Consider the following 144,179-nt stretch of genomic DNA (forward strand, 5'->3'; position numbering starts at 1 on the left):
CATCAGAAAGGATATAGATTACCCTTGGAAACAAGACATCATAGGTGATCCAACAACAAATGTCATAACAAATTGGCAAGTGAAGGATGGTGAGTTAATCCAATCGGAATTACCTCCCGCAACACAATATCAACTGCCAAACATCAAAGACAGTAACAATAAACCTGTCATGGCAATTCCATTCAAGACAAAAGATGTCAACGAGGAAATAACCTCTAAAGACATTAAGAGCCTAATGGAACATGCAAATTATACCAACAAATACTTACAAGCTTTAGGAGAAACCATAAAAACTAAGGTAGTTCCTAAACAAAAATCAATTGAGGAAACTTTGCCAAGAATCCCCATTGAAAAACCTTTATTCAAACCTTTCAAAGTTAGTGAGAAGGCTAAAAGAAAAATTAGGGAACTTAGAAAAAATAAATCCTTAATTGAAGGCGTAGGTGACAACCATAGTGAATTACTAAACAAGATTGGTAGTTTACTTAAAGTCATTCCAGATACCCCCCAAGCCTCGGAAAATACTTCCAAAATGGTAACAAGAAGTACCTCCAAATTAATCAATGTTATTAATGAAGATAGTGACCAAAACTCAGATAACACAACTGAGATAGGATCAGTGTCAGAAAAGAATATAAATCCAATTAATTCCAAACACTGGAAAACACCCTCCAAATTATATTATCAACGTCCAACTGCCCCTGACCTTCTATTAGAAGAAAGAGGTGAAAACAATTTTAAGAGTTTTAGTGCAAACAACATCTATGAATGGAACATAGATGCACAAACGGAGTATAACATCATGAATACACTCCAACATATGACCATGGTGGCTACGGCTTACCAAACCTCCCATGAATGTTCAGAAGAGACCATTATAGATATCTTAGTGGCAGGATTTTCTGGACAATTAAAAGGATGGTGGGATAATTATCTCACTAACGAAGAGAAATCAAAAATTTACAGCGCAGTTAAGACGGATCTCAATGGAAAAGTCATTACTAATGACGATGATAAAGAGATTCCTGACGCTGTTAACACATTAATTTTTACAATAGCCCAACATTTCATTGGAGACCCATCCTTGTGGAAAGATAGGTCTGCAGAATTATTGTCAAATCTTAAGTGTAGAACCTTAGCGGATTTTAGGTGGTATAGAGATACTTTCCTAACTAGGGTTTACACAAGAGAAGATAGTCAACAACCTTTTTGGAAAGAAAAATTTCTAGCTGGTCTTCCCAGATCATTAGGAGACAAGGTTAGAGATAAAATCCGTAGTCAATCTGCCAATGGAGATATTCCATATGAAAGTTTAAGCTATGGTCAATTAATTTCTTACGTCCAAAAGGTAGCCTTAAAAATTTGTCAGGATGACAAAATTCAGAGGCAATTAGCCAAAGAAAAGGCTCAAACAAAGAGAGATTTAGGTTCTTTCTGCGAACAATTTGGTCTACCGGCCTGTCCAAAACAAAAGAAAAAACAATCCTCTAAAAAAGAAATCCATGAGAATAAACCGGTCAACACAAAGAGATTTCCAAGGAGGAGATACTCACACAAACCATCAACCAGTATAGAAATGGAAAATCCTAAACAGAAAACAAAATCAAAAATAACGTGCTACAATTGTGGAAAACAAGGCCACATCAGCAAATACTGTAGGCTAAAAAAGAAGTTAAGAAACCTTAACCTAGAACCCGCAATTGAAGAGCAAATAAACAATTTGCTCATAGAAACCTCGGAGGAAGAAACAGAAACTTCATCCTCCGTGCTTTCCGATGAAAACCTAAACTTAATCCAACAAGATGACCAACTATCATCAACAGATGATGATGATGGGCAAATCAATACTCTAACGAGAGAACAAGATCTCTTGTTTGAAGCAATCAATTCCATACCTGACCCCCAGGAAAAGAAGGTTTTTCTGGAAAAACTCAAGAAAACATTAGAGGTAAAACCTAGACAAAAGGATTTTATCACGAACAACAAATTTGATGTAAGTAACATACTCAAGAGATTAGAAAATTCTTCAACCAAACCAACGACAATCCAAGATCTCCAAACAGAGATAAACAATCTAAAAAGAGAAGTAAAAGAACTTCGTCAACAACAAGAAATTCATCAGATCATTCTTTCTCAACTTGAGGAAGATAGTGATTCTGAAAGTACCAACAACAGTGAGGAAAACCAACCAGAAAATTTAGAAGATGATATGTTTATGGGATTAATCAACAAGATTAAAATCCAAAAATTTTACATAAACATAAAAATAATTATTAATGATTTCGTTTTAGAAACAATGGCCCTATTTGATACAGGGGCTGATTCAAACTGCATTTTAGAAGGATTAATTCCTACAAAATTCTTTGAGAAAACCTCAGAAAAATTAAGTACGGCAAACGGCTCAAAATTAAAAATTAATTTTAAGCTATCAAATGCAATCATTGAAAACCAAGGTCTTAAGATTAACACAAACTTTCTTCTGGTAAAAAACCTTAAGAATAAAGTAATCTTAGGAACGCCCTTCATTAGAGCCCTGTTTCCCATCCAAATATCTAATGAAGGAATAACCACAAATCATTTAGGAAGAAAAATTACATTTAATTTTTCTACTAAACCAATTTCCAGAAATATAAATCTTATAGAAAATAAGATTAATCAAATTAACTTCTTAAAAGAAGAAGTATCTTTTAATAATATTCAGATACAACTGGGAAAACCCCAAGTAAAAGAAAGAATTCAATCTTTATTAAATCATATTGAATCGACCGTTTGTTCTGAATTGCCACATGCATTTTGGGACAGAAAGAAACATATTGTCGATCTCCCTTATGAGAAAGACTTTAGGGAAAAACAAATTCCCACAAAAGCCAGACCAATCCAAATGAATGAAGAACTTCTTCAATACTGTCAAAAGGAAATCAAGGATTTGCTTGATAAAGGCCTAATCCGGAAAAGCAAAAGCCCATGGTCTTGTGCGGCTTTTTATGTTAACAAACAATCTGAGATTGAGCGTGGAACACCCCGCTTAGTCATAAATTACAAACCATTAAATCAAGCATTACAATGGATTAGATATCCTATTCCAAACAAAAAAGATTTGCTTAACAGATTAAATTCTGCAAAGATATTTTCAAAATTTGATATGAAATCTGGATTTTGGCAAATCCAAATCCAAGAATCAGATAGGTACAAAATAGCGTTTACTGTACCTTTCGGGCAATATGAATGGAACGTGATGCCATTCGGACTGAAGAATGCCCCTTCAGAATTTCAAAAAATTATGAATGATATTTTTAATCCCTATTCAAAATTTGTCATTGTCTACATAGATGACGTTTTAATCTTTTCTCAAAACATTGACCAACATTTCAAACATCTCCAAACCTTCATACATATCATCAAACAAAATGGTTTGGCAGTCTCCAAATCAAAAATCAATCTTTTCCAAACTCGAATTCGTTTCCTTGGTCACAATATATATCAAGGTACAATCATTCCAATCGAAAGGTCAATAGAGTTTGCTAGCAAATTCCCCAACCAAATCTTAGACAAAACCCAGTTACAAAGATTTCTAGGTTGTCTAAATTACGTAGGAGAATTTGTCCCCTATTTAAATAATATTGTCAAGCCATTACATGATAGGCTGAAGAAAAATCCGCCTCCTTGGTCTGACCTCCATACACAAACGGTTAAAGAAGTCAAAGTCAAAGTCCAATCCATTAAATGTCTGTATCTTCCTATTCCACAGGCATTTGAAATTGTTGAAACTGATGCTTCAGACATAGGTTATGGTGGCATCCTCAAACAAAGAGTCCATGGCCAAGATCATGTCATTGCATATACATCAAAACATTGGAATCCTGCACAATTAAAATATTCAACTGTTAAAAAAGAAGTTTTAGCAATTGTTTTGTGCATTTCCAAATTTCAATCGGATTTATTAAACCAAAAATTTTTAATCAGGGTTGATTGTAAATCAGCCAAAGATATTTTACAAAAAGATGTTAAAAACCTTGCCTCAAAACAAATTTTTGCACGATGGCAAGCAATTTTAAGTGTCTTTGATTTTGACATAGAATACATCAAGGGCACCTCAAATTCACTACCTGACTACCTTACCCGTGAATTCTTACAGAAAAGTGGTAATGCCTCCTAAGGCATCGGGAATCTCCCTACGGGGAGGAAGGAGTACAGGCAAAGGAGCCAGGCTGGCTCTTCCAGAACCAACCATGAAGAAATCATCTACCTCTTCTGGGTCACCAACCCAGGCTGGGTCATCTACCCAGAAAACCAATTTAGAAGGGTCATCAACCCAGATTGCCTCAATCAAACCTGAGCCATCCACTCAGGAATCTCCCAAACCGGCAACCGCCAAACAAACATCGGCCGACTATGCTTGGCCAATTGAAACCCTTCAGGCCCTTCAAGACATGGGTCTGACCAAATTTCCAAAAATAATCAAAAAATCTTGGGCAGACATTGCCTCAGAATCTGATGATGAATCTGAATCAAATTTACAAACAATGATCCAAAATGCGTCAATGACCAAAACAGCCACCAATACTAAAGGAAAACTACCTTCAGCCAAAGACCAAACACCACCTACCAAACAAACTAACAATTATATTTATAAAAATAAATTGTTAACTGTTTTGCAGATGGAACCTGAATTTTGGGACAAAAATCCCTTCAAGGCGACGGCCAAGGCTTTCCCACCAGGCTTTCACTATAAACCAACCACCATCCTGAAGACAAGAACTTTTTATGAATTGATTTTGGTAGATTCAAACTCAGTATCTATCAAACATTTCAAAGATCCAAAAGACCAAACCTTAAACACCCACTCAACCATCCAAATACTAAAAGTTCTTCAACCAAGACACTTTGGTTCGGACTTGAACAAAGGAAAGAGATTTTCAGTTCCATTTGATCCGGTAGGTTATACCTATTGGGATTACGTTGATGCTTGGACCAAGGTGTTTTGGCACCAAAATACCCGCTTCAAGCATTCATGGCTGATATATTTCAAGACCAACACAATTTACAATTTTCCCAATTGGTTTTGCAATGGTGGGACTTCTTTGGACCAATCCCAGAGATATTCCCAGAAACGGTCCAACAAGGATTTTCCCAATTTAAGAAACAATACAATTCGCAGGAATCACGAATTCCAGCAGATCTTAAATACTTTTCAAGCTTTGCACTGTCATGGATATTCTCATGGCAATATCGTTACAGCAAGACTGAAAAGACAAACCAATATCCATCACTACAAAGACACGCATTTGTAAAATGGTGGACACAATTTGACTCATCCAAAGCGGATCCAGAACAAGTAAAACTATGGTTCAAATCCCATCCAGAATTCCTCAAAGCGGCTGATCCAGAGACTTCTGTGTTTTTGAACCAAAAGTCTCATCTGGCAGCATTTTTAGCAAGATCGACATCAAAGGAGGTCTTAGCTAAAAATCTGAAGGAAGTTCTACAAATGTTACAACAGGAAGAAGAAGTTTCATCCTCAAAGAAGGAAGAAACAAGTTCTGCCGAAGAAGAAGAAGAAGATCCCTTTTACCAAAACGAAGATGATTGTTTTGGTATCTGTTTAGATTAAATTTAATTTCGGTCACAAAATCGTCTGTTTGTAATTAATGTGTAATTAATGATGGACAATACTACCTGTCCTGTAGCCATTAAAGTCTCGGTCGAAACTACTTGTCTTGTAACAAACAGTCAAATAGTCCCGGTCAAAACTACCGGCAACTACCGGTCTTAGATTTTTGGCTATATAAGGAGTCCTCAAGTATTTTAAAAGCGCGGGACCAAATGGTTCCCGCATGTCATCGGGTCCGCCGCCTCTGGATGACAAATGGTGCAGAAGACGACTTTAGTCTCTGCATGCTATTATGCTTTGAGTCCTATAGGTAGCAAAAGAAAGTGCGGGACCAAATGGTTCCCGCATGTCATCGGGCCCGCCGCCTCTGGATGACAAAAGGCGCAGAAGACGATGTTAGTCTCTGCATGCTATCATGCTTTGAGTCTTATAGATAGCAAAAAGGTGTGCGGATAACCGCTTGGGGTATTTCTGCTTGTCACATGACTCCAAGGTCAGTATGACAGAGATTGTGGGGCGGTCGACAAAAGCGAGGCTCTTGCTCCTACGTATCCTCAATGAGGATCTCAGACCTACGTAGTTCTGGATAACTTGTGAGACTAAAAATAGTCTCGGTGTTTTCTTCACTAAAATGCGAACATGCTTTAGTAAAGAGACAAAACTTCCAACTAATCAGAGCAACATATATTTTTTGGATCAAAAACAATGTGTCTACCGAGGAAGGGGAGTATGCTGATGAAATTCTGATAACCACAAATGAGATTTTGGATGTTTAGCATTTCGTTTCTAAATGACCATTTAGAGGAAACACTGGGTTCAACAAAAATAGAAGAAAATCACTCAAAGTGTATTAATCTCACACAGGTAAGTGTTTCGTCCTAATTCCGAACCATAGATATGCCATGACTTGATCTTGCAAATCATTTCCTATCAAATCAAAGATTACATGCATGATCATGGATCAGTAGGACTTTTTCTTGGGAATGGTGTTTTTTGTGGGAATTTCAGCTTTGAATGTTTTTGTCCTTTTCCTTTTCTATTTCTATTTAGCGCGAGGCGAACAAGTCACCAATGCACAGGATTTTGGTTGGTAATCAAAGGGAGAGGGCCAATTTAGGTCGTGGTTTCCTTTTTTTTTTCTTGGTGACAATTCTGTATTGTTCAGATATTGTCTGGTCCAAAGACCTTTCTGCATGTTTCTTCTGTTTTCTTCCGATCTTTGATCGAGAATTTTATTTCCCTTTTTTTTTTTGCTTTCTCTCAATCTTTGAACGGAAATTTTCTCTTTTTGTTTTCTCACACTCTTTTGATTGGGAATTTTCTTTTTTTATTTTTTGTTTTCTGATGCAATCCTATCCCGCAAGGGCATTGGGTAGAAGACTCCAAGTAGATTGGGCTAGAGATCCAAGGGAAGGCCCTAGGGTTCTCATGAGCCTTAGGGTAGATTTCGAGCCCATGGGCTAAGTATGAGCCTGCTTATCTTTGTAAATATTAGAATAGGTTTTTCCTTCGTTTAGGCCTTGTATTTTGGTCATTCTAGTAGTATAGGGTTTCAGCCTTGTATTTCGGGGCATTTTGAGTAGTCTTTGTAGTAAGGACATTTTTTTTGTATTTTCATGTTTTTTGTCATGTGGGTGAGCTTAGCTATTATAGAGGGTGTGTAGCTAAGTTCTAGCTTCTCATCTCAAGGAGGTGAGCTTAGCTATTAGAGAGGTATGTGTAGCTAAGCTCTAGCTTCTTTAGGAATCTTCTTAAGGCAGCTTCTCAAGGAGGTGAGCTTTAGTTATGAGAGGGGTGTGTGTAGCTAAGCTCTAGCTTCTCAAGGAAGTTTTCTCAAAGAAGCTTCTCAAGGAAGTTTTCTCAAGAAAGCTTCTCAAGGAAGCTACCTAGTCTATAAATAGAAGCATGTGTAACACTTGTTGTAACTTTGATAAATGAGAGTCTTGTGAGACATACTACAAAGTTCCACTTCTCTCCCTCTTTTATTCCTTCAATTTCGTGCTCCCCCCTCTCTCTTTCTCTCCCTCTTTCTTTTCCTCCATTGAAGCATCCTTCCAAGCTTCTTATCCAAGGCTCATCTTGGTGGTGAAGCTCCTTCCTCCATGGCTTATTCCTTAATGGATGGCGCCTCCTCTCACCTCTTTTCCTTTGTCTTCCGCTGCATCTCCATGGTGGAAAATCACCATAAAAGGACCCCATTGAAGCTCAAAGATCCAGCCTCCATAGAAGCCCCACAAGCAAGCTTCCATCATTTTCTTCTGAGGGCAAGGTTTATGGTAAATTGGGATTTTGGCTCAAGGCTTGTAGCACGGCTGGACATGATATATGTCAGGGTTTGGTTCGGTTCAAGGGTAAAAGGGGATGTCCCACATTATTTCCATGACACAAATGCAACAATGATGATTTGGAAATTTTATACACCTATGTGGACACTCAAGTGCCAAACTTTTATGGTCATGTGATGCTAGGGCTCAGGATTCATTTCCTCTATTTTAGTCAACCCAGTGTTTCCAAAATATGTTCTTTTATCAATTTGTGCTTTCATCCGGGTCTATTTTGTGTGTTCGGAAAACTTTCACAGCACTTACCTTTCAGGTGTATACACATTTTTTCAAAAACTGGTTATGATTAGTGAATTCTTTCAAAGAAAAGTTGGAAGTTATCTCTTTTCACAAGCATGTTGTTCTTTAGCTAGACAACTTTTTTTTTTTATTTATTTCCTTTTTTTCTTCCTTCTTTTTCCACGAGGTATTTTGCTACCTAAACATATGTATATTTTGTGAGGTATTTTGCTATATACATGCGTGTCCAAGGTATCTTGCTACCTAAACATACATATATATGTTTTGTGAGATATTTTTGCTATATACATGCATATCCAAGGTATCTTGCTAGCTAAACATACATATATATGTTTTGTGAGATATTTTTTGTCACATGAATGTCTATATTTTTACTTGAAAACACAATCAATCGAATGCCCCTTTTTTGTTTTTTTTTCTTTTATTTTGGGGAGACGTAAGTATGGCCTTCTACGGGCAGCATTTGCTTACTCGAACCCACTCAGGGAAGATATCCAATATTTACTTTAAAGACACAACAGTAATTACTGTAAATTTAAAGGATACTAGGCTGCCTTGCAGCGACGCTTTCCATTTTTCCAGAGCTAGGCAAGGGACGACGACCCATCGGTCGTGACCCTAGCCTCTACTTGCGTCCGTCCCTAAGTTCCTGAAAGTAGGAAACAACATTGTGTGGTAAACCGTGGCCGCATTACCGTTTTACCTTGATGGGTTTCAGCCTCCAATTTCATCCTGGCATCTGACCACGACCAGTTGATTCTTCCCCTGTTATGACAAAATATGCATGTGTATGCGTATGCATGAATGTTTTCAAACACAACAAAATTTTAATGAAAGCTGGTTTAGGTTCAGTTTTAATTAAGCGCTTTGGGGCATCCCGTGGACTGAGCGAAAGGGCTCAGGCTATCATAGACTGCACATGGTTTAAAGCACAAAGTGAGGACTGAAGCCTCAAACTCATGTTCTCTTCTTTTTTGAAGACTGTGATGAGAAAATTACAGCAGACAGGAATCCCTGGGGGAAACCAAGAAGAACACACAAAAATAAAAGAACATGCAGCTACATCCTTAATTGCCCCAGATTCTAAGCATAGTATCGCTTGAAAACATCAGAGTTCACGGGTGAAGGTAGCTCCTCGCCATCCGTGTTGGTAAGCACCAGGGCCCCTCCGGAAAAAGCCCTTTTCACAACAAAAGGCCCCTCGTAGTTCAGGGCCCACTTCCCTCGATTATCTTTAACAGCGTGGGACATCTTTTTCAGCACAAGGTCCCCCTCATGGAACTTGCGCAAGCGTACCTTCTTGTCGATCACATTCTTCATTCTTTGTTGATACAGGCGCCCATGGCTCATGGCCGTCAAGCGCTTACCTTCAATAATGTTGAGTTGGTCATAGCGTGTTTGAGCCCACTCTAATTCTTCTAAGCCTGATTGCTAGTATCCTCTGGGAAGGAATACGGCGTTGCCCCAGTAGAAGTTCGTACTGAAGTTCGGTATCCATGCAAGGCAAAAGGCAACATCTCATGCCAATCTTTGTATGACACTGTCATCTTCTGAATAATTTTCTTAATATTCTTGTTGGCTGCTTCCACGGCTCCGTTCATCTTTGGCCGGTAGGGCGTGGAGTTGTGATGCTGGATTTTGAAATTCGCACACATTTCCTGCATCATCTTGTTATTCAGGTTGGTGCCATTGTCAGTAATGATCTTCCTAGGGTGTCCGTACCGACAAATCAGCTCCCTTTTTATAAACCTAACCACTACACTCCTCGTGACATTGGTGTAAGAAGCCGCTTTGACCCATTTGGTGAAATAATCTATCGCCACGAGAATGAAACGATGACCGTTCGAAGCCTTGGGCTCGATGGCCCCGATGTTGTCTATTCCCCACATGGAAAAAGGCCAAGGGGCAGACATGATATTCAGAGGATGTGGCGAAGCATTGACATTGTCTGCGAACGCTTGACATTTATGGAATTTGCTTACATGGATGCATCAATCACTTTCCATGGTGAGCCAGTAATAACCTGCCCTCAGGATCTTTCTGGCCATAGCATGGCCATTGGCGTGTGTTCCAAACGAGCCCTCATGGACTTCCTCGATCATGTGGTTCGCCTCTTTGGCATCCACGCATCGCAGGAGAGTCAAGTCATGGTTTCTTTTATATAGTATGCTCCCGTTTATGAAGAAACCGGCCGCTAATCTCCTCAACGTCCATTTATCATTGTCGGAAGCCTCCAGTGGGTACTCTTTGCTTTCAACATATCGCTTGATATCGGAATACCAAGGCGTACCGTCCCGTTCCTCTTCCACCTGACAACAATGTGCGGGTTTGCCACGACACCAGAACTCAATGTATGGTAGATCCCCGTGCGGTGTTAGCTGGAACATGGACGCCAAAGTAGCAAGCGCATCCGCCATTTGATTTTCCTCCCGGGGAACATGATGGAAGGAGATCTCATCAAAGGAATCAGCCAACTCCTTGATATAGGCTTTGTAGGGTATCAGCTTGGGGTCTCTAGTTTCCCATTCTCCTCTCAACTAGTGAATCACCAGTGCTGAATCCCCGTACACTTTGAGCAGTTTGACATTAGTGTCAATTGTCGCTTGGACGGCCAGGGCACACGCTTCATACTCAGCCATATTATTGGTGCAGTCAAACCCCAGCCTGGCTGTGAAAGGTATACATTGATTGTCTGGAGAGACCAATACTGCTCCAATGCCATGGCCTAAAACGTTTGACGCTCCATCAAACCATACAGTCCATTTGTCTTGGTCCTCATCTAGTTTTTCCTCAAACAAGGCCATGATGTCCTCATCCGGGAATTCGGGATGCATGGGCTGATAGTTGTTCAGAGGCTGCTGAGCCAAATAATCATCTAAGGCGCTCCCTTTTATCGCCTTTTGGGTGATGTAAACTATATCAAACTCGGATAGCAAGACTTGCCACCGGGCGATCCATCCTGTGAGAGCTGGCTTTTCAAAGATGTACTTAACCGGGTCCATTTTGGATATCAACCAGGTGGTATGGCTCAGCATGTATTGTCTTAGACGATGGGATGCCCAGACTAAAGCAGAACATGTTCTTTCGAGCAGGGAGTAATTCATTTCACAGGCCGTGAACTTCTTACTCAAGTAGTAGACAACACGCTCTTTCTTCCCGGACTCGTCATGTTGCCCCAGTATACATCCCATCGACTCATCCAAAATCATCATATACAAAATGAGAGGCCTTCCGGGTACTGGTGGCATAAGCACAGGAGGGTTCATGAGACACTGTTTGATCCTTCCAAACACCTCTTGACAATCCTCGTTCCAGCAGACGGTTTGGTTTTTGCATAAAAGTTTGAACAATGGCTCACAAATAGCGGTGAATTGTGATATGAACCAGGCAATATAATTCAAACGTCCTAGGAAACCTCGGACCTGCCTCTCGGTACGGGGTTCCGGCATCTCAAGGATGGCTTTCACCTTTTCAGGGTCCACCTCTATCTCTTTCTGGCTTACGATGAAACCTAGCAACTTCCCTGATTTTACCCCGAAGGTACACTTAGCGGGGTTTAACCTCAATTGATACCTCTTAAGCCTTTCGAACAACTTCCGCAGGTTGACAAGGTGTTCCTCCTCGGTCTTAGATTTGGAAATTATGTCGTCCACGTAGACCTCGATCTCTTGGTGCATCATATCGTGGAACAAAGCTACCATAGCCCGTTGATAAGTTGCCCCGGTGTTCTTGAGTCCAAAGGACATCACCTTGTAACAGAACGTTCCCCACAGGGTGACGAAGGTAGTATTTTCCATATCCTCCGGCGCCATCTTTATCTGATTGTAACCGGAGAACCCATCCATGAAGGAAAACAAAGCGAAATTGGCCGTATTATGCACGAGGATATTGATATGCGGCAAAGGAAAGTTGTCTTTAGGACTGGCCCGATTCAGGTCCCGATAATCCACACACATTCGCACCTTCCCATCCCTCTTAGGGATTGGTACGATGTTGGCAACCCATTATGGGTACCGAGCGACAGCCAAAAACCCAGTGTCAAATTGTTTCTTTACCTCTTCTTTTATTTCCAAGGATGTCTCGGGCTTCATCCTCCTCAGTTTTTTGTTTTACTAGGGAACACTCGGGGTTTAGGGGTAATCTGTGTTGTACAATATCAGAACTCAAACCGAGCATATGTTGGTACGACCAAGCAAAGATGTCTTGGTAGTCTCTTCGCAGGGCTGTTAATTCTTCACGGATGGGTGCGGTCATACCCGTGCCTATCTTTACTTCCCTTTTTCCATTGCCAGTTCCTAAGTCTACTAGTTCTGTCTCTTCTTGATGAGGCCCCATTTCTTGGTCCTCATGGGCGACTATCCTTTCCAACTCCGGGGGAAGTCCCACATCCTCGTTCTCTTCATCTTCTATTTGATTCGTTTCTTGCTCGAAATCGATGGGTGGGTCCCAGGTATTAGTACCTTTGAGGGACTCGTCGTTGGATCTGGAGTTTTAAACGTAAAGAAATAAACATGCAAATGGATGAGAATGGGTAGAGACGCAGGAACAGATGAAGAAAGATCTTTGTATTATAAATTCAGGAACAAAAGACACTAAGCCTCAACAAAAGGAAACTCTAAAGCCTAGGCCCAACTGTAGAGTTTAAAGCCACAAAGGGTTACATTATGCTTGTTGCGTAAATGTCCGGGCATTCCTCCACTCGCCAATTTCCTTGTCGGAAACCAGGAGGGCATGGTCATACCAACTCCGACCCACTTGGCGAATCATCTTCACATATCCAACGACTTGGCCTTCGTGTCCTAGACCCGTGCTTATAAAGCTCCTACTGATGTGGCAGGGCGGGCCTCCTTTGACTTCTTGTCCCAATCGCGAGCCTTGACCTCCGCTCTTCCTTCCTGTAATGCCTTTCTTTATGTCCGCTTGTGTGGGTTTATAGCCTAACCCAAACTTCCGACGGTTTCCTTTAGCGCTTATCAGGCTGGTTATGCCACCGTTGTCCTTGCCTAAACCCATTCCGGGCTCGTAACCATTCCCCAACATCACTCGGGCCATCATTACTGCCGCATCGGACAGGCAAGGGTGCTAACCACCTCAAAAGACTGGAAGGCCATTTCTAATGACTCCTCTGCGGCTTCCACATATGGCATAGAGGACGGGCAACTCACCAAGATGTCTTCCTCGCCCGATACGATAACCAAATGCCCTTCCACTACGAACTTCAATTTTTGGTGGAGTGTAGAGGGAACGACTCCCACCGAATGGATCCATAGGCGCCCCAACAGACAGCTGTAAGCGGAGTTAATGTCCATTATTTGAAAGGTAACCTGACAGGTATGGGGGCCTATGTGTACAGGGAGGTTGATCTCTCCCCTAACCTTTCGGCGGGTGCCGTCGAAGGCATGGACTACCATGGAACTTGGCTTTAGATGGGAAGCATTAAACAGTAATTTCTCCAAAGTGCTATTGGGCATCACGTTTAAACTGGAACCGTTATCGATAAGCACCTTGGCTACGACGTGGTCCATGCACTTGACTGATACATGTAAAGCCTTGTTATGCCCTCTTCCCTCGGCAGGGATTTCTTCTTCGGCGAAGGCGAGATAGTTGTTGGCGGTGATATTATTGACGAGCCCTCCAAAGCCTTCTATAGAGATATCTTGGGCCACATGGGCTTCGTTCAAAACCTTTACTAGCAAAGCCCGATGAGGCTCCAAGCTCATGAGTAATTCCAACAGCGAGACCCTGGCCGGGGTTTTGTTGAGCTGCTCAATAACCTTGAACTCGCTCTGCTGAATTATGCGAAGAAACTCGTTGGCTTCCTCTAGCAACACCTCTTTCTTGCCATAACCATCCCTTTTCTCCAGAAGACCCTTCACCGAAATATCCTCATTAGGAGTGAGGGGCATTTTATCATCTTTTTCTTCCACTACCTTTGCCTTCCCCTTAACGTTCGCGGGTTGAATTGGTAGGTCGGGGGGTGCAAACACGCGATCGCTGTGGGTCACACCGCTCAGCCCCATGATATTGGTTACCTTGGCCGACAACGAACTGATGTCGGTGGCTTCTTCTTCCCTTTTGTTCGGAGGTGTGTACCTCCATGGGACTGCGTGGCTGTTTTGGTATGGGAAAGGGACAAGTTTAGCTTCCGAGGGGTATCGGGGCTTTTGTGAAGTTGCGCCCTTGGTGAAATATATAACCAAAGGATTAGGCCTTCCAAAACTTCTCTCATCCGCGGACTGCATACATATATGCTGCTCTTCTCTTCCCTCATTGCCAACTTCCAGTCGACCTTGATCTATCATCTGTTGTAAAAGGTCCTCCACTGCCAAATATGTTTCCATATTATGTAGCTCGCCAGGGTGCAACAGACAATAATCCTCTTCATGCCCACAGTGGGGAATTACACCCCCCTTTTGTAGAGCCTCATAGATAAACCTCCTAGGGGTCACTACGTCCCTTAAAGGCTTAGACCTGCGCGGCCTATCTGACTCAATGGCATTAACCACTCTCCCTCCATGATTGGCGAGCGGGTTGGTTTTCACGTTCGGCTGATCCTCTTGAAATGTTAGTCATCCGACGTCTATCAAATGCTGGACCTTGTATTTGAGGGCCAGGCATTTTTCGATGGAATGGCCCGGGGTTTTCCCATGGTATGCGCAAGTTGCATTAGGATCATACCACTTTGGGAAAGGAGGTTGGAAGATCTTCCCGGGAGTTATTACAACCATTTGGTTGGTGATAAGGGACGACAAGAGGTCTTCGTACGTCATTGGGAGTGGGGTGAATTCTGGAATTGGCTTCGGGGGAAAGTTCCTCATTGCGTTGGAATTGCTGGCCGGGCGAGTCATGGTTGGAGCCGGAACTTGGGGGGCCTCCCTCTGGATGGGTGCCTTAGGCTGCACGGGTGCTGAATTGGAGGAGTTCCCGGGGCAAACTGAAAAGCCGGATGGTGTTGTGCATATTGATGTGTTCCATGAGAGGTCTGCGGGGGCTTGACCCATGCAGGCGCTGAAGTGACGGCATGGGTATCTCCCTCCTTTCTTTTTGCCCCAGTTGCTCCGATTCTTTTAGCATGGGTACTTGTGGAGGAAACGTAATCGAACTTCCCTCTTTTCAACCCTTCTTCAATTCTTTCCCCGGCGAATACCAAGTCCGTGAAGCTGGAAGGCATGTAGCCTATCAACTTCTCATAGCGAAGGAGGCAATGGCCTCTATGGAGACTTCTACCATGGCTAGGTCCCAGATTTTACCGTAAACTTTGCGAAAAGCTTGCCGTTGGAGCTGACCCATCAACTGCCCTAACTCTTTTAGACTGGTGATCCCTAGGCTCTTGACCTTGACTTGATAGGATCTCTTTTTAAGCGAAAGCATTTGACTTGATCCCATGTTTTACTAAAGTGAACAAAAATCGGTGTGAATCAAAACTCCGACATCTATCATGGGTGGAATGGATGAATGCATGAAGAAATGCATATGACACATATGCAATTTATGAATACGGGAGCCCGGGAAATTGTCTCCTTCTTAGATACAACGTCTTGGGGTAGCAAGGTGCCCAACATATGTATTTAAGAAGGTGACACGGACCCTCCGTTGGTTTGTTAAAGAGAGGGGATCAAGACAGAACCCGTGCGTGATGCATATGCGAAAGGCGCAACACGGGAATGTACATAGTATGACAATATTCACAAAATATAAGCAAAAGGGTACATGACACTTATGCATAGCAGTGTGAAAAAATGGCACGCAGCGTATCCGCTTCGTGCCCCTATTCAAGGGACCTATATGGGAGGGAGCTAATTAGGCTTTTAGTGATAATTCCCTAGGTGGTCATATCTCTCTTGATGGTCTCTAGAGGTATCATCCCCTTCGAAGAACATATTGCAGCAGTAGGGACTACTAGCAACAATATATTATCAAAGAGAAAAACTCTAGATGAGGGTTTACTATAACCAAGCAACTCGGAGACCTAGCATGATCACAGATTCACCTCCACTCCTTATGTTCCCACGAGCCCGGGTATAGGGCCCTTTTTTTCAACTCACCGTGTGTGCAAATAGTGTTGGTGTTTGTGTGCATCAAATGAATAAATATTTACCTCATGTATACACTTTAAAACGCACAAAAAGCATTAAAGAGTTATATATACAAGAACATAAGAAAAATAAAGGGAAGCCAACAAAGGAGAAAGTCATGGTAAAACATTTGCACAAGATTAAATTGCCTAACTCTCTAAAAACAGTCCCCAGTGGAGTCGCCAACTGTCGCAACCCACTCTTCGGTGGGAGGGCGACGCGTGACTCGCGGGTGCGTGCTCCAAGAAAGGAATATGCGCGGAGTCTCCACCAACGTTTATTTGAGGAAAACATCGGAAAAACAGGAAAAGACGTGATCTACGAACCCTAAGTGAAAAGTTTGGGAGTTGTATTTACGCACGGGGAAGGTATTAGCACCCCACGCGTCCGTCACAAGAGACGGCGGCCTTTAATCAAATGTGCAAATATGACTTCAATTTATATTCTTTTCCCTTTTTACGTTCTTATGTCTTTTTTATGCCTTTTTATGTTTTTATCTTTTTGTGGTCGACAAAGGTGTTTCCCTTTGCTCCTACGTATTCCTCAATTGTGATGACAAAATCAGACCTGCGTAGTTCTTTTGTGAACAAAGCGTTTTGGTTAAGTTATTTTTTATCCTTTTTTGCAAGATATGTTTTTATTGAATGAAAGGTCATTTAAGGCGTTGGACCATTAGACAATCTTTCGATTCTTTTGAAAATGGAGAAAACATTAAGGCATTGGACCATTAATGATTTCTTTATTTTTGAAAGAGGTAACAAAGTTATATATTGATTTTAGGCTTTTTAGAAATCTACACTTAACCAATAAAAGCGGAAAAGACCATTTCAAGGCGTTGGACCTTTGAAAATGGCTTTTTTAGGCGATGACCAAAGTTTGGTTTATGAATTGATTTTAGCCTTAGTTTCACTTTGGTTATTAGTCGATTCGATTTAAGAACGAGAAATCTCAAAGAAAAGCGTCCGATTGATTTTTTTTTATTTATTTTACTAAAAGATATTTTTTATAATTATATTATTATTTTACCTCTTTTTGGTTTCCAAAGTGGTTACGGCATGACTGAACGGTCGGATTTCATTTTAACAGAAATTAACGGATGTTACAATTCAAATGATTGGTGGAAATTTATTTTATTTTTTATTAGAGGAGAAAATGACTTAAGTAAATGACTAAAGCACGTCAAAAGGGGTATGGAAAGTAAATGAAATGAAAATAAAAGCACGTGAAAACAAATGAGGACCACTAAGGGTACATAGAATGAATTGAAAAGTTCGATTTCAGGAACTTACCGGTTGAAGACCGAAGAACGACAAAGAACGAACGAAGAACGTCGAAGAACAGTTGAAAATCTTCGCGAAATCACCCACGAAAACGTTACGGAAGCGCTTCAGCTTGGATTTTCTTCACGGAAACAATTTTTCTCACTAGTTTCAAGTGATCTCGAAATACCAGAAGGGCTGAACATTTTTCTCCTTCACTCCTCCCCCTATTTATAGGAAAATAGGGGAGGAGCTTGCCACCCAGCTCGCCCAGGCGAGCTAGGTTGCTTCCTCCCGAAGCAACCGCCTTCTGGAGGAACATCCAGGAAGGCCCTAGTGAGCCTGGTTGCTATTTGAACCCTTATTTTTACTAAATACACCCCCTGCCCTTTTTTGGTGATTCTTTTTCCGTAAAGTTACGAAAACTTACAATTTTCGTAACGATACTTGTTTTCTTTCCGTAATGTTGCGGAACCTTACGAATCATCCCTTTTTTGCCTTCCAGAATGTTACGAAACTTTACGGATTGTGCACTAACACTTCCTTTTAATTTCCGGCATGTCACGGAACTTCGCGGATTGTGCTACAACGCTTTTCTTTTGGCTTCCGGCATGTCTCGGAACTTCACAAATTGCCTAACGATGGGTGCCAAATACCTCGAAGTGGTCAAACGAGGGTCGCATCCCAACATCGGATGGTCCCCGGACGAAATTAGGGTATGACAGTAGCCATAACCCCAACCAAGGTTCCCCAACCTCCATTTCTCCGAGGATACGACTCGAACGCAATGTGTGCTTGTCATGGAGAAGTTCTGGGATGTTCCATTGAGCATTGTAGGGCCCTGAAGCATATGGTGCAAGGTCTAATTGATGCGGGCTGGCTGAAATTTGTGGAGAACCGCTTGTGAATCCTAACATCAACAAGCGACACCACACATGGGACAGTTTTGAAAGCTATTGTTAGATGTCTCTGATGACTCATTAGGATTTTCAAGTTTAGGCCATTATTGTAAACCACAATTACAATGCTAAATAATATGGATAAATTTGACATCTTTGTCTCTCTCATCCTCTCACAAACACATCTTTTCTTATTCAACTTCCACCGGAATGTGAGTGTAAGCCATTGGTTTGTTTGCTCAAAGCGACCTGCGCTCCTGAGTGTTGACTTCTAAGACTGCTCAATCAGAGATTACTCATCCTGCACGTTGGTGGGGTGCCATAAACAATGAGTAAAGCAGAAAAGTTCAAAAAGAAAAAAAAGCATTTGATTGACTGTGTTTTCAAGTAAAAATATAGACATTCATGTGACCTCATTTTATCATTCCAGAAATTTTGTCTTTTTAGAGAGAAGTGAGTTATCAAGAATAGGAGTCATTTGACTTAATCCGTCGATTGAAAAAATCCTTCAACTATTTCTCGTCCTTGGAAAATTCTTTTTGCAAGAATCAACTGCTTCTTTCATTCTTCCTTACTACCAGGTTGTGAAAACAAAGATGGATACCTCAGAGCCCTACACTGGGGCAATGAGGGGCATCGTGCATGAACCTCAAGTGAACCTAGGGGTAGATTAAAAGTTCTCACCCAATAGGTTCCCTGCTACAAGGTCATGACGAAAGACAACGATTGGTACCTCAAAGCCTTACACTGGGGCAATGAGGGGCACCGTGCATGAGCCTCAAGTAAACCTAGGGGCAGATTAGAAGTTCTCACCCAATAGGTTCCCAGCTACAAGGTCATGACGAAAGATAACAATTGGTACCTCAAAGCCTTACACGGGGGCAATGAGGGGCATCGTGCATAAGCCTCAAGTGAACATAGGGGTAGATCAAAAGTTCTCACCCGTCTATGTTTTTAAACAAAAAAAAGGGGGACAAACCCTGGAATTTCAATGGATTGATTAAACGTCAAACGGCTCCATCGCCGTCACTCCAAAATGGTCAAGTGACTAAATCAAACAGAACATACACTCTGAGGGAGTTCCCAGAAAGATTTGCAAAAGATAGGATAAGGTTGCATGAATTATCACCTCTTTCAAAAGGACAGTCAATCTGTGTTTTCCAAAAAAATCAAATCAAATCAAAATTACAAAATAGGGAAAGAATGTCATGAAAATTGTACAACTTTCCATTACATTGCATTGTTGCATACGAAGTCCGCATTTACCACATTTCAAGACAAAGGTTGCATGCATTTGCATCCCTAAAAATCATGTCAACTGCATAGATTTCCAACTTCTAATGTCCCAACTTTTAAGTTTGGGATGATCGGCCCTCTCAATGAGTCAATCTCATGCTTTCTCAAAAGGGTGGACCCTTGGGTACTAGAACCTATTGCCTTTAAAGGACTACACGTCCTCATCATCAGAGGGCTGAACGCCCTCACCTTCAGAGGGCTACACGCCCTCACCATTAGAGGACTACATGTCCTCGCCATCAGAGGACTTCACGTCCTCACCTTCAGAGGACTACACGTCCTCGCCTTCAGAGGGCAACACGTCCTCGCCTTGGGTACTAGTACCCCCACCTTCAAAGGGCTGCATGCCCTCGCCTACAAAAGACTGCACGTCCTCACCTTTAGAGGACTACACGTTCTCGCCTTTAGAGGGCAACACGCCCTTGCTTTCAGAGGACTACACATCCTTGTCTTTAAAGGACTACACGTACTCGCCTTTAGAGGGCTACACGCCATCGCCATCAGAGGACTACGCGTCCTCGCCTTCAGAGGGCTACGCGCCCTCGCCTTCGTAGGGCTACACGCCCTCACATTCAGAGGACTACGCGTCCCCGCCTTTAGAGGGCTACACACCCTCGACATCAGAGGACTACACATCCTCGCCTTTGGAGGACAACACTTCCTCGCCTTTAGAGGGCTGCATGCCCTCGCCTTCAGAGAACTACACGTCCTCGCCATCAGAGGACTACACGTCCTCGCCTTCAAAGGGTTGCACGCCCTCGCCTACAAAAGACTGCACATCGTCACCTTCAGAGGACTACACGTTCTCGCCTTTAGAGGGCAAAACGCCCTTGCCTTCAGAGGACTACACATCCTCGCCTTTAGAGGACTACACGTCCTCGCCTTTAGAGGGCTACACGTCCTCGCCTTTAGAGGACTGCACGCCCTCGCCGTTAGAGGACTACACGTCCTCGCCTTTAGAGGACTGCACGTCCTCACCTTCAGAGGACTACACGTCCTCGCCCTTAGAGGGCTACACGCCCTCGTCTTCAGAGGACTACACGTCGTCGCCTTTGGAGCACAACACTTCCTCGCCTTTAGAGGGCTGCATGCCCTCGCCTTTAGAGGACTACACGTCCTCGCCTTCAAAGGGCTGCACGCCCTCGCCTACAAAAGACTGCACGTCGTCACCTTCAGAGGACTACACGTTCTCGCCTTTAGAGGGCAACACGCCCTTGCCTTCAGAGGACTACACATCCTCGCCTTTAGAGGACTACACGTCCTCGCCTTTAGAGGGCTACACGCCCTCGCCATCAGAGGACTACGCGTCCTCGCCTTCAGAGGGCAACGCGCCCTCGCCTTCGTAGGGATACACGTCCTCACCATCAGAGGACTACATGTCCTCGCCTTCAGAGGGCAACACGTCCTCGCCTTGGGTACTAGTACCCCCACCTTCAATGGGCTGCATGCCCTCGCCTACAAAAGACTGCACGTCGTCACCTTCAGAGGACTACACATTCTCGCCTTTAGAGGGCAACACGCCCTTGCCTTCAGAGGACTACACATCCTCGCCTTTAGAGGACTACACGTCCTCGCCTTTAGAGGGCTACACGCCCTCGCCATCAGAGGACTACGCGTCCTCGCCTTCAGAGGGCAATGCGCCCTCGCCTTCGTAGGGATACACGTCCTCACCTTCAGAGGACTACACGTCCTCGCCTTTAGAGGGCAACACGTCCTCGCCTTGGGTACTAGTACCCCCACCTTCAATGGGCTGCATGCCCTCGCCTACAAAAGACTGCACGTCCTCACCTTCAGAGGACTACACGTTCTCGCCTTTAGAGGGCAACACGCCCTTGCCTTTAGAGGACTACACATCCTCGTCTTTAAAGGACTACACGTACTCGCCTTTAGAGGGCTACACGCCATCGCCATCAGAGGACTACGCGTCCTCGCCTTCAGAGGGCTACGTGCCCTCGCCTTCGTAGGGCTACACGCCCTCACATTCAGAGGACTACGCGTCCCCGCCTTTAGAGGGCTACACACCCTCGACATCAGAGGACTACACGTCCTCGCCTTTGGAGGACAACACTTCCTCGCCTTTAGAGGGCTGCATGCCCTCGCCTTTAGAGAACCACACGTCCTCGCCATCAGAGGACTACACGTCCTCTCCTTCAAAGGGCTGCACGCCCTCGCCTAAAAAAGACTGCACGTCGTCACCTTCAGAGGACTACACGTTCTCGCCTTTAGAGGGAAAAATGCCCTTGCCTTCAGAGGACTACACATCCTCGCCTTTAGAGGACTACACGTCCTCGCCTTTAGAGGGCTACACGTCCTCGCCTTTAGAGGACTGCACGCCCTCGCCGTTAGAGGACTACACGTCCTCGCCTTTAGAGGACTGCACGTCCTCACCTTCAGAGGACTACACGTCCTCGCCTTTAGAGGGCTACACGCCCTCGCCTTCAGAGGACTACACGTCCTCGCCTTTGGAGGACAACACTTCCTCGCCTTTAGAGGGCTGCATGCCCTCGCCTTTGGAGAACCACACGTCCTCGCCATAAGAGGACTACACGTCCTCGCCTTCAAAGGGCTGCACGCCCTCGCCTACAAAAGACTGCACGTTGTCACCTTCAGAGGACTACACGTTCTCGCCTTTAGAGGGCAACACGCCCTTGCCTTCAGAAGACTACACATCCTCGCCTTTAGAGGACTACACGTCCTCGCCTTTAGAGGGCTACACGCCCTCGCCATCAGAGGACTACACGTCCTCGCCTTCAGAGGGCTACGCGCCCTCGCCTTCGTAGGGATACACGCCCTCACTTTCAGAGGACTACACGTCCTCGCCTTTAGAGGGCTACACACCCTCGACATCAGAGGACTACACGTCCTCACCTTCAGAGGGCTACACGCCCTCGCTTTAGAGGGCGGCACGCCCTCGCCTTTAGAGGACTACATGTTCTCGCCTTTAGAGGGCAACACGCCCTTGCCTTCAGAGGACTACACATCCTCGCCTTTAGAGGACTACACGTCCTCGCCTTTAGAGGGCTACACGCCCTCGCCATCAGAGGACTACGCGTCCTCGCCTTCAGAGGGCTACGCGCCCTCGCCTCCGTAGGGCTACACGCCCTCACCTTCAGAGGACTACGCGTCCTCGCCTTTAGAGTGCTACACACCCTCAACATCAGAGGACTACACGTCCTCACCTTCAGAGGGCTACACGTCGTCGCCTTCAGAGTACTATACGTCCTCACCTTTGGAGGGCTGCACGCCCTCGCTGTTAGAGGACTACATGTCCTCGCCTTTAGAGGACTGCATGTCCTCACCTTCGAAGGACTACACGTCCTCACCTTTAGAGGGCTACACGCCCTCGCTTTCAGAGGACTACACGTCCTCGCCTTTGGAGGACAACACTTCCTCGCCTTTAGAGGGTGGCACGCCCTTGCCTTTAGAGGACTACACGTCCTCGCCTTTAGAGGGCTGCACATCCTTACCCTTGGAGGGATACACGTCGTCGCCTTCAGAGGACTACACATCCTCACCTTTGGAGGGCTGCACGCCCTCGCTGTTAGAGGACTACACGTCCTCGCCTTCAGAGGACTGCACGTCCTCACCTTCAGAGGGCTACACGGCCTCGCCTTCAGTGGACTGCACGTCCTCGCCTTCAGAGCACTGCACGTCCTCACCTTCAGAGGGCTACACGTCCTCGCCTTCAGAGGACAACACGTCCTCGTCTTTGGAGGACAACACTTCCTCGCATTTAGAGGGCCGCATGCCCTCGCCTTTAGAGGACTACACGTCCTCGCCATCAGAGGACTACACGTCCTCGCCTTTGGAGGGCTGCACATCCTAACCATCGAAGGACTACACGTCCTCGCCTTGAGAGGACTACAAGTCCTCACCTTTAGAGGGCTACACTCCCTTGCCATCAAAGGACTACGCGTCCTCGTCTTTAGAGGGCTACGCGCCCTCGCTTTCGTTGGATTACACGTCCTCAACTTCAGAGGACTACACGTCCTCGCCTTTCGAGGGCTACACACCCTCGCCATCAGACCACTACACGTCCTCACCTTCACAGGGCTATACGTCGTCGCCTTTAGAGAACTACAAGTCCTCGCCTTTGGAGGGCTGGACGCCATTGCCGTTAGAGGACAACACGTCCTCGCCTTCAGAGGACAACACGTCCTCACCTTTAGAGGGATACACATCCTCACCTTCAGAGGACTACACGTCCTCGCCTTCAGTGGACTGCACGTCGTCACCTTCAAAGGGCTACACGTCCTCACCTTCAGAGGACTACACGTCCTCGCCTTCAGAGGACTGGACATCCTCACCTTCAAAGGGCTACACATCCTCGCCTTCAGATGACTTCACATCCTCGCCTTTGGAGGGCTGCACGCCCTCGTCGTCAGAGGACTACACGTCCTCACCTTCAGAGGACTGCACGTCCTCACCTTCAAAGGGCTACACGTCATCACCTTTTGAGGATAACATGCCCTCGCCTTTAGAGGATTGCACTCCCTCACCATCATAGGACTAGACGTCCTCCCCTTCGAAGGACTACACGTCCTCAATTTCAGAGGACTGCACGTCCTCACCTTTGGAGGACTACACGTCCTCTCCTTTAGAGGGCTACACGTCCTCGCCTTTAGAGGACAACACTTCCTCGCCTTTAGAGGGCTGCACCCCCTCGCCTTTAGAGGACTACACGTCCTCGCCTTTAGAGGGCTGCACGTCCTAACCCTCGGAGGAGTACACGTCCTCGCCTTCAGAGCACTACACGTCCACACCTTTAGAGGGCTACACGCCCTCGCCATGAGAGGACTAGGCGTCCTCGCCTTCAGAGGGCTACGCGCCCTCGCCTTCGTTGGACTACACGTCCTCAACTTCAGAGGACTACACGTCCTCGCCTTTCGAGGGCTACACACCCTCGCCATCAGACAACTACACGTCCTCACCTTCACAGTGCTACACGGCGTCGCCTTCAGAGGACTACACGTCCTCGCCTTTAGAGGACTACACGTCCTCTTTGTGTTGAATTTTTATGTTGTTTATTGAATTCTAGATACATTTGTTCATGTATTCTTGTCATTCTTAGCCTATCTTTTTAATTTTGAGTCTAATTCATGCATGTTATTTAGTTCATAACATGTTCTAAATCAATTCATAGAAGTAGTCTTGTTGAACTCTTTTTTTGTTTTCTAAGATTCCTACATGATGCCTATGATGAAGTTGAGTTGTGGTGCTGAGTTGTGGCTGGATTTGTGAATCAAATAAGTCTTAAGCTCTCTTGAATTGTGCTATTCAAGATAATTGAGCATAAGCAAACACAAATTGTAACTATCCAAGCCTTAAGCAACATAAACACTACACTTGATTTCTAGGTTGAAATCACTGGTGCTGGCAGCTTGAACATACAAACTTGTATAAATTACTGGGAATTGGTCACTACGTGTTTTGAGCTGAATTGTTTACTGAATTTTCTAGATATCTGGAACAAAATTATAACAAAAGAACCAAGCGATTTGGATTAAAGGAAAAAATAGAAAAATCACACAAGTTGGCAGAAAAATCAGTGTCCAGGAAAAAAAGAGTGAAAGGGAAGTGTGCTTGTTGTTTTGGCTCAAAATTTGTTCTATAATTGGTGCCTATTTTATACCAATCCTAGTTCTGAAATGTCAATTGAAAATTATTGTCAAAACAAGTGCCAAAACTAGAGGTTTCTTGAGTCTTTTTTTTTTGTTTTTTTTTACTCTACTCTAGAGCCATTCTAAGTTTCTCTTTGAGTCCTAGCTTTCTTTTGTGTGCTTTTCATTTCTTTAATTGCTGAATAATCCTTGAAAATTTGTCTTGTTAAAAATCTATTGGTTTAGCTTTCATTTCATTTTCTTTTGGTCTTTGGTTATTGCTTGCCTCTTTGTTTCCTTGCTTGTGAGTTGCCATATAGGGAATTGGAAAGGAGCATTGGTGCCATACCTTGAAGAATTTGAGTCAAGAAGCAAGGGGCCAACCACCTTAAGAGCTATTGGACTAAGAAGCACTCCAAATTGAGTGAAACACCAAAGAGAGAATAGCCACCATAATTGAGGACTTTTTTTTGTAATTTTGTAATTGGCAATTTGCTTTGCTTTCAAATTTTGTAACTAAAAGGCCTTTCATTGGAAGTAAGTTAGGAGCCTCCAATAGGTCACCCTACTTTTATTTGTGTGTAATAATTTTAGTCAATTTTCTCTTAGGATAGTGAGTGTTTTGTTGGGAACCTTAAATGAGGTCATCCAATCACTCTTAGGATTCGCCTAGTTTACATTTCTTGCTTACTTTCATAGCTTATTTCCTTTATCTTCCATTGTCAAACCGCCTAGATAGCTTACCTTTTACCAATTAGTTTTTACCTTATCTTTCACACCTCTTTTAGTGTATATATTGGCTAGTTTCAATCATAGTTTATTTTACCTTTTGTTTTCAAACCCCCAACAAGAAAGAACCACAACTTAGGAACCAACATGAGTCTTCATTCTTCATCTAGTGTTAATGGTGAGGGTTCTACTCCTAAGGACCCCTTGTATAAGATATTAGATGAGTTGAGATCCCTTAGGTTGTGGAAAGAAAAACAAGAGAGAAAAGAAAAAGGTAAAAAAAGAGTGGAAGAAATAAGTCAAGATGAAAGAGAGAAAATAAGAGAGGAAGAAAGAAGAAAAATAATGAAAGAAATGAAAAGAGAAAAACATGCCTCCTTTAGTAGTCATGACTCTTGCAAGAGTTTAAGTGAAGAACTTAGCGACTATTATAGAGGGCACCATAGTTCACATGCTAAACATCACTCCCAAAGAAAAGAAAAGGATAGAAGGCCTCGAGAGGTTAACATTAGCCTCCCATATTTCCATGGAAAAGATAATGTTGAGGCCTACTTAGATATGGAAATAAAGGTTGAACAACTCTTTGCTTGTCATCATATTAGTGAAGAGAGAAAAGTTCCATTGGCTACCCTTAGCTTTCAAGGGTATGCCCTCTATTGGTGGACTTCCCTTGAATGAAGCCACCTTTTGGTGGACTTCCCTATATTGGTGGACTTCCCTTGTTAGACTAGGATGTCATTATATTTAGGGCTCCATAATGTAGCTAGGGTATCCTTGAAATATAGGATTTTTCAGCCCTTGTATTTTATGGCACCTAGACTAGTTTTTGTATTAAGGGTAGTTTTGTAATTTCACGTGCACTAAGTGAATATTTGATGTGTGTAGTTGGAAATAAATTTAATTGAATTGGTTGAAGCCCAATCCAATTAAATTTTAGAGGGGGAGGTGAGCATTTGCTTACTACACCCCATTGCCACATCATATAGTCACACTTTGTGCAAGTCCTTCATGCTTTACTTGCCTCATGATACCTAAGCACACTTAGTGGAGAATCTTGGAATTGATCTTGGATTAGTGGGCTGAACCATAACTAAAATTCATTAATCATAATTAGTGAAATTTTGGCTCCAAAGTTTGGCTCCACAAATTCAAGTGAAATTTGAATTGAACTTCAAATTTCCCTCCAATTTTGTGTGACACTTAGGCTATAAATAGAGGTCATGTGTGTGCATTTTTTTCAACTTTGATCATTTGAAAATTAAACTTCAAATTTCAGAGCTCTTTTAGATCACAAAAATTCATGCTCTTCTCTCTCTCTCCCTTCATTCATCTCCATCTTCCTCCAAGCTCTTATCCATGGCCTCCTATGGTGGTGAGCTTCCTCTAGACTCATCTTCTCCTTGAAGTGGCGTCTCCTCTCTCTCTTCCTTCTCCATTCCACTGTCATTCATCTTCCAAGAAGCAAAAGAATCCATTGATGAAGAAGATCCTAGGCCTACAAGCTCCAATGGAGCTTACATCACTCATGAATCTGGCCATTGTATTCCTTTTAAAGAACAAATGCAGGAAGTTAGTTACATGGGAAATCAACAAAGGCAAGGATACAACCAAGGAGGATTCTCAGGTTTCCAACAAGGTCCCTACAATCAACAAGGACAATGGAGATCACACCCTGGTAACCAATTCAATAAGGACCATGGTGGACCTTCCAACAGGCCGCCTCAACAAGGACCTAATATTTTCCAGAGGACTACCAAACTGGAAGAAACCCTGGCTCAATTCATGCAAGTGACCATGTCTAATTACAAAAGCACTGAGTCAGCATTGAAGAACCTTGAGACCCAGGTGGGTCAACTAGCCAAACAGTTAGCTAAGAAATCATCCAACAGCTTTGGGGCAAATACTGAGAAGAATCCTAAAGAAGAATGTAATGTTGTGATGACAAGAAACAAGAAGCGTTTGGCAGTTGAAGATGAGGATACTGTGGCCTTGAAAGAATAAACTGTTGTGAAGGACAGTATTGAGAAAACGAACGAGGAGGTAACAGATGCAATGAGTCAGAGGAGGGAAAAACAAATAATGGTCGAAGAGAAAGAAATAAAAGACCAAGAAAAAGAAATAGAGGGAGGAAAAGACAAAGAAAAAGAAGAAAAAGAAAAATTTGAAAAAAATAAAGATGAAGAAAAGAGTAGGAGTGAAAAAGCAAGAGAAAAGAGGAAAGAAAAAGCTTCAGAGGAGGGTACGAAAGTGCCATATCCCATGGTACCTTCCAAGAACGATAAGAACCACCATCTGGTGAGATTCCTAGACATTTTCAAGAAATTGGAAATAACTATGCCTTTTGGAGAAGCTTTGTAGCAGATGCCACTCTACTCAAAGTTTTTGAAATATATGTTGACAAGGAAGAACAAGTACATTCACTAAGAGAATATCATTGTGGACAACAACCGTAGTGCTGTGATACAGAAAATCCTTCCACCAAAACACAAGGACCCTGGAAGTGTGACTATTCCTTGTTCAATAGGTGAAGTCACAGTGGGGAAGGCTCTCATTGACATGGGAGCCAGCATCAACTTAATGCCACTCTCCATGTGTAGAAGGTTGGGAGAGTTGGAAATCATGCCCACCAAAATGACCTTACAGCTTGCTGACCGATCCATCACAAGGTCGTATGGGGTAATTGAAGATGTCCTGATAAGAGTTAAGTCTTTCTAGCTAACTTTGTGGTCATGGATGTGGATGAAGACCATGAGGTTCCCATCATTTTAGGACACCCCTATATGTTAATTGCAAGCTGCGTAGTTGACATGGGAAGAAAGAAACTAGAAATGGGTTTTGAAGATCAGATGATCAATTTTGATCTATTTGAAGAAAACAAGCATGTACTAGATCAGAATGTCTACTTGCAAGTGATGGAGGGTGATAAGGAGGTTCTGAAGTTAAAGGACAAAGTTGATATCACCCATTGAGGTATATGCGTCAAGCTAATGACGTTAAATAAGTGCTTCCTGGGAGGCAACCCAGTGCTGATTTCTTTCATTTTGTTTTCATGCATTACATAAGTTAGAATTTGCTTGGTGATCATTGAAAAAGGGGTTTATTAGCTTGTTTTTAATGATAGATATAAGGGTTTCTTTTAAAAGGGGACTGATCTTAACTTAGAAATTTTTTTTTCTGAAAAACAATCCTCTGGCTAAGCGCAGCCCCTCTGGCTAAGCGCATGTCTTCAATGCGCTAAGCGCGTCGTAATGGCGCTGAGCGCATCAACCCCTACATCTTTAGATATTTAGGCTAGCTAAGTTGATCATGGCTGAGCTAAGCCAAATTTAGCTCGATCTGAATTGGGCTAAGCCAGAGCCATCCGCTAAGCGCATCATATTTAGTGGCTAAGCGCAGTCACCTTGTGCTAAGCCCTATTCTTTGCGGCCTAGATAGCTCTAAGCGTGTACTTATGCGCTAAGCGCATACCCCTCTTATGTAGCATGAAGTATATCAGCTAAGCTGGCCATGGGCCTAGCATAGCGAGAGTTGCAGGAATTTTCATCTGCACAACTCATTGAGCGCGTCTATTTGTGCTAAGCCCAAACAAAAAAAAATGAATTTCAAAATTTGGGCTTGGGGTCAGCGAAACGGCCCGCTAAGCGAGCGTGTTAAGAAACCAAACGTTTCTCACTACCGCTTAGCAGCCGCACTCGCTAAGCAAGTAGGTTGCAAAATAGATAAGGGAGTGTAACGGCAGTTACACTCACATTCACTCAGCTTTTCTAAAACACATCCGCTATAATCTCTCTCTCTCCCAAATACTTGTGCATTGCACTTGTGCATCCTTCTGGCATCTTCTGTTAGTCTTCACAAAGCACCTTTGATCCAAGTAAGTACCTCACTTTATTTATGTTTTTGCTTTTGTTGAAACCTTAGGATAGAAGATTAGCAATTTAATTTTTAGGAGGATTTGACCTCTGTTAGTGCTTAGCACTACTGAGTTTAAAAAGGTTGGCTAAGATTTTGTTAAAAACATAAGCACTTAGACAATGAAGGAAAGCTGGAGTTGCTGCACATGATGTCCAACGTTATGTCAAGGAATAAGATCGGGCTGCATAATGCACAAGGCAAGATAAAGTGTCAAGTGATGAATTGAAGTTGAAGGATCCACGATGTCGGATACAATGTCCTGACATCCTGCTCGAGAATACTGGAAGTGCTGTACAATGCAAGATAAAAGTCAAGTGAAGCATTGAAGCTGCAGGATCCAAGATGTCGGATACGATGTCCTGACATCTGGCCCGATAATACTGGACATATAAATCTGTTATATCTTTAACAGATTATTGTGCAGTTAGCAAGAGATTAGAAGATCTATCTTTAGGAACGAATTAAAAGATCATTAAAGTTCGAATTTCAAAGTAGAAGAGTTCGTTCAGGGATTAAAGATTAAAGATTAAAGATTCAAACTAAAAGATCAAAAGTTATCTTTTAGTTCTTTAACTGCAGATTTTTCAGAAGAAGATAGATCTCCTCCAGCATCAAGAACTTGCAGCCCAGAATCGTACACGGCTATATAATCATGGAGGCTGCACGAGTTCTGTACCGAGTCCGGGATTAAAGAGTTATTTTATGAGTTTTGGGACTTGAGTGTTTTGTGAGCCACCTTGGTGTTATCCTAACATCAAGTGTTGGACCGTGTGTCTAGAGTTGATCTCTATTGTGTAGGGTTGATCCCTTTTGTACAGAGTTGATCTCTGATGTGTCTTTGAATTAATTGTAAACACGAGAGTGTGAGTGAGAGGGAGTGAGCAGAGGTTCTCATATCTAAGATTGGGTCTTAGGTAGAGATCGCACGGGTAGTGGTTAGGTGAGAAGGTTGTAAACAGGGGTTGTTAGACCTTGAACTAACACTATTGAGAGTGGATTTCCTCCCTGGCTTGGTAGCCCCCAGATGTAGGTGAGGTTGCACCGAACTGGGTAAACAATTCTCTTGTGTTATTTACTTGTTTAATCTGTTCATACGGACACACATAAACTGCATGTTCTGAAGCATGATGTCGTGACATCCTGTACGACATCTGTCCCCTGGTATCAGAATTTCAATTGGTATCAGAGCCAACACTCGAAATCACAGAGTGAGATCTGGGGAGATAAATTCTGATGAACATGGAGAAAGAAGGAGGACCAGTGAACAGACCACCAATTCTTGATGGAAGCAACTATGAATACTGGAAAGCAAGAATGGTGGCCTTCCTCAAATCACTGGATAGCAGAACCTGGAAAGCTGTCATCAAAGGCTGGGAACATCCCAAGATGCTGGACACAGAAGGAAAGCCCACTGATGAATTGAAGCCAGAAGAAGACTGGACTAAAGAAGAGGACGAATTGGCACTTGGAAACTCCAAAGCTTTGAATGCACTATTCAATGGAGTTGACAAGAACATCTTCAGACTGATCAACACTTGCACAGTGGCCAAAGATGCATGGGAGATCCTGAAAATCACTCATGAAGGAACCTCCAAAGTGAAGATGTCCAGATTGCAACTCCTGGCTACAAAATTCGAAAATCTGAAGATGAAGGAGGAAGAGTGTATTCATGACTTCCACATGAACATTCTTGAAATTGCCAATGCTTGCACTGCCTTGGGAGAGAGGATAACAGATGAAAAGCTGGTGAGAAAGATCCTCAGATCCTTGCCTAAGAGATTTGACATGAAAGTCACTGCAATAGAGGAGGCCCAAGACATTTGCAACATGAGAGTTGATGAACTCATTGGTTCTCTTCAAACCTTTGAGCTAGGACTCTCGGATAGGGCTGAAAAGAAGAGCAAGAATCTAGCTTTCGTGTCCAATGATGAAGGAGAAGAAGATGAGTATGACCTGGATACTGATGAAGGTCTGACAAATGCAGTTGTGCTCCTTGGAAAGCAGTTCAACAAAGTGCTGAACAGAATGGACAAGAGGCAGAAACCACATGTCCAGAACATCCCTTTCGACATCAGGAAAGGCAGTAAATACCAGAAAAGATCAGATGTAAAGCCCAGTCACAGCAAAGGAATTCAATGCCATGGGTGTGAAGGCTATGGACACATCATAGCTGAATGTCCCACTCATCTCAAGAAGCACAGGAAAGGACTCTCTGTATGTCAATCTGATACAGAGAGTGAACAAGAAAGTGATTCTGACAGAGATGTGAATGCACTCACTGGGATATTTGAAACTGCTGAAGATTCAAGTGATACAGACAGTGAAATCACTTTTGATGAGCTTGCTGCATCCTATAGAAAACTATGCATCAAAAGTGAGAAGATCCTTCAGCAAGAAGCACAATTGAAGAAGGTCATTGCAGATCTGGAGGCTGAGAAGGAGGCACATGAAGAGGAGATTTCTGAACTTAAAGGAGAAGTTGGTTTTCTGAACTCCAAGCTGGAAACCATGAAAAAATCAATAAAGATGCTGAATAAAGGCTCAGATACGCTTGATGAGGTGCTGCTGCTTGGTAAGAATGCTGGAAACCAGAGAGGACTTGGATTTAATCCTAAGTCTGCTGGCAGAACAACCATGACAGAATTTGTTCCTGCCAAAAACAGGACTGGAACCACGATGTCACAACATCTGTCTCGACATCATGGAACGCAGCAGAAAAAGAGCAAAAGAAAGAAGTGGAGGTGTCACTACTGTGGCAAGTATGGTCACATAAAGCCCTTTTGCTATCATCTACATGGCCATCCACATCATGGAACTCAAAGCGGCAACAGCAGAAAGAAGATGATGTGGGTTCCAAAACACAAGGCTGTTAGTCTTGTTGTTCATACTTCACTTAGAGCATCAGCTAAGGAAGATTGGTACCTAGATAGCGGCTGTTCCCGACACATGACAGGAGTCAAAGAATTCCTGCTGAACATTGAGCCCTGCTCCACTAGCTATGTGACATTTGGAGATGGCTCTAAAGGAAAGATCATTGGAATGGGAAAGCTAGTTCATGATGGACTTCCTAGTCTGAACAAAGTACTGCTGGTGAAGGGACTGACTGCAAACTTGATCAGCATCAGTCAGCTGTGTGATGAAGGATTCAATGTAAACTTCACAAAGTCAGAATGCTTGGTGACAAATGAGAAGAGTGAAGTTCTAATGAAGGGCAGCAGATCAAAGGACAATTGTTACCTATGGACACCCCAAGAAACCAGCTACTCCTCCACATGTCTATCCTCCAAAGAAGATGAAGTCAGAATATGGCATCAAAGATTTGGACATCTGCACTTAAGAGGCATGAAGAAAATCATTGACAAAGGTGCTGTTAGAGGCATCCCCAATCTGAAAATAGAAGAAGGCAGAATCTGTGGTGAATGTCAGATTGGAAAGCAAGTCAAGATGTCCCACCAGAAGCTTCGACATCAGACCACTTCCAGGGTGCTGGAACTACTTCACATGGATTTGATGGGGCCTATGCAGGTTGAAAGTCTTGGAGGAAAGAGGTATGCCTATGTTGTTGTGGATGATTTCTCCAGATTTACCTGGGTAAATTTTATCAGAGAGAAATCAGAAACCTTTGAAGTATTCAAAGAGTTGAGTCTAAGACTTCAAAGAGAGAAAGACTGTGTCATCAAGAGAATCAGGAGTGACCATGGCAGAGAATTTGAAAACAGCAGGTTCACTGAATTCTGCACATCTGAAGGCATCACTCATGAGTTCTCTGCAGCCATTACACCACAACAGAATGGGATAGTTGAGAGGAAAAACAGGACCTTGCAAGAGGCTGCTCGGGTCATGCTTCATGCCAAAGAACTTCCCTATAATCTCTGGGCTGAAGCCATGAACACAGCATGCTACATCCACAACAGAGTCACACTGAGAAGAGGGACTCCAACCACCCTGTATGAAATCTGGAAAGGGAGGAAGCCATCTGTCAAGCACTTCCACATCTTTGGAAGTCCATGTTACATCTTGGCAGATAGAGAGCAAAGAAGAAAGATGGATCCCAAGAGTGATGCAGGAATATTCCTGGGATACTCTACAAACAGCAGAGCATATAGAGTATTCAATTCCAGAACCAGAACAGTGATGGAATCCATCAATGTGGTTGTTGATGATCTGTCTCCAGCAAGAAAGAAGGATGTCGAAGAAGATGTCAGAACATCGGGAGACAATGTAGCAGATGCAGCTAAAAGTGGAGAAAATGCAGAAAACTCTGATTCTGCTACAGATGAATCAAACATCAACCAACCCGACAAGAGATCCTCCACTAGAATCCAGAAGATGCACCCCAAGGAGCTGATTATAGGAGATCCAAACAGAGGGGTCACTACAAGATCAAGGGAGGTTGAGATCGTCTCAAACTCATGTTTTGTCTCCAAAATTGAGCCCAAGAATGTGAAAGAGGCACTGACAGATGAGTTCTGGATCAATGCTATGCAAGAAGAATTGGAGCAATTCAAAAGGAATGAAGTCTGGGAGCTAGTTCCTAGGCCTGAGGGAACTAATGTGATTGGCACCAAGTGGATCTTCAAGAACAAAACCAATGAAGAAGGTGTCATAACCAGAAACAAGGCCAGACTGGTTGCTCAAGGCTACACTCAGATTGAAGGTGTAGACTTTGATGAGACTTTTGCCCCAGTTGCTAGACTTGAGTCCATCAGATTATTACTTGGTGTAGCTTGTATCCTCAAATTCAAGCTGTACCAGATGGATGTAAAGAGCGCATTTCTGAATGGATACCTGAATGAAGAAGTCTATGTGGAGCAGCCAAAGGGATTTGCAGACCCGACTCATCCAGATCATGTATACAGGCTCAAGAAGGCTCTCTATGGATTGAAGCAAGCTCCAAGAGCTTGGTATGAAAGGCTAACAGAGTTCCTTACTCAGCAAGGGTATAGGAAGGGAGGAATTGACAAGACCCTCTTTGTCAAACAAGATGCTGAAAACTTGATGATTGCACAGATATATGTTGATGACATTGTGTTTGGAGGGATGTCGAATGAGATGCTTCGACATTTTGTTCAACAGATGCAATCTGAATTTGAGATGAGTCTTGTTGGAGAGCTGACTTATTTTCTGGGACTTCAAGTGAAGCAGATGGAGGACTCCATATTCCTCTCACAAAGCAGGTATGCAAAGAACATTGTCAAGAAGTTTGGGATGGAGAATGCCAGTCATAAAAGGACACCTGCACCTACTCACTTGAAGCTGTCAAAGGATGAAGCAGGCACCAGTGTTGATCAAAGTCTGTACAGAAGCATGATAGGGAGCTTACTATATTTAACAGCTAGCAGACCCGACATCACCTATGCAGTAGGTGTTTGTGCAAGATATCAAGCCAATCCGAAGATAAGTCACTTGACTCAAGTAAAGAGAATTCTGAAATATGTAAATGGCACTAGTGACTATGGGATTATGTACTGTCATTGTTCAAATCCAATGCTGGTTGGGTATTGTGATGCTGATTGGGCTGGAAGTGCAGATGACAGAAAAAGCACTTCTGGTGGATACTTCTATTTGGGAAACAACCTTATTTCATGGTTCAGCAAGAAGCAGAACTGTGTGTCCCTATCTACAGCAGAAGCCGAGTATATTGCAGCAGGAAGCAGCTGTTCACAGCTAGTTTGGATGAAGCAGATGCTGAAGGAGTACAATGTCGAACAAGATGTCATGACATTGTACTGTGACAACATGAGTGCTATTAATATTTCTAAAAATCCTGTTCAACACAGCAGAACCAAGCACATTGACATTAGACATCACTATATCAGAGATCTTGTTGATGATAAAGTGATCACACTGAAGCATGTTGACACTGAGGAACAAATAGCAGATATTTTCACAAAGGCTTTGGATGCAAATCAGTTTGAAAAACTGAGGGGCAAGCTGGGCATTTGTTTGCTAGAAGAATTATAGCAACTACAGCAATCTGAACGTGCCCAAACGAATCACTTAACATTAATAGCACGTTCACCACAAAGCAAATTCGACCGTTGCCTCACACGCCCCTCTACATTCTTCATTCAAATTTATATCTGCTTGGCATTCGTGTTTTCACCAGCATTTTCCAATAATTCTCTGAGATTTACGAAATCATTCCAAACGCTCTGTTTTTCCATGGCTACCTCACCAAAAGAAACTGCAGCTTCTGGTTCACCATCTGTCCCGTCATCTCCACACCAGGAACAACCTGAATTCAACATCCAACCCATCCAAATTATTCCTGGTCAAGCCTCTGTCCCTGAGAAACTGGTTCCCAGAAGACCACAGGGAGTGAAGATTGCTGAAAACCCTAGCCCTGCAACGAGTCCTAGGGAAGTAGACACGGAGATGGACAAGAAAATACGCAGCATTGTGAGTAGCATTTTGAAAGACGCCTCTGTGCCTGAAGCTGATGAAGATGTCCCAACATCGTCCAACCCAAATGTTTCTGTGCCTGATGTCAAGAAAGATGTTCCAACATCTTCCGCTCCAAATGCTGAAGCACTCCCTTCACCCGGTGAAGAGGGATCAACTGAGGAAGATGATCAAGCCGCAGAGGAGACTCCTGCACCACGGGCACCAGAACCTGCTCCAGGTGATCTCATTGACTTAGAAGAAGTCGAATCTGATGAAGAACCCATTGCCAACCGGTTGGCACCTGGCATTGCAGAAAGGTTACAAAGCAGAAAAGGGAAGACCCCCATTAAGAGGTCTGGACGAATCAAAACAATGGCCCAGAAGAAGAGTACTCCAATCACTCCTGCCACATCCAGAAGAAGCAAGGTTGCTATCCCCTCCAAGAAGAGGAAAGAAATTTCGTCATCCGATTCTGATAAGGATGTCGAACTAGATGTCTCGACATCTAAGAAGGCCAAGACTTCAGGGAAAAAGGTGCCTGGAAATGTCCCTGATGCACCATTGGACAACATCTCTTTCCACTCCATTGGCAATGTTGAAAAGTGGAAATATGTGTATCAACGCAGACTTGCGGTTGAGAGAGAACTGGGAAGAGATGCCTTGGATTGCAAGGAGATCATGGACCTCATCAAGGCTGCTGGACTGCTGAAGACTGTCAGCAAGTTGGGAGATTGCTATGAAGGCTTAGTCAGGGAATTCATTGTCAACATTCCCTCTGACATATCTAACAGAAAAAGTGATGAGTATCAAAAGGTGTTTGTCAGAGGAAAGTGTGTTAAATTCTCCCCTGCTGTGATTAACAAATATCTGGGCAGACCTACTGATGGAGTGATAGATATTGATGTTTCTGAGCATCAAATTGCCAAGGAAATCACTGCCAAACGAGTCCAGCATTGGCCAAAGAAAGGGAAGCTTTCAGCAGGAAAGCTAAGTGTGAAGTATGCCATTCTGCACAGAATTGGAGCTGCAAACTGGGTTCCCACCAATCATACTTCCACTGTTGCCACAGGTTTGGGTAAATTTCTGTATGCTGTTGGAACCAAATCCAAATTTAATTTTGGAAACTATATCTTTGATCAAACTGTTAAGCATTCAGAATCTTTTGCTATCAAATTACCCATTGCCTTCCCTACTGTATTGTGTGGCATTATGTTGAGTCAGCATCCCAATATGTTAAACTACACTGACTCTGTGATGAAGAGAGAATCTCCTCTATCCCTGCATTACAAACTGTTTGAAGGGACACATGTCCCAGACATTGTCTCGACATCTGTCTCGACATCAGGGAAAGCTGCTGCTTCAGGTGCTGTGTCCAAGGATGCTCTGATTGCTGAACTCAAGGACACATGCAAGGTGCTGGAAGCAACCATCAAAGCCACCACAGAGAAGAAGATGGAGCTAGAACTGCTGATCAAAAGGCTCTCAGAGAGTGGCATTGATGATGAAGAAGCAGCTGAGGAAGAAGGAGAAGCAGCTGAAGAAGAAGAAGAAGCTGCTGAGGAAGAGGAAGATGCAGCAGAAGAGACAGAATCCGATGATGATTCTGAAGCCACCCCATGATCATCAGACCTTTAATTTTGTTTTTACTTTTATTAGATATAGGGGCATGTTCCTTTGAACAATTCATTGTTATTGGTCTGTACTATTTGCACATTAATTTCATGCATCCTACTTTTGCCAAATTTATGTCTAAAAAGGGGGAGTAATAGTATTATGCATGATTCTGAGTAGTAGGATACTATGTATGATGTATGGCAGTAGGAAACGATGTATGCATGATTCATGATTTTGAGGGGGAGCTGTATGACGTTGAGGGGGAGACTGCTGCTGCTGATGATGACTGATGATTGATGTAAGCTACTAGAAGATGCTGCAGTAGGAGCATGAAGACAGGGGAGCAGATAGCGGATGTCACATGAGATGTCTCGACATCCTGGAAAAGACTAGTAGCTGATAGAAGATGAAGCAGTAAGCATGGAGACAGGGGGAGCAGAAGCAGAAAGCTGATGTCACGCGAGATGTCTTGACATCCTGGAGAAGACTTGTAGATTAGCAACTTGAAGAATTTCCGCTGTGCTTGATTACTCTGAAAATGGAAGTTGCTGATTCCACATGCATAACTGCTCGTACCTGCTCAGGAAGTGTCTAAGTATGTTTTAGACAAAATTTGCCAAAGGGGGAGATTGTTAGTGCTTAGCACTACTGAGTTTAAAAAGGTTGGCTAAGATTTTGTTAAAACATAAGCACTTAGACAATGAAGGAAAGCTGGAGTTGCTGCACATGATGTCCAACGTTATGTCAAGGAATAAGATCGGGCTGCATAATGCACAAGGCAAGATAAAGTGTCAAGTGATGAATTGAAGTTGAAGGATCCACGATGTCGGATACAATGTCCTGACATCCTGCTCGAGAATACTGGAAGTGCTGTACAATGCAAGATAAAAGTCAAGTGAAGCATTGAAGCTGCAGGATCCAAGATGTCGGATACGATGTCCTGACATCTGGCCCGATAATACTGGACATATAAATCTGTTATATCTTTAACAGATTATTGTGCAGTTAGCAAGAGATTAGAAGATCTATCTTTAGGAACGAATTAAAAGATCATTAAAGTTCGAATTTCAAAGTAGAAGAGTTCGTTCAGGGATTAAAGATTAAAGATTAAAGATTCAAACTAAAAGATCAAAAGTTATCTTTTAGTTCTTTAACTGCAGATTTTTCAGAAGAAGATAGATCTCCTCCAGCATCAAGAACTTGCAGTCCAGAATCGTACACGGCTATATAATCATGGAGGCTGCACGAGTTCTGTACCGAGTCCGGGATTAAAGAGTTATTTTGTGAGTTTTGGGACTTGAGTGTTTTGTGAGCCACCTTGGTGTTATCCTAACATCAAGTGTTGGACCTTGTGTCTAGAGTTGATCTCTATTGTGTAGGGTTGATCCCTTTTGTACAGAGTTGATCTCTGATGTGTCTTTGAATTAATTGTAAACACGAGAGTGTGAGTGAGAGGGAGTGAGCAGAGGTTCTCATATCTAAGATTGGGTCTTAGGTAGAGATCGCACGGGTAGTGGTTAGGTGAGAAGGTTGTAAACAGGGGTTGTTAGACCTTGAACTAACACTATTGAGAGTGGATTTCCTCCCTGGCTTGGTAGCCCCCAGATGTAGGTGAGGTTGCACCGAACTGGGTAAACAATTCTCTTGTGTTATTTACTTGTTTAATCTGTTCATACGGACACACATAAACTGCATGTTCTGAAGCATGATGTCGTGACATCCTGTACGACATCTGTCCCCTGGTATCAGAATTTCAATTTGAAAGATCATAAAACCAATCTTGATCCTCATCAACCTTTCATCATTCCATTATGGCTAATGCTTGATAGGTGCCTTTTAGAGGCCTAAAAAGAGAAGAAAACAAAGTTCGTTTTCTGTGTTTTGTCTGGAAAATGCGACGAACTTGCTAAGCACGGCTGATGCGCTAAGTGAGTTCATCAAAAGTGCGTGAATGTATGCATTCCCAGGAAAACTCGCTAAGCCAGTCGTGCTGCGCTAAGTGAGTTCATCTTTTTAGATGAATGTTCATCACCGGGTATGAACATGACTAAGCGACAGCTTTGTGAGCTAAGCCACTAAAACTCGGAAAGAGACAACACGAGGGCTAAGCGAAGGTCATCCCGCAAAAAAAATCTGGGAAGGTCGCCGCGTGCTAAGCTGAGCTGATTTGAGCTAAGCGCAATTCCTTGTAGCAAGTGATTGGCTAAGCGTGTCTGATTCACTAAGCCATATCACTTAGACAATCTTGAAGTTTTGACAAGCGCTAAGCCAGCCTTACTGAGCGTAGCGCAATTCGTTGTGGCAATCTTTAGGCTAAGCCAATCCAATGCGCTAAGCCACTGTGTGAAATAATTTGCTCTGGGCTAAGCGAGTACCTATCTCGCTAGGCCAATTATGCAGAACAAAATTTTGCTGTCATAACTAGCTAAGCGCAACCTACTGCGCTAAGCCAATTTGTTGCTTTGCCTAAGGTGCACTAAGCCTGCGGTATTTTGCTAAGTGCCTATAGTTAAATTCAGCTTTTAATTTTTGTTTTTGAACTTGAATAAATTCCAGTCTAATGAATTTTTGGTTCTTTTTATTACATATGGCATCAAGGAAAAGGAAGAGCACTACTTCTAGGCCACAGGCTCAATATGATACCAGGAGATTCCAATCCTTGGAATCTTGAAACCGATATATAGATAACATTCTAGACCAGAGGATCCTTCCGGAAAGGAATATTAAGATTTATCATACTGAATTCGATGAGTTTAAAGCAGAGTTGGAGAGGCATAACCTACGCAAACGCCTCGCCAACCTTCAGGAGGGAAGCACAGATGTGGCGGTGGTTAAAGAATTCTATGCCAACTTATACAGCCCGAAAGACCAAAGCCCTAAGCAAGTGAGGGTGAGAGGACATGTAATCAGGATTGATGCTGACAGCCTGAATCCCTTCTTAGAGACTCCAGTAGTCTTGGAGGAGGGTGAGACACTGCCTACCTATTCCAGGTTTTCAAGGATGAAGATTGATCCTCAAGAGTTTGCTGCTCGTCTTTGCATCCCTGGTGAGACACTGCCTGAATTTCTTGGAAGTTTCTGAGGAAAGATCTCACCACTCTTGCACAGACATGGAGTGTCCTCTCCTACAACAACCTAACTCCGACTTCCCACACCTTTGATCTTAATATGGACAGAGCCAGGTTGGTTTACGGCTTAGTCATAGGCATGGACATGAACATCAAAGCTCTAATCTCAGGTCAGATTTCTTCCATTGCCCATAGTAACTCCTCTAGGCTCGGATTCCCAGCCTTGATCACTGGTCTATGCAGAGCTAGAGGAGTTACCTCTCATAGTCTGACCTATGAGAGCCTAAGCCCGACCATTAACTAGGCCTACATTAAGAAAAACTGTTGGAATATGGATGGTCTGACAGTTAACTTCAGAGGGGCAAGGAAGGTAAGGGCTCGACCAGCAAATGTTCCTTCTTCTTCTGCACCACCAGCTCCTCCCACTTCTGCCACGCCTACACCAACTACCCATGACTCTTAGCGCCTTGAAGCCATGCTTCAGAGTATTCATCAAGGACAAATTTTATTACTGTAGAGCCTATAGGTGGTAGCTCCTCCAGGGTCCATTCTGTCGGTAGAACAGTTCATTGAGAAGGTATTCTGGCCTGGAACCGTACCTTCTGTTGTGAGAGAGGGTGAGGGCCCCAGTGCTCCGGTACCTCAACAGGTACAGGATGCGTCTTCTGAGGCTGCCATCCCTAGAGCTTTTGATTTTTCAGGTGTAGGAGTAGAGATGAGGCTTGATGAGGTTGTTTTTCCAGAGCCAATTGTGCCAGTTATACATGAAACTGTTGAAGCAGGTGAGTCACAATTGAGACAAGAGGCTGCTACTCCTGAAAGGACAACACAGACCCCAGAAGATCCACCCTCACCAGGGATGGAGCTATCTTTTGCTCAGCAGGTAGCAGATCCTCCTACACCAGTACATGAGAGACCAGCTGACCCTTTTACTCCCATTTTAGAGATACCAAAGTACCCTCCTTCAGCCACACCTGAGCTTCAATTTTCAAATGAGGAGGGGGGACGTATTACCACTCCTCCGGGGACGCCAAGTTTGGTGGAAGTGTTGATTTTGAGCCACCCGCTAAGCCAATTCTCTTGCTTAGCGAGCCATCCACTGAGCGCAGCAGTTCATGGCTAAGCACGTAGAAGATTCTGAAAGCAAATGAGTTGTCAATGATGTGCTCAATGAGAATCAATTCGCTAACACGCCGCTTGAACCTCTAGGCTGAGCAAGAATTACTGGCGCTAAGCCAGATGTCACTTACATGCGCTAAACGAGCCCATCTCCCGCTAAGCGCAGGTATCCCAATAGAATTTCCTATTTAAAGCTAAATCTCGAAATTGAGAGGTGTGGAGTTTTTTGGAGAGTTTTGGCTGTGCAGAGACCAAGAGATAACTGAGCTTGACGATGAAGCTATCTTGTGGAGCATTTGATAGGATTTTGAGTGGTTGTATGGTTTCTAGAGGTGGAGGAGACATCCCCACTACCTATAACTCTTCAATCTTTCACTTTCTCTTTTCTTTGTTGTAAAAGAAACCTCCCTGTTATGGAGAGCTAAATCCTCAGTTTGTTCTTCCTATGCGGTACTTTATGTAAATACTTTTATATCTATCTAATGAGGTTTTATGTGTTCATTGTGCTATCAGTACTTCATTTTAGTATGCTTTTTCCTTGATCACGTAGATGCATGCATAGTTAGGGTCACTCAACATTGGGAAATGGTTTGAACCTTAGAACTTGATAGGACGGGGCTAGTTTATCGTATCGTCATGAGAGATCGGGGTACAGTAACCTAGTTGTTGGTATATATGTCTTAATGCGGTTCTGGTCAAGTTTAGTCCAACAAAAGGAATCTGAGGATGATACTTGAGTAGGACTAGGCTAAACATGCACGAGACATCGGGGTTTAGCATTTCAGGAGACAACATAAAACAAATTAGCATTGTTAGGTAAAGAAGATCCTTTATAACATTAGGGACCCGACAGGAAGACCGACACGTTGTCTATCTGTCTTCACACACCATTATTCACGTGATCTACCTTTTTAATAGTTTAGTTGACATACGTGTTGGACCTTGTGGCCTCAATAATCTTAAGAGGGATAGGCTTAGAATGCAGAAGAAGCAACAACAATCAATTTAATAATGTTCTTTAAACATACAAGACACAATTGATTGCAACAAAATAAATAAGATAAGGGAAGAGAAAATGCAAACACAATTTTATACTGGTTCGGCCCTGTCATACCCTAATTTCGTCCGGGGACCTTTGCTTGATGACATGCGACCATTCTTTGGTCCTTGTGAGGTGCTTGGCACCCATCATTAGGCAATTTATGAAATTCCAGGACATGCCGAAAAACCAAAAAAATGTTGATGCACAATCCGTAAGTTTCCGTGACACATCGGAAATCAAATGGAAGCATCGTTGCATAATTAAGTGAGGTTCTGTAACATTCCGTAAGTCAAAAAGGGGATGATTATGTAATCCGCAAGGTTCCGTAACATTACGGAAAGAAAACAAGTATCGTTACGAAATTCGTAAGTTTCCGTAACTTTACGAAAAAAGAATTACCAAAAAACAGCAGAGGGGGGTGTACTTAGTAAAAATGGGGGTGCAAATAGCACCCAGGCCCACTTGGGCCCTCCAGAAGATTCCTCCAGAAGGCGGTTGCTTCTGGAGGAAGCAACCCTGCTCGCCTGGGCGAGCTGAGCTCGCCTGGGCGAGCTGGGCGGCAACCACCTCCCCTATTTTGCTATAAATAGGGGAGGAAATGAAGAAGGAAGGGGTCCAGCCCCTTAGGCACTTCTCTCTCTTTCGAATTTGCTTGAAAAAATTGTTTCCGTGAAGAAAACCTAAGCCGAGGCCCTTCCGAAACGTTTCCGTAACGTTTTCCGTGAGGAATCTCGCAAAGGTTTCAACCGTTCTTCGACGTTCTTCATTCGTTCTTCATCGTTCTTCGATCTTCAACGGGTAAGTACCTCGAACCAAGCTTTTCGATTCATTCTATGTGCCCGTGGTGGTCCACATTGTGTTTCGTGCATTTTTATTCTCGTTTTGTTTACTTTTTATACCCCCTGTTGACGTGCTTAAGCCATTTTACTTAAGTCATTTCTCGCTTAACTTAAAAATAAAATAAATTTCCACCGAACGTTTGAATTGTATTATCCATTAACTTCGGTTAAAATCAATTCCGACCGTTCGGTCGTGCCGTAACCACGTTGGAAATCAAAAAGAGGTAAAAAATAATATAATAATAAAAAAAAAACATCTTTTTAGTAAGATAAAGCGGAAAGTCAATCGGACGTTTTCTCTTTGGGATTTCTCATTCTTAATCGAATTGATTAATAACTAAAGTGAAACTAAGGCTAAAATCAACTCGCCTAGTCAAGCTCGTCCACAAAAATAGGCTTTTGAAGTTTGTCATTTCAATTTCTCACTAAGTAAAATGGATCATTTTTAAGGTCCAACGCCTTAAAAATGATCACCTCTTAAAATAAAAAAGAATCACTTGATAAGAAAGAACTACGTAGGTCTGAGTTCCTCATTGAGGATACGTAGGAGCAAAAGCCTCGCTTTTGTCGACCACCACAAGAGATCGTTAATGGTCCAATGCCTTAACGTTTCTCTCCTTTCAAAAACAAAAGATCGTTAATGGTCCAATGCCTTAACGTCTCTCTCCTTTCAAAAACAAGAGATCGTTAATGGTCCAATGCCTTAACGTTTCTCTCCTTTCAAAAACAAGAGATCGTTAATGGTCCAATGCCTTAACGTTTCTCCCCTTTCAAAATCAAAAGACCGTTTAATGGTTCAACACCTTAAATGACCTTTTGTTCAATAAAAACATATTTTGCAAAAAAGAAAAAAACAACTTAACCAAACACTTTGTTCCGAAAGAACTACGTAGGTCTGATTTTCTCATCCCAAATTGAGGAATACGTAGGAGCAAAGGGAAACACCCTTGTCGACCACAAAAAAGGAAAAAATATAAAAAGGGTATAAAGGATATAAGAACATAAAAAGGGAACATAAAAAATCAAAGTCATGTTTGCACATTCGATTAAAGGCTGCCATCCCTTGGGACGGACGTGTGGGGTGCTAATACCTTCCCCGTGCGTAAATACAACTCCCGAACCTTTCACCAAAAAGTTCGTAGATCGCGTCTTTTCCGGTTTTTTCCGACGTTTTCCTCAAATAAACGTTGGTGGCGACTCCGCGCGTATTCCTTTCGTGGAACACGCATCCCGCGAGTCTCGCGTCGCCCTCCCGCCGAAGGGTAGGTTGCGACAGTTGGCGACTCCACTGGGGACTGTTTTTAGAGAGTTAGGCCATTTAAATCTTGTGCAATGTTTTATCATGACTTACCCCTTTGTTGGTTTCCTTTCATTATGTTCTTGTGTATATAAACTCTTTGTTGCTTTTAGTGCGTTTTAAATGTATGCATGAAGTAAATATTTATTCATTTGATGCACACAAACACCAACACTATTTGCACACACTGTGAGTGAAAAAGGGCCCTATACCCGGGTTCATGGGAGCATAAGGAGTGGAGGTGAATCTGTGATCATGCTAGGTCTCCGACTTGCTTGATTACAGTGAACCCTCATCTAGAGCTTTTCTCTTTGAAAACCTATTGTTGCTAGTAGTCCCTACTGCTACAATATGTTCTTCAAAGGGGATGATACCTCTAGAAACCATCAAGAGAGATATAACTACCTTGGGGATTATTACTAAAAGCCTAGTTAGTTCTCTCCCTTATAGGTCCCTTAAATAGGGGCACGAAGCAAACACGCTGCGTGCCATTTTTCACACTGCCATGCATGAGTATCATATACCCTTTTGCTTATGTTCGGTAAATATTGTCATACTGTGCACATTCCCGCATTGTGTCTTTTGCATAGGCATTGCATATGGGTTCTGTCTTGATCCCTACTGTAAACAAACCAACGGAGGGTCCGTGTCGCCTTCTTAAAAACGTGCGTTGGGGCATTTCGCTACCCCTAGACGTCGTATCTAAGAAGGGGACAAATTCCCCGGACCCCCGCATTCCTAGATTGCATCTGTGTCATATGCATTCCATCATGCATTCATCCATCCCACCCATGAGATATCGGAGTTTTGATTTGCACCAGCTTTTGTCTCACTTTAGTAAGCATGGGAACAAATCAAACCGGCAAGAGGTTCTACCAAGTCAAGGTCAAAAGCCTAGATACCACCAGCATCAAGGAATTAGGGCGGTTGATGGAACCCCTCCAAATGCAAGCCTTCCGCAAGACTTACGGAAAGATCTTAGAGTTGACCATAGCAGAGGTATCCATAGAAGCCATTGTATCGCTTACCCAATACTACGACCAACCTTTGAGGTGCTTCACATTCGGAGACTTCCAATTAGTACCAACCATTGAAGAATTTGAGGAAATTCTAGGATGTCCTCTCGGGGGAAGAAAACCATATCTTTCCTCCGGGTGTCTCCCCTCTTTGAGCAGAATTGCAACTGTGGTCAAGGATTCAGCAAGAGGTTTGGACCGCATAAAACAGACTCGGAACGGCATAGCGGGCCTACCACAGAAGTACCTAGAAGACAAGGCGAGGGGTATGGCCAACCAAGGAGAATGGGTCCCGTTTATGGATGTGTTAGCTTTGCTAATTTTTGGGGTCGTCCTCTTTCCAAACGTGGATGGTTTGGTAGGCCTAGCAGCAATCGACGCTTTCCTTGCCTACCACCATAGCAAGGAAAGTCCGGTGGTAGCTGTCTTGGCAGATCTATTTGATACATTTGACCGAAGGTGCGAGAAGAGTAGCGCACGGATCATCTGTTGCTTACCCGCCCTCTGTGTTTGGTTGGTTTCACACTTGTTCCAACAAGACACAAGACATCCATGTCCGCTCCTGAGCCATCGCTCGTGTACTGAAAAGAGGAGAATGGGTTGGGACCAGCTCTTGGCCGGGATAGGAAGTAGAACAATCAGTTGGTTCCCCCGATGGAAGGAAGGAAGAGAAGGAGTCCTCTTCTCGTGTGGAAGATACCCAAACATTCCGCTGGTAGGAACGAGGGGTTGTATTAATTACAATCCCACGCTCGCTATAAGACAACTAGGGTACCCCATGAGGGGAGCACCGACGGAAGAAAGCATGTCTCCTTTCCTTGTGAGGGATCTCGGCGCACAAAATTCCAAGACTATACAAAGAATCCATAAGGCATGGGAAACCCCGTTAAAGAAAGATCAAGAGCTTAGAGGCATTCGTAATGGCATCATTGGTGGGTACCACGAATGGCTGAAAGTTCGCATACGAGGTTTAGATTGGCTCGCCAAGTTAAAAGTCGTCAGCGAAGAGAATTTTGAAGCACCGGAAGAGGACGAGGAAGTCCAAGCTCTCAAAAGCGAGTTAGGAAAGGCGAAACTCGCCAAGGAGAAGTTCAAGTTGGCTGCTACACACGTTCGGAAGGAGTATGCCGGGTTACGGGAAGAGAATGCAATTACCGCAAGAGCCCTTGAACGAGAGACCAAGAGGGCTCGCAAGGAAGAGTATGGCCGGAACAAATTTCGCGGAGCTCTATGGGGTAGCAATAGTGAACTCAAGTTGCGAAGGGAAGAAAGGGACCAGTCGCGAGCACATGGCATGGTTTTGAAAGAAGAGTTAGTTGCCTGTTCAAGGTCCAAAAGAAGCTTGTCTCAGCGTTTATGCGAGACGGAGACCAACATGCTAGCTATCATCGCCAAATACCAAGAAGAGTTAGGTCTAGCCGCGGCCCACGAGCATAGGATTGCGGACGAATATGCCCAAGTATACGCGGAAAAAGAGGCTAGAGGAAGGGTGATCGACTCTTTACACCAAGAGGCAACCATGTGGATGGATCGGTTTGCTCTTACCTTGAACGGGAGTCAAGAACTTCCCCGATTGTTAGCCAAGGCCAAAGCAGTGGCGGACACCTACTCCGCCCCCGAGGAGATCCACGGACTTCTCAGCTATTGTCAGCATATGATAGACTTAATGGCCCACATAATTAGAAATCGTTAGGAAACTTGTATGGTCTCTCAGACCTTGACTAGATACGACTTCCTTTTTTGAAATAAAATGAGTTGGTCCCATGTTTCTACTCCAAAAGCTTGTGCAAATCAAGTCACTCCCGCATTTTATCTCTAGCATGCATTGTATGTTGGTCTCGTCCTTTGTCACGGGAAGCCGGAAGGTCCATATCACCTTCTTAATTGTACACATGGGGCACTGCGCCCCCAAATGCGCAAGTAAGAAGAGATAATTTTCCGGGCTCTCGTGTCCGTAAAATGCATTCATATCATGCATCGCATAAGCATCTCTTCATAACATCATAATGGACATATCCTGCATTTGTCCGTTATCATATTCCGGCCTCACATTTTGCATGAGTCATGGCATCATCATGCATATGCGTTCAACAAACTTTTTGATCTGCAAAATTGCATACCATTTGTTTTCATGTTTGCTCATCCTTGCGTTTTCCTCTACAAAACAAAAACAAAAAAGGGGGAAGCGTGAAACTTCACACTACATTCTTAGTTCCATGTGTTAGGCACCACGAGCCAACCATGTTGGGATCATAAACCCGTTTCGCTTAAAAACAAAATAATTGAACATGGTACCTAATGCATGGTTAACTAGGAAATGGTGTTTCTTCGGGCATCTCAATTTCATAATTACATTTTCCATGCATAAGCTTAAAGTATGCCCGAGTCATTCATCCCTATGAGATGTTGCTGAAGTATTGGCGATCAGAATTGCCATTCCTTGGATTATAGGGTTGAACCAAGCTCATGCTTTTACAAAAAGGTTCATCAAGTCAAGTTGAAATATGGAAGTAACCGTCTTGCAAAATTGGGGCAAAAGATGAATCGAGTCACATCACTGCTTCGTCTACTGCCAAACATATTTAGGATTATTGATGTCCTTGTTACTTCCAATTTCACCTTGACAAAGATGTCGTGGACCATGTTGAAAATCTAAATTGATTCAACCCCATATCCTGCGTAAAAATTCGCAATCTTCAACTGTACATCATTCGCATACATCCATGCTTTTCATTGGTTGCATTGCTCATTGCATTCTTTCCTTGAAAAAGAAAATAAAAATAAATAAATAAATAAAATAAAATAAAAATGATTTTAATCATTGTTATCAAAAAGAAAAGGACACGCTTTACGGCGCCCTTACCGAACTCGTGCTAGAGCTAGAGTAATGGGTGAAGCAGAGGAGGTGCAAGAGAAGATGAAGGCCGACATGGAGGCCATGAAAGAGAAAATGGCCACAATGATGGAGGCCATGATGAGCGTGAAGAAGATAATGGAAGCCAATGCGGTTGCAATTGCCGCTACCAGCGTTGTTGCTAAGGTGAACCTGATGTCCCCATCTGGCCTCAAGCAAATGAATCATCCAACCTCAAATATGGTAGGCAAAGATTTGGGAAGTACGGATGACCCCATGATGTGCAAATTCAAAACGAGCACGCCTTCCCATCATATGGCTTGCCTCCCAACTATACACCACCCAATGTGGCATACACTCTCAATGAAAATCTCAATAACTCCACTCCGATACTCATTGAGAACAAATAACCTCATCAGGCACATACCTCTCGACCCATGGAGGAGACACATGAAATTCCCCACCACGATCTAGCCAACTTCGAGCCTTGCCTCGGATATGCTGCTGAAGGGCAAGCAGTTGGTGGTATACCCCTGCAAAACACTTTGGAGGGCCCTCAGTATCACCCACAACTGCACCTCTTGCATTCCACAGCGGATAAAAACCCTCATGACTATGGCAGGAATGGGAAAGTTGGATCATCTAAAGGAAAGGCTCAGGGCCATTGAAGGAGGTGAAGATTATGCCTTTGCTAACCTAAAAGAGTTGTTCCTAGAACCCAATATCATCACCCCTCCCAAGTTCAAGGTGCTGGACCTTAACAAGTACAAGGGGACTACTTGTCCCAAGAACCATCTAAAGATGTATTGTCAGAAGATGGGGGAATACGCAAAAGATGAGGAATTGTTGATACATTCCTTCCATGAAAGTCTTACTGGGGTAGCTGTTACCTGGTACACTAACTTGGAACCTTCCCGAGTCCATTCTTGGAAGGACCTAATGGTTGCCTTTGTTAGGCAGTATTAGTACAATTTTGATATGGTTCTGGATAGGATGCAACTACAGAACATTTGCAAAAAGGGGGACGAATCTTTCAAAGAACACGCCCAAAAGGTGGAGGGATCTGGCGGCCCACGTGGTACCCCCAATGATGGAAAGGGAGACGATAATCGTGATGGTAGACACATTATCGATACTCTACTATGAAAAGATGGTGGGCTACGCACCCTCAAAGCTTTACAGATTTGGTCTTCGCCAGCAAAAAGATCGAAGTGGATCCGAAAAGAGGCAAATTTGATCGTCCTACTAGGACGACTGAGAAAACTGGGGCAAATAAAGAGGGTGAGAAAGAAGGAGAAACCCATGCTGTGACTGCCATTCCTGTACGGCCAAGTTTCCCACCAACCCAACAATATCTTTACTCAGCCAATAACAAATCTCCTCCTTACCCATCACCCAGTTATCCACAAAGGCCATCCCTAAATCAACCACAAAGTCTGTCTACCGCACTTCCAATGACGAACACCACCTTTAGCACAAACCAAAAAAACACACCAACAAGAAATGAATTTTGCAGCGAGAAAGCCTGTAGAATTCACCCCAATTCCAGTGTCTTATGCTGACTTGCTCCCATATCTACTTGATAATTCAATGGTAGCCATAACCCTAGCCAAGGTTCATCAACCTCCATTTCTCCGAGAATACGACTCAAACGCAACGTGTGCTTGTCACGGAGAAGCCCCGGGGCGTTCCATTGAGCATGGTAGGGCTCTGAAGCGTAAGGTGCAAGGTCTAATTAATGCGGGCTGGCTGAAATTTGAGGAGAATTGCGTGTAAATCCTGACATTGACAAGAGATGCCACACAGGGGGCAATTTTGAAAGCTGTTGTTAGGTGTCCCTAATGACTCATCACGGTTTCCAAGTTTATGCCATTATTGTAAACCACAGCTACAATGTTAAATGAAATGGATAAAGTTGATATCTTTGTCCCTCATCCTCTCACAAACACATGTTTGCTTATTCAACTTTCACCGGAATGTGGGTGTAAGCCATTGGTCTGTTTGCTCAAGCAACCTGCGCTCCTAAGTGTTGACTTCCAAGACCGTTCAATCAGAGATTACACATCTTGCACGTTGGTGGGGGTGCCGTAAAACAACGAGCAAAGTTCAAAACAAATAAGTTTCAAAATAAAAAATAAAAAGGCATTTGATTGACTGTGTTTTCAATATAGACGTTCATGTGACCTCATTTTGTCTTTTTAGAGAGAAGTGAGTTATCAAGAATAGGGTGTTGGACAAATGGCCTCAGTTACCTTAGGAAAAAGGGGGGTTGAATTAAGATGCAAAGACTATTCCCCAATTGAACTATCAATCTCTCTTTTCGGATTAACAATGCATACAGGGATAACCCTTCCCTTGTGTTCAGGAATCCTCTACAACAAGAGACCCACGGTCTCTTAATCCCTTTTCAGAAATAAGAAGAAGAGAAGAAGAGGTCTCTCGTAAAAGAGGTAGATTGTAAAAAAAAAAAAAAAAAAAAAAAAAAAAAAAAAGATCAATCAAAAATTCCTTATTGAATAAGCAAGTGGTTGACCAAGGAATCCTTTTGAGAGGATAAGACATTTCAGTTCAGAAAAACTCTTGATCTTTCGAGAGGATAAAACTGTTTGGGCAATGAAAACTCTCTTTAAAACATTTGAATGGCCATTCATAAAACATTTGAATAGATATGTCTCTTGGAAATTATTTTCTGAAAATCCCCTCTGGTAATCAATTACAAGACTTATGTAATCGATTACAGGTTTTAAAAATTTGAATTAAAACATTTTCAAACTGTTGGTAATCGATTACCAGAGAGCAAATCTCAATTTGAAATGATAGAATTCTTTGGTCAAACCTTTTGTTTCTTCAATTTGGAAACTTCTTCCAAAAGATTCTAGAAATCAACTTGATCATATATCTTGACTTTCTTGGATTCTTGTCTAGAATAAAACTTAGAAGCACTTGATCCTTTAGCATCATCAAGACATCAAAACATCTTGCTTCTACATAGGAGTCATTTGACTTAATCCATCAAAAAATCCTTCAACTATTTCTCGTCCTTGGAAAATTCTTTTTGCAAGAATCAACTGCTTCTTTCATTCTTCCTCACTACGAGGCTATGAAAACAAGACAACGATTGGTACCTCAAAGCCTTACACTGGGGCAATGAGGGGCATTGTGCATGAGCCTCAAGTGAACCTAGGGGCAGATTAGAAGTTCTCACCCAATAGGTTCCCTCCTACAAGGTCATGACGAAAGACAACGATTGGTACCTCAAAGCCTTACACTGGGGCAATGAGAGGCACCGTGCATGAGCCTCAAGTGAACATAGGGGCCGATCAAAAGTTCTCACCCATCGATGTTTTCAACAAACAAAAAGGGAGGACAAACCCTAGGATTTCAATGGATTGATTAAACATCAGACGACTCCATTGCCGTCACTCCAAAATGGTCAAGTGACTAAATCAAACAGAACACACACTCCGAGGGAGTTCCCGGAGAGATTTGCAAAAAGATAGGATGAGGTTGCATGAATTATCAGCTCTTTCAAAAGGACAGTCAATCTGTGTTTTCCAAAAAAAAATTAAATCAAAATCAAAATCACAAAATAGGGAAAGAATGTCATGAACATTGTACAACTTTCCATTACATTGCATTGTTTCATATGAAGTCTGCATTTACCAAAATTTCACGACAAAGGTTGCATGCATCTGCATCCCCAAAAATTATGTTAACTGCATAGATTTCCTACATCTAATGTCCAAATCTTGTGGATTTGGGATGACCGGCCCTCTCGATGAGTCGATCTCTTGCTTTCTCATAAGGGTGGACCCTTGGGTACTAGTTACCCTCACCGTTGAGAGGACTACACGTCCTCGCCTTGAGAGGACTACACGTCCTCGCCTTGAGAGGACTACGCGTCCTCACCATCAGAGGGCTGCACGCCCTCACCTCTAGAGGACTACATGTCCTCGCCTTGAGAGGGCTACACGCCCTCACCTTGGGTACTAGTTACCCTCACCGTTGAGAGGACTACACGTCCTCGCCTTGAGAGGACTACGCGTCCTCACCATCAGAGGGCTGCACGCCCTCACCTCTAGAGGACTACATGTCCTCGCCTTGAGAGGGCTACACGCCCTCACCTTGGGTACTAGTTACCCTCACCGTTGAGAGGACTACACGTCCTCGCCTTGAGAGGACTACGCGTCCTCACCATCAGAGGGCTGCACGCCCTCACCTCTAGAGGACTACATGTCCTCGCCTTGAGAGGGCTACACGCCCTCACCTTGGGTACTAGTTACCCTCACCGTTGAGAGGACTACACGTCCTCGCCTTGAGAGGACTACACGTCCTCACCATCAGAGGGCTGCACGCCCTCACCTCCAGAGGACTACATGTCCTCGCCTTGAGAGGGTTACACGCCCTCACCTTGGGTACTAGTTACCCTCACTGTTAGAGGACTACACGTCCTCGCCTTGAGAGGACTACACGTCCTCACCATCAGAGGGCTGCACGCCCTCACCTCCAGAGGACTACATGTCCTCGCCTTGAGAGGGTTACACGCCCTCACCTTGGGTACTAGTTACCCTCACTGTTAGAGGGCTACACGTCCTCACCTTGGGTACTAGTTACCCTCACCGTTGAGAGGACTACACGTCCTCGCCTTGAGAAGACTGCACGCCCTCACCATCAGAGGACTACATGTCCTCGCCTTGAGAGGGCTGCACGCCCTCACCTTGGGTACTAGTTACCCTCACCGTTGAGAGGACTACACGTCCTCACCATCAGAGGGCTGCACGCCCTCACCTCCAGAGGACTACATGTCCTCGCCTTGAGAGGGCTACACGCCCTCACCTTGGGTACTTGTACCTATCACCTTGAGAGGACTACACGTCCTCACCATCAGAGGGTTGCACGCCCTCACCTTTAGAGGACTACATGTCCTCGCCTTGAGAGGGCTACACGCCCTCACCTCGGGTACTAGTTACCCTCACCGTTGAGAGGACTACACGTCCTCACCATCAGAGGGCTGCACGCCCTCACCTCCAGAGGACTACATGTCCTCGCCTTGAGAGGGCTACACGCCCTCACCTTGGGTACTTGTACCTATCACCTTGAGAGGACTACACGTCCTCACCATCAGAGGGTTGCACGCCCTCACCTCTAGAGGACTACATGTCCTCGCCTTGAGAGGGCTACACGCCCTCACCTCGGGTACTAGTTACCCTCACCGTTGAGAGGACTACACGTCCTCGCCATCAGAGGGCTGCACGCCCTCACCTTGGGTACTAGTTACCCTCACCGTTGAGAGGACTACACGTCCTCGCTTTTAGAGGACTACACATCCTCGCCAACAGAGGGCCGCACGCCCTCACCTCCAGAGGACTACATGTCCTCGCCTTGAGAGGGCTACACGCCCTCACCTTGGGTACTAGTTACCCTCACCGTTGAGAGGACTACACGTCCTCGCCTGGAGAGGACTACACGTCCTCACCATCAGAGGGCTGCATGCCCTCACCTCCAGAGGACTACATGTCCTCGCCTTGAGAGGGTTACACGCCCTCACCTTGGGTACTAGTTACCCTCACTGTTAGAGGACTACACGTCCTCGCCTTGAGAGGACTACACGTCCTCACCATCAGAGGGCTGCACGCCCTCACCTCCAGAGGACTACATGTCCTCGCCTTGAGAGGGTTACACGCCCTCACCTTGGGTACTAGTTACCCTCACTGTTAGAGGGCTACACGTCCTCACCTTGGGTACTAGTTACCCTCACCGTTGAGAGGACTACACGTCCTCGCCTTGAGAAGACTGCACGCCCTCACCATCAGAGGACTACATGTCCTCGCCTTGAGAGGGCTGCACGCCCTCACCTTGGGTACTAGTTACCCTCACCGTTGAGAGGACTACACGTCCTCACCATCAGAGGGCTGCACGCCCTTACCTCTAGAGGACTACATGTCCTCGCCTTGAGAGGGCTACACGCCCTCACCTTGGGTACTACTTACCCTCACCGTCAGAGGACTACACGTCCTCGCCTTGAGAGGACTACACGTCCTCACCACCAGAGGGCTGCACGCCCTCACCTCCAGAGGACTATAAGTCCTCGCCTTGAGAGGGCTACACGCCCTCACCTTGGGTACTAGTTACCTTCACCTTCAGAGGACTACACGTCCTCGCCTTCAAAGGGTCATGTACCTTCAACTTCAGAGGACTACACGTCCTCGCCGTCAAAGGGTCATGTGCCTTCACCTTTGTAGGGCTACACGCCCTCACCTTCAGAGGACTACACGTCCTCACCATCAGAGGGCTGCACGCCCTCACCTCCAGAGGACTACACGTCCTCGCCTTCAAAGGGTCATGTACCTTCAACTTCAGAGGACTACACGTCCTCGCCGTCAAAGGGTCATGCGCCTTCACCTTTGTAGGGCTACACGCCCTCACCTTCAGAGGACTACACGTCCTCACCTTTAGAGGACTACACGTCCTCGCCATCAGAGGACTACATGTTCCCCATTTTCAAAGGGGGGCATGCCCTCACCTTTAGAGGATTGCACGTCCTCACCTTCAGAGGGCTACACGCCCTCGCCTTTAGAGGACTACGCGTCCTCATTTTCAGTGTGCTCCGCATCCACACCTTAAGAGAATTTAAGGTCCTCTGTCCTTAAATGCTTAACCGAGACTTGCACTCCCGGTTAAGGGACCAGTAGTTTCCTTTTAACGGTTCCTGGGCCCCCCCCTGATATTGGAGGAGGGCCAACTGTGCGAGCACAACCAGAGAGGGAGGCTATCACACAGCTACTATGCATACCGGGGCAAGATTTCACCCGTGTTGCTGCAAAGAGACGAGTGCGGATCATGCGCACCAACATGACCACTCTTACACAGATATAGATGACATTGCTACTTAGCAACATTCTGCCCAGCGACCGCAACGCCAATCTCCCCTGCAAAAGTATCAGTTGGTCTGTGTCGTCCCGACATGGGTAAGTATGCATATGGTTCAACTGATTTCTGATACCATCTATTGTTTGCAGGGATCACACCCAAGAGACACCCAGTGGACCCAGAAAAGTCCAACAGGGCCCTGGGGTTTCCAGCTCTGGTTACGGGCCTCTATCAGTCCTACAGGGTGCCCGTACCCCCCGGCAAGGCCACGTCATCATAGGTAAGTATGCACATTGCTCAACTGATTTCTGATTTCATCTATTTGTTTGCAGGGATCGCGCCTGCAAGACACCCAGTGGACCCGAAGAAGTCCAACAGGGTCTTGGAGTTGTCAAGCTCTAAATACGGGTCTCTATCAGTTCAAGGGAGTGCCTGTTGCCCCCAGCAGGGTCATCAGGCCCCCTACCAATCGAGTTTTCATCTAGAAGTGTTGCGCCCCCAGGCAGGCGCAGGGCGAAACACCACAGCAGCCTGGGGATGGCCGGCAGCGGGCAACAGACGCACCGCCATCACCTCTAGAGTTCACCTCAGCTCATCCACAAAAAGGTTAGAGCGTTGCTTACGACACATGGCCGACCAATAGGCAACCAAGTCCAAAGCCAAAGGTAAGCAAAGTACTAGGTCAGTGACCGACAAGTCATAAGGCGTCCAGCTAAAGACGTTAAAGAAGCGCTACTAGGAGGCAACCTAGTACCTTTTGAATCTATGCTTGTTATTTGTTCACTTTTCATAGTAAGACACACCTAGTTGCTCATGATCCTAGGAATTTAAAACGAGCACAAGCTCGGAAGGTAGTCATACCTCACAAAATATATATATGTATGTTTAGGTAGAAAGATACCTTAGATATGCATGTATGTAAACAAAAACACACTTCACAAGATATATATATGTATGTTTAGGTAGCAAGATACCTTAGATATGCATGTATGTAGCAAAAAGATACCTCACAAAATATATATATGTATGTTTAGGTAGCAAGATACCTTGGATATGCATGTATGTAGCAAAAAGATACCTTACAAAACATATATATGTATGTTTAGGTAGCAAGATACCTTGGATATGCATGTATATAGCAAAAATACCTCACAAAAATATACACATGTTTAGGTAGCAAAATACCTCATGAAAAGAAAAAAAAAAAAAAGAAAAAGAAAAAAAAAACAAACAAGAAAAAGAAATAAACAAATGAAAATGATAAAAAAAAAAAAAAAAAAAAAAAAAAAAAAAATAATAAGTTGTCAAGCTGAAAAACCAACATGCTTTTGAAAAGAGACGATTTCCAACTTTTCTTTGAAAAAAATTCACTGATCATAACTAGTTTTTGGAAAATGTGTCTACACCTGAAGGGTGAATGCTGTGAAGATTTTCCCAAACGCCCAAAATGGACTCGGATGAATGTACAAATTGATAAAAGAACATATTTTGGAAACATTGGGTTGATTAAAATAGAGGAAATGAATCCCGAGCCCTAGCATCACATGACCATAAAAATTTGACATTTGAGTGTCCGCATAGATGCATGCATGACCAGTTTTGCATAAAGTTTCCAAATCATCATTTTTGCATTTGTGTCATGGAAATAATGTGGGGCATCCCTTTTACCCTTGAACCAAACCAAGCCCTGACATGTATCATGTCTAGCCATTCTACAAGCTTTGAGCCAAAATCCTGACTCACCATAATCCTTACCCTCGGAAGCAAAAAGGAAGAGAAGGAAAATTTCCAATCAAAGAGAAAGCAAAAAAAGAAAAGAAAGGAAAATTCCCCAATCAAAGAGTGGGAGAAAGCAAAAAGAAAAGAAAGAAAATTCCCAACCAAAGAATGGGAGAAAGTAAAAAAGAAGGAAAGAAAGTTCTTGATCGAAGAAGCTAAAAGAAATATGCAGAGAGGTCTTTGGACTGGACAATATCTGAGCAATACAGAATTGTCACCAAATGAACGAAAAAGAAGGAAAGAGAACCACAACCTAAAATAGTCTTCTCCCTTTGATTACCAACCAGAATCCCGTGCGCTAGCGACCCTTTTTCTCGCCCCGCACTAAACAAAAATAGAAAAAGAAAAAAGCCAGAAAAATCAAAAGCCAAAAACACACAAAAGCCGAAAAACTCCCCAAAAGAACCCATTCCCAAGGGAAGTCCTATTTGATCCATGATCACGCATGTAATTTTTGATTTGATAGGAAATAATTTGCAAAGTCAAGTCATGACATATCTATGGTTCGGAATTAGGATGAAACACTTACCTGTGCGAGATTGATACACTTTGAGTAGATTTCTTCTATTTTTGGCGAGCCCAGTGTTTCCTCTAAATGGTCATTTAGAAACGAAATGCTAACATCCAAGATCTCATTTATGGTTATGGGGGATCCCATCAGCAGACTCTCCTTCCCTGGTAGGCGCATTGTTTGTCACTCAAAAAAGCATATGCTGCTCTAAATCTGTTGGAATATTTGTCTCTTTGCTAAAGCATGTTTGCATTTTAGTGGAGAAAACAACGAGACTTTTTCAAGTCTCACAAGTTATCCAGAACTACGTAGGTCAGAGTTCCTCATTGGAGGATACGTAGGAGCAAGAGCCTCGCTTTTGTCGACCACACCGCCTTTTGTCGCCATGACTCAAGAGCTGGTAGCCCGCGGAGACACCTTACGGTTATCCGCAACTCGTCATTCAGTGACCCCAAGTGTGATTCACGAGCAGAGACCAATATGGTCATCTGCGCCCTTTCCGGAGATGTCAGCATTTTCCGATGGAGACTTTCCAAGTCTCACAAGTTATCCAGAACTACGTAGGTCTGAATTCCTCATTGGAGGATACGTAGGAGCAAGAGCCTCGCTTTTGTCGACCACACCGCCTTTTGTCGCCATGACTCAAGAGCTGGTAGCCCGCGGAGATACCTTATGGTTATTCGCACCCTTTTGTCATCCAGAGGCGGCGGGCCCGATGACAAGCAGAGACCAAGTTTGGTCATTCTGCACCCATGATACGCGGAGATACCTTATGGTTATTCGCACCCTTTTGTCATCCAGAGGCGGCGGGCCCGATGACAAGCAGAGACCAAGTTTGGTCATTCTGAACACATGATACGCGGAGATACCTTACGGTTATCCGCACCCCTTTGCCATTCAGACACAGTCGTGTCCGTTGGCACGCAGAGACCAAGTTTGGTCATTCTGCACACATGATACGCGGAGATACCTTACGGTTATCCGCACCCCTTTGCCATTCAGACACAGTCGTGTCCGTTGGCACGCAGAGACCAAGTTTGGTCATTCTGCACACATGATACGCGGAGATACCTTACGGTTATCCGCACCCCTTTGCCATTCAGACACAGTCGTGTCCGTTGGCACGCAGAGACCAAGTTTGGTCATTCTGCACACATGATACGCGGAGATACCTTACGGTTATCCGCACCCCTTTGCCATTCAGACACAGTCGTGTCCGATGGCATGCAGAGACCAAGTTTGGTCATTCTGCACACATGATACGCGGAGATACCTTACGGTTATCCGCACCCCTTTGCCATTCAGACACAGTCGTGTCCGTTGGCACGCAGAGACCAAGTTTGGTCATTCTGCACACATGATACGCGGAGATACCTTACGGTTATCCGCACCCCTTTGCCATTCAGACACAGTCGTGTCCGATGGCACGCAGAGACCAAGTTTGGTCATTCTGCACACATGATACGCGGAGATACCTTACGGTTATCCGCACCCCTTTGCCATTCAGACACAGTCGTGTCCGTTGGCAAGCAGAGACCAAGTTTGGTCATTCTGCACACATGATACGCGGAGATACCTTACGGTTATCCGCACCCCTTTGCCATTCAGACACAGTCGTGTCCGTTGGCAAGCAGAGACCAAGTTTGGTCATTCTGCACACATGATACGCGGAGATACCTTACGGTTATCCGCACCCCTTTGCCATTCAGACACAGTCGTGTCCGTTGGCACGCAGAGACCAAGTTTGGTCATTCTGCACCCATGATACGCGGAGATACCTTACGGTTATCCGCACCCCTTTGCCATTCAGACACAGTCGTGTCCGTTGGCAAGCAGAGACCAAGTTTGGTCATTCTGCACCCATGATACGCGGAGATACCTTATGGTTATTCGCACCCATTCTTTTGCTATCTGTAAGACAGAACGCTTGATAGCATGCAGGGGCTGGCACAGTCTTCTGCACCTTTTTTTCCTCCGGGAACAACAAGTCATTTGCATGTGGAGATTTTATGGTCACCCGCGACTCTCGTCAAATCGAGAGGGACGAAATTAGTGTCTTATCTTTACTTTTCTTTTATCTCCAATAAAAGACAATTAAAGAGGGGCAACTGTCATACCCTAATTTCGTCCGGGGACCTTTGCTTGATGACATGCGACCATTCTTTGGTCCTTGTGAGGTGCTTGGCACCCATCATTAGGCAATTTATGAAATTCCAGGACATGCCGAAAAACCAAAAAAATGTTGATGCACAATCCGTAAGTTTCCGTGACACATCGGAAATCAAATGGAAGCATCGTTGCATAATTAAGTGAGGTTCCGTAACATTCCGTAAGTCAAAAAGGGGATGATTATGTAATCCGCAAGGTTCCGTAACATTACGGAAAGAAAACAAGTATCGTTACGAAATTCGTAAGTTTCCGTAACTTTACGAAAAAAGAATTACCAAAAAACAGCAGAGGGGGGTGTACTTAGTAAAAATGGGGGTGCAAATAGCACCCAGGCCCACTTGGGCCCTCCAGAAGATTCCTCCAGAAGGCGGTTGCTTCTGGAGGAAGCAACCCTGCTCGCCTGGGCGAGCTGAGCTCGCCTGGGCGAGCTGGGCGGCAACCACCTCCCCTATTTTGCTATAAATAGGGGAGGAAATGAAGAAGGAAGGGGTCCAGCCCCTTAGGCACTTCTCTCTCTTTCGAATTTGCTTGAAAAAATTGTTTCCGTGAAGAAAACCTAAGCCGAGGCCCTTCCGAAACGTTTCCGTAACGTTTTCCGTGAGGAATCTCGCAAAGGTTTCAACCGTTCTTCGACGTTCTTCATTCGTTCTTCATCGTTCTTCGATCTTCAACGGGTAAGTACCTCGAACCAAGCTTTTCGATTCATTCTATGTGCCCGTGGTGGTCCACATTGTGTTTCGTGCATTTTTATTCTCGTTTTGTTTACTTTTTATACCCCCTGTTGACGTGCTTAAGCCATTTTACTTAAGTCATTTCTCGCTTAACTTAAAAATAAAATAAATTTCCACCGAACGTTTGAATTGTATTATCCATTAACTTCGGTTAAAATAAATTCCGACCGTTCGGTCGTGCCGTAACCACGTTGGAAATCAAAAAGAGGTAAAAAATAATATAATAATCAAAAAAAACATCTTTTTAGTAAGATAAAGCGGAAAGTCAATCGGACGTTTTCTCTTTGGGATTTCTCATTCTTAATCGAATTGATTAATAACTAAAGTGAAACTAAGGCTAAAATCAACTCGCCTAGTCAAGCTCGTCCACAAAAATAGGCTTTTGAAGTTTGTCATTTCAATTTCTCACTAAGTAAAATGGATCATTTTTAAGGTCCAACGCCTTAAAAATGATCACCTCTTAAAATAAAAAAGAATCACTTGATAAGAAAGAACTACGTAGGTCTGAGTTCCTCATTGAGGATACGTAGGAGCAAAAGCCCCGCTTTTGTCGACCACCACAAGAGATCGTTAATGGTCCAATGCCTTAACGTTTCTCTCCTTTCAAAAACAAAAGATCGTTAATGGTCCAATGCCTTAACGTCTCTCTCCTTTCAAAAACAAGAGATCGTTAATGGTCCAATGCCTTAACGTTTCTCTCCTTTCAAAAACAAGAGATCGTTAATGGTCCAATGCCTTAACGTTTCTCCCCTTTCAAAATCAAAAGACCGTTTAATGGTTCAACACCTTAAATGACCTTTTGTTCAATAAAAACATATTTTGCAAAAAAGACAAAAACAACTTAACCAAACACTTTGTTCCGAAAGAACTACGTAGGTCTGATTTTCTCATCCCAAATTGAGGAATACGTAGGAGCAAAGGGAAACACCCTTGTCGACCACAAAAAAGGAAAAAATATAAAAAGGGTATAAAGGATATAAGAACATAAAAAGGGAACATAAAAAATCAAAGTCATGTTTGCACATTCGATTAAAGGCTGCCGTCCCTTGGGACGGACGTGTGGGGTGCTAATACCTTCCCCGTGCGTAAATACAACTCCCGAACCTTTCACCAAAAAGTTCGTAGATCGCGTCTTTTCCGGTTTTTTCCGACGTTTTCCTCAAATAAACGTTGGTGGCGACTCCGCGCGTATTCCTTTCGTGGAACACGCATCCCGCGAGTCTCGCGTCGCCCTCCCGCCGAAGGGTAGGTTGCGACAGGCCCCTTCCCGTGCCTACGTCCAGTACTCAAGCAACCCACTTGAGATTTCCACTATCTTTGTAAAATCCTTTACAAAGTCTAAACCACACAAGGACAACTCATCCCTTGTGTTCAGATGCTTTACAACAAGAGACTCACAATCTCTTAGCCAATCTCATTGAATAAGAAGAATGGAAGAAGAATTCTCTCTTCAAGAGAAGAATATTACAATAAAGATCATGTAGGAATCCTTATAGATTTTGCAAGTGTTTGGCCAAGGATTTCTTTTGAGAGAGCATTTAACAATGAAGTTCTTTTGGAATCTCTCTCATTGTCTTTTGAGAGGATAAGACACTTTTGCCAAGCAAAACTCTATCTTCAATTTCGTCCCAAGTCACACATATATATAGGCCTTTGATGGCCATTCAAAATTCAAATGATAAGATGTGACTGTTGGCGATATTCCTTGAAAATCCTCTCTGGTAATCGATTACAGAATTAGTGTAATCGATTAACAGTTGTTTTTCTTGAACAGTTGTGACCCTTCATTTAAAATTTGAATTCCCAACGTTCAGAGTCTCTGGTAATCGATTACATATGATGTGTAATCGATTACACACTTTCAAACCATTGGTAATCGATTACATGTGCCTTGAATGACTTGAAACCTTTCATTGTGAGGCAAGGCTTGATCTTGAAGAAATCTTGAATCTAGGCTTTGTTTGTTGAAACAATCTTGTATTAATCTTGAAGCAAAATGATCCTTGTTTGATTCTTCTTTTGACATCATCAAAATCATGTATACATATATTCACATTCTCCCTCTTTTTGATGATGACAAACATGTGATTTCTTCTCAACACCATCAAAGCTTGCATGATTTACATTCTCCCCCTTTCTCAAGCAAATTCTTAATTCTTCTTGACATCATCAAAATCTTCATGATTTACATTCTCCTCCTTTTTTATGATGACAATCGCCTGTAGGTTAGGAGCAACAACAAAGAAAAAATATCTATTTGCATATAGTTTACTCCCCTATGGTTTTGCAATGATTGCTTATATGAGACAGTTGAAGATTTCATATTTTTCATATGTAAACAAATTGTCTCATAAACTATAGATAATTTTTCTTACTATTTTATCTTTTAATCATGTATACATACATTCACAATACGTGTCTATACCCCACACAAACCTTTTACAACAAGACACTTATATACTGAACCATAGCTTTACCAAGTAAAACAAGTTCCCCGAGTGTTCGATAATTGGTTCTTACCGTTTTATACTATTTGCGCGATCCGGTGCACTTGCCGGACAACAAACAACTATCAAAGTCATCCACCCCTTTATTTTTCAAAGACTATCAGAGTTTTTTGTCTTGTAGAGACAATCAAGGTCATCTGCTTCTTTACTTTTCAAAGACTATCAGAGTCTTTTGTCTTGTGGAGACTATCAAGGTCATCCGCCTTTATTTTCAAAAACTCTCAATGTCTTTTGTCTTGTGGAGACTATCAAAGTCATTTGCCCCTTTATTTTTCAAAGACTATTAGGGTCTTTTGTCTTGCAGAGACAATCAAGGTCATCTACTTCTTCACTATTCAAAGACTATCAGAGTCTTTTGTCTTGCGGAGACTATCAAGGTCATCCGCCTTTATTTTCAAAGACTATCAATGTCTTTTTGTCTTGCGGAGACTATCAAAGTCATCCGCCCCTTTATTTTTCAAAGACTATCAGAGTCTTTTGTCTTGCAAAGACAATCAAGGTCATATGCTTCTTCACTTTTCAAAGACTATCAAAGTCTTTTGTCTTGCAGAGACAATCTAGGTCATCTTCTTCTTTACTTTACAAAGACTATCAGAGTCTTTTGTCTTGCGGAGACTATCAATGTCACCCGCCTTTACTCTTCATAGACTTGAATGTCTTTTGTCAAGACTATCACAGTCTTCGTTAATTTTCCAAGACTATCAAAGTCTGTTATTTTGCGGAGACTATCAATGTCTTTGGCTCTTTGCCTTTTCAAAGACTATCAGAGTCTTTTGTCGAGACTTCAATGTCTCCTTTACTTTTCAAAACTTCGAGGTCTTGTTTAATGTACCTGATACCTCTTACATTCTTTCTTTGGCAGGTTTCACTGTTTGGGTTTTCTGCTAGTAGTCGGTCGAATGGCAAGATCGCTAGGATGAAATTAGTGTCTTTATCTTTACTTACCTTTTCATTTTCAATGAAAGGATAAGTAAAGAGGGGCAACTGTCAGACCCTAGTTTCATCTAGGGATGATCATTTGCTAAAGTTTTGATTCTGCCTAGCCGAATTGAGCTGCTTGACACCAGTTGTCACGCAATCCCAAAGGTTTTTCAATGTTGCGGAAAAAATACGGAAAATACCCAAAAGGGAGGACAAAAAGGTCATTTGGAGGCTTTTTTAGACCCCTGGCTCGCCCAGGCTAGCCTCTGGCTCGCCAGGGCCCCTAGAAGACTTAGGGGTGAAGCAACAGCTCGTGTGGGCGAGTTGCTGATCAACCTTCTTCCCTCATTTCTTTATATAGGCATGAGGGGGCTGAAGGAAAGGGTTCAAAATTTCAACATTGGAAGGATTTAGTGAAATTAAGGAGAAAAAGGAGAAAGAAGAAGAAAAAAACGAGGTTGAGGCGATTCCAAATCGCAACCGTGTTCAATTCTTACATCGTTCTTCACCGTTCTTTGTTTGTCAACTGGTTAACTTTTATTTTAAAGTTTTGAATTCGCTCTATGCACCCTTAGGGGTCCCCTTTATTGCTTTTCACATCTTCATCTCATTCTTCTACCATCAGTAATCTCATTTCTTTGTGTAAAGCAAGTTTCCACCGATCGTTTGTGTCGTAATCCCATTTTATCATTGTAAAAACTGAGTTTCAACCGATCGTTTATGCCGTAATCTCATTTTATGATTGTAAAATAAAGTTTCAACTGATCGTTTACTTCACAAGTCATCTTTTAATGAGATTGAAAGTAAATAAGTAAAACCAAAGTTAAAATCAACACATAACCAAGCTTTTATCCACAAAAATTGCTTGAATCCGTTCAAGGTCCAACGCCTTAACGGTCTCTTTTAGTTTTATTGGTTAAAATGAACCTTTCAAAAGTTTAAAATTAGCTCTACATGTAACTTTCTTGTTTTTAAAAGAACTACGTAGGTCTGAGTTCCTCATTGCACTTAAGGATACGTAGAAGCAAGGGCCACGCTCTTGTCGACCCCAAAAGATGAAAAAAACATAAAAAAAGGGAAAATAAACAAATATTGAAGTCATGATTTTGCACACTTGATTAAAGGTTGTCGTCCCTTGTGATGGACGCATGGGGTGCTAATACCTTCCCCGCACATAACAACTCCCGAACCCTCATTCTTAAAATTCACAAACCCCTTTTGGTTTTTTTAACATTTTCCCCAAATAAACGTTGGTGGCGACTCCCGCGCGTTCTCCTTTCTTGGAAGACACTCCCTCGAGTCTCGCCTCGCCCTCCCATCGAAGGGTAGGTTGCGACAGCACTGAAGAAGTTTTTAACTTTAGAAACAATATTCTTACCTTTACATGATGATGCACGATGTACATATGAAAATATAGATACTAAGATGCAACAATAAATACAGATGCCACTTAAGGAGTTGAGCATGTAAAAAGACAAAACTTCTTCAAGCTCCAAAGCTTCTTCATGTTGCTCTCCTTATCTGTAACAACTACTGCCTCAAATTGACTTGAGACACATATCCTATGTCAAACAACTACAGAAATCCAAAGCAAGAACCAAAGAATGTCAATCCACTTTGATAAGGGGACTCCATCAACAACAAGAAACAAGTGTGGATGATGGTGTTGCATGGCCACAACAATACCATGTCCTAGGAAAGGTGTCCCCAACATGAAATCTACACCATCAATAAAGACTTATGATGCGATGGCTCCATTGAAAAAGGCACCCAAGATAAGAAGCACAACAAATTAGTCCACCACAAATTTCACACTATTCAAGACTGATGGAAAAATGAGAAAGTTTAACAGAAGGGACAAATGCAAAAATGTGAAGCCTCTAAAACTAATCATGTCTATCATTAGCCATACAAAATACCTACAGAAAAGAAAGAAATAAAAGTAGTTTCCAACACAAAAAGGAAGCAGAAAAGAAAAAAAGGGAGTTGAGTCACCATCGTCATTAGTCACCAAAATACCCTCAACCTTAAGGTAGAAAAGTGCAAAAAATTCTAGGTATTTTTGATGAAAAAAGAACAAAAGGAATGCAAAGGATTTATAGGCAAACAAAATGCCAGGTACAACCAATTAGAAAAAGTAAGCATCTATTGAGGAAGGTAAATGCGAAATCCATTCCATGTTAGCAAAAATTTGGGAGCAGTCCTCGAGAGGAGAGAAAGGTAGAAATATCAAATGAAGTAGAGTTAGTTATACTAAACCAACACTCACGAAAGTCACAAAGGAATAAAGATTAGAAAATAGGTTTAAATACATTTTTCGTCACTGCAATTTAGTGTTTTTTTTGTTTTCATCCCTACTATTTTTTTTTCGTTTAGTCATTGCAAAATGTGTTTTCTATTTTTTATCCTTAAAGCACTTTAAATAGCATTTCTTTCACTGTTTAGAGCACCTTTTTTATTGTTCAAAGCGCTTTAAGGACAAAAAACAAAACAAACACATTTTGCAAGGACTAAAACAGTTTTTTTTCCAGGGAAGAAAATAAAAAAAAATGCTAAATTGCAGGGACAAAAAATGTATTTAAACCAAGAAAGTAACATAAATGTCAAAAAGGAAACCTAATGCCACCAACAAGAGTGTTGGTAGGGAGAGTCAAGGCAAAGGCCCAAAGAAATAATAGAACCAACTTCATACTTGACAAGCTAACATTGTCTCTCTAAAATAACATCAACTTAGGAGCAACTATTTTGAGGTAAATATGAACCTCACACTCAATAAGCCAACCTTGCTTCTCTAAGACAACATCAACTTAGGGTTGTTCCAAGGTAACTATGAACCTCACACTTTATTAGCTGACCTTGCCTCTTTAAGACAACATCGAGTCAGGGGAAATTTTTCCAGGGTAAATATGAACCTCACACCACATGAATACGTGGCATGCAACCTAATACATGGCAAACAACATAAAGATTATAAGTCGGGTATAAATCCAAGCAGCTGGCCGAAGCAAGAGGTGCCCTAGTGGCAAACCGACTTTGAACAAGCTCAATGTAACCTTCACACACTACTAGAAAATAAACTTTTAACATCGGTTATTAAGGACCTTCAACATCGTTTATTAAGGACCTTCAACATCGGTTATTAACCGACGTTGAAACTACCAACATTAGAAGTATCAACGTTAACATCGGTTTTCCAAAACTGATGTTAAGTAAATTACACAACATCATTTTTGTACAAAACTGATGCGTATCATAGAAAAATAACAAAATAAAATAAAATAGGTAGAAATCCACATTAGTTTTTTTGAAAACCGATGTTGTCAGTCAAAAACAACATCGATTTTCAAAAATCCGGTGTTGTTTTTTACTGAATGACAACATCGGTTTTTCTAACAAATCGATGTTGCTTTCTGTATTTTTTTAATATCCTATTTGTTTTTGTGATTACCCCTATAAATTGAAAAGCAAAACACCAGACCAGATAGTTTTTATCAAGTAGTTTAAATTTTGTCCATAACACATAATTGAATATTTATAATGAATGATAAGAAAATTGAAAGTCAATACATAAAATCATTTGTAACCTAATCTAAATTAACATAATAACTACTCTACAATTCTAAAATCACTTAAACTCCTAGTGTTTGATTTTTAACTTTCAAATAATATTTTGCCCACTGAATGCAAATATCCTTCATTCTTTTTGGTTCCAATGGTCTTTGACTAGTAGAATACTACATGATATAATAAAACATAAGTTAATAAATGTGTTTAAATAATAACAATTATAAGAAATTGAATTAGTTTTGAAGTAAACAATTATCATTTCCCAGTTATTCTTGAAACCTCCTAGGACTATTATTGACATCCAATGCATTACGTAGTACCCACACCCAGTGCTTCCTCTTTGCTTATTACACTAAATTGAATAGGATATTTAGATATTCAAAGTTAACCTAAGCATAATAAAATTTAATTTGTAAGACATGAAATATTATTTAAATGACTTACTTTAACTACGATCCATCTAGCAGCAGCCTTGGATATACTTGCTTGACTGTCGTTGAATCTCTTCAAAGCACTGATTAAGAGAAACATGTATGTGTATTATACAATAAAAATATTGATGTCAAATTGTAATCACAAAATAAATGTATTACAAAATACAATTGATCTGTTAATAATTTCTTTCAAGTAGTTGTCAGGCCTATTGTGCAAGGAACAAAACCAAATGACAACATTGTCCTTAGGCAAAATGACAAGCATTTGTCAATGTGCACTGCATAGGAGAACATTAAGTTATTATAAAGCATACATGATTTAAATTGATTTGTTCAATTTAACTTACCCATTCAAGTAGGCTCCTAGGTACACATCTCTTTGTGAATTATGCATCCATTTCTTAATATAATCTTTTGATTCAAATTGTGATTCCATTTCTTGAGGAATCCATACATATCGGCATTCCCCGCTCGCATAGTTGTCTTAGTCATATGCCTATTGTTTTTAAAATATAGTAAATTATGCATGAATATAAAACAATCAGTTAGGTAATATACAATAACGTAAAGTGAGTTACATAATCCACAATTGTATAACAGAAATGCTCAGACATTGACCATCGTGAGCTATTTCAAAAAGATCTTCATGCTTTATGTACAATGGAAAGTTATCATTATAAACCCCAAACAAGCTAGCCTCCCACGACACCTACAACGGCTTGAGGAAAAGCTGTGGGATGGTCAATGTCATCAGGTAGAGGGGATCAACGTCTGGATCTGACATATCTATAGGTTTCGCCTGTCCCTCACCTACCTGTTTATCCTACACAGTTAATAAACATTAAGCGAATGACAATCAAAACTTGATTGTAACAAATCCTTTATTAATAATTATTTAAAAAATGAAATATTATTCTAAAAAAGGCTTTACAAGATGTGTCGACCAAGCAAGGAAGGTGTTAAGTGCCTTCCCCACTAACTGAACCTCTTGAGTGGGTATAGGAATGCGAGCATCAGCTTCTAGGACTTCCTCAACACCGACCTTCACTTGATCATTGCCCAAAGGAACATTGTGGACACTCGTGGACCCCTCATAAACTCTTCCAAGAGCAACCAGTCGAGGAGGACTGTCATCGACATACAACCCACATTTAACTTCCTTAATGTTTCAGATGCATTATGGTCACCGAAGATTATATCTTTAAACCAATTTAGAAAAGTCTTGTTATAATATTTCAAAACCCTATTCTTGGTCATTTTTTGGTTACTTTCCTTGACTAAAGTTTCATCAAGAACTATGTATGACAGAACTTCATTACTATTATTCAGTATATACAAATGAGCCTATTGTAATTCTTCTAGACTTGGAGTGATAACATGCATTCCTTTTGAACCCTTATCTCCCACTCTCTCATCATGCTGAGACTCTAAAACCCCAGCAAGTTTTTCCTTTTCCATGTACTCGGAACAAAGCTCAATAGCTTCTTTCACAATGTACCTTTCAACAATAGATGCTTCAGGACGGTGTAGATTCTTTGTATACTCTTTTAAGATCTTCAGGTATCGCTCAACCGGGTACATCCACCACAAATAAACAGGACTGTAACATTTAATTTCCCTCACCAGATGAACAATTAAGTGAACCATGATGTTGAAAAACAAAGGAGGAAAATACATCTCCAACTGACACAAGATAATAGCAGCCTTACTTTCCAGCTCATGTAATTTGAGAGGATCAACGACTTTGCTACATACGACATTGAAGAAAAAACACTAGCGAGTTATGGCACGCCAGACTTTCTTAGGCAAAATGTCTCGTATCGCTATAACTAACAGTTGTTGCTTCAAGATGTGGCAATCATGAGACTTTATGCCTACTAACTTGAGATCCTTCAACTGCACAAGGCTCTTAATATTTGAAGAGTATCCCTATGGCACTTTGGCATAGTGCAAACTCTAAAAAAAACTTATCTTTTCCTTTCTGGACAAAGTATGACAAGTTGGAGGCAAGTATGTTTTGTTACCATCAGACCTTGGATGTAACTGGTCTCGTATATCCATCTCAACTAGATCTTGGCGAGTATTCAAACCATTCTTTGTCTTGCCTTGAATGTCAAGAAGCATGCCAATGACACTATCGCAGACATTTTTCTCGACGTGCATAACATCAATACAATGTCTGACATCTAGATCAGGCCACTATGGAAGATCAAACAATATCAACCTCTTCTTCCATATGGAAGTTTTATTATTTTCCTTCTTTTGTGTCTTTTCAAATACAGTATTGATGCCATCAACCCACTCAAGAACTTGTTCACCAGTTAACGGTATCGATGCACTATCTTAGTGCTTTCAATCGTCGGAAGATACCATAACACCTTCACTGGGGGGCCTTTCTTAGTGCTTTCGTCATTGCTACATCATCATCATCCTTCACTCTGTACCGTGATACCCCACACCTAGGGCAGTTGTGCATTTCTTCAAACTCATTTTTGTATAGTATGCAATCATTAGGGCGTGCATGAATCTTCTGGCACTCTATACCCATGGGACACAATATTTTCTTCGCCTGATAGTAACTTTTTGGAAGCGTGTTTTCCTCTGGATGCATATCCTACACCACTTGAGGAAGTGAAGTGAAGCTTTTGTCACTTCACCCATATTTGGCCTTGACATTAACCAGACTTAACACTATTGACAACAACGTCAAACACTTCTTGCACCCTGGATACAAAGGCTTCTTCAAATCACTTTGCAATGTATCATACATAAGGGTATGTTCTTGCTGAAAATATTCTTGTCCAACATCACAAATCATTTCGCTCATTTCGTCTAAGCGATCTCCCATTTTTACATCAACCAGTTCAGATTGGGACTCACTCTGCATGTCTATCAATTCACCATGCTATATCCATGTCATATAATTCTTCTTAATCCCATCACACAATAGATGTTTTCGTATGTCGTCTAGTAGTTGTCATCTCTCGTTCAAACAGTTTATACAAGGACAAAAATATTTTCCATCCTCATCCGGTGAACTTCTTTCGGAGGTGAATTCCAAGAACTGTTCCACACCTTCCTCATACGCAGGACTCATGCCACTTGCATTCATCCAACTTCGATCCATCTAATTATTAACTTTGTGATACTCATAGTTTTTTAATGAATGAAAATCTTACTTTTTCGTTAAAGGTGTGGCCCTATCCCATTCAGGAAGACATAATTTATAGTAAATTCATACGTCAATGTTAAGTCTCTTTTCTTAAATTTGACCAAATTTTGGCAGCATTTCTCATTGGTCTCCAAGTATACAACTTGAAAGTGGTAAGGTTAATTCCACAGCAATCAAGTATGCATTCAGAGAACAAAGAGAAATGCATTGTACCGAAATTTCATCAAATTTAAGAAAATAAACTTAACCTTTACGCATGAATGTACTATAAAAGTATGACTTAAGATTAAATACAAAGATTAATGTAAACTGTCTACAAGAATCATTGTATTCAATCTCAAACGGGAATTTAAGGTTCACTCATCATGAACATAACTTGTATATAAATAAATACACATTAATCACAACCTACAAGTAATAAAAGCATTGGTAACAAACAACAACATCAAAACTTTATGAAAAACAAATGTACTTGGGATGGTGATCAGTATAACATCCAACAATGAATGTCGTGATCACAATGCAAACAAAAAAATGAAAAAGGGCCAACAAATTACATTGAAGATTAAACATCTTTAACTAAGAACTCTTAAGCAACAACTTCATGATCACTGAAAAAACAACCAATAAAATTTTATCCCACTAAATAATGCCAGCTACAAGATTAACAAAAAAATGCACCCACTTCTGAAAGACAAAAAAATAAGGAAAAACTAAAATAATTTTTTTGTATGTTAAAATTAGCTTATAAGCAAATATGTAAAAATTCTCTTTTATTAACTCTTCTAAAAGTTGATTTTAACTTATGCATAAGCTAATTATGGGAGAAACATTTTTCATTTTTCTCAAGTGGATCCTTAGGTGAACAACACTTGTCTTGATGCAATCCTACCCTGCAAGGGCATTGGATAGAAGACTCCAAGTAGATTGGGCCAAAGATGCAAGAGAAGGCCCTAGGGTTCTCATGAGCCTTAAGGTAGATTTCGGGCCCATGGGCTACGTATGAACCCACTTATTTTTTGTCCTTGTATTTAGGGCTCCATAATGTAGGTAGGGTACCCTAGAAATATAGGATTTTTCAGCCCTTGTATTTTAGGGCACCAAGACAAGTTTTTGTATTAGGGGTAGTTTTGTAATTTAACATGCATTAAGTGAATATTTGATGTGTGTGTTGGGAAATAAATTTAATTGAATTGGGAGAAGCCCAATCCAATTAAATTTTAGAGGGGGAGGTGAGCATTTGCTTGCTACACCCCATTGCCACATCATATAGTCACACTTTGTGCATGTCCTTCATGCTTTACATGCTTCATGATACCTAAGCACACTTAGTGGAGAATCTTGGACTTGATCTTGGATTAGAAGGCTGAACCATATCTGAAATTTACTAATCATTATTAGTGAAATTTTGGATCCAAAATTTGGCTCCACAAATTCAATTTCAAATTCAAGTGAAATTTGAATAGAAATTCAAATTTCCCTCCAATTTTGTGTGACACTTAGGCTATAAATAGAGGCTATGTGTATGCATTTTTCCAACTTTGATCATTTGAGAATTATACTTCAAAGTTCAAACCTCTTTTGAGGCACAAATTTCGTGCTCCCTCTCTCCTTCTCCCTCCATTCTTCTTCTTCTACCTCCAAGCTCTTATCCATGGCTTCCTATGGTGGTGAGCTTCTTCTTGACTCATCTTCTCCTTGAAGTGGCATCTCCTCTTAACTCTTCTTCTTCTCCATTCTGGTGCCATTAAAATTCAAGAAGCAAAGGACTCCATTGATGAAGAAGATCCAAGGCCTACAAGCTCCAATTGAGCTACATCTTCATCTTATCTCTATTTAATGTTTAATTTCAGTTGATTTATCCCTTTCTAAATTTTTTTAACACAAATAACAAGAAAATGAACAACTAAACCCCAAATCCATATTATCCATATGGCCTGAACTCAACAACATATCATAAACATTACAAAGGAAAAAAATCATAATCAAAATCAAAATCAAATTTACAGTGATTCAACCAATCAAAATGATATAAAATACCATTGACCATCTATACACCAAACAAGTACACCATATAGAATGAAGACATGCTAATTCACATACAGTTATTCCTCAGTTCATATTTATCTCATTGCAGTTACAAGTTACAACATCCTAGCATTAACTTAGTTAACTCTTCTCCTTAGAGTGAGGTTGTATGTGATGCAATCCTAGCCCCCAAGGGCATTGGATAGAAGACTCTAAGAAGATTGGGCCAGAGACGCAAGAGAAGGCCCTAGGGTTCTCAAGAGCCTTACGGTAGATTTCGGGCCCATGGGCTAAGTATGAGCCCACTTATCTTTCTACATATTACATTAGGATTTCATTATTTTTGGGCCTTCTATTTAGGGCTCCATAATGTAGGTAGGGTACCCTAAAAATGTAGCATTTTTCAGCCCTTGTATTTTAGGGCACCTAGACTAGTTTTTGTATTAGGGGTAGTTTTGTAATTTCGCATGCTTTAGGTGAATATTTGATGTGTGTGCTGGGAAATAAATTTAATTGAATTAGGAGAAGCCCAATCCAATTAAATTTTAGAGGGGGAGGAGAGCATTTGCTTGCTACACCCCATTCCCACATCATATAGTCACACTTTGTGCATGTCCTTCATGCTTTACATGCCTCATGACACCAAAGCACACTTAGTGGAGAATCTTGGACTTGATCTTGGATTAGTGGGCTGAACCATAGCTAAAATTAACTAATCATAATTAGTGAAATTTTGGCTCCAAAATTTGGCTCCACAAATTCAATTGAAATTTGAATAGAAATTCAAATTTCCCTCCAATCTTGTGTGACACTCAGGCTATAAATAGAGGCCATGTGTGTGCATTTTTTCAACTTTTATCATTTGAGAATTACACTTCAAAGTTCAGACCTCTTTTGAAGCACAAAATTTTGTGCTCCTTCTCCCTCCATTCTTCTTCTCCTACCTTCAAGCTCTTATCCATTTCTTCCTATGGTGGTGAGTTTCTTCTTGACTCATCTTCTCCTTGAAGTTGCATCTCCAATTAACTCTTCTTCTTCTCCATTCCACTGCCATTGAAATTCAAGAAGCAAAGGACTCCATTGGTGGAGAAGATCTAAGGCCTACAAGCTCCACATGGAGCTACATCATGTGGTATCAAGAGCATCTTCATCTAGGTGATGTTCTTTTGCTTCCTTTATCATTTTGTTCAGTCAATTCACTTTAATTCCTTATTCTTCATCTTATTCTCCATGTATATCCTCCATTGTCTTGTGGTTTGGTGCTATTTAGAGTAGATTCAAAAAAATAAACCGATTAAATCTTAGATCTACACTTGATATTGCATTTCTATGGTTTGAATTTTATAGATCTACTCTTGAATCATGTTTTTGTGTTGATTTTAGGTTCTATCAATTTCCAGTCATAATCTTCTTGTGCTTAAACTTTAGATCTAAATTTTCTTCCAAAATATTGATTAGAAAAAAAACACAAAAATCTAAGTCTAAATCACTTAATCCATGTTGTCTTAGAGTCATGTTTAGTCATAATAATTGTCACATTATGTTCTAAGTTTGTGTTGAATTTTGATTTTGTTGATTGAATTCTAGATACATTTTTTCATGTATTCTTGTCATTCTTAGCCTATGTTTTGAATTTTGAGTCTAATTCATGCATGTTATTTAGATCATAATATGTTCTAAATCAATTCCTAGAAGTAGTCTTGTTGTTGAACTTTGTTTTGTTTTCCAAGTTTCCTATATGATGCGTATGAAGAAATTGAGTTGTGGTGCTGAGTTATGGCTGGATTTGTGAATCAAAATAAGTCTTAAACTCTCTTGAATTGTGGTATTCAAGAAATTTGAGCATAAGCAAACACAAATTGTAATTATCAAGGCCTTAAACGATATAAACACTACTCTTGATTTCTAGGTTGAAATCGCAGGTGCTGGCAGCTTAAACATACGAACTTGTAAAAATAATTGGCAATTGTTCACTGTGAATTTTGAGCTAAAACGTTTACTGAATTTTATAGACATCTGGAACAAAATTATAAAAAAAGAACCAAGTGATTTTCATAAAAGAAAAAAATAATAAAAATCACACAAGTTGACAGGAAAATCAGTGTCCAGGAAAAAAAAGTGAAAGGGAAGTGTGCTTGTTGTTTTGGCTTGAAATTTGTTCTATAATTGGTGTCTATTTTATATCAATCTTAGTTCTGAAATTTCAATTGAAAATTAGTGTGAAAGCAAGTGCCAAAAATAGAGGTTTCTTGAGTCTTATTTTTTTTTAGTTTTTTGTTCTCTACTCTAGTGCATTCTAGGTTTCTCTTTGAGTCCTAGCTTTCTTTTATGTGCTTTTCATTTCTTTAATTGTTGAATAATCCTTGAAATTAGTCTTGTTAAAAATCTATTGGTTTAGCTTTCATTTCATTGTTTTTTTGTCTTTGGTTATTGCTTGTCACTTTGTTTCCTTGTTTGTGAGTTGCTATATAGGGAATTCGAAAGGAGGATTGGTGTCATCCCTTGAATAATTTGAGTCAAGAAGCAAGGGGCCAACCACCTTAAGAGCTATTGTGTTGGATCAAGTGGCCTTGGAATAATTAAGAAGGGGGGGTTGAATTAATTATGAACGTGTCTTGACTAATTAAAAAAATTATCCTTCTTAATGTTACTAGATTCAATTAGGCTTTACTACTAAGTTATGAGAAAGTAAAGAACAGAAACAATAACTTAGACAAAAGTAAAGCGGAAATAAAAAGTACACAACGGAAAAGTAAAGAGTGTAGGGAAGAAGAAAACAAACACAAGATTTATACTGGTTCGACAATAACTCGTGCCTACATCCAGTCCCCAAGCAACCACCGGTTCTTGAGATTTCCAATAACCTTGTAAAATCCTTTACAAGCAAAGATCCACAAGGGATGTACCCTCCCTTGTTCTCTCTGAACAACCAAGTGGATGTACCCTCCACTTGAACTGATCCACAAGAGATGTACCCTCTCGTGTTCTCATTATTACAACCCAAGTAGATGTACCCTCTACTTGTACCACAAAGGATGTACCCTCCAATGTGTTAAGACAAAGAATTCATAGGCAGTTAGTCCTTTGAATTCTCTGTAAGGGGGATACAAAAGATATCTCAGGCGGTTAGTCCTTTGAAATCTTTTGTATAAAGCGAAAGGGAAAAAGATATCTCAGGAGGTTAGTCCTTTGAAATCTTTTGTAAGAAACAGAAGATATCTTAGACAGTTAGTCCTTTGAAATCTTTGTCAAAAGGGAGAAGGGAAGAAGAAAAAGAATAGCACAAGTTTTTGGTCAATGAACTTTTCTTGAAAGAGAAAGTATTGAACAAAAACTTTTTGAAAGATGAAGAGAAATGAATGAAAGAAGTTTGTTATGCATTTTTTGAAATTCGTGCCATGGTCACATATTTATAGTCATTTGATGACACAAGTTAAAATTTGTGGCTCTTGGCAATTTCTTCAAAACTAGTCACTTCAAGAGTTGTGACTTTTGTGAAAACTAGTCACTTAAAAGTTGTGACTCTTTTTGAAAACTAGTCACTTAAAAGTTGTGACTCTTTTGAAAACTCGTCACTTTAAAAGTTGTGACTTTTGAAAAATCTTCAGAAACAAGTCACTTTAAGAATTGTGACTTTTGGTAATTTATTTTTCAAAGTAAGTCATTGGTAATCGATTACCATCATAGTGTAATCGATTACACATCAACAGATGTGACTCTTCATGTTTAAATTTGAAAATCAAAATGTTTAGAAACACTGGTAATCGATTACAAGTATGGTGTAATTGATTACACAAGTTTGAAATGATTTGAAAATGTTTTATCACAAGTTGTGACTCTTGAAATTTGAAATCTAATGTTTAAAAACATTGGTAATCAATTACATGATTATGGTAATCGATTACAACTTTGTAAATCAGTTTGAAAACAATGTTGGCTATTGGTAATCGATTACTGCCTTCTGGTAATCGATTACAAGAGAGTAAAACTCTTTGGTAAAATTTTTCTTTTGAAAAAATTCTTTTGAACAAAATTGTTCTATTCAATAGTTTTTCAAAAACTCTTTTAATACTTATCTTGATTGAGTCTTCTCTTGATTCTTAAATCTTGATCTTGATTGAATGACTCTTTGATTCTTGAAACTTGCTTGACTCTTGATCCTTGACTTAAGTCTTTGGCATCATAGAAATAATCTTGGAAAGCATTGCTTCCACATATTGGACTAAGAAGCACTCCAAATTGAGTGAATCACCAAAGAGAGAACAACCACCAAAATTGAGGACCTTTTTGTAATTTTGTAATTGACATTTTACTTACTTTCATTGCTTTCAAATTTTTTAACAAAAAGGCCTTTCATTGGAAGTAAGTTGGGAGCCTCCAATAGGTCACCCTAATTACATTGGTGTGTAATAATTTTAGGCAATTTTCCCTTAGGATTGTGAGTGTTTTGTTGGGAACCTTAAATGTGGTCATCCAAACACTCTTAGGATTCGCCTAGTTTACATTTCTTGCACTTTAATTTCTTGCTTATATAGCTTGCCTATATAGCTTGCCTTTTCCCAATTATTTTTTACCTTATCTTTCACACCTCTTTTAGTGTTTATTTTGGCTAGTTTCATCCATAGTTTCTTTTACCTTTTGTTTTCAAACCCCCAACAAGAAAGAACCACAACTTAGGAACCAACATGAGTCTTCATTCTTCATCTAGTGTTAATGGTGAGGGTTCTACTCCTAAGGACCCCTTGTATAAGATATTAGATGAGTTGAGATCCCTTAAGTTGTGGAAAGAAAAACAAGAGAGAAAAGAAAAAGGAAAAAAAAGTGGAAGAAATAAGTCAAGATGAAAGAGAGAAAATAAGAAAGGAAGAAAGAAGAAAAATAATGAAAGAAATGAAAAGAGAAAAACATGCCTCCTATAGTAGTGATGACTCTTGCAAGAGTTTAAGTGAAGAACTTAGCGACTATTATAGAGGGCGCCATAGTTCACATACTAAACATTATTCCTAAAGAAGAGAAAAGGATAGAAGGCCTCAAGAGGTTAACATTAGCCTCCCATATTTCCATGGAAAAGATAATGTTGAGGCCTACATAGATTGGGAAGTGAAGGTTGAACAACTCTTTGCTTGCCATCATATTAGCGAACAGAGAAAAGTTCCATTGGCTATCCTTAGCTTTCAAGGGTATGCCCTCTACTGGTGGACATCCCATGTTAGGGAACGAAGGATTCATGGGGATCCTCCAGTAGAGTATTGGAATGATCTTAAGAGTGCTCTTAGGAAGAGGCACATTCCCTCCTACTATGAAAGGGAGCTCATGGACAAGCTCCAAAGGCTGAGACAAGGGAGTATGAGTGTTGAAGAATATAGACAACAAATGGAACTATTCCTTTTAAGAGCTGAACTTAGGGAGGAGGAAAGAAAAAGCATAGCTAGGTTCCTTAGTGGGCATAATATGGAAGTGAGGTACAAGGTTGAACTCCTCCATATAGGGACCTAGATGAGCTAGTCCAACTTTGTATAAGAGTGGAGCAACAACTTAAAAGAAAGCCTTCAAAATCTTATGGCTTTCACTCTTATCCAAGGAAGGGCCAAGCCCATGGAATTTTGGGGGATGCACCTTCAAAACCCAAGGAAGACAAGGGTAAGACCATAGAGAAATCCACCCCTAAGACTAGTTCCCAAGAAAGGACTAGCAACATTAAATGCTTCAAATGTCTTGGGAGAGGTCACATTGCCTCTCAATGCCCCACAAATAAAACCATGATTATGAGGGGTCAAGACATTTATTGTAGTCAAGAGGGGATTACTTCTTCCCCTTCCTCTAGTGGAAGTGAAGATGAAGTAAGGGGTGAAGAGTCTAGTGAGGAAGTCTACCCCCATGAAGAAGGTGACCTCCTAATGGTTAGAAGGCTCCTTGGAGGTCAATCTTGTGATCTATGTCAATCCCAAAGAGAGAACATCTTTCATACAGGATGCAAAATTTTAAATAAAACTTGTTCTCTCATTGTGGATAGTGGATCTTGTTGCAATTGTTGTAGCACAAGATTAGTTTCCAAGTTGAACTTCACTATCATTCCCTACCCAAAACCATATAAACTTCAATGGCTCATTGAGCAAGGGGAAATGATAGTTAACCAACAAGTGAAGGTACCTTTCTCCATTGGGACATATAAGGACGAAGTTAATTGTGATATAGTTCCCATGGAGGCAGGGCATATTCTTTTAGGAAGGCCATGGCATATTTTCCTATCAAGGGAAACATCCATTGGCACTGCCATACCTCTTAAGCTTGAGGTTATTCCTCAAGTAAAGGAGTTGTTGAAGTTGTAGGATGAGGGTTTGGTTCATAAGAGCTTAACTCCTTATGAGGCATCGAATCCCTATGATAGGTGGTATGATGAATGTGTTGAGTGGTACAACCCTCTTTTGTAAAATCACCAATCCATCCAACATCATCATGATTCACATACATAGGGAGTCTTTAGGAAGGTTTGTTTTTATTTTTAGTTTCAATACAAACTTAGGTGCTCATATGGTATACCTTATGTTTGTCGTACTTTTTGGTAGGAATAATCAACATGAAAATACAGAAAAAGGTATGTTTTATTGCATTACTTTCCTTAATTTTTTAAATAGTGATCAAGGGTTTCCCACAAATCCTAAGAGAATAAAGGTCATTCCTGAGTGGCCCACTCCACCAAGTATAAGGAAAATTTGGGGCTTCCATAACTTAACAAACTTTTACAAAAGGTTTGTCCCATATTTTTCTATACTTGTAGCACCACTCATTAAGTTGGTGAGGAACCAAGTTCTCTCATGGGAAGATACCCAAGAAATGGGTTTTCAGACCTTACCTTACACCAACATACCAAACACTACTAATATATATGTTTTTATTCTTTTTACAGGTGTTGAGGGAAGAAGCCCAGATTTTCAAGAACCTCTGGATTTGAGGTCAAATCCTTTTCAAGGGGGAGGGAATGATTCAATCCTACCCCCCAAGGGCATTGGATAGAAGACTCTAAGAAGATTGGGTCACAGACACAAGAGAAGACCCTAAGGTTCTCATGAGCCTTACGGTAGATTTCGGGCCCATGGGCTAAGTATGAGCCCCCTTATCTTTGTACATATTAGATTAGGATTTCAATATTTTTGGGCCTTCTATTTAGGGCTCCATAATGTAGGTAGGGTACCCTAAGAATGTTGGAATTTTCAGCCCTTGTATTTTACAGCACCTAGACTAGTTTTTGTATTAGGGATAGTTTTGTAATTTTGCATGCATTAAGTGAATATTTGATGTGTGTGTTGGGAAATAAATTTAATTGAATTGGGAGAAGCTCAATCCAATTAAATTTTAGAGGGGGAGGTGAGCATTTGCTTGCTACACCTCATTGCCACATCATATAGTCACACTTTGTGCATGTCCTTCATGTTTTACATGTCTCATGACACCTAAGCACACTTAGTGGAGAATCTTGGACTTGATCTTAGATTAGTGGGCTGAACCATAGCTAAAATTCACTATTCATAATTAGTGAAATGTTGGCTCCAAAATTTGGCTCCACAAATTCAATTTTAAATTCAAGTGAAATTTGAATAGAAATTCAAATTTTCCTCCAATTTTGTGTGACACTTAGGCTATAAATAGAGGCCATGTGTGTGCATTTTTTCAAGTTTTATCATTTGAGAATTATACTTCAAAGTTCAGACCTCTTTTGAGGCATAAAATTCCGTGCTCCTTCTCCCTCCATTCTTCTTCTCCTACCTTCAAGCTCTTATCCATGGCTTCCTTTGGTGGCGAGCTTCTTCTTGACTCATCTTCTCCTTGAAGTGGCGTCTCCAATCATCTTTCTCTTTCTCCATTCCACTGCCATTAATCTTCAAGAAGCAAAGGACTCCATTGATGGAGAAGATCCAAGGCCTACAAGCTCCACTTGGAGCTACATCAGTATGGATATAAACATCCCTGACAATGATGTTGCAAAACTGTGAGAGTGACAATGAGGTTGTAGTGCGCTGTGACTGAGGACAAAAATGATGTTGTAGCACCATGAGAGGTTGCAATGCTGGCGATGACGGAGTTACAGTGCCATGAGAGGTTGTGAATCAGAGTGCAAAAGCATTCAAGTGAGAGTGATGAGAGTGGGAGGTTTCAAAGTTACTAAGCTTTAGGGTTTTCGGTGCTAGACGATGATTAAAAGATCTCACAATATCAATTTTTCAAAAAACCGAAAACCAAAAACCGATGTTGGATTTTCTCTACATTCTTCAGTAACATCTGTTTTTGGTAAAACTGATGTCATCAAAGTTGGTTAACATCCGTTTTTTAAAAACCGATGTTAAAATATGTAGCTCCATTGGAGCTTGTAGGCCTTGAATCTTCTTCATCAATGGAGTCCTTTGCTTCTTGAATTTTAATGGCAGTGGAATGGAGAAGAAAAAGAGTTGAGAGGAGACGCCACTTCAAGTAGAAGATGAGTCTAGAAGAAGCTCACCACCATAGGAAGCCATGGATCAGAGCTTGAAGGTAGCAGAAGATGAATGAAGGGAGAGGAAGAGAAGAGCATGAAATTTAGAGCCTCTAAAGAAGTCTGAACTTTGAAGTTTAATTCTCAAATGATCAAAGTTGAAAAAAATGCACACACATCACCTCTATTTATAGCCTAAGTGTCACACAAAATTGGAGGGAAATTTAAATTTTAATTCAAATTTCACTTGAATTTGAAATTGAATTTGTGGAGCCAAAATTTCACTAATTATGATTAGTGAATTTCAGTTATGGTTCAGCCCAATAATCCAAGATCAATTCCAAGATTCTCCACTAAGTGTGCTTAGGTGTCATGTGGCATGTCAAGCATGAAGGACATGCACAAAGTGTGACTATATGATGAGGCAATGAGGTGTAGTAAGCAAATGCTCACCTCCCCCTCTAAAATTTAATTGGATTGGGCTTCTACCAATTCAATTAAATTTATTTTCCAACACACATATCAAATATTCAGTTATGTGAAATTACAAAACTACCCCTAATAAAAAACTAATCTTGGTGCCCTAAAATACAAGGGCTGAAAATCCTATATTTCTATGGTACCCTACCTACATTATGGAGCCCTAAATACAAGGACCAAATATAATGACATCCTAATCTAATATGTACAAAGATAATTGGACCCAACCTTGGCCCATGGGCTTAAAAATCTACCCTGAGGTTCATGAGAACCCTAGGGCCTTCTTCAACAGCTTTAGCCCAATCCTCTTGGAGCATCTTGCTCATGGCTCTAGTGAGTGGTCCCTTCCTAGGGAGGATTGGATCATCCCCTCCACCCTTGAAGAGGATTTGACCTCAAATTTGTTAGTTCCTCCTCCTCAATATTAGCTCCACTTGCAAAAGGAATTAAATCAGCAATGTTAAAAGTGGTGCTGACTCTATACTCTTCTGGGAGGTCCAACTATAGGCATTGCTATTGATCCTCTCCAAAACCTGAAAAGGTCCATCTCCTCTAGGGCTAAGCTTGGATTTCCTTTTAGTAGGGAATCTATCCTTCCTAAGATGGAGCCTAACCCAGTCACCCTTATTAAGAACTAGCTATTTTATTCCTTTATTTCATTTAGTTGAATACACCTTTGTTTGGTTCTCTATTTGGTTCTTAACCCTCTCAGGCAACTTCTTTACAAACTCTGACCTAGATTCCCCTTCTTTATGTATAAAAGAAGTGTCCAATGGGAAAGGAATGAGGTCTAATGGTGTTGGGGGATTGAACCCATAGACAACCTCAAAAGGGGACTGCTTGGTGGTTCTAGGAACCCCCCCTGTTGTAGGCAAATTCTACATGAGGAAGATACTCATCCCAAGACTTATGGTTGCCTTTCAGAAGAGCCCTTAAAAGGGTGGCTAAAGACCTATTCACTACCTCTTTTTGTCAATCAGTTTGTGGATGACAAGTGGTAGAGAAAATAAGTTTAGTTCCTAGCTTAGCCCATAAGGTTTTCCAGAAGTGGCTAACGAACTTAGCATCTCTATCTGACACAATGGTCCTAGGCAAACCATGGAGTCTCACAACTTCCCTGAAAAAGAGTTTTGAGATGTGGGAAGCATCATCCACCTTGTGGCATGGTATAAAGAGTGATGCAATCCTCCCTAGGAAGGGACCAATCACTAGAACCATGAGCAAGAGGCTCCAAGAAGATTGGGCTAGAGCTGCTGAAGAAGGCCCTAGGGTTCTCATGAACCTTAGGGTAGATTTCTGAGCCCATGGGCCAAGGTTGGGTCCAATTATCTTTGTACATATTAGACTAGGATGTCATTATATTTGGTCCTTGTATATAGGGCTCCATATTGTAGGTAGGGTACCCTAGAAATATAGGATTTTTCAGCCCTTGTATTTTTGGGCACCTAGACTAGTTTTTGTATTAGGGGTAGTTTTGTAATTTCACATGCACTAAGTGGATATTTGATGTGTGTGGTTGGAAATAAATTTAATTGAATTGGTAGAAGCCCAATCCAATTAAATTTTAGAGGGGGAGGTGAGCATTTGCTTACTACACCCCATTGCCACATCATATAGTCACACTTTGTGCATGTCCTTCATGCTTTTCATGCCTCATGACACCTAAGCACACTTAGTGGAGAATCTTGTAATTGATCTTGGATTAGTGGGCTGAACCATAACTAAAATTCACTAATCATAATTAGTGAAATTTTGGCTCCAAAGTTTGGCTCCACAAATTCAATTTCAAATTCAAGTGAAATTTGAATTTCCCTCCAATTTTGTGTGACACTTAGGCTATAAATAGAGGTCATGTGTGTGTATTTTTTTCAACTTTGATCATTTGAATAATAACTTCAGATCTCAAAGCTCATTTAGAGCACAAAATTTCGTGCTCTTCTCTCCCTCTCCCTTCATTCATCTCTTTCTTCCTCCAAGCTCTTATCCATGGCCTCCTATGGTGGTGAGCTTCTTCTAGACTCATCTTCTCCTTGAAGTGGCGTCTCCTCTCTCTCTTCCTTCTCCATTCCGCTGCCATTTATCTTTCAAGAAGCAAAGGAATCCATTGATGAAGAAGATCCTAGGCCTACAAGCTCCAATGGAGCTTGCATCAAAGAGTGTCATCTTGCTAAACCTATCCACCACCACAAAGATAGAGTCTACACCTCTTTGGGTTCTAGGAAGCCCAAGGACAAAGTCCATACTAATGTCTACCCAAGGTGAAGAGGGGATGGGTAAGGGTGTGGATAGCCCTTGAGGCATGACCCTAGACTTGGCTTGTAAACAAGCCACACACCTAGTGCAATGCTTATGGACATCTTTCTTCATATGGGGCCAATAAAACTTTTCTTTGAGTAAGACAAGGGTCTTGTCTATCCCAAAGTGGCCCATGAGCCCACCCTCATGGCTCTCTTTCACAAGTAATTTCCTAATGGATCCTTGGGGTATGCAAAGCTTTCCTTCTTTGAACAAATACCCCTCAGCCAAATAGAATCCATCTTGGGCCTTTTTCCCACAACTCTTATAAATGGGAGAGAAATGTTCATCTAAAGCATACAAGTCCCTAATATTATCAAATCCTAAAATTTGAGCTCCTAGGGAGCAAAACAATGTATGTCTCCTAGAGAGGGCATCAACTACCACATTTTTTTCCCTTTTTGTATTTGATAACATATGGAAATTGCTCTAGGTACTCTACCCATTTTGCATGCCTTTTGTTTAACTTGCTTTTCCCTCTAATGTACTTAAGTGATTGGTGATCACTATGAATGACAAATTCCTTGCAAACAAGGAAATGTTCCCAAGTTTGAGGGGCTCTTATTAAGGCATAAAGCTCTTTATCATAGGTGGGGTAGTTGAGGGTGGCACTATGAAGTTTTTCACTAAAATAAGCAATAGGGTGCCCACCTTGTAACAATACAACTCTAACTCCCACTCCAGAGGCATCACATTCTAGCTTAAAAGTTTTAGAAAAGTCAGGAAGAGCTAGAACAGGTGCCTTAGTAAGCTTTTCTTTGAGCAAAGCAAAGGCTTGCTCTTGTTTTTCACCCCAGGTAAATGCCACATTTTTCTTCACCAGCTCATTGAGAGGTGATGCAATTGTAGAGAAATTAGGAATGAACCTTCTATAGAAGCTTGCTAACCCATGGAAGCTCCTAATATCTCCCACACTTTTTGGGGTCGGCCATTCTTGGATGGCCTTGATTTTCTCAGGGTCCACTTGGACCCCATTTCTGCCAACTACAAACCCTAAGAAAACTATATTATCTACATAAAAGGTACACTTCTCTATATTTGCATAGAGGGTGTTTTTCCTAAGGACTAAAAGAACTTGCCTAAGATGTCCTAGGTGATCATCTAGGCTCCTACTGTACACTAAAATATCATCAAAATAAACAACTACAAATCTACCAATGAAATCCCTTAAGACATGATGCATAAGCCTCATAAAGGTGCTTGGTGCATTAGTGAGCCCAAAAGGCATCACTAGCCATTCATACAAACCAAACTTGGTCTTGAAAGCGGTTTTCCACTCATCACCCTTTTTCATCCTGATTTGGTGATAACCACTTTTAAGATCAATTTTTGAAAAGATATTGGCACCATGCAACTCATCAAGCAATTCATCAAGTCTAGGAATGGGGTGCCTATACTTTACAGTGATGTTATTGATGGCCCTTCAATTTATACACATTCTCCACGTACCATCCTTTTTGGGCACCAACAACACTAGCACAGCACATGGGCTTAGGCCCTCTTAGACCCAGCCCTTCTCCAACAATTCTTTAACCTGAGACTCTATCTCCTTAGTCTCCTGAGGGTTAGTCCTATAGGCTGGCCTATTAGGAAGGCTTGCTCCTGGGACTAAATATATTTGGTGTTCTATTCCCCTTAAAGGAGGTAGCCCAAGGGGTATCTCTTTGGGAAATATATCACCAAATTCATGTAAGAGTTCTTGGACCTTTGGGGGTAAGGTCTCAAATGTAGGAATTATGGCAGTGCTAAGGGATGTTTCCCTTGATAGGAGAAGGTAGAAAGATTGTTTAAGAAAGAGTGCTCTTTTAATATCACCTTTTGTTGCAAAATAATTTTCCTTCTTAACAATCTTCTTGGAAGAATCCTTTTCCTCTTTTTCCTTCCCCTTGGCCTTTGAAGACAAGGCCTTACTATCCTTCTTTTTCTTTTTTTTTTTTTCTAGTTTTTCTTCCTTATCCCTCTTATCTTTCATAATTAGTTGATCTTTGGCCACCTGTGAAGATGTTTAAGGATGCAACACAAATTTAGTGCTAAGATGGGTGAGGGTAATCTCATTAGTTAGGCCAATGTAAATATGTCCTACCTCCATGGGAACTATATCACAATTAACTTCATCCTTATATGTCCCAATGGAGAAAGGTACCTTCACTTGTTGGTTAACTATCATTTCCCCTTGCTCATTGAGCCATTGAAGTTTATAAGGTTTTGGGTAGGGAATGATAGTGAGGTTCAACTTGGAAACTAATCTTGTGCTACAAGAATTTCAACAAGATCCACTATCCACAATGAGAGAACAAGTTTTATCTAAAATTTTGCATCTTGTATGAAAGATGTTCTCTCTTTGGGATTGAGATAGATCACAAGATTGACCTCCAAGGAGCCTTCTAACCATTAAGAGGTCACCTTCTTCATGGGGGTAAACTTCCTCACTAGACTCTTCACCCCTTACTTCATCTTCACTTCCACTAGAGGAAAGGCAAGAAGTAGTCTCCTCTTAACTACTATAAATGTCTTGACCCCTCGTGATCATGGTTGATGCAATCCTACCCCGCAAGGGCATTGGATAGAACACTCCAAGTAGATTAGGCCAGAGATGCAAGAGAAGGCCTTAGGGTTCTCAAGAGCCTTACGGTAGATTTCGGGCCCATGGGCTAAGTATGATCCCACTTATCTTTGTACATATTAGATTAAGGTTTCATTATTTTTGGGCCTTGTATTTAGGGCTTCATAATGTAGGTAAGGTACCCTAGAAATGTAGGATTTTTCAGCCCTTCTATTTTAGGGTACCTAGACTAGTTTTTGTATTAGGGGTAGTTTTGTAATTTCACATGCATTAAGTGAATATTTGATGTGTGTGTTGAGAAATAAATTTAATTTAATTGGGAGAAGCCTAATCCAATTAAATTTTAAAGGGGGAGGTGAGCATTTGTTTGCTACACCCCATTGTCACATCATATAGTCACACTTTGTGCATGTCATTCATGCTTTACATGCCTCATGACACCTAAGCACACTTAGTGAAGAATCTTGGACTTGCTCTTGGATTATTTGGTTGAACCATAACTAAAATTCACTAATCATAATTAGTGAAATTTTGGCTCCAAAATTTGGCTCCACAAATTCAATTGAAATTTGAATAGAAATTCAAATTTCCCTCCAATTTTATGTGAGACTTAGGCTATAAATAGAGGTCATGTGTGTGCATTTTTCAACTTTGATCATTTGATAATTACACTTTAAAGTTCAGACCTCTTTTAAGGCACAAATTTCGTGCTCGCTCTCTCCTTCTCCCTCCATTCTTCTTCTCCTACCTCCAAGCTCTTATCCATGGCTTCCTATGATGGTGAGCTTCTTCTTGACTCATCTTCTCCTTGAAGTGGCGTGTCCTCTCAACTCTTCTTCTTTTCTATTCCGCTGCCATTAAAATTCAAGAAGCAAAGGACTCCATTGATGAAGAAGATTCAAGGGATACAAGCTCCAATGGAGCTACATCAATGGTTTTCTTTGTGGGGCATTAAGAGGCAATGTGACCTCTCCCAAGACATTCGAAGTATTTAATGTTGCTAGTCCTTTCTTGGGAACTAGTCTTAGGGGTGTATTTCTCTATGGTCTTACCCTTATCTTCCTTGGGTTTTGAAGGTTCAGCCCCCAAAATTCCATGGGCTTGGTCCTTCCTTGGATAAGACTGAGAGCCATAAGATTTTGAAGAAGGCTTTCTTTTAAGTTGTTGCTCCACTCTTATACAAAGTTGGACTAGCTGATCTAGGTCCCTATATGGAAGGAGTTCAACCTTGTCCCTCACTTCCATATTAAGCTCACTAAGGAACCTAGCTATGCTTGTTCTTTCCTCCTCCCTATGTCCAGCTCTTAAAAGGAATAGTTCCATTTGTTGTCTATATTCTTCAACACCCATACTCCCTTGTCTCAACCTTTGTAGCTTGTCCATGAGCTCCCTTTCATAGTAGGAGGGAATGTGCCTCTTCCTAAGGACATTCTTAAGATCATTCCAATACTCTACTGGAGGATCCCCATGAATCTTTCGTTCCCTAACAAGGGAAGTCCACCAATAGAGGGCATACCCTTGAAAGCTAAGGGTAGCCAATGGAACTTTTCTCTCTTCGCTAATATGATGGCAAGCAAAGAGTTGTTCAACCTTCATTTACCGATCTAAGTAGGCCTCAACATTATCTTTTCTATGGAAATATGGGAGGCTAATGTTAATCTCTTGGGGCCTTCTATCATTTTCTCCTCTTTGGGAGTGATGTTTAGTATGTGAACTATGACGCCCTCTATAATAGTCGCTAAGTTCTTCACTTAAACTCTTGCAAGAGTCATGACTACTATAGGAGACATGTTTTTCTCTTTTCATTTTTTTCATTATTTTTCTTCTTTCTTCCTCCCTTATTTTCTCTCTTTCATCTTGACTTATTTCTTCCACTCTTTTTTTACCTTTTTCTTTTCTCTCTTGTTTTTCTTTCCACAACTTAAGGGATCTCAACTCATCTAATATCTTATACAAGGGATCCTTAGGAGTAGAACCCTCACCATTAACATTAGATGAAGAATGAAGACTCATGTTGGTTCCTAAGTTATGGTTCTTTCTTGTTGGGGGTTTGAAAACAAAAGGTAAAAAAAACTATGGTTGAAACTAGCAAAAATAAACACTAAAAGAGGTGTGAAAGATAAGGTCAAAACTAATTGGTAAAAGGTAAGCTATCTAGGTGGTTTGACAATGGAAGGTAAAGGAAATAAGCTATGAAAGTAAGCAAGAAATGTAAACTAGGTGAATCCAAAGAGTGTTTGGATGAATACATTGAAGGTTCCCAACAAAACACTCACAATCCTAATGGGAAAATTTCCTAAAATTATTACACACAAATGGAAGTAGGGTGACCTATTGGAGGCTCCCAACTTACTTCCAATGATGAAAGGCCTTTTTGTTACAAAATTTGAAAGCAATGAAAGTAATTAAATTGTCAATTACAAAATTACAACAAGGTCCTCAATTTTGGTGGCTGTTCTCTCTTTGGTGATTCACTCAATTTGGAGTGCTTCTTAGTCCAATAGCTCTTAAGATGGTTTTCCCCTTGCTTCTTGACTCAAATTCTTCAAGGGATGGCACCAATCCTCCTTTCCAATTCCCTATATGGCAACTCACAAACAAGTAAACAAAGAGACTAGCAATAACCAAAGACCCAAAAAATGAAATGAAATTTAAACCAATAGAATTTTAACAAGACAAATTTTCAGGGATTTTTCAACAATTAAAGCAATGAAAAGCACATAAAAGCAAGCTAGGACTCAACGAGAAACTTAGAATGGCTCTAGAGTAGAGTAAAAAAACTTAAATAAAAAGACTCAAGAAACCTATAGTTTTGGAACATTTTCTTCACACTAATTTTCAATTTAAATTTCAAAACTACGATTGGTATAAAATAGGCACCAATTGTAGAACAAATTTTGAGCCAAAACAACAAACACACTTCCCTTTCACTTTTTTTTCCTAGACACTGATTTTTCTGCCAAATTGTTGGATTTTTGTTATTTTTTCCTTTTATCCAAATCGCTTGTTTCTTTTTTTATAATTTTGGTCCAGATTTCTAGAAAATTCAGTAAAAATTTCATCTCAAAACACGTAGTTACCAATTCCCAATAATTTATACAAGTTCGTATGTTCAAGCTGCCAGCACCAGCGATTTCAACCTAGAAATCAAGAGTAGTGTTTATGTTGCTTAAGGCTTGGATAGTTACAATTTGTGTTTGCTTATTCTCAATTATCTTGAATAACACAATTCAAGAGAGCTTAAGACTTATTTTGATTCAAAAATCCAGCCACAACTCAGCACCACAACTTAACTTCATCATAGGCATCATGTAGGAAACTTAGAAAACAAAAAAAAAAAGAGTTCAACAACAAGACTACTTCTAGGAATTGATTTAAAACATGTTATGAACTAAATAACATGCATGAATTAGATTCAAAATTCAAAAGATAGGCTAAGAATGACAAGAATACATGAAAAAATGTATCTAGAATTCAATCAACAAAATAAAAATTCAACACAAACTTAGAACATAATGTGACAATTACTATGACTAAACATGACTCTAGACAACATGGATTAAGTGATTTACACTTAGATTTTTGTGTTTTTTTTTTCTAATCAATATTTTGGAAGAAAATTTAGATCTAAGGTTCAGAACAATAATATTATGAAAGAAAAATGATAGAACCTAAAATCAACACAAAAACATGATTCAAGAGTAGATCTACAAAATTTGAACCATAGAAATGCAAGAACAAGTGTAGATCTAAGAATTAATCGGTTTATTTTTTTTAATCTACTTTAAACAGCACCAAACCACAAGACAATGGAGGATATACATGGATAATACGATGAAGAGCAAGGAATTAAAGAGGATTCACCGAACAAAAAGATAGAGGAAGCAAAAGAACATCACCTAGATGAAGATGCTCTTGATACCACATGATGTAGCTCCATTGGAGCTTGTAGGCCTTGGATCTTCTTCATCAATGGAGTCCTTTGCTTCTTGAATTTTAATGGCAGCGGAATGGAGAAGAAGAAGAGTTGAGAGGAGATGCCACTTCAAGTAGAAGATGAGTCTAGAAGAAGCTCACTACCATAGGAAGTCATGGATAAGAGTTTGAAGGTAGAAGAAGATGAATGAAGGGAGAGGAAGAGAAGAGCACGAAATTTAGTGTCTCTAAAGAAGTCTGAACTTTGAAGTTTAATTCTCAAATGATCAAATTTGAAAAAAATGCACACACATGACCTCTATTTATAGCCTAAGTGTCACACAAAATTGGAGGAAAATTTGAATTTCAATTCAAATTTCACTTGAATTTGTGGAGCCAAAATTTCACTAATTATGATTAGTGAATTTCAGTTATGGTTCAACCCACTAATCCAAGATCAATTCCGAGATTCTCCACTAAGTGTGCTTAGGTGTCATGCGACATGTAAAGTATGAAGGACATACACAAAGTATGACTGTATGATGTGGCAATGGGGTGTAGTAAGCAAATGCTCACCTCCCCCTTTAAAATTTAATTGGATTGGGCTTCTACCAATTCAATTAAATTTATTTCCCAACAGACAATTTAATATTCACTTAGTGCATGTGAAATTACAAAATTACCCCTAATACAAAAACTAGTATAGGTGCCCTAAAATACAAGGGCTGAAAAATCCTATATTTCTAGGGTATCCTACCTACATTATGGAGCCCTAAATACAAGGACCAAATATAATGACATCCTAATTTAATATGTACAAAGATAATTGGACCCAACCTTGGCATATGGGCTTAGAAATCTACCTTGAGGTTCATGAGAACCCTAGGGCCTTCTTCAGCAGTTCTAGTCCAATCCTCTTGGGGCCTCTTGCTCATGGCTCTAGTGACTGGTTCCTTCCTAGCGAGGATTGCATCATTAACAAACTTATGTTAACATCGATTTTACAAAATATCGATGTTAACAAACTCGTGTTAACATCGGTTTTATGAAAAATTGATGTTAACAAACTTGTGTTATTTACGAGATTGCCACTGTGTTTTTTTTAACATTGATAAAAAGCCATTATTTGTAGTAGTGATAAAAGGATATTTAATGTAAATAATGGTGATAAGTCACATGATTGATATGTGAATGTATGAATACATGATTTTGATGATGCCAAAGTAAACAAGGTTGCTTCAAGATTAATACAAGGTTGCTTCAACAAACAAATCCTTACTTCAAGATTAACTAAAGATCAAGCCTTACCTCAAAACAAAGTATTTCTAAGACATCCAATGCTCTGGTAATGTTAAAAAGGGTTTTGAATTTGAATTTTGAACCTGTAATCAATTACCAGATGTTTGTAATCGATTACCAGCAACGATACTCTTGAAATTCAAATTCAAAAGTCATGACCCTTCAAAATATAATTGTATAATCGATTACTAGAAACCTGTAATCGATTACTAGTGAAAAATTTTAGAAAAAACTTTTTGAAATGACACATCTCTTCAAACCATTTTGAAAAGGCACGAAGGACCTATATATATGTGTGTCTGATTTCAAAAAGCAAGAGAGAGATATTCCAAGAGAACTTCATTGTCAAATGCTCTCTCAACAACTCTTCGGCAAACACTTGCAAATCTATTGAGAGTTCATCCAGGAACTTCAAATTGTATTATCCACTCTAAAGGAGAGTAATCTTTCTGTTCTTCTCAGAAAGTCAATTGTAATTAAGAGACTGATTGTCTCTTGAATTGTGAGTTTCCTGAACACAAGGGAAAGTGATTCCTTGGGTGTTCAGAAGTTGAAAAAGGATTTTTACAAAGATAATGGAGAATCTCAAGTGGGTTGCTTAAGGACTGGACGTAGGCACGTACGGGAAGTGGTCGAACCAGTATAAATCGAGTTTACATCTCTCTCTTCCTTTATCTCATTTATGTTATTGCAATCAATTTTGTCTTGCATGTTTAAAGAATATTATTAAATTGATTATTGTTTCTTCTTCTACATTCTGAGCCTATCATCTAGAAGGGGGTGAAAAGTTTATTAGTAGGAATTTAGAAACTTAATTCATCGGCTCTCAAGTTATTGGGGTCACTTGTTCAACATGATAATATCACTAGGTAAACACTATAAATAGATATTCTGTAATCAAAATATTGTAATACAACTCAATACTATGAGACTAAAAAGATCTCTCTCTCTCTCTGAACTCTCTAAATTTCCTCTCTCTGATCGTGTCCTTTTCTCTCAACCTACTTTATGTTGCATGAGTCAAATCACACATCGTGTCCTACACCATAACAATTATATATGCAAGTGAGATGATAATGAATTGAGGTAAATACTATAGTGATATGATTTTTTACATATATTGAACAGAGTTTATTCCAAACTAAAACATTTTATAAATATAAACCATTTAAAATCAATGCTAAATGATTTTCCACCTTTTAACTTTATACAGATTTTTAGATGAATCAAACTCATAATCTAAGTACAATTTCATATACTCACTTGTTTACTTTATATAAAAATGTTAACCATTTAATTGTTCAATTATAATTAAGTATATATAAATATATATTATATTTTTTAGTCAAATATTATTAAAGCTACATTAGATTACTTATCTTTTGATTTGGTTGATTGTTGTTTTAGCCTCTATACATGGTTTGCATTATAAATCGGTTAACTAGAGACATATACAAGAATTCAGTATATTGGAAGGGAGTAAAATGAAATGAAATAATTAATTAATAAGTTAATAAGTAAAAATTAAAAATCAATATTTTATAAAAAGAATTGTTTATTATTTCCATATCACGAAATTTATTTTTTGATTGCTAAGGAAGTCTACCATATGTTAGAGAGTGAAGAAGATACGTTAAAGTAAAGATAAACGGCCATAATGAGTTTGGTTAAACAATCCCCAAAAGGACTTCGGGCAACTTTGAGATGTAACATATGAGCAAAAACATTGAGTTAAGCATTCATATCATTGTATTCATTTGTTTTTTTTTTTTTTTTATCAACAAGTAAAATGTTACTTGTTAGTTTATTAATTTTTCTAGATAGATTCAAACTCATAATTTTTCTTTCTTTTTCTTTTCTCCTTTGAAGTTAACCTTATAAACCCTGCCGTACATGGATGGTATGTTGCTAACAAAAAAACATTTCCTTTAGGCTCTATCCCATTAGCTCACTAACAATGGGAGTTTTAGTAAAAACAAAATGCAAGAATTACCCATTAAATAAATGATTAATATTTGAAGATTAAGATTTTACAAGACTTAAAACATTGTTAAATGTACCTTCGAAATAATTAATCAAATATACGTTACTATATATATATATATATAAGTAATTTCTATAATTAACTTCTATCTTATAAATCAATGTTTTCGTTGTGAACGTAAGACCGTCTCTTATTAACTGTATTTGTCATATGATACAAGATTTCACAGTTATATATCATTTATTTATATGTATTTTAAAAATTTTACTATATTAATAGTCTCTTCCATACTAAAATTTCTTTTTTTTTCCTCCTCAAATCTTATTTTTAGCTTCTTTAAATTTTAATATCAAAATTTTTCATTTCCTTTTAAAAAATTAACTATTTAGATTCTAAAATTATTCTTTTCAATTTGAACTTTACTTTTTTCACCTAATAAGTCTAAGCTACTTTTATTTATTTATTTAAAAATTTGAAGTTTTCTTTTTATAAATTTCATATATGTATTGTTCAAAATTTATTCAAATTAAAGTATATCCACACCCTTCAATTCATGTTATACCTGCTACTTGCTAGTCTTTCAAATTAGTAGCTCTTTTTCTTTTTCTTTTTTTTTTTTGACAAAAGGAAACTTGGATACTTTCGTTCAAGATAGGAGAAGTGGAAATACATGCGGGTACTTAGATACTTTCAAATGAGTAGCTAATTAAGTATGAAATGTTATTCTATAATTGGTTAATAGTTGATTAACTTAGAGACGTGAGATGATGACGCGTTAAATAGTGAGTAAAATATATATTATTGTGTAAAATGACATCCCGGAAAGTTTTAAACGTTTGCATCCTGTAATTAACTGATTATTAATAGTCTTGCTGCTTTGGTTAGCATTGGTTGCTATCGAAAGTCGAAACGGTGATTTGCGTGCATCACAGAGTGCGTGGAAATGAAATGGTGATGCTTGCAATCCTTGATGGCTAACTTACCAATTTTATATGGCAAGTTCCAAAATCCACAAATCGGACAAAAGCGGTTGAAAAGGAAAGGAAGAAATAGATAAAAGATAAGTAAGAAATGATAATCAAACAACTTCGGCAATGGGTCATAACTGTCTTTTCCACCCCACTTTCTCTCTCTGTATGGCTGCCTGCCCTAACTGAAAATGACTGCGAGCTGTGGTCTACCTGTTGTGAATATATCGCTATTTTATTTAATTTTAGTTAAATGTCAACATTTTTTTTACATTTTTTCTTTTTTTTTTGGTATTTCTTTCTATAACAACGTTAATCTCACCTCTCTCTCCTATCTCTTCTTTCTTTGTTTAGTATAAATTTTATACTTTGAATCATTTAAAAATTATCAAATTTAAAATTTTGAACCACGTACCTTTAAAATGTACATATATATATATTCTGTTTATTGATATTTTCTTTTAAAAAATTATATTTAAAATACTGTCTAACATTAAATATGGGCTATGCTGCACTAAATAAATTTAGCTCAATTAATTAAATTATATACATAAGTTATTATAATCTCATCTGGTTACTTGCGTTTAATTGTTATAAAAAAAATATAAACTACTCTTTCTAGAAGACTAATTCTCTCTATTAGAGTTAATAACTTTTTTTATTTAACAATTTAGGTTCAATTGACATTAAACTTGATCCTTTAAGTAAGATATTAGGTTTGAAACTTATGATAGAAAAAATGTGTTTGAAAGAACAAAATTTATTAAAAGTGACTATTCAAAAAAATTTGTGAAAATTAACAATCATCAAAACTAGTTAATACTTCACACCAATCCTGATGGTTTTAAAAAAATTCTTTTATTTAAATTAAATTTTTAAAAAATATATCCAATAGAGTTTCTTTAATTTTCTATAAATAAAAAATAAACTATGCATCAGTTCCATACACCAACTCAACATGAGCAGTTCCGCACTTCTAATCTTCCTCTATATAAAGTGTAAACTCTCTCTATCTCTATTTCTCTCTCCTCTCTTCTCTTGTGTTTCTTCTCTCTTCTCGGAGTGATTATATTCTCTCTCTTTTTTGGGTTCTTGTTTACTCTTTGGCTTTCTGGGTCTCTCTCTTTCTCTCTCCCACCCTCCAAATTCGCCTATTTTTCCTCTTCTTTTTTTCATTCATCCCTGTGACACCAAAACCAATGGTGGATCTTCAAACCGTTTGCTGCATGTGCGGCGACGTTGGTTTCCCAGACAAGCTTTTTCGCTGCAACAAATGCCGCAATCGCTTCCAGCACTCGTATGATGCTCCCTTTCTTCTACTCCTTCTCAAATTATCAGTACCATTCCCTTTATTATTATCTCTATTGTTTTCATAACCATCATTCAAAAATCATAAAAGTCCAAGCTTTATTTATCATAACATAATCATCTAATTTAGTTTTCACAAGAACTCTATTGTTTTTTATAACCATGATGCAAAAATCATGATCATGGCCATATTTATGCTACCTTTTATGTTCATATACGTGTAGCTTCATAAAACATGTATGATTTTTTTATTTGAATTTTGTACTTTTCAATGTTGGTGTTACTTTAGGAGTGAATTAAACTTAAAGTTCAATTTATCTTTTTTTCAGGTATTGTAGCAACTACTACGGAGAATTACCGGATATAGAACTGTGCGATTGGTGCCATAGCGAGGAGAAGAACTTGAGACATATTGGCTCCAATTCGAAGAAACCGGTGTCGGCCGGAAACGAGGCCGGAGCCACCCACCGTTCGGAGTATTCCGGCGAGAAAATGATCAAGCAGCATGATCATCATCGTGAAGAGAGTGGTTCTGAGAAGGGTAAGAGTCCCACACCATCGCCACGACCCGGCACACGCAGGTACAAGCTTCTCAAGGATGTAATGTGTTAAAAGAGAGGGAAAAAGGAAGAAACAAAGGTAGCATCTCAACCAAACCAAGGAGAAGAAGAAAAAAACACAAAAAAAGAAGACAATATTATAGGTGACTTTTGTGTCTTAAATTTTGTGTCATGTTAATAGCGTGTAGTAAGCAAGTGTTTCTTGAGGGCGAGCCCTGGTGCAGCGATAAAGTTGTGCCTTGGTGACTTGTTGGTCATGTGTTCGAATCTGAAAACAGCCTCTGGGTAATGGGGTACGAAGTTTTTTTTTTTTTTTTTTTATGATCCTTCTTCCGTCTTGAGTGGTTTTCAGCAAGTTGTGAATAAAACTATGCAACTTTATTAGTATCTATTATAGTCCCGAAATCTATGGCATAATTATTAAGTTTAAGGTTTTTCTCCCCACTTCTTTTTGTATTTGTCTATTTATACTTATGTTTTCAACTGTACATATTATGTAATTAAGTATAACATATATATTCACAAATAGGATTGGCGAAGTAATCTAGCTATTTTTTCAAACGTTTTTTTGAAGACTACTCAGGATAATGCATGGTACACATAAAGTAGGTTTCCTGCATGAGATTGGTTGGTTAAATGAAGTGAGTGAAAAATAATATTTTATTGGAATCCAGCTTCCAGACCCAGAGGTTAAAGCTGCTAAACACTGTATGTCTACAAATGCAACGTTTTAATTAGTCCATAATAAATATTACAGTAAATTAAATTCAGCTTCTTAACAGTTTTTTTTTGTTCACGGGGTTTGCTTGCATAACTTAACTTGATCGAGTAATTGAATGTATTGGTTTTCTTTTGGGCGAAGATTTCATAGTACCAGAAAGCCTGACATAACTTTTTCAGATTCATTGATAGCCTTTAATTGCTTGGCCCTCTCTATTATTGTCCATGTCAAAGAAAAATGAAAGTTCTTGATTTATTAATTAGAAACGGAGGATTTTGACCACGTAGCTTATATTAGATGGTATGAGTACCTTAATTTTTATTTTCTTTTATAACATATGTTGTTTGCTTCTGCAATGATCAATGACCATCTTTGTAAGAAGCTAGAGATCGAAGTCTGAAGCAAGAATTTTCCTTGGCAGGTTCTCTTTTCTTGTATTATTATTCTTTATAGTATTAATTTCTTGGTGGAAAAAGAAAGTGGTGAAGTGTTCAGTGATTAGACGAACTAGAGTTTCCAGTTGCGGTGGTTGTTTCTAGGCCATACATTTATGTCGTGGAAATGTGTCGATATTTTTTCTAGCAAAAAGTTTTTGTACAGTGTTAACCCGTAGTTTGTGAAATATCTCCAAAGTACACACACAGGCTGATAAGCCCTCTCTCGCTGTGCCTGTTCAGCCCATTTATTAGAAACCAACAAATACTTTCTTGTTGGGCTTTTGAAGAGACAATAAATTCATCGTTCCCCTGCAACCAATTCCCCTCTTCTTTCCCTTTCCTTCTCTATAGTTTCACCTAGCAAAATTCACTCTCTTAGACTCTCTCTTCCATATATTTGTCTGACCCTCGTGTTAGTCCAATTCCTATACGGTTGGGGGACCTTGTGAAGTGACAACAAATAGATGAACTTTATGTGCCAGTAACATGTATACAACGGCCAAATCTTCTACAGTGCTTCGTGAAAGAAAATGGAAAAAATAGGGTGATAGTGAATTAGAGATCCCCCAAATCTGTCATTTATATCCATTTTTTTTATGCGCGAAAATAAATAACAAAAGACATGTATTAGATGATTTCCAATAATAACTCATGCTTTCGTCAACAAATTAAGCCAGATTTCCTTATATATCCATTTGAGATTGCATATAAGCATCAGTTTCAGCTAACTGTTTAACAATTCTCTCTCTCTTGTGTTATCACAAGCATCATGACATGATGATCATCATCATTATCTCTTTTTATTCCTTCATGTTCTTGTCATGTGTGTGAAACTATCATGTGATCCTAATTCGGGGCTTGAGTAAACTCTTGGTACAATAAACACATGATGACCCCAGTAGCGGTCTCCTTCATCTATTCCACACACACTTTCCTTTCTTTCTAATCCATCATCAAGATGAGTCACGTGCTTGCTTTTCGCTCGCTCCCACCCCTTCATCACCCCTCCCTCTCTACCTTTCCTTGTCCAACTTACAAGCAACTTTCCAAATGTAGGATGTAACACATATTTATACATGCAATAATGCTGCTTTCCACATGCAACTTCTGAGTCAATTTTCATTCTTCAATGCAATCCTTTAAATCAATACCAACCGCACATTTCGATTGCAAACTATTAAAGCTAGCTAGCTGCTACCCCGCACATTTCAATGCAATATATGTAGCTAGCTAGCTACATATATTTTTCTTCAACCAAAATACGTGTCATGGTTTTGTCCAAGCTAGCTATTGGTATTATTTAGCTGATGATAACACTTATATTTTAACCTCCCTAACACAGCATGCAAATAGGTAGGTAGATTCTTGAATCCTTGATTAACTAAACTAGATCATTTCGAGATTGTGTTTTTATTTTACTATATATTATCTAATTGCTGGTATGATAGAACATAGACACTCGATATTGATATATGTTGCTCCAAGATCAAATGATACGAATTATTTAGATTCCTCTGATTTTTAGTCCTTCTTCTTTATAACCAACTTGTTATTTAGTGAAGCACCACAAAAAATATGACTTATATATATGTTGCGTGACTTAAAAATCAGTAGTACAAAAAGCATATCAAATGAGCATTTTAAGTGAACATATTAGTATATTAATTACTAAAGGGAATATTACACACTTTTCATCAATTAGACGAGCTTAATCGATTAGTTGAATTATCATAACCGGCAAATTTAGATTAGGCTCAAATTTTGAGACCGGGGATTTGTTAGGATGTAAAAAGAGACTAACGTGACTAGCTAGTTTGGCACAATTTCATGCAATTAGGAAATAAAATCCAACATTTAGTAACCCGCACACTTAAAAACAAAACAATTTTTACTTAATTATCACACACACATAAAAACTTTTCACTGAGATGGAATGCTTTAATAAAATATTTGAACATCATCACCTAGCTTTCAATTAGATGTAAAAAGAAATTCCACTTTATACTTTTCCTGTTTCCATATGGAGGATCTTGGATGATTTAAAATCTCAGTTAACAAGTTAAAAGTCGGATTTTGCTCCATAATGCTATTATACTTTATATGAAATGTTCAAGTAACTGCCAATGAGAAACATACCAATTAAATTAGAGGGCTTTAATTTTGTTAATTCACAATAATGCAAAAAAAAACACGTGGATGGCGTAAAATCTTGACACATGGATAGCATTATTATAGAAATTGTCAACCCTTACACTTGAAATCTTTGGTATTAATTTAGTTTATGATGGAAGTTAAAAGGTGGGACGAAACGACCACGACGCATATTTTACTAGTATCAGTTCGTTCCTCGGATTTCTAAGAGATGATCTCGAAGCATTATTATTTTATGGGGGACAATGTTACTCATTCTTTATATTTAAATTTCTACTATATAATTCTGCTCAGGAGTGTTGTAGTTAGAGAGACATTGATGTTGATAACAATTTTTGTATAACAATGGCACTAAATTTACTACATGCGGTGGTCAATGTCTTGGTTTTATCATTTCCATTTTCTATGTATATGTGGGTTTGCATGTCCCTTTTTGTACTCTTCATGCACCTAGGCTGTGAGAAGAAAGTGAGAGAAAGATATCGATATAGGGAGAGGGGCCATCTAGGACATAGTCCAATTAAGTGTTTTGAACATTTTGATGTTAGCATGAATTGTATATATATATATATATATATATATTTTTGGATCTAGCTAGTACTACAAAAGTAATAGAGAGGTGACTGAACCAATTATTTCGTGAACCACTATAATCCTTTTACATCTTTCCCAAGAACATTTAATGTTTTGGCATCATGTTAAGAATAAGTATATATATGTTAGTAAAGAAACTTACAAAACTGAAATTGCATTCGAATTTTATTTTGATCGTATTAAGAGCTCAAAACATGTTAATGATATGTAGTTTAGATGAAAAATAAACTCATCCTAACTTAAAATTGTCCTCAAAGTCTTGAAACTCGAGCTGTATCAATTGAATTATTAGCTCATGAGCTCTACAAGATGAGTTTTTGTCGCAGCACCGTGTTTACTATTAAAAGTGAGAGTAGCATAAGAACAAATAAGAAATGAGGAGTGTTAACAACGTATGAGATAAATGCTCTCTAGATGGACTGTTAAGTTACCTCTTTTCTTCTCATTTTCTTAGTTTTTGTTTCTATTTAGTAAAATTGTATATACGTGTATTTAAAAACTATTAATTTAAAAAGGAGACAATTAGGTAGAGGATATAGGTGCTTAAGGAGATTGGAGCCTCTTTTCTTGTTTCCCATTCCTAATTTATGAGAAAATTCTTAATTACTAATGTGATCATAATCTCTTTCTTGATTTTAGTTTAACATAATTCTGAAGTTCTCATTCTCAGAGAGTTTCAACACATCATTTTGATGATGACTCTGGTACAACTTTATTATGATATTGTCTTCTCATTGTAGCCTTTGATATATCTTCTAAGCAAGACTTTCTTGATGTCTTTGCAATATGCCAAAATTGAATCCTCAAAGGGAAGCACTAACTTCATCATTTAGACGTGCTTGATTCATTTTTTTGAGAATTCTCACTTGTTGCATACTTGCACTACAACATTTTTGGCTTTAGGCCACACTACTAAGCTTATCCATGGTTGCAAAATCATTGTCTATATGTAGAATAGACAACACTTTTTAGATGTTGTAATAATGTATGTGTTCTTTTCATCCCCTCCATTTTTTTTGTAAGACCGTTGTCTATTCACATGAGGCAAAAAACACTTAAGCATTGAGATGTATAGACCATAGTTTATAAAATATTGATATTTTATACCACATGTTTCTAAGCTTGTTTTGAACGCATCAAAATACTTGCTCTTGATCTGCTCTTAATATATTGCACTAAAACATGTAGCAAATATGTTAGTCATCATAACATTCTCCATCAACCTTATAATTTGCATGGTTAATGGTTTATCATAATTAAAATCTTCTGATGTGGATTCAACAATAACAGGTATGTTCCCAATGCCAACGAGTATGAGAGCCTTCAAGGAACTTGAGCCTGATGGGTTTCAAGCAATGTTTTATTAGACTCAATGGGAAGTGGTGGGAGATGCCCTCTTTGATCTTGTTCAGAAATTGTTCCTTAACCCTCAGTTGATTGGTGAGATTAATGAGACTTTGATTACCCTTATACCCAAGGTGGACAATGTGGTGAAGATGAAAGGCTGCTGGCCCATTAGTAATGTCTCTTACAAAGTGATTACAAAGATTCTTTCACATTAGTTGAGACCTTCGATGGAGACCTTAGTTAGCCCTTGTCAATGTAGCTTTATTCCTAATTGCCAAAGTAGGGATAACATTCTTATTCCTCCTCATCTTGTTTCTAAGAAGGTTTGTGAGTGTACTAATGCTTAGGGATTTTGGGATATGCAATTGGTATCTCCTTTTCTTGATGCACAAACTCTTGATATTATAAGAGTTATTCCTACTCAAAGATCTCTTAAGGGAGATGATTGCTTAGCTTTGAATGGAACACCATATGGAAATTTTGAAAATGGTCGTTGCATATTAGAATCTATTTGGGAATAATACTTCGTAGTTTGAGAAGCATTATGTGACTATTTGGAGGTGGCGCGTGTAACACCCTGGAAATTACAACTCCTATTATAGAAAGTTCTATGTTGAGTGATCTATAGAAATAAAATCGACATTGAAAATTAATTACAATGAGTATTTAATTCTAGCAGTTAATTTAAAATTTCAATTATATATATGCTATTTTATATGATAAGTTTAGTAGGAATTAGAATTGCATTAGAATATGATTTTTACATTGTATAAAATTACATTGTACAAGCTTAAATAATGTATATTCACACTATGTATGATTAATTGTGTTTATTCCTTGACCTGTGTAATTAGCACCATTGTCTAGGTTAATTAGATAGAGTTTTACTTCTTTTGGTAAAAGCCAAGTTGTCTTTTATGCCTAATTGATGGAAGCTTGCATGAGAAGCTTCTATGGAGGTTGGATCTTTGAGCTTTAATGAGGTCCTCCAATGGTGATTTTCAACCATGGATATGTAGCGGAAGATAAAGGATAAGAGGTGAGAGGAGGCGCCATCCACTAGGGAATAAGCCATGGAAGGAGGAGCTTCACCACCAAAAGAGTGCCTTGGACAAGAAGCTTAGAGAGGAAGCTTCAATGGAGGAAAAGAATGAGAGAGATAGGGGGGGGGGGGGCACGAAATTGGAGGAGAAAAAAGAGGGACAAAAGTGAAACTTTGAAGTGTGTCTCACAAGACTCTCATTCATCAAAGTTGATGACCGCTTTTGTCTTAGTTTTGCCTAACCCAAGAGAACCCTTTGAGGTGTATTGTGATGCATCAAAGATGGGTTTAGGAGGAGTGTTGATGCAGAATGGTCAAGTAGTGGCCTATGGTTCTAGACAACTCAAGACTCATGAGAGGAATTATCCTACCCATTATCTGGAGTTAGTTGTTGTAGTTTTTGCTCTTAATATGTGGAGGAATTTCCTGTTTGGCTCCAAGTTTGAAGTGTTTAGCAATCATAAAAGCCTTAAGTATTTGTTTAGTCAGAAAGAGCTCAACATGCATCAGAGGAGATGGTTAGAGTTTCTTAAGGACTATGATTTTGAGCCTAGCTATTGTCAGACCCTAATTTCATATGGGTATGATGCTTTTATCATTCGGATGTAATGTTTTTATCATTGCTAATCGAATTATGGGGGTTGGCACCAGTTAAAGCACTAGGCCGAGGGTTCGTTTAGGGTTAATGCTTGATTGTTAGATCCGAGAACAAAAACCACAAAGAAAGGGGTGCAAAATGGCCATTTTTTGTATGTTTCTAGGCCTGAGCTCACCCACGTCAGCATCTGGATCTCCTGGTCCATGGAGTGCCTTCATCCTTAAGCAACTAGCTCGCTTGGGTAAGCTTCCCCTGCACCAAATGGCCTTTTCCTATAAATACCTAAGCAGAGGAAGGGTTTCAGGGACTAGCAATTGAAGGAATAGAAGGAAATATCTAGGGAGAAAGAGAAGAAGAAAAAAAGAAAAGTCAAGATGCCGGCGAATTGAACCGTGGATCATTTCCTACATCCTTTCTCTTGTTAGCCTTGTACCCTCTGCAACAGTCAGTTAGTTTTTCTTAAGATTTTGATGTAATCTATGTACCTTTATGGGTCCTCTGTGATATCATGTGTGCATTTATCTTCTTCGCTTATCGTTGGTAATTTCATTTTATTCGTAGGGCTTAATTCTAGTTGATCACTAATGTCATGAAAATTGGTTTTTTTTAGTGAGACTGGAAGGTAATAAACACAACAAAAGTAATCAAAAATCAATTCACAACCTAACTTCTTTTCATCAAATATCACTTGAGATCGTTTCAAGGTCCAATGCCTTTATGACTCTCTTTGCTTTTCAAAATTTAAAACATTGTTTCAAGGTCCAACGCCTTAACGACTCTTTGTTCGCAATTAAAATGAATCTTTCAAAAATATAAAATCAATTTAACACACAAACATTCAAACTCAAAGAACTACGTAGATCTGATTTCTTCATTGTACCTAAGGATACATAGGAGCAAGGGCAACACCCTTGTCGATTCAAAAAAATATTAAATAAATAAAATAATATAGTAAAAGAAAAGAAATTCACCGCTCTTGGAAAAATAATTAACTTTGAAGTCACGTTATTTTTATTGCACACTCGATTAAAGGCGGTAGTTCTTCGTAAAAGAAAAAATCAAATTTGCTAAAGGCTAGCCAAGCAAAGGAGACAATATTCTTTGAAATTCACGAAAAAGAAAAAAAAAAGCACAAAAGTGCAAGGATGGTTAATGTATTAAGCAAGATAATACCCGGACAAAGGCTGAAAGGAATGAAATTACAAGTAAGACTCTCAAGGTTCTTACTCAATATAACCCTTAAACACTCTTTGAGCCTTTCTAATCCTTTCTTTCATAGCCCTCTTACCCCTGACCACGTTACAAGCCCAATAAAGCCCATGTGGATCAAGGAATGACTAATTTTGCTCTTAAGTTTGGATTTTGGAATGGAACCCACACACGCTTGTGATTGTTGAAAAAAATATATATAAATATATAAAAAAATAATCCTTGAGGTTTTGCACTTGTACATTTGAGAAGAAAACTCAATCAACCAGGAGCTCGTGGAAAATGCCCAAAGACAATTGTGATAGTAGGGTAAATTTGATGTTAGTCGCTCATGCAGACTTCTTAGGATTCCTTTTGAATCCAAGGGTGGCCTTTGTTGTATAAATCCTTTCGGGATCAGCCCATGTCATAAAGTTTCAGCGGGATTGACGGACCCTTGGCATCACTCTATGACCTTTAATTAGGGAAGTTTCACTTGGTCATATACCAAAGTGTAACAATCCATTGTCATCCTTCAATGGTGCATGCAATCGGTCCTAAAGCCTTATATTTTCTTGCTGCACAGAATAATCAAAGTTTTTAAACAAAAAAAGAAAGGGACAAACCCTAGGATCAATATTTCAATTGATTGATTAAATGTCAAACGGCTCCACTGCCGTCACCCAAAATTGTCAAGTGATTAAATCAAAACATACACTCTGAGGGAGTCCACGAAGAGATTTGCAAAAGATTGGATGGGGTTGCATGAGTTATCACGTCTTTTAGAAAGAGATAGTCAATCTGTGTTTTTCACACAAAAAAAAATCACAAAAAGAGGAAAGAATGTCATGAGCATTGCACAACTTTCATGATTCAAAACCTTTTGCATTGCTAGATACAAAGCCTACATTTACTACATTTCAAGACGAAGGTAGCATGCCTCTGCATTCCAAAACTCATGTTTATATCAGGCTATAAGTGCATAGATTTCTCTTTATATACCAATTTCAAAAATCCAATGTCCTATCTTTTTGATTTTAGGATGAGAGACCTTCTCAAAGAGTCAACCTCTTGCTTTCTTATAAGGTTAAGCCCTTAGGTACTAGTACCTATTGGCATGTTTCATAGGACTCAACATCCTCTATCTTTTTTTGTAGGGCTCAACGTCCTCTATCTTTATGCTTCCATAGGACTCAAAGTCCTCGCCTTTATCCTTCATAGGACTCAAAGTCCTTGCCTTTATCTTCCATAGGACTCAAAGTTTCCGTCTTTATCTTTCATAGGACTCAACGTCCTCACCTTTATGTTTCCATAGGACTCAAAGTCCTCGCCTTTATCTTCCATAGGACTCAAAGTCCTCGCCTTTACGTTTACATAGGACTCAAAGTCCTTGCCTTTATGTTTCTTAGGGCTCAATGTCCTCCGCCTTTATGTTTCATAGGACTCAAAGTCCTCGCCTTTATCTTTCACAGGACTCAAAGTCCTCGCCTTTATCTTCCATAGGACTCAAAGTCCTCGCCTTTATCTTTCATAGGACTCAACGTCCTCACCTTTATGTTTCCATAGGACTCAAAGTCCTCGCCTTTATGTTGCCATAGGACTCAAAGTCCTCACTCTGGGTTGATGTTTGATTGTTAGATACGGGAACAAAAACCACAAAGAAAGGGGGGCAAAATGGCCATTTTTAAAATGTTTCTAGGCCTAAGCTCGCCCAGACCAACATCTGGCTTGCATAGGCCATGGAATGCCTTCATCCTTAATCAAGCAGCTCGCCTGGGCAAGCTGATACTTTCAGTTGTAAGAAACCAGCTTGCCTGGGTGAGCTTCCCCTGCACCAAATGGCCTTTTCCTATAAATAGCCATGCAGGGGAAGGGTTTCAGTGGCTGGCAATTGAAGGAATAGAAGGAAAAACGCAGGGACAAAGAGAAGAAGAAAAAAAGCAAAGCCAAGGCGCTGCCAAATCAAACCGTGGATCATTTCCTACATCCTTTCTCTTGCTAGCCTTGTACCCTTTGCAACAGTCGATTAGTTTTTCTTAAGATTTTGATGTAATCTATGTACCCTTATGGGTCCTCTATGATATTATGTGTGCATTTATCTTGTCCGCTTATCGTTGGTAATTTCATTTTATTCGCAAGGCTTAATTCTTCTCGATCACTAATGTCATGAAAATTACTTTTTTTAGTGAGACTGGAAGGTAATTAACACAACAAAAGTAATAAGAAATCTATTCACATCCCAACTTCTTTTCATCAAATATCACTTGAGATCGTTTCAAGGTCCAACGCCTTTACAATTCTCTCCACTTTTCAAAATTTAAAATGTCGTTTCAAGGTCCATCACCTTAATGACTCTTTATTCGCAGTTAAAATGAATCTTTCAAAAACAAAAAATTAATTTAACACAAAAACATTCAGACTCAAAGAACTATGTAAGTCTGATTTCCTCATTGCACCTGAGGATATGTAGGAGTAAGGACAACACCCTTGTCGATTCAAAATAATATAATATAGTAAAAGAAAAGAAATTCACCGCTCTTGGAAAAATAATTAACTTTGAAGTCACGTTATTTTTATTGCACACTCGATTAAAGGCTTTTATTCTTCGTGACGGGCACGTGGGGTGCTAGTACCCTCCTATGCGTAAACAACTCTCAAACCCTTATTTTCAAAATTCACAAACCTTTTTTGGTTTTTCTAATGTTTTCCTTAAATAAACGTTGGTGGCGACTCCCACTCATTTTCTCCCTAGGAGATGAACATGTTTCTTTTATTTTCTTTCGTCGTCCCATCGTAAGTTAGGCTGCGACAGTTATCATTTTGGCAAAGCCAATGTAGTGGCTGATGCCTTGAGTAGGAAATCCCTACATATATATGCCTTGATGGTAAAAGAGTTGGATCTCCTAGAACAATTTAGGGACCTTAGCCTTATGTGTGAGGTTACCCCTAACAGCGTGAGATTGGGAGTTTTGAGGATCACCAGTGAGTTACTAGGAGATATCAAAGAGGGCTAGAAGACTGATCCTTTTCTAAGGACTCAGTTAGAAGCTATAGAGTTAGGGAGAGATAGTAGTTTTAATGTGGGATTAGATGGAGTCTTGAGACTTGAAGATAAGATTTGTGTTCCCAATGTGTTATACCCTAATTTCGTCCGGGAAATATTGCTTGATGGCATGCAACCTTTGATTGACCGCTTCAAGGTACTTGGCACCCTTTGTTGCACAATATGTGAAGTCCCGAGACGTGCCGGAAATCGAAAAGAAGCGTTGTTACGCAATCCGTGAAATTCCGTAACGTGACGGAAATCAAAAGGAAGTATTGTTACGCAATCCGTGAGTTTCCGTAACTCTTCAAAAGCTAAAAAATGAGTAATTATATGATCCGTAAGGTTCTGTAACCTTACGAAAAGAAAACAAGTATCGTTACGAAATTCGTAAAGTTTCGTAACATTACGGAAAAAGAATCACCAAAAAAAGCAAAGGGGGGTGTATTTAGTAAAAAAAGGGGTGCAAACAGTAACCAGGCCCGCTTGGGCCTTCCAGATTCTTCCTCCAGAAGGTGATTGCTTCTGGAGGAAGCAACCTGGCTCGCCTGGGCGAGCTGGGTGGCAAGCTCCTCCCCTATTTTGCTATAAATAGGGGGAGGAGTGAAGAAGGAAAGGGTTCAGCCTTCTTGGCACTTCGTATTCACTTGAAATTGCTGAGGAAAATTGTTTCCGTGAAGAAAATTTAAGCCGAGGCGCTTCCGTAACGTTTCCATGGGTGATTTCGCGAAGATTTTCAACCGTTCTTCGTCATTCATCGTTCGTTCTTCATTGTTCTTCGGTCTTCAACCGGTAAGTACCCCAAATCGAACTTTTCAATTCTTTCTATGTACCCGTGGTGGTCCCCATTTGTTTCGTGTACTTTTATTCTCGTTTCATTTACTTTCCGTACCCTCTTTTGACGTGCTTCATTCATTTACTTAAGTCATTTTCTCGCCTAATCAAAAAATAAAATAAATTTCCACCGATCGTTTGATTCGCAATATCCGTTAATTTTTGTTAAAATGAAATCCGATCGTTTGGTCATGCCGTAACCACGTTGGAAACCAAAAAAAGGTAAAATAATAATATAATAATCAAAAAATATCTTTTAGTAAAATGAAGCAAAAAAAAATCAATCGGACGTTTCTCTTTGGGATTTCTCTTTCTTAATTGAATTGACTAATAACTAAAGTGAAACTAAGGCTAAAATCAACCCGCAAAGTCAAGCTCGTCCACAAAAAATCACTAAAAAAAGGATGTGAAAGTTCAATATCTCAGTTTTTCTTACCAAGTATATGGATCATTTTTAAGGTCCAACGCCTTAAAATGATCACCTTCCAAGTAAAAAGAATCGTTTGATTCACCCTTAAAAAAGAACTACGTAGGTCTGATTTCCTCTTCGAGGGAGGGTACGTAGGAGCAAGAGCTCCGCTTTTGTCGACCTCAAAAATAAAAAAGAAATAAAAGTTAGGGTAACACAATTTCACACAATTCTAAAAATAAGGTTGTTGTCCTTTGAGGCAAACGTGAGAGGTGCTAATACCTTCCTCAAACGTAAATACAACTCCCGAACTTGGAATATTCTTTTTGACCGGTTTCCTTCGGTTTTTCCGATGTTTCCACAAATAAACGTGGGTGGCAACTCCGCACATTTTCCTCCTTTGGAAAATGCACCTGTGAGCCTCGCCTCGCTTGCCCGCAAAAGGGTAGGTTGCGACAGTTGGCGACTCCACTGGGGACTATTTTAGTGAGTTAGGCCTATTTTAGGGAATTGTGGAATTGTGAAACTTTGTGTGTGCATTTTGTTGAACTGTGTAAATGTAATAACTGCTGTCTTTTCCACATTTTTACACTGCATTCTAAGCACCCACGGGTTTGAGTAAAAAATGGGGGCCCTATACCCGGGTTCATGGGAATCTATGGAGTGGAGGTGGATCTATGATCATGCTAGGTCTCCGACTTGCTTGATAATAGTGAAACATCGTCTAGAGCTTTCTCTCTTTATAATGTGTTGTCGCTGGTATTCCATACCACCACAATATTATTATCTTGAGTGATGATACCTCTAGAAAACAGCCATGTGAGTTATGAATCGTTGGGAGTAGTTATTAGAGACCCCTAGATATTACCCTATAGGTCCCGAAATAGGGGCATAGAACAAACACACTCCGTGCCATTTGTTCTCATGCATTCTTCTGCGAATAGCACATAAATTATAGTTTTGCTAGTGATATTTTGTCTCTCTAGAGTAATACGTCACTTTTTAATACATACGTTGAGGCGCCATAATGCCTAGAACGTAGTATTAAAAAGATGGATCTTTTTGGTCTTGTATATGTAAATTACCCCTTGTTTTGTTTTCTTTCCGTTTCATGCATGCGTATTGCATCATTCATATCGGAGTCTTGATCCACCCCTTTTTTAGGTAAATGATGGGGACAAATCAAAACGGAAAAAGATTTTATCAAGTCAAGATTAAGGGCCTAGATGTCACCAGCCTTAAGGAGTTGGGACGGTTGATGGGACCCTTCCAAAGGCAAGCCTTCCGCAAAGTGTACGGAAAGATTTTAGATTTGACCGCAGTGGAGGTATTTACGGAAGCTGTTGTATCCCTCGCCCAATACTATGACCAGCCGTTGAGATGCTTCACGTTTGGGGACTTCCAAATAGTACCGACTGTTGAAGAATTTGAGGAGATATTAGGATGCCCTCCTGGGGGAAGAAAACCGTATTTTTTCTCCGGGTTTCTTCCCTCCTTGAGAAAGATTGCAGCTGTGGTCAGAGATTCGACGAGAGAGTTGGATCGTATGAAGAAAACTCGAAATGGCGTAGTGGGCCTACCGCGGAAATACTTGGAAGGCAAGGCAAGGGATATGGCAAGTCAAGAAGAGTGGGTCCCGTTTGTGGATATACTAGCTTTGCTAATCTTTGGGGTTGTCCTCTTTCCGAACGTGGACGGTTTGGTGGACCTAGCCGCAATTGATGCTTTCCTTGCATATCACCATAGCAAGGAGAGCCCAGTGGTGGCTATCTTGGCAGACTTATTTGATACATTTGACCGAAGGTGCGAGAAGAACAGCGCACGGATCGTCTGCTGCTTACCCGCTCTTTGTGTGTGGTTGGTTTCGCACCTATTCCAACAAGACATAAGACACCCGTGTCCGCTTCAAATTTATTGCTCGTGCGTCGAAAAGAGAAGAGTCGATTGGGACCAATACTTGGCTGGGATAGGAGGCAGCACAATCAACTGGTTTCCTCGATGGAAGGAAGGAAAGGGGGGAGTTCTTTTCTCATGTGGGGACTACCCAAACGTTCCGTTGATAGGGACGAGGGGTTGTATTAACTATAATCCCGCACTTGCCATAAGACAGCTAGGGTACCCCATGAGGGGAGCACCAACGGAAGAGAGCCTCTCGCCTTTCCTTGTGAGAGATTTCGGTGTGCAAAGTCTCAAGGTTGTACAAAGAGTCCACAAGGCGTGGAAAAGTCCGTTGAGGAAAGATAAAGAACTTAGGGGCATCCGTAATGGCATCATCGGTGGTTATCATGAATGGCTAAGAGTTCATACGCGAGGGTTAGATTGGCTCTCCAAGTTGAAAGTTATCAACGAGGAGAACTTCAAAGCTCCGGAAGAGGATGAAGAAGTCCAAGCTCTAAAATTAGAGCTAGGGAAGGCAAGACTCGCCAAAGAAAAATTCAAGTCAGCCGCTACAAACATTCAGAAAGAGTGTACCGAGTTACGAGAGGAAAGCGTGGCCACTGCAAGAGCCCTTGAACAAGAAACCAAAAGGGCCCGCAAGGAGGAACATGGCTGAGATAAATTCCGAGGAGCTTTGTGGGGTAGCAACAATGACCTCAAGCTCCGGAGAGAGGAAAGAGACCAGTCACGGGTGCATGGCATGATCTTAAAGGAAGAGTTAGCTGCTTGCTCAAGATCCAAGAGGAGTTTGGCTCAAAACTTGGAAGCCACGAAGCGAAGCATGCTAACTATCATAGGGCAGTACAAGGAAGAGTTAAACCAGTCTTTGACCCATGAACAAAAACTAGTAGAGGACTTCGCGCAAGCGTACACCGAGAAGGAAGCAAGAGGGAGGGTGATTGATGCATTGCATTAAGAAGCGACCATGTGGATGGATAGGTTCGCCTTGACCTTAAATGGAAGTCAAGACCTCCCACGACTACTAGCCAAAGCAAAGGCCATCGCTAAAGTGTGTTTAGCCCCTGAAGAAATTCATGGGCTAATCAATTACTGTCAACACATGATAGATTTGATGGCCCATATAATTAGAAACCGTTACGTTCTGTTGTAACACTTTTGTATGATCTTGGCTAGATAAAAGCTTTGTTCCTTTTTATAAAAAGAGAAGTTCTGAAACTCATCATGTTATCTAAAAAAGGCCTTGAGGTGGATCCAAGTGTTCTGATCATTCATTAGCATATTCATGTTTTGGTGGTATACTCACCATTGTTTGTTTCTTTAGGGAACTCACCATAACTAAAAAAGCGCAAAGGCACCCCTATAACACTCGATCCAGAAAGATGGATAATGAAGAGGGAGTGCAAGAACAGACGAAGGCCGACCTATCGACCTTAAAAGATCAAATGGCTTCTATCACGGAGGCCATGCTAAAGCTTCAGAAAACTATAAAAGATAATGCTACGGCGGCCGCTTCCAATACAGCTAGGGAAGCGGAACCGGTGCTACAGCCCGCAATAAACTTGGGCCGAGACAGAAACACGACGGTTTAAGGTCGGAGGTATAGTCCTCAAGCCTACCCTTATGGTTTGACTCTGGACTTCACTCCCCATACCGCTCCAGACGATTTGAGCCAAGCCCCTACCTTCGAGGGGCAAATCCCTCCTTATGCCGACTATCGTCTGCAAGAAGATGATGAAGGAGATGCCCATCTAGGCCCTCTACTTCCCCTCAAGGATCCGGCCCCCCATGAATTGCCCCAACCAAACATAGTCCACCATGTCCCGTCTCTACCCGCACCTGTTAAAGAATTCATTCCCTTTGCAAAAGATAAGGGAAAGATTGATTTACTTGAAGAGAGGCTGAGAGCGGTAGAAGGCCTCGACAACTACCCGTTCTCAGATTTAGAGAATCTATGTCTGGTACCTGACATCGTCATCCCTCCCAAGTTTAAAGTACCAGATTTTGATAAATACAAAGGGTCAACATGTCCAAAAGGTCATCTTCGGATGTATTGCTGAAGGATGGGGGCATATTCTACGGACGAAAAGCTGTTGATGCATTTCTTTCAAGACAGCTTAGCTGGAGCAACAGTGGCATGGTATACCAATCTGGAAGCTTCTCAGATCCGGTCATGGAAAGACTTGGCAATTGCCTTCATTAGGCAGTACCAATACAACACGGATATGGCTCCTAATCAGAACCAGCTTCAGAGCATGACCAAGCGAGAACATGAGTCCATTAAAGAATATGCTCAAAGGTGGAGAGACCTAGCAGCCCAAGTCGTCCCGCCCATGACTGAGAGGGAGATGATCACAATTATGGTAGATACGTTGCCTACGTTCTACTATGAGAAGCTGATAGGATACATGCCAGCTAACTTTGCAGACCTCGTCTTCGCCGGAGAAAGAATCGAGTCCGGACTGAGAAAAGTCAAGTTTGAATATGCCTCCAACGTTGCCCCTAACAACAACAGAAGAGCCCCAGTGGTGGGCACGCGGAAAAAGGAAGGAGATACCCACGCGGTCACCACTGCCCCAACATGGATGAAAGCGCCCCAAAATGCCCAAAACTCATACCAGCACAACCATCCGAACTTTTTTATCTAAGCCGGAAGTTCTCTCCCAACTCAAGTGGAAGGGCCTCCCGCAACAGAAAAAACGCCTGCCCAACACACAGCTCCAGCCATTCCCGGGCCAGCCAATAATACAACTCCTGGCGCGAGCTATAACAATGCACGATGCCCCCCGAAAGACGATTTCTCTCCTATTCCCATGGCATACTCCAAGTTGTGGCCCTCATTATTGGAAAATCATTTGGTGGTGGCCATACCCGGGAAGGTCTTCTAGCCACCATACCCCAAGTGGTACAACTCGAATGCCAAGTGTGCATACCATAGTGGAGCCCCCGGACACAACATTGACTCCTGCTTGCCGTTCAAGTATAAGGTGCAACACCTAATAAATGCTGGCTGGCTATCATTCCAAGAGGAGGGCCCCAACGTTAAAACCAATCCACTAGCCAGTCATGGAGGGGCTAGCATAAACGCCATCGAAAAGGATGGGCCGTCAGGGGCAAAGAGATTAGAAGATGTGGCTACATCAAGACGGTACATCTACCAGTCGCTGCAAGCGGCATGCATGGTCTCTCGTGGCGGAGACGAAAGGGATGAATGTTTGTTTCATCTCGAGGAATCACACGACATGGAAACCTGTCCCACGGTGGAAGAGTTACTTCAATGGCTCATGGACTAGGGGCAGCTCGAAGTGTCCGAGGGAGGTAGGGAAGAACCACAGATTTACATGTAGTCGGAAGAAAAGAAGGTTCCCCCAACCCCCAAAGCCCTAGTAATATGTTTCACTAGGAATGTGACCGGCTCCAGGCCCATGTACCCCCCGACAGCGCCCAAGCCAATGTCGTTTGCATATCAAAGCAATAAGGTCGTTCCGTGGAAGTATACCCCTCCCGCTTTTGGAGAAAGAGTTGCAACCGAAGTTGACTCCTTGTCAGCCAAGGTGACCAACATCACCGGCCTTAGTGGCGTAACCCGCAGTGGCTGGGTGTTCGCTCCTCCTCACTCGGCGGAATTGCCCTCTAAGGGGAAAGCACCCATGATCCAAGAGCCGATAGACGTGGCCACCCCCTCAAAAGAAGTGGATCATCCAGTGGTAAAAGGGGCTGAAAAGAAAGAAGGTCTTCAAGGAAAGGCGGTGACTTTGGAAGAGGCTCATGAGTTCCTTCGTCTCATCCAACAAAGTGAGTTTAAAGTGGTTGAGCAACTGAATAAAACTCCGGCAAGGATCTCTTTGCTCGAACTGCTCATAAACTCCGAGCCTCATCGTGCACTATTGGTAAAGGTCCTCAACGAAGCCCACGTAGCACACGACATCTCAGTTGAGGGTTTTGAAGGCATTGTTAATCATATAACTACCAATAACTATATCGCGTTTGTGGAAGAAGAGATTCCCGTTGAGGGGAGAGGGCACAACAAGGCTCTACATGTGTATGTCAGATGTATGGACCATGTCATCGCTAAGGTACTCATCGACAATGGTTCAAGTTTAAATGCGATGCCCAAGACCACCTTGGAGAAACTTCCTTTTAATGCGTCACATCTAAAACCAAGTTCGATGGTGGTACGAGCCTTTGACGGTAGTCGGTGGGAAGTGATGGGGGAAATCGACATCCCCATTTAGATAGGCCCCCACACTTGCAATGTGGTTTTTAAAGTGATGGACATAAATCTCGCCTACAGCTGCCTCTTGGGGAGACCCTGGATTCATGCGCTAGGAGTGGTCCCTTCGACGCTTCACCAGAAATTGAAATTTGCGGTTGGTGGACTTTTGGTGATAGTGTCAGGCGAAGAGGATATGTTAGTGAATCATTGGAAACAACTTTCCAATCCTTCGAGGTGGTGAGTTGTGCCTCTGTGGAAACGAGTCCGTTGCTACCTTCTCTCTCTAATGCGGCCATAATGGTGGCACGAGTGATGCTCAAGCACGGTTATGAGCCTGGAATGGGTCTGGGCAAGGACGGCCTCGGGAATGCCGATGTGGTTGATATTAGGGGAAACCCGTACAAATATGGGTTGTGGTATGAACCTGGGATGCCGGGAAGGAGGAATGCACCATCAAGACTCCGGGCAGATAGGGCATGGCCCGGCCATGTTAACCAGTGTTTCACCAGTGCCGGGATAATGTTCAAGGAAGAGGTGGCGGCAATAGGAGAGGAGTCTCCACAAGACCCATCAAGTTTTGTGCGACCATGCCATCTCGATTCCCAAGTGGGGAACTGGCGTGTGATAAGCCAGTCAGAGGTCTATACCGCTGATTCAATGTAATCAGAGGCTATAGATTCCTTTCTCTTTTGTTTTGTGAAACCTACCTTATTAAATATCAAAGAGATCTTGTTTCATCTGTTCTTGCAGTTCCGCCTTTTCTCATATCATTTTGCATGTTTTGTTTCTTTTGTTTTGATTGGTATAGATATGAGGGTCGATTCTTTGAGGATCCTAACAACGAGGGTTTGATAATCGATTTTGACCGAGAAGTAAGCCAAACAATAAACAAAGAAGAGGAAGAAGACGTCCTTTCACCAGAGTTGGAGAGGTTGATCGCTCAGGAAGAGCGCGAAATGAAACCTCACCAAGAGGAGACCGAACTGATAAACTTAGGGATCGGAGAGGGAAAGAAAGAAGTGAAAGTAGGAACCGGTATGACCGCACCTATCCGCCAAGGCTTGATAGCCCTTCTTGAAGAATATCAAGATGTCTTTGCATGGTCGTACCAAGACATGCCCGATCTGGACCTCGACATTGTGCAGCATAAGTTGCCATTGAATCCTGGGTCTTCCCCGGTTAAGCAAAAGCTACGAAGGATGAGACATGAAATGTCTTTAAAAATCAAAGAAGAAGTGAGAAAGAAGTTCGATGCGGGTTTCTTAGCTGTAGCTCGATACCCGGAGTGGGTAGCCAACATTGTCCCGGTCCCAAAAAAGGACGACAAAGTGTGAATGTGCGTAGACTATCGGGACTTAAACCGAGCCAGTCCTAAAGACAATTTTCCCCTGCCACACATTGATATACTGGTGGATAATACAGCCAAGTTCGCCCTTTTCTCTTTTATGGATGGTTTCTCAGGGTATATTCAGATAAAGATGGCACCCAAAGATGTGGAGAAGACTACTTTTGTCCCACGCTGTTAAAGATAATCGAGGGAAGTGGGCCCCGAATTACGAAGGACCTTTTGTTGTGAAGAGGGTTTTTTCTGGGGGGGCTCTGGTACTCACCAACATGGATGGCGAGGAACTACCCTCACCCGTGAACTCCGATGTCGTTAAGCGATATTACGCTTGAAGTCTGGGGCAATTGAGGGAACCACTCCATGTTCTTTTTATTTTTGAGTTTTTTTGTTCTTCTTGGTTTCCTCCAGGGATTCCCATCCGCTGTAATTGTCTCGTCACGTTTCTTTAAAAGAAGAGAACATGGGTTGAGGCTTCAGTCCTCACTTTGGTTTTAAACCTTGTGTTAGTTTGTAATAACTTGAGCCCTTTCACTAAGAAGATTGGGGTGCCCCAAACGCTTAATTAAAACTGAACCTAACCAGCTTTCACTAAGAAGATCATTGCATTGAAAACATTCATGCATGCGCATACACATGCACATTTTGTGATAATAGGGGCAGAATCATCTTGGGCCACGGTTAGAAGTCAAGACAAAGTTAATGGCAGAAATCAACCAAGGTAAGACGACGACGCGATCACGATTTGCCACGCATTGTTATTTCCTACTTTCAGGTACTTAGGGACGAATGCAAATAGAGGATAGGGTCACGACCGACAGATCGTCGTCCCTTCTCGGCGTTGGACAAGCAGAAAACGTCGCTGCAAGGCAGCCCAGTATCCTTTAAAATCATAGTAATTATTACTATCGTTTGTTTAAAATAAATAATGGATGCCTGATCTAACTTGAGTGGTTTCGAGTAAATGAATGCCAACCTGTAGAGGGCCATGGTTATGTTTTCCCTAAAGAAAAAATTGCAGGTTAGCTCACCTGGGCGAGCAACCCCTACACCAAAATATAAAAAACGAGGGAGGGGAACGTTTTCTGCTCCCAAAAACTCCCCCCCCCCCCCCTCATTCAAAAAAGAGAGAGCTCACGGGATTCACGGTTTTTGCTCCCCCAAGCCACCTTTGGTTGCATTTTGCTTTCATTTTTGGCACTCCTACTCACTCCAACAAGTAAGTATTTAATCCTTGAGTTTTTTAGCTTTCCATTGGTGCATCTTGTTCATCTTTTGGTGCTCTAAATTGTGAGAATGTGCTCGAATGTGTGGGGTAGTTTTGGGTTGTTTTCATGCTTGATTGGTTTGAGTTGAGGGGTTGTAGGGGATGGCCTTAGGCCTATGTTGTATTCTGAAGCAATGGGGCATGCCACATTGCCCCCATTCTCTTGCTATTCATGCCTAAGCATGCGCCCACCAAGTGCTCGGTGAAATGCCTCAATGACATATGAATATGGTTTTGTAAGATTGGGATTGTGGGACTGTTTTATATACATAGGGACAACATAGAGGATTCGAAATGGATGCCCAAATGCAATTCTAAGCTCAGGAACCCAAGCTCTTAGCTTCAATGCAAGGAAACATGACTTATGTCTAAGAATCTAAATTTTGGTTTTGAAAGTGGAAAGGCATGAAAATTAGGACATGCTTGAGAGGGTTTTTACTAGAATTTGGCTGCCCCATGAGGGATACTTTGCATCTAGGTAGCATGGAAAATACCTTTCAATGGTATGTATATATGTGTGTGAATATAGGTAGCATGGAAAATACCTTTCAATGGTGTGTATATATGTGAATATATGGCATAAAATGCCTTGCAAAGTGTGAATGAGTAGCAAAAAAAATGCCTTTCAACATATGCGTATTTGAGGATAGGTAGCATTAGGAGCCTTTTAGAAAATGTACCCATGTCAAAAATGGCCTGAGGACGCTTCCTAAATGAATATATGATGTGGAATTATCCCTCAAATGTATATAGATGGCATGAAATTTCCTTTTCAAATGCAAGTATGTGCATGACGTAATTAGCTTTCCAATGTGCATATATGTATAAATAAATGTGAGTGAAACAACAAAATTTGTATGTTAAATACTTCAAATGTTTGTAGGTAGTTTGTGATAGCAAAATATTTAGGATATGAATATGTGTAATTTTGACACAATGCCTTGAGCACGGGAATGTGTATTCTTTTCAAAAAATATATATATGTGTGTGGTAACTAGAATGTGTTGAATGTCCTTGTATGTTGACATAAATAGTAGGATATTTTACACATATGCATGTTCATAATGTGTTACATTAAATGTGTGCACGAGTTTGTTCTAAATCGGAAAGATTAGCATGTCATTTTTGTGTTAAAATAAGCGTTTTCTTGTAGACTAACTTTCCAACTGTCTGTCCTCACAGGAAATGGCTCTGAGGAAGCTTTCCTCGAAGAGATCTAGGAAGGACGCCGCGGCTGAAGGGACTAGTGCCGCTCCCGAGTTCGATAGCCATCGTTTCAGGAGCGCTGAACACCAGTAGCATTTCGAAGCCATCAAGGGATGGTTCTTCCACCAAGAGAGACGCGTCCAGTTCAGGGACGATGAGTACACAGATTTCTAGGAGGAGATAGCTCGCCGGCGTTGGACATCGCTGGTCACTCCCATGGCCAAGTTTGATCCAGATATAGTTCTTGAGTTTTATGCCAATGCTTGGCCTACAGAGGAGGGCGCACGGGACCTGCGGTCATGGGTAAGGGGCCAGTGGATTCCTTTTGATGCAGACGCCCTCAGTTAGTTCCTGGGATACTCGCTAGTATTGGAGCTGGGCCAGGAGTGTGAATACGGTCAGAGAAGGAACCGGGCCGATGGATTTGACGAGGAGGCCATTGCTCAACTGCTATGCATACTAGGTCAGGATTTTGCCCGGACCGCTGTCGGGAGACGGGTGTGTTGGATGGAGTGGCCTCAGAATAAATAAAGATCCAAAGATTATATCATCAACATAAATTTGTACTAACAAGATATCATTATCCTTCTTTTTTATGAATAAGGTAGTATCTACTTTCCCTCTAGTAAAATTCTTTTCTAATAGGAATTTACTTAATCTTTCATACCAAGCCCTAGGTGCTTGTTTTAGGCCATAAAGTGCCTTCTTTAATCTATAGACATGGTCTAGTTTTTGTGAATCTTCAAACCCAGGAGGTTGTTCCACATATACCACCTCCTGAATTAGACCATTTTAGAAAGCACTTTTGACATCCATTTGATATAGTTTAAAATTCATAATAGATGCCTATGCTTATAACATCCTAATTGCTTCTAATCTAGCTACAGGTGCAAAAGTTTCTTCGTAGTCTATACCTTCTTCTTGGTTATATCCTTTTGCTACAAGTCTAGCTTTATTCCTAATTACTATACCATTTTCATCCAATTTATTTCTAAATACCCATTTAGTTCCTATGATTGGATAATCTGAAGGTTTTTCTACTAATTCCCATACATCATTTCTTTCAAATTGATTTAATTCTTCTTGCATAGCTACTATCCAATTATCATCTATAATAGCTTCTTTAAAGTTTTTAGGTTCTATTACTGAAACAAATGCCATATTATTGCACAAATCTTTAAGAGAATGTCTAGTTGTTACCCCTTTTGAGATATCGCTGATGATGTTATCAAGAGGATGATTTCTCGAAGTTTTCCATTCTTTAGGAAGATTATCATTTTCTTGTGCTGTGTCATCTTGATCATCCTTGTCTTCATCATCTCTCTTTCTTTTCAGATTTCTTTCTTCATTTTGAGTATCTTCCAAAGTATCTGTAATATCATCAACAAACTCCTTTCTCAGGGAGGTAATGTTAGTTTCATCAAAAGTAACATGTATTGATTCCTCAATTGTCATAGTTCTTTTGTTGTATATTCTAAATGCTTTACTATGTAAGGAATAACCAAGGAAGATACCCTCATCTGCCTTGGGATCAAACTTTCCTAGACTTTCTTTACCATTGTTTAGAACAAAACATTTACATCCAAAAACATGTAAATGTGCAATATTTGGTTTTCTATTGTTAAAAAGTTCATATGGAGTTTTCTTAAGAATAGGTCTGATTAAGGCTCTGTTCATAATATAACATGCGGTGTTAACCGCTTCTGCCCAAAAGTATTTTGGAAGAGGTGTGTCATTTAAAAGAGTTCTAGCAATTTCTTCTAGGGCTCTATTTTTCCTTTCTAATACTCCATTTTGTTGAGGTGTCCTGGGTGCAGAAAAATTGTGTTCTATACCATACTCATCACAAAACATTTCAAAATCATTGTTTTCAAATTCACCTCCATGATGACTTCTGATGGAGATGATTTTGAGATTCTTTTTGTTTTGAATAACTTTGGCAAGTCTTCTAAATGCATGAAATGCATCATTCTTATGAGTAAGAAATAAAGTCCAAGTATATCTAGAATAATCGTCAACAATTACTAATGCATAGTAATTTCCACCAAAACTCATGACCCTAGATGGTCCAAACAAATCCATGTGTAATAATTTCAATGGTTGAGTGGTAGAAACAATATTTTTAGATTTAAAGGATACTTTTTTTTGTTTCCCTTTATGGCATGCATCACATAACTTATCTTTTTCAAATTTTAATCTAGGCAATCCAATAACTAGATCTTTTGAAATTAACCTATTTAGATGATCCATGTTAATATGAGCAATTCTCTTATGCCATAACCATGGATCACAGTCTTTACTTAAAAAGAATCTATCATTTATAGATTTTTGTTTTAGATCAATCATGTAGACATTATTTTCTCTAAAACCTATATGTTCAATATTTTTATCATGCTTATGCTTAATAACACATTTTTCTAAATCAAAAGATACTTTATATCCTTTATCACATAATTGACTAACACTTAATAAACTATGTTTCAAACCTTCTACTAGCAACACATTTTCAATAGGAGTAGAAGAACTCGTACCTATTTTACTGACTCCAAAAATTTTGCCCTTGTTGTTGTCACCGTATGTAACATGTCCACTTTTCTTGGGGGAAATAGTTGTGAATTTGGATACATCACCGGTCATGTGTTTGGAATATCCACTGTCTATGTACCATTTCTTCCTTATAGAATCTTCTTTATTATTCTCATCAGATTTTGTCATGAGACACATGTTGACTTGGTCTCCATCATCATCTTTGAGTAACCTGTTCCTGAAAAAGCTCTTGAAAGACAGAGAATCTAAAGAGGCCATTGTACAAGAAACCGGCTCTGATACCACTTATTGGATCGAGTGGCCTCAGAATAATTAAGAAGGGGGGTTGAATTAATTATTCCTAAAACTTTACCAATTAAAAATTACTCTTTTAAGGCTTTTACTAAATTGTTAAGAGAAAGAGGAGTAGAAGAGAAACTTAATAGAAAGTAAAAGCGAAAATTAAATGCACAGCGGAAAGTAAAAGAGTAGGGAAGAAGGAAACAAAGACACAAGGATTTTTATACTGGTTCAGCACAAACCCGTGCCTACCTCCAGTTCCCAAGCGACCTGCGGTCCTTGAGATTTTTTTTCAACCTTGTAAAAATTCTTTTACAAGCAAAGATCCACAAGGGATGTACCCTCCCTTGTTCTCTTTGAACCTAGTGGATGTACCCTCCACTAGAACTGATCCACAAGAGATGTACCCTCTCTTGTTCTCAGTCAAACCCAAGTAGATGTACCCTCTACTTGTACCACAAAGGATGTACCCTCCAATGTGTTAAGACAAAGATCTCAGGCTGTTAAACCTTTGATACTTTGTGAATGGGGATACAAAAGAATTCTCAGGCGGTTAAACCTTTGAACGCTTTTGTATTAGGGAATGTGAAGAATCAAAAGAATTCTCAGACTGTGTCGTTTTGAATTCTTTGACAAGGGAGAAGGGAGACACAAAAGAATTTATGCGATTAGTCCTTCCTTCTTTTGGAAAAGAGAGAAGAGAGACACAAAAAGAATTCAGGCGGTTAGTCCTTGGCGAATTCTTTTTGGCAAAGGGAGAAGAGAATGAAAAGATGAATAGCACAAGTTTTCAAGGTTTAGAAAACCAAAAAACTTCATAAAGCTTTTGGTACAAAAGAAGAAGAAGAACTTCAAAGAGATTTCAAGGCTTGTAAAGGATTTTAAGAGTTTGTTAGAAAGATTGATTTAAAATACAAAACAAAGCCTTGCTTTTATAGACTCTTCATGTCTGGTCAAGAAGGCCATTAAGAAGAGTTATAACTTTTAGAAAAACTTAAAACCCATTTGAAAAAGTCAAAACCTTTTTGAAGAGTTACATCTTTAGATTTTTCAGAAACAGTCATTGGTAATCGATTACCAAATAAGTGTAATCGATTACACAAAGCTTTTGAGTGAAAGGATGTGACTCTTCACATTTAAATTTGAATTTCAACGTTCAAGGGCACTGGTAATCGATTACCAAAACATTGTAATCGATTACAGCCTTTTGAAAATATTTGGAACGTTGTAAATTCAGTTTGAAAACTTTTTCAAACTCTTTTAGCTACTGGTAATCGATTACAACAATATGGTAATCGATTACCAGAGAGTAAAAGCTCTTTGGTAAACGTTTTGTCAAAAACTCATGTGCTATTCAAAGTTTTGAAAAAACTTTTTAATACTTATCTTGATTGAGTCTTTTCTTCATTCTCGAATCTTGAGTCTTGAATCTTGATCTTGATTCTTGAGATCTTGAGTCTTGATTCTTGAATCTTGATCTTTGATTCTTGAGATCTTGAATCTTGAAACTTGTTTGTAGGCTTTCTTCTTGAGTCTTGAATTCTTGATTCTTGAATCTTGATCTTGATCTTGATTCTCTTGAGATGTTCTTTGATTCACTTGAGCTTTTTGTTCATCATCTTTTGTCGTCATCATTGTTATCATCAAAACACCTTTGAATCATTGTTGATTCATCATGAAGCTTTGCTTCCACTGGGTGCGGATCATGCGCACCAACATGACTACCTTGACCCAGACATGGATGACGTTGCTGCTCAGCAACATCCTGCCCAGCGATCATAATTCCGACCTTCCTCTGCCGAAGTGTCAGCTGGTGTATGCCATCCTGACACGGATGAGCGTCCATGTGGCTCAGTTGATCGCTGATGCCATTTATTTATTTGCAGGTATGCCGCCTACCAGGCACCCTCTAGACCCGGATAAGTCTAATAGGGCCTTGGGTTTTCCAGCATTAATAACGGGTCTCTGCCAGTCGTTCGGGGTTCCTGTCACACCTAGTAATGTGATTCGACCGCTGATCACCTGGGCTTTCATAGAAAAGTATTGCACGCCTAGACAGGCGCAGGGTGGCGACCCGCAGGCCCCAGACGCAACGCCGCCACCTCATCAGGCTGATCCAGCTGGGTCATTTGACACGGAGCGGTATTTACGGCATTTGGTTCGCCAGCAGGCGGCCAACCACAGGGCGCACCTGCAGACCCATGATTGTCTCTACCAGCTCGGCCTCAGCCTGCAGAGCCAGGGTTTCGCTTCTTTTCCATGCCCTACTCCGGATCAGTTCAGGGCAGAGGTCACGAGGCCCGGAGATTGGCCTGAGGCCCAGGCAGGGGAGGCACCCGCAGAGGCTCCCGGCTATGCAGATGAGGCCCGCATGGACGAGGAGATGACAGATTTACTTGATTTCTTGGGAGGGAGCGGAGCCACATGACCGGGAGATCCCTAGATCCATATTCTCTTTTTATGTTTCCTCTTTTATCTATTACATATCATTTTATTTTGTATAACTTAAGGGACTAACGTTTGTTTCGTTTTGTTGACTCTTGTTTTTTGCATACATGTCATTTGAACTGTTACGTTAGTGCTTACTTCGTTGTTGTCAATAGTGTTTGTTGAAATTCCAGAACCGTGTAGAGTTTTTCATTTAGGAACGTCGTCCTAAAAATAAAATGAACAAAAATCATGATAATGCCAAAAATAAGAAAGAAGCATTGTGAACAAATGTCATGTCTATGTATACAAAGAAAAGAAAAGAGTTTTTTATATATGTAAAAGAAAATGTGTATAGAATGATTTTGTGTGTGTAAATAATGTGTGAAAATAAATTTTTGTGTGTGTGAGCGACGAGTGTATATAAAGAAACTTTTGTACAAACTACGGGTGTGTGTTGGAAAAAATGAAAAAAGAAATATTTGAACATGAATAGGGTTTGTATATAGACTGTGTTGACGTAAAGAGAAAGAGTTTTAATGCGTGTGTATATAGAAAAAGTTCGTCATGTATAGGAACGTAGGTGTACAAAGAAAAGTTTTTCTCATAGATGGCAATGGATGTATAGTTTTTTTGTGAACATGAAAAATGAAACAAAAAGGAAAAAGAAAGAAAGACCTCGAAGGTCAGCATGTTATGGTCGTAGGAAGCATAAATCATTCGTAGAGAGCAAACATATCTTTTGGAAATGAGGGACTGGCACTAAGAGTTTATTTTCCTGAATAACCGAGATAAGAATGGATGGATTCATTGAACCGATGAAAGAACATAATTTGGAAGCGTTGGGTCTGTTTTGTGTAAATCCCCAGCCGTAGTATCACTATGCCATAAACTGGATGCTTGAGTGCCCACCTAGCTGTGGCCATGACTAATTTTGCACGTTGTTTCCAAATCATCATTGTTATGCGTGCCTTGTGGAAATGATATGGAAGTTCAACCCGAGATCGACACCTTGACACATGAATTTGTTTTGCCCCAGATATCAAGATCGGGCTCCCACGATGAAAAGACCATGTTGAGACACAACCTTAAGCTACTTTGAACCTTGGCCTATGAAAAGAATCCTCATCCTTTCCCCCGAAGAAAAGGACAGCAGAATCTCCTCAAGGGAGAGCAAATAACGAATGCTAAAACCCGAATTCTAAAAGAAAGATATGGAAAGGGAGAAATGAAAAGAAAGAAAAGGAAGAAATGAAAAGAAAAGAAAGGAAGGATTCCTGATCAAAGATCGGAAGAAAGTAAAAAGGAAAAGATCGGAGGAAAACAGAATAATTCCCGATCAATAAAAGAAATAGAGGACAGGAATCTTCGGACCAAATAATTTTCGGCGGGGTAAATGACTGTCGGCAAAGGAAAACCCATTTTTAAGTGGTTCTTCCTTTGGGATTTCCGTTCAAAATCGTTCTCCACTGGTGGTATCCCGCCCCACATAAACAAAGAGGAAAAGATCAAAACAACCAGCTTCCTCTCCAAAAACACTACCCTCGAGAAAATCCTATTGATCTGTGATCATGCGTGTGATCTTTTAGTTCGATAGGAAATCATGTGCAAAATAAAGTCATGGTGTAGATATGGTTTGGGATTAGGGTAAAACACTTGCCTGTGTGAGTTTTTAAACACAATGAGTGATTTATTCCCAGTTTCAGTTTGACCCGATGTTTCCCCTGAATGTTCATTTAAAAGCTAAATGTTGACATCCTGCTCTTCATTTTCGGTTACAAGGAAAATTACCTTTGGCATGGGTATATTGTTTCTCTAAGATATGGTGCTCTTGCGATTGATTTATTTTTCTTTGCAAAAAACATGTTTGCCCTATTTTAGGTGAAAGAACCAGGTGGACAATTTGGTCCCACCCTCAAAATCTTATTTCGGAGACCATGGAATTGATTGCCTAGCACTGTTGATGTGTCCTCCACCATCGAGGCTGGAGCCCCGTGAATTGATTGCCTAGCGCTATTCGCCTATCCTCCATCCTCCAATCTTATTCGGAGACCCATGAATTGATTGCCTAGCGCTGTTCATGTGTCCTCCAGCATCGAGGCTGGAGCCCCGCGAATTGATTGCGTAGCGCTGCTCGCCTATCCTCCATCCTCCAATCTTATTCGGAGACCCATGAATTGATTGCCTAGCACTGTTCATGTGTCCTCCACCATCGAGGCTGGAGCCCCGCGAATTGATTGCCTAGCGCTGTTCGCCTATCCTCCATCCTCCAATCTTATTCGGAGACCCATGAATTGATTTCCTAGCGCTGTCCATGTGTCCTCCAGCATCAAGGCTAGAGCCCCGCGAATTGATTGTGTAGCGCTATTCGCCTATCCTCCATCCTCCAATCTTATTCGGAGACCCATGAATTGATTGCCTAGCGCTATTCATGTGTCCTCCACCATCGAGGCTGGAGCCCCGCGAATTGATTGCCTAGCGCTGTTCGCCTATCCTCCATCCTCCAATCTTATTCGGAGACCCATGAATTGATTGCCTAGCACTGTTCATGTGTCCTCCACCATCGAGGCTGGTGCCCCGCGAATTGATTGCCTAGCGTTGTTCGCCTATCTTCCATCCTCAAATCTTTCGGAGACCCATGAATTGATTGCCTAGCGCTGTTCATGTGTCCTCCACCATCGAGGCTGGAGCCCAGCGTATTGATTACCTAGCGCTATTCGCCTATCCTCTACCCTCAAATCTTGTTCGGAGACTCATGAATTGATTGCTTAGCGCTGTTCATGTGTCCTCCACCATCGAGTCTGGAGCCCCGCGAATTGATTGCCTAGCGCTGTTCGCCTATCCTCCACCCTCAATTCTTGTTCGGAGACCCATGAATTGATTGCCTAGCGCTGTTCATGTGTCCTCCACCATCAAGTGCGGAGCCTCCGGTGATTGGGAAATGTGGTTTTTGTTATTTTCCCGATCGTTTCCTTCGCCAAACATGTGTATATATGTATATTATGTTATTGGTGTTTTTTTTGTTTGTGTTTGTTTTGTGTTGTGTAGAAAAAAGAAGAAGGAGAGACGGGAGTCATCATAGACTAATCACGGAAAGGGCGAAGACGGACGAAATCAGTGTTTTATCTTTGCTTTTCTCTTATCTCCAATAAAAGGTAAGTAAAGAGGGGCAACTGTCATACCCTAATTTCGTTCGGGAACTATTGCTTGATGGCATGCAACCTTTGATTGACCGCTTCAAGGTACTTGGCACCCTTTGTTGCACAATATGTGAAGTCCCAAGACATGCCGAAAATAAAAAAGAAGCATTGTTACGCAATCCGTGAAATTCTGTAACGTGACGGAAATAAAAAAGAAGCATTGTTACGCAATCCGTGAGTTTCCGTAACTCTTCGAAAGCTAAAAAAGGAGTAGTTATATGATCCGTAAGGTTTCGTAACCTTACGAAAAGAAAACAAGTATCGTTACAAAATTCGTAAAGTTTCGTAACGTTACGGAAAAAGAATCACCAAAAAAAAGCAAAGGGGGTGTATTTAGTAAATTAGGGGTGCAAACAGTATCCAGGCCCACTTGGGCCTTCCAGATTCTTCCTCCAGAAGGCAGTTGCTTCTGGAGGAAGCAACCTAGCTCGCCTGGGCGAGCTGGGTGGCAAGCTCCTCCCTTATTTTGCTATAAATAGGGGGAGGAGTGAAGAAGGAAAGGGTTAAGCCTTCTTGGCACTTCGTATTCACTTGAAATTGCTGAGGAAAATTGTTTCCGTGAAGAAAATTCAAGCCGAGGAGCTTCCGTAACGTTTCCGTGGGTGATTTCGCGAAGATTTTTAACTATTCTTCGTCATTCATCGTTCGTTCTTCATTGTTCTTCGGTCTTCAACCGGTAAGTACCCCAAATCGAACTTTTCAGTTCATTCTATGTACCCGTGATGGTCCCCATTTGTTTCGTGTACTTTTATTCTCGTTTCATTTACTTTCCGTACCCCCTTTTGTCGTGCTTCAGTCATTTACTTAAGTCATTTTCTCGCCTAATCAAAAAATAAAATAAAATTCCACCGATCGTTTGATTTGCAATATCCGTTAATTTTTGTTAAAATGAAATCCGATCGTTCGGTCGTGCCGTAACCACATTGGAAACCAAAAAAAGGTAAAATAATAATATAATAATAAAAAAATATCTTTGAGTAAAATGAAGCAAAAAAAATCAATTGGACGTTTCTCTTTGGGATTTCTCTTTCTTAATTGAATTGACTAATAACTAAAGTGAAACTAAGGCTAAAATCAACCCATAAAGTCAAGCTCGTCCACAAAAAATCACAAAAAGAAGGATTTGAAAGTTTAATATCTCAGTTTTTCTTACCATGTAAATGGATCATTTTTAAGGTCCAATGCCTTAAAATGATCACCTTCCAAGTAAAAAGAATCGCTTGATTCACCCTTAAAAAAGAACTACGTAGGTCTGATTTCCTCTTCGAGGGAGGGTACGTAGGAGCAAGAGTCCCGCTTTTGTCGACCTCAAAAAATAAAAAAGAATTAAAAATTAGGGTAACACAATTTCACACAATTCTAAAAATAAGGCTGTTGTCCTTTGAGACAAACGTGAGAGGTGCTAATATCTTCCTCAAACGTAAATACAACTCCCGAACTTGGAATATTCTTTTTGACCGGTTTCCTTCGGTTTTTCCGACGTTTTCCACAAATAAACGTTGGTGGCGACTCCGTGCATTTTCCTCCTTTGGAAAACGCACCCGTGAGCCTCGTCTCGCTCGCCCGCAAAAGGGTAGGTTGCGACACAATGTGCCTAAACTTAGGAAGTTGATCTTTGAGGAAGGTCATAGGAGCAACCTCAGCAACCACCCTGGTGCTACCAAGATGTATCATGATCTAAAGATAATGTTTTGGTGGCCTAACATGAAGAGAGAGGTTAGTGAGTTTGTGTATACGTGTTTAGTCTATCGAAAGGCTAAGATAGAACATCAGAGACCTTCAGGTAAGTTACGACCCTTAGAGATACCCCAGTGGAAGTGGGACAATATCTCCATGGATTTCGTTGTATGACTACCTTGGACCCCCAAAGGTTTTGATTCTATTTGGGTTATTGTTGACAGATTGACCAAATCTGCACACTTTATCCCCATCAATATCAGGTTTTCCTTAGAGAAGTTGACCTCCCTGTATATTAGTGAGATTGTCATATTACATAGTGTGTCGTCTAGCATAATGTCTAATAGAGATCCTAGATTCACCTCTAGGTTTTGGGAGAGTTTGAACAAAGTGTTGGGAACCAAGCTTAGGCTAAGTTCAACCTACCACCATTAGACTGATGGCCAAATTGAATGGACCATTCATTCACTGGAGGACTTTTTAAGAGCATGTGTATTAGAAAACAAAGGCAATTGGGAGTGTTTTCTACCGTTGATAGAGTTCACCTATAACAATAGTTTTCATTCTACCATTGGCATGGCTCCCTATGAAGCTTTTTATGGTAGAAGGTGTAGGACACCCTTATGCTGGCTAGAACCCAGAGAAAACCTCACCTAAGGACTTGAAGTGGTACAACAAACCACTGAAAATGTCAAGTTGATCCAAGAGAAGATGAGGACTGCTCAGAGTAGGCAAAAGAGTTATCAGGACAAGAGGAGGAAAAACCTAGAATTCGAGGTTGGTGATCATGTATTCTTGAGAGTCACCCCTTGGACTAGGGTTGGTCGAGCTTTGAAATCCCAAAAATTCACACCTTGTTTTATCTGTCCCTTCCAAATTCTAAGAAGAGTTAGTCCTGTGGCATATCAAATTGCGTTACCCCCGTCTCTTTCTAACCTCCATAATGTCTTTGATGTTTCTACACTCTATAAATATATCCATGATCCTTCTCATGTTGTCAAATTAGATGTTGTTCAAGTAAATGAGAATTTGACATATGAAACATTGTCTTTGAGGATCGAGGACATGTGAACAAAGCACTTAAGAGGGAAAGAGAATAGGCTAATGCAACAACTTTTGCTCCATTTCCCACTTGTAGGTCCAGTTCACCTTTGCTTAATTTTCTACATTCCTTTAGTCCCTCTAAATTTGATGCAATCCTCCCAAGGAGGGGACTCATTGTAACACCCTGAAATATTATTAGTAATTATATTTGATGTTTGATTATTTTGTTGTGTTATTTTATCCGTGTTTTATTTTCAAGGAGGTGAGTTTAGTTATTATAAGGGTGTTGATAGTTAAAGCGCTAACTTCTCAAAGAAGCCTCTGAAGAAATCTTCCCAAAGAAGCCTCACGAGGATGCTTCTCGAGGAAGCCTCTTAATGAAACTTCTCAAGGAAGCTGTCTGGAGCTGTCTTGGTAAAAGCGCCATCCTGTCTTTGTTAACCGTTGGATCTTTTTGAAATTTTGTCTGAAGGTTCATAGCATAGATGTCCACGAGCTGACCGTTGCAATCTCTGATATGACTTCAAGCGTATGCGAAAAGCTTCCTTTTTCGAGAGCAGAAGCACTTGAGTGTTTCAGCCTTTGTATTTTGTGTAACCTTGGAAAAATGCCATTTTCTTTCTCCTTCTTTCTTCCAAAAATCATTTCCAACGTCCCAAGATTCTTATCCTTCACCCACAGCCACCACGAACCACCATAGTTCTCCATTGAAACCCTACACCGAGAGGAACCCTTCAATCGGAGCGGAATCTTCCAAACTTGCCTCGCGATTTCGTTTGAGAAAGAAGCCCAATCTGACCTTCATGGTTTTCTTCGAGGTAACTGTGATTCTAATCTTGTTCCTTGGTATTTTAATCCTATCCTTGCATCATTTTCTGACTTTGGAACCACCATTGTATGCTTTACGCTTCCTTTGGAAAACCCTAGAGAAAGAGACTATGTAAAAGTTATCCTTTTCTGAAATGGGTGCTATTTTCGTGACCTTCACTGAACCCCGGTCGCATTGGCGTGATCGTAATTTCAAAATGATGCTCCTTTTGTAGAACCCAAAATACCCCTTAGCGTGTTCATGTAGTGACATGAGTATTTGACTCAGGGTATCGTTGTCAACTTTATTTCTGAAATCCATTGTAATTTCCTTCATTTTGACATATAGAGACTTGCGTTGGACCGACAAGCATGCACGAGAAAGAGACCTCTAAATGACACAAAGAGGAACCTGGCGGGGAGCTCACAATAGGTGATGGGAGTTTATTATAAAATTTACCGTTTTGACACCATAGTTAGGGTCAGGGAACCTAGCTATGAGAATATATGCATGTCCCTGTTGCATGCTGATTTTTCCTTTATAGAAAACAACGTTTTTAACTAATGGGATGTGATATAATTGTTATTGATGTGCATGTTGGCTTTCAAGAAAAACTATGTTTTGATGAATGGGATGCGATATATTTATTGTTGATGAATGAAATTATTGTCTTTATTTGATTTGTGTTGTTTGAAGACCTGAGGAGTGTCAATCTCAGACATGAATGAAATATGTACATGCGGAATGCGACTTACTATTTATGTTGCCATTGATGACTTTAATTGATATGTGGTGATGTTGATATTTATGATGATATTGATTTGAGATGACGTTGCTAATGAAGAATCATGTCAACATGAGTTGATGTTATTATTGATGATTACGTGAATATGAAATGAGGTTGCTGTTGTTGTTGATAACGTCATTGAGATGAGATGATGTTTATGTTGAGAATGATATTGAAATGGAATGTTGATGATGTTGGAAATGCATTGAGATGTGCATGTTGTGTATGATCATAGGGGGTGCAGTGACCTTGTTGGATGTCCCTTGTGAGGGAAACTAGAGTGGTTAAAGAATTTAAGCATTTCTGAAGGGATGCTTAGGTGCTTTAATTCATCCATGGTCATTGTACATGATGGTGCCCATGTTTCATACGTTGGATGTTGTGTATGTTCGTGGGGGGGGGGGGGGGTGCAGCGCCCTTTTCGGATGTTCTTGGTGGGGGAAATAGAGGGGTTAAAGAATTTAAGCATTTCTGAGGGGATGCTTAGGAGCTTTAATTCATCCATGGTCATTGTACTTGATGGTGCCTATGGTTCATTCCTCATATGACACAGGAAATAGTATAAATTGTGGCAATATGTACTTTGTACTAGGGGGTGTGTCACCTGGTAAGGAACTCCCTTGTGGCTGAGGCTGATCATCGAGGGGGGGGGGGGAGTTACGGTGCATGACTGGGTGGCCTCGAAAAATACTGCATGGTTTCCTAAGTGAGGTGTCGTGTGGACACACTTAGGCTATTTCCTTGGTATTGGATACGGTGCATACCACATTGCATTTGAGAGTTGAGGTCAGGTGCATGCATCATTCTGAGCAGTCTTGATTGGATCCATGGATGGATGATGAATAATTGTTGAATGTGAATGATGAATAATTGTTGAATGTGAATGATGAATAATTGTTGAATGTGGGTGTTGAATAATGAATGTTGTGTAAGCTCGTGATGTTTGCCTATGTTTTCTTGTTAAATGTGATTATTTGGATTTAGCATTGGTTCTTTTTATAATGAAATCACCCTTGCAATTTTGTATCATGTGGTTGATACCTGCGATGATCGTGAACCTTGTTCATGGGAGCAGAATGGCAGCGGTAGGGTCCTGGAATGAGATTCTGTTGAGGAGCCATCAAGCCGATGTGATGACGTTGGGATTATTTTGGGAGAGAGTTGTGTTTTGTTAATCAACTCCTCCATAGTTGGTTCATTATTCCTTTTGTTGAACTAAAGATGTAAATTTCAGATTTTAATTATATGTATGAACACATCTTAATTTCCATTATGTGTATGAAGTGTACTGAGTTACAATATATATATATATATATATATATATATATATATATATATATATATATTCTCTTAAGTAAATGTGTACGGTTTGGTGAATGTATGTCAAGACAAAAAATATCTTTATTTTCATAAGCAAAAATTAAGGGAGTTTTTATTTAAAAATTGAATTTATCGCGGTTTAGGATGGTGATATCGTAGCGACGAGGTGGGTCGTTACACTCATCACTAGAGCCATGGCTAGGAGACTCCAGGAAGATTGGGCCAGGGATGTAGGAGAAGGCCCTAGGGTTCTCATGAGCCTTAGGGTAGATTTTGGGCCCATGGGCTAAGTATGACTCCATTTATCTTTGTACATATTAGATTAGGGTTTCAATATTTTTGGGCCTTGTATTTAGGGCTCCATAATGTAGGGAGGGTACCCCCAACAAGTTTATAGTATCCTAATAATATAGGATTTTTCAGCCCTTATATTTTAGGGCACCTTGACTAGTTTTGTATTACGAGTAGTTTTGTAATTTCACATGCATTAGGTGCACTATTTGTAATTTCACATGCATTAGGTGAGCATTTGCTTGCTACACCCATTGCCACATCATATAGTCACACTTTGTGCATGTCTTTCATGCTTTACATGCATCATGACACCTAAGCACACTTAGTGGAGAATCAAGGATTTGATCTTGGATTAGTGGGCTGAACCATAGCTGAAATTCAATAATCATCATTAGTGAAATTTTGACTCCAAATTTGGCTCCACAAATTCAAATTCAAGTGAAATTTGAATAGACATTCAAATTTCCCTCCAATTTTGTGTGACACTTAGACTATAAATAGAAGCCTTGTGTGTGCATTTTGCAACTTTGATCATTTGAAAAATTAGACTTCAAATTTCATACCTCATTCTCCCTCTTCTCTCTCTCAAAATTTCATTCCCCTCTCTCCCTCTCCCTCCACTCGTCTTCTCCTACCTTCAAACTCTTATCAATGGCTTCCTATGGTGGTGAGCTTGTTCTTGACTCATCTTCTCCTTGAAGTGGCATCCCTAATCACCTTTCCTCCTTCTCCATTCCACTGACATTTATCTTCAAGATGCAAAGGACTTTGTTGATGAAGATTCAAGACCTACAAGCTCTACATGGAGCTACATTACTACCGTTTAGGCTATATAGATGAGAGGTGCATGAAATTATAAGATAGTTTGGATTATATGACAACTCACTCCACTTGAAACACCACAAAGGAATGGTGTGTTTGAAAGGAGAAATCAAACACTATTGGACATGGCATGATTCATGATGAGTCATTTAGAACTTCATGGCTCTTTTTTGGGATATTAGTTGCTTACAATTGCTTCCACACTTTCATCAAAAGCAGTTGAAAAGGCACCATATGAAATATAGACAAGGAGAAGGCCAAACATGCCTTTTCTATGGATATGGGACTGTCATGTTTATGTGATTTCAAATAAACTAGAACCCAAATTAGACAAATTTGTCTTTGAGGGATACCCTAAGGAAACAAAGGGATACTATTTCTACAATTCCTTTGAGGACAAAGTGTTTGTCGTTAGGACTAAAGTGTTCCTAGAGAAGGAATACATCTCCAATCCAATGGAGCCAGTGGGAGGATTGTGAATCTTGGAGAAATCCAAGTGACACGAGGTACTGATCCACTTGTAATGGAACAAAATTAATGCCACAAAGCATTGTGGATCCGCCTTTGATTCAAGTAGCACAAAAATGTGCAGGTTAAACAGGTCATGTCACCAACCTCGGAGATATGGGTTTCTGTTCACCTAGGAAGTTGATGTGAGAAGTGGCTTACTAGGAGGCCATTATTGAGCCTGAATATGAGAAGTGGCTTACGGGTATAGGATCTAAGATGGAATCCATGTACACTAACCAGGTTTGGACCTTGGTTGATCCACCTAAAGTGGTAAAACCTATATGGTGTAAGTGGATCTTCTAGAATAAGACTGACATGGATGTTAAGGTGAATACCTTTAAGGCATGATTAGTAGTGAAAGGTTTCAAGAAAGTTCGAGGTATAGGCTGTGATGAGACCTTATCACCAGTTGTGATGCTTAAGTTTATCTAAATCCTACTTGCTAATGTTGCATACCATGATTACGAGACTTGACAGATGGATGCCAAGACTGTATTCCTTAATGAGACTCTTCTTGAGGATGTGTACATGACACAACCTAAGGGTTTTAATGATCTAAAGGAAGTTGGGAATGTATGCAAGTTGCAAAGATCCATTTATTGATTTAAATAAGCTTCTAGAAGTTGGAATCTTCATTTTGATGAAATTATAAGATAGTTTGGATTCATAAAGAACGAAGATGAACCTTGTGTCTACAAGAAGGTTAGGGGGAGTAGGGGTGTTCATGGTGTGGTTTGGTTCGGTTTTTAGGCAAAAAGTCATCCAAACCCAACATAAAATAAAGATGTGTTTTGGTTTGGCTCAGTTTAAATATAACATCAAATCTAAACAAAACCAAACCAATCATATTTCAGTTTTGCGGTTTTTTTATTTTTGTAATCTATTATCCTAATTTAAATCTGTCAACTAAACTTACATAATTATTATATATGCTATATAATTTTAAAAATGAAATTTATTTTTATTAAATTTTGTTTAAAATGTTTTAACTAAAAATTATCTTCACTTCTATTTAGCATTGATATAAAATAATTTTACCAACTCTTTTTGTAACATAATAGTAATTAATGCATCACTTGATATTTAACACTACTTTTAACAATATTGGAATATCCTTTTTAACATAAGAAAGTAAAATATACATCTTGATTATTAAGCAAATGAAAAGTAATAAATTATTTAATACTTATTATTAATTATCATAATAAAAGTCAACATAATTATAATATGTAGTTTGTTTGGTGGGTTTGGTTTTTTATAAACAAGATCCAAAAAAATGAATCAAACCTCAAAAGATGTGTGGTTTTTAAGACTTTTTGTTTGTTGCGGTTTTCGATTTTTTTTTTTTGGATCAGTTTAGCGGTTTACAAACATTTTGGTTTGCTTTTGAACACCCCTAAGTGGGAGTGCAATCATTTTTTGGTTTTGCATGTAGATGGCATACTAGTCATTGGAAATGACATCCCAACACTGCAACATGTTAAGACATGGTTTGGAAGTTGTTTCTCGATGAAAGACTTAGGAAAAACATCCTATGTGCTAGGACTCATGATTTGTAGAGATAGATTGCTAAGACTACTTGGCCTTAGTCATAGTATATATATAGACAAAGTGCTTAGGTGCTTTAGTATGCATGATTCCAAGAAAGGTTTTCTTGCTTATATCACATGGCGTATACTTGTTCAAGGGACAATGCCTTACTACATCATATGAAAGGGAATGCATAAATAGGATTCTATATGCTTTGGCAATAGGATCTATCATGTATGCCATCATGTGTACCAGACTAGATGTCGTGTATGCTTTGAGCATGATGAAAATATACCAATCTAATCTTGGTGATGGTCACTAGACCAATGCCAAGGATATTCTAAAGTACTTGCGAAGTACTAAGGATTCATTTTGGACATATGGAGGTGAGGAAGAGCTCATCGTAAAAGTTATACCGACGCTAGCTTCCAAACCAATACGAATAATTCTCAATCATAGTCAGGATTTGTGTTTTGTATGAATAACGAGCTAGAAAATTTCCAAGCAAGGGACAATCATCAATTCTACTGCAATGGCTAAGTATATAATTGTCTTTGGTTCAAGTTGAGGGGGATTTTTGGATCAGGAAGATCATTGTGGAACTTGGCATCATTCCTAGCATCGCAGTTCCAATTGATCTTTGTTGTGATAACAATGGAGTAATCACATACGTAGTCCAAACCCATATACTTAGTTGCTTCCATCTCATTCAAGAGATATGCAGAGAGTTAACATTAGAGAATGTTATTGACCCACTTTTGGAGCACCTTGCTTAGTGGAAGCATAATGCTCACACTAGATCAATGGGTATTAGGTTTATACTCAATTGGAACTAGTGCTAGTGGGATATTGCTAGAGTTATCCCTAGCGACCAATCCATTTTAGACTATATTTGTATTGTGACTTTGGTTTTTATATACATGAGGCATGTCAATTATTCTATTAATAGTTTTATGGCATAATAATGTCCTTAGAATAGGTGATTTGTTCAATGGAAAATTAGGTGAGACTTGATTGTGAGATTCATTGAACAATGAAATGTTGTTCTAAAAGTATTCAAGTATTATTGTTGACTAGGGCGACAATAATGCATTAAGGCTATTGTGTGAGTAGACTAATGACCATGTCTCATAGGTCATGGATATGAGATATCAAGTCAACACATAAGTATAAATATTAGTAGTAATATTTATACTGGATAGTCCCACTATGAGAAAACTTCATAATAGTTATGTGAGTATCATAAGTTCTTCTCATGACAACCATAAGGTTAGTGTACTCCTTCAACTTGAAGTCTATGATTCCTACATGTAGAAGTTGTAGGCTTTAATGCTATCAAACATCGTCTGTAACAGGGTGATCATAAAGGTAGTACTTAGGCCTGTAATAAATCCTGATGAGGGATGTGAGTGATGTAGATAGGATTCATCCCTCCTACCCTACATAGTTTAACTTATGTCTATAGGCCTCTTGATAAAGTGGAGCGTGCTATATGCGTGGTCATGCGAAAATGGCCAATATGAGATATTGGGCCCGATTGTGTTTATGTATCCACTTACGTATCGAGAAATCAATGATTATACTTAACAAGGATGATACTCTTATGCCTCATGTTCGATCAAGACATTTGGATGAAGGGACAAAGGCTACACGATGGAAATGGTTGTGGTAAGGTTGAAATCGAATCATCAATTTTCTCATGGCTTGGGTGGCAATGATGCATTGCAGATGTCAATCCCTTTCTATAATATTATACAGACAATATTATTGTTAATCTAGTGGGAGCCTACTGGGTCAAATACATAGAGTAAATTTTGGAACAATTAATTAAATTGAGTCAAAAATTAATTAATTAAATATGACATAATTAATTAATAAAAGATTAGATAAGATCTAATCAATATTTTAATTGATCAAATATGATTTGATCTAATAAGATAAGATTCAATTTAATTAGAAGATAATTGATTAGTTATGACCAAATTAATTGATAGAATATTATATTAGATTGGATCTAATCTAATATTCTATGGGGATAAATATAGAGCTCTTGTTTTCTATATAAGGATGTGCATATCTCAAAACATCACACATGGGAAAAACACATTAGTTTATAAGTTCTCTCTAAATCCCAAAATTTCGGCTAGCACCAAGACCGCACTCCAGTGTTGCTTGCATGGACTGAGTAGAGGTGCCATAATTTCAATGCTTGGTGATAAAAAAAACCTTGTGGTTTGAAAGCACGCTCCAAAGGTAACCTCTACATCCTTACTTACTCTTACACAATGCGTGGTCCATAGGATATGGTTCTTTCCTGTCTTGGTCTCTTTTAAAATTTTAAAAACTATAGACCGTTAAACCCCAACACTAGCCATCTGCAAAATTGATCACAACCAAGAACATAAAAAGTCCAACCTATTAGTGATGAGACATAAGAGGAAATCAATCTGAGATATGAAGAGAAATGACATGTTTTGCATTAGTTTTGGTCCTCAACTTGGTGAGAAGTCTCACCAAGGAAAGAATAACCCCTAAAGCACATTTGATCTTCTAGAAGTACATTTGTTATGGCAACAACACATTCACTATAGTGAATTAAACCCCCAAAGAAAACACAACCTCTAGAAGTCCATTCGCCTTGGCGAGTGAGAGCCTTGCCTTAGCAAAACTAGCTCTTGAAGCAAATAGAGTCTCTGGAATTCTTTTTGCCTTGGTAAGATAGAGCCTTGCTTTGGCGATAATGACCCCTGAAACATCTCAGCTTATAAGATTCAATTTGTTAGTGATTTCACGGGTTGCCATAGCGACCCCAAAATTAAGATCACAACACATGAAAGAGTTGCTCGTCATAGCGAGCATGTGATCGCCATAGCGAACATACAAGATTATGCATAACCATGATGTAACATTGTACACGTAGCAGGAGGAAAAATTGAGAAATTTTGCTACAATACTCTATTGAAATAACAATTAATCTGAAGAACTATTGTAACCAAGAACAACTAATATATATACACATTATCAACAAAACCAACATCATCTTTATGATCTTGCCATGGCGAATGGGAATTTGGCCATTGCAAGTTCTACAAAATCTATCACAAGAGACTAAATACAATCAACATGAACACATTCTATATACAAAAAAAAACATGAAACTACTTGAAAATAGAGTATTTACTATCCTTGGGTTTAAGACCTCTCTTTAGTAACCTAACACACAAAAACTCTTAAAAGAAAAAGAGTAAAGACCTTAACTATGGACAATGAAATTCATCACACCTATGTACACTACCATCTCATTTTTTAAGCAAACATTTATCATTATCAAATAAAAATGAATAAAAAACCCATACAAAACAAAATTAAAGAATTACTTGAAGCAGAAAAAATGCAAGTGTGAGATGAAGAATAATGTGGAAGAGCCAAACGGCTTGGAAATGTTAGAGATGAAGATGAAGTGTGGACTATGAATTTTTCTACGTGAAGAAGTGGAAGAGAAATAAGTCTCTTAGGGTGGGTTCACTCTAAGAAAGTGTAGGGCAAAAGGGGAAAGAGTGGGGAAGAAAAATACAAATGATTAGTTTTAAGAGAGAGAAAACCTTTTAGTTTCCCTCACTTTTGAATTTTTGCTATGGTAAATTGTCAATTTGCCACAACCAATTTACTTCATTTGTTCCAATGGGTCAATACCCATTTTTCTATAGTGATTTGTCAATTCATTGTGGCGAAAATAAGTGGATTAGGCCAATTTTCCCAAATGTGGCTCAATTGATCTCATACCTCTTTTGCTACGACGAGTTATCAATTTGTTGCGGTGAAAATGGTTAGAAGATCCGACTATTGAATTATTTACTATTTATTCTTATTTTCATTTTCTTTAGGTTAAATATCCATTTTAATCATTGAATTTGTTAGGCGCTGACAGTTAGGTCCCTGAAAAATGGAAAATTAAAATTTTGTTGCCAATTTTGCAAAAATGCGATAAATTAGACTTACTATTAGTTTTCTCCATTAACTCAAATGATTGTCCCTATGTGACACTTTTGGTAATGGTTGACACATGTCCTCTACGTGGTTGTCACGTGTCAAAAAGTTGACTTTTCAATTTGGTCTATGAACTTAGCAACATGCTTTCATTTTAGTCCTTGAACTTAACAAGTTACTAACATTTTGGTCCTTGAATTTAACACATATTGCCATTTTGTTCCTTGAAAGCACTTTTAAATTTTCAATTAAGTCTCATGTTGCATGAAATTATTTGCATAGACATTACTATATTCTTTCACTTGTATTTTTTTTGTAATTCTATCATTTAAATTATATTATAAATATGAAACTAATTTATGAGTGATTACATCACAATATGAAGTCTTAAATTTAGGACATTACTAACAAGATTTAATAAGGCTCCAAACCAGGTATGCTACCAAAATTAAGTTATTATCTTATATGCTATTAATATGTGTATAATGTTAGTAATTAATTAATTAATCTATTTTAAGAAATAATGTTAATAATGAAAAGAATTTTTTAAAAAAACTTGATCTGTTATAACAATTAGGTATTAGAGGACATGAATGTTTACTTGATGCATTGAATTATTAATTTTTTTATTAAGTGTCAATGTGATGCTTTGTTTATTTTTGTCTAAGTGTTGTGAGATGGATTTCTTGATTTTTGTATGAATTATAATCTGTTTGTTTATGATTGAAATATCCGGAGAGTGTGAATCTCAAGCAATTATAACTATCGAATGTGTTGATTTATTTGGAGACCGGGAGATGTAACCTTGGGCAACTGTTGCATGTGATATTTTGTGTGTGATCGAGTTGGCCGGAAACTGTGGACTATAATGTTTTGTGTGTCAGACCTGTGTGTGGTAGTTATAGGGACTCAAACACAAGTCCCAATGTGGACTACAACCCCATTCTAGTCAGCATTGTACGTCTTGAATGATGTGCAATGTTGTGTGATGGATCACAAGGACTTGAGCATGGGTACCCGTTTGACTAGGATTCTTTCTGAAAAAAGTAATGTGCTTGAGAGACATGCGAGCCAACATAAGTACGCGATGGACTACAAAATGTGAAACTTGAAGATAGTCGTGTAAGGAATTTTGATTGTGTTAATGTTATTGAAGCAACGTTGATGGAAGCAGAGGTCAAATGGTACTTCCACCGAGAGTGATGAAGAGGATATGGGTCCTCAAGACTATATGATTCTGGAGAAAGTCCATGCCCCAGTTTGTCACCACGCGGTGTGATGTGCCATCATCTTCTTCTATTTTCTAAACCCTTTTTGCACCCTTTTAATTACTGATTGGTCTTAATTGTCAATTAATTAGGCAGTTTTATTATTTGGGCTCATTTAGCTAATTTGATGTTTTTAATCTAATTTCAGGAATTAATGAAACATTGGGCTTAATCCGAATTTTGGTTGTGGACTTGAAGAGGGCAAATAAAGCAGCGCTTACCTTAGTTAATTTCTAATTAGGAAATTTCGCAATTTTATTTTATGTGGTCCAGTGTTTATTTCGTTTTGGGCCAGAGTATTGTAATAGGGCCCAGTGACTTTGAGTGACTCTTTTTAAATAGCAGCCTTGGGATTCGTGCAAGGCTATTATGTTATGCCATTCATTATTCAGAGCTTTGTTTAGGGTTTTACGTTTTTCTGCTTGGATGCTACTGTTCACGTAATGCAATTTTCCATTTCCTGCTTCTAATTACAATTTCGTTCTTGTTTCTTCTTCTACTTTCATTTACGTTTCTGTTTTCATTTTCGTTTCTGTCTCATTTACGTTTCTGTTTATTTACGTTTCTGCTTCATGTTTCATTTACGTTTTTTGTTTGAATCTATGGAAGGCTAAATATTCTGGTGTTGTTTCCTTCTGAGGACGAAGCCAAACTCTCTTTGAGGTTTCCTTTATAATGTGGTTCCCTGGCAGTTTTCCCTTCACCAGTTAACCCAAATTTGTGAACATTAATTAGTGCACGCTTCGTGTTTGATTCATTGCCTCTGAGCCTAACTTGCGTTCATGCTTAATGGACGAAGGGCTAACTGGTGTATGTGGTGCCTAATCACGTATTGACAACCCTAAGTTGATTTTCGCTTAGTAAATTGAAATAGGGTTGGATTAAGTGGTTAACTGTTAGGGACGAATTCTCCATAACCCAGGATAAGAGAATGGCTTCTGAATCAGAGGAAACAACCCATTTTTAATATTATTAGTTTCGTATTCCAGTTTACTTGTTTTGCTCCTTAAATCAAAAAACAACAAACCCCCCCCCCCCATCGTTACTGTTACTACAAGTATATTATGAACATTTGGTTTATCATTGCTCGTTGGGAAACGACCTAGGATCACTTCCTAGTTACTGCATTTACATGTTTATTTGATTCGGGTACGGCCTCGATCAAATTTGGCGCCGTTGCCGGGGAGCAGTGTCCAAAGGTTCATAATAACTAGCTAGTGTTGTGTGTTTAACTCTTTCGTGTTTTAACTTTAATTGTTAGTATTGTGTTAGTATGTGTGTTAGTGTTGTTTAGTGTCCTGGTATTTTGTTTAGTGTGTGTTCTGTTTCAGTTTTCCTATTAAGCGCTTCCCCTATTTCAGTTTTAGGTGTTTTGCTGTGAATAGTGTTTTGTGACGGACTTAGCGACCACTTTTGCTTGCGACAAAACATAGTAGTAGTAGAAATCAAGTTGAGACGGATTTTAGCGACCACCCATGCTGAATTATTTGAGATTTTTTGTTTTAGTAGCTAGAGTTGTTATTTTTGGCTGAATTTTTTTGTGGTAACTTCTTTTAATCTATATTTTGTGGGAAAAATAGCTAGAGCCTTTAGTTTGGTCAAATTTGAAAGTTCCAAAAAAGTAGCAAATTTTGTGTGATGCAATCCTATCTCGCAAGGGC

At 40.2% G+C, this 144,179-nt stretch overlaps 1 protein-coding gene across 1 annotated transcript; it reads left to right on the plus strand.

The window, feature by feature from the left end:
* The first annotated feature begins 96,884 nt into the window (after positions 1-96,884).
* Positions 96,885-98,114, plus strand: LOC100797722 (uncharacterized). The gene is made up of 2 exons (XM_006573157.4): positions 96,885-97,156; positions 97,497-98,114. The coding sequence occupies exons 1-2, from the start codon at positions 97,059-97,061 to the stop codon at positions 97,777-97,779; spliced, it is 381 nt and encodes a 126-aa protein (XP_006573220.1). The 5' UTR covers positions 96,885-97,058; the 3' UTR covers positions 97,780-98,114.
* The last annotated feature ends 46,065 nt before the right edge of the window (positions 98,115-144,179 follow it).

Source organism: Glycine max, chromosome 1 (genome assembly GCF_000004515.6).
Source record: "Glycine max cultivar Williams 82 chromosome 1, Glycine_max_v4.0, whole genome shotgun sequence".
Taxonomy (NCBI): Eukaryota; Viridiplantae; Streptophyta; class Magnoliopsida; order Fabales; family Fabaceae; genus Glycine; species Glycine max.

What these genes read in the sequence shown, in the direction of transcription:
- LOC100797722 (XM_006573157.4), top strand. Translation starts at nt 97,059, where the DNA reads ATGGTGGATCTTCAAACCGTTTGCTGCATGTGCGGCGACGTTGGTTTC. An exon ending in CGCAATCGCTTCCAGCACTC is followed by an intron (nt 97,157 to 97,496) that starts GTATGATGCTCC and finishes TCTTTTTTTCAG; the next exon opens with GTATTGTAGCAACTACTACG.